Genomic DNA, 116,484 nt, shown 5'->3' with positions numbered 1-116,484 from the left:
TGAACCCTCGCTATGAGTCTGGCCGCGCCAGGCTACTTTATTCCATCAACTGACCCATTTAGCCTGGAGCACAGTATAGGAGAGGACAGGAGGTTATGCCGAGGTCAGTGCAGAACGGACAAAGTGGTCACTATAGGCGAAATGGCAGTGAAATGGCTAATCAGACTTTAATACATTTAATAAAAAATCAATTTATTATGATAATCGATAATAGAAAATTCCTAAAATTATTTAAAATAGTGAAAATAGCTGATCTACAAGCTCACAAAAGCTTTTTGCTACTCTTGTGTGAGACTATTGTGTGCCACTATCGTGCAACACAATTTTAATGTGCTTTTTTAGTCGATTTGTATCAAACTTAAAAAAAACAAAACACTGAAAAAGCAATCGATAAAATAATCGCTAAGAAAATAATCAAAGGTTGCAGCCTTAGTATGGCTTTTACCGAAAAGTACAGAACAATGTATCATGCGATGTATTCAACATGCAGGGTGAGGATAATGAAACCTGAGCTCAACAGCAATGCCTTCTTGACACTTTTCCCCGTTTGAAATGTGTTGCTTTCACATGAATTTGAAAAGAGCGTTGAGGGAAATGAAATGTCAAAGATGCAAAAAATGTTGATATGGAAACCAGAGTCCTCTTTTGGGGCATGCAGGACATCATTTTTCAAAAACATTTAGAAAATAGCACATGTACAATCTAAGCAATGCGTCACAGTCACACCATAACCTACGCAATGCGTCACAGTCACACCATGACACATTGTGACTGTGCGCTTGCAGATTGGCTATTTACTAAAACGATTTTGACGAGAAACAATTTTTTGTTGAAATGTTTTTTTGTTGTTGAAAATGCAGCTTAAAAGTGGTCAAGATGACAATGTGCTACCGTTAGAGCCACCACACATTACATAAAGGAAGCCTGAGCAGTGGCGTGCACAGATACACAAGGGGGTTTCATTTTTTGTTTTTTTGTTTCTCTTGTACTGTGTACACTGTACAGTATGTGGACCATGGTGACATTGATCAATTCTTGAAAAAGCTTCGAATATATTATTTAGGCCCCAAAATCTATAAATCTCACACTATTAAGGCAACCGGCCGGTTCCACGCACTGCACAAGGTGCCCTTTTTTCACTTGAGCACCTGCCCCTCTAAATGTCTGTGCACGCCACTGAGCCTGAGTTTTGCTAATCTACACAATCATCACCCTGTATACCAATGGTTGCATTATATGCTTCACGCCACGGTCGTGTGGGATTATACTGTTTATCAGTCTATACGCACATGTGTGCCATTTCACATTAGCCACCCAAAACCAGCCACTTGAGAACCACTTGTAAAACTGAGAGTAGACTGAAGCCGATTATGATTCATCGAACTACTGTGGTGAGCCGATCAGAGCTCTGTGGTTCAAAGATGAGGTTGGTGTTTCACATGAGTCGTTTTATTCCCTTAATGTTACAGGTGTGGTTCTGAAACAAATACAACAAATACACAAATCAAATATGCATATATCAATTTAACTTATGCAAAAACATAAGACTTAACATGAATCTAACATAAACATGACTCACTTGCTTTTCCATGGACGCACACATGAACAGAAAAGGCTCAACACTGCACACCAAACCTTTCTCTTCTAGAGCTGTGGTCCAGCTGCCTTACATAGCAATCAGTGAGTTCTGTCCTATAATGCTAATTGGCCCCACCTGGAGGGCCTTTTCAACAACTTGTGTTAGAAGGCATTTGTAGAATCGGCCTCAGGTCTTAATGGTTCTTAAATCCTGACATTTGAAATGCTGTGTGAATTAAGCGGGCATCTATGACTGAGGTAAGTGGGCGGAAAATGCAAAATATAAAGGACGAGGAGGTGATGCAGCATGAGGCAGATGGTAAACTTCAGGGCACCACTTCTGCGACGATTACGGATATAAAATGTTAATCTAGAGCTCTCAGAATAGTCGTGCTGTGAAGCGGGGCTTGTTCATACTTCACCGCACATCATGGACACGTGCAGATCCAGCATTGGTTTTCCCTGAGATTACTTTTTGACTCCTGCCTACAGCTGCTGGAGGAGATAACCTGCATATTAACTCTCCCTGAAACTGCAACAATATAACCATATGTCAATCATGAAAAAGCTGAACATTTCAGCAAGGAAACACAACAAAAATACATCGAAAATGATATTTAGAACCAATTAAATGACCGACTTAATCTTGCTTATGTTATAGAATTAATAGAATAATCGAGAAGCAACTTTTTAAATATACATACAGTAAGCCTGTATATTTTTGTATTTCTTATATAAATGAATCGACAATAAACAATTCTAGTAGATTTATAATAACTTTATAATAACTATATCGTATAATAACTATATCGATTAGTCTGATTAACCATGTAACCCTGTATCATCGTTCATTGGCAGCGTACAAAAAGCGATCTACAAGATCACAACATTTCAACACGTGACTTGTGAGCTTGTAGATCTGCGATTTTCACTATATTTTTTTTCATGTAAATCGTTCATTAATTGTAATCGAAGCAAAAGTCTGAAATAATAGTGACAGCATTGACCAGATTATAAGAAGGCCTGCCCTATACCATAAAAATAAATTTATTTGACATCTCCATTCATAGTCAAACTGAGGCCATGTCTGTTTGGAGGTCATCACTCAAGACAGATTCTGCTAATAGCATTTTTTAGGAGCTTGCTCGTAAAACTGGCTGCTCTATGCCTTCCTTAATGATTAATCGGTAATTAATTGGTAAGGCCTAACGGTTACATTTCTCCAAATGGCCATCACTAGGAAGGAGGCCAGTATAGGGGTGATGTGTGTGATGGGCTCCAAGAAAATAAGGTTGGAAACCAGTGCTTTAAACCAGGGGTTCTCAACGTTTTTGGCCGGGGACCCCCGGAAATGCTTTGGCAATGTCTCGGGACCCCCGCCCCGCCCCCTCCCGACCCCCAATATAAATTGACTGCTACAATAACCTTAAACCATTTTGGGCGGGAACCCCTTTTGGTGTTTTAAGCATTGTTATAATTTAGCTATTGAAAAAAATAGCAGATCTACAAGCTCATAGCGCGCCACCGAGTGGCGCGCTACGAGCTTGTAGGTCTGCTATTTTTGAAAAATCGTGAAAATAAAATTTAAAAAATAATCTTTTTTTTTTTTTTTTTGGAAAATAATTTGGGGACCCCCTAAAATAATTTGGCGACCCCCCGAGGGGTCGCGACCCACGGGTTGAGAACCCCTGCTTTAAACAATTTGAATATAAATGGGTAGAAAACAGGAGACAGCAGCAGGTGGACAAACAGAGGGAATAAAAGCCAGTAGCAGCATCCTGTAATTGCATCCTACACACACCGGCCCTGGGTTGCCATAGAGACAAAAGATAAGCAATCAAACAGACTAATCCAGCGATAGCCGTACACAGTAATTTGTCGCTAAATCTATATCGGAAGACTTGTTCATTGGGTCGTTCTATAGTTATAATGATTATGCCATGCAGACCAGCAAAGCTAATTTGCTATTTGAGAGCTGTATAGTGCATGTGGGAATAACATTTAAATAAATGTAATATTTATAATCAGTCAATGTGAGGTGGGCACAAAAATATAAAATGAGGTATTGAGTGAAGCCATGAAACATTCTTGATTACTTTCAGGGTATTTTTAGCTGGCATCACCATATGCTCTAAGCCTAAGGGTCTGAACTGCCAACCCATGCTTAAAACTTCCCCATTGAATATAATATGCTAAGTACAGTATGTTATGTAGCTTACTGTTCCTATGTGTTTTAATGCACAATGTACTGTCTGTTATTTTTTATTGTTGCTGCTGTCTGGTCAGGTGACAGGTCTCCCTTGTAAAAGAGATCTCACCTCTCAATGGGACTTCCTGGTTAAATGGTAAATGGTGCATTTACATAGTGCCTTTATCCAAGGCGCTTTACATAGATTGTGCATTAAATTTACCCAAATTTACCCATTCACACACACATTCATACACCGATGGCGGAGGAAACCATGCACGGCACCAAACTGTACATCGGGAGCAATTAGGGGTTCAGAGTCTTGCTCAAGGACACTTTAAATGTTTTTCTTTTGTGGCTTATGCCTTTATTTTATTTTTTTATGGAGGGACAGACAGTAGGCTGACAGGAAATGGGGAGAGAGATGGGGGGGGTGACATGCAGTAAAGGCCGTCAGGGTTCGGGAGTCGAACCCGCGGCACACTGCCAGACTGGAGTGCCAGCCAAGGTGCCTGGACTGCTGAGCCACGGCCCAGGCCGCTCAAGGACACTTAGACACCAACTCTGGGGGAGCCCAGGTTCGAACTGGGAACCTTGTGGTTGCCATCCGGCCACTCTACCCCTGAGCCACTGCCACGCCCCTAAATAATGGAAATAAACTATTTAGTCTGAAGAAACCTTCTGTTCGTCTCAGAGAAGTGCTTTGTGAGAGTTTAAGGGTGTCGAGACTCAAGAGAGCATGCTTGGAGCAGGCTGAGATCAGAGGCACAGATGGATCAACCCAAAATATCTTTGTGCCAAACCCACACACTCACTCGCTCTTCATTTGTGTAGAAAGTGAACAACACACATATACAATACAGCTGGACTGTGGAGAGGAGACACATCTGTCTGCAAAGAGCACCGGAATTTTAGATGCTCTTTCGGCAGATGTGCCTCTCCGGTCCAGGCTTAGAAAACAAGACCCTGGGGAACCTTTGGGTTATAGCCCAGAGGACAATAAGCCCCTGATCCCTAATCCCCACTCCCCCCCCATGCCACCCCGAGTCTAGATAAAAGGCAAACCACATACTGTATACTGTATACGCAGGTGCACAGACTCTCTCCCACACACACACACACACACACACACACACACACACACACACACACACACACACACACACACACACACACACACACACACACACACACACACACACACACACACACACACACACACACACACACACACACACACACACAGCCTCCCAGGCGCAAACATGCGCATACACATTATCCCGCCACCCTCTCACCGCTAACGTCTGAAAGACCAGTGTTGACGCACACTGAAGATAATGATCATCAGCCAGGTCTCTCTCTCTCTCTCTGAGTCACCTTGATGTTTTGTTCCTCATCAGTCACACTAATCACACGCATGCAGGTGCCGACGGCTGTCAAGGTCCCACCTGGCGTTCTCCGTTTACCTCCTATCACAAGGTAAATATGATGGAGGGAGTACATGTTTTACTTAAGTAACAGTACAGTATCAACACTGCAATGTAGATATAATGTACTCCGTTACAAGTAAGACTTACTTGAGGAAAGGTGCAAAAGTATCGGCATCAAAATATACTTACCAAAAAGGAAAAATACTGCAGAAAGTGCCATTTCACAAGTTCAAAATCTAAAAATATTTTGAAAATAGATGATCTACAAGCTCGCGACTCATTGTGAGCTTGTAGATCTACTACTTTCAAATGGCCGAATTATTATATAGGGCTGAAGTGGGTTTTGTAATAATAATAAAAATCTACAGGTTTACATTTCGTGGAGTAAAAGTTCAATATTTGCCTCTGAGATATAGTGGAGTATAAGTAAAAGTAATGAAAATAGGAAATACCTCAAAGTTGTACTCAAATACAGTACTTGAGTAAATGCACTTAGTTACTTTACACCACTGCCTATCACAAGGTAAATAAGCTGTCCCTTTCACGGTGCAGTGGACACTCGCAATAAAACACGGAACCCTCCCACAGCTCATGCACACTGAACTGTGTGTGTGTGTGTGTGTGTGTGTGTGTGTGTGCGTGTGCGCGCGTGTGTGTGTGTGCACCCATGCATGCTACTATGCTAGAGAGAGACAGAACACAAATGATGTCCGACCGAAACGACCAGCCCCTAATTATGATAGATCATTAATGCTGTCGACTTGACTGTCATTCGTGTACACACTAATAGAGATTTAATGACTCGGCTAACAAGACGCAACGTTAGGGATGTGCATGCTGTGGAAAGGGGTCGACTCTTGGCAGGGAACAGGCAAGTTGGAGCAGTTCTGTTAAAATGAGCAAGTTTCACACCTGGGGGAGGAACGGGGGTATCTTTCTTCCCCAGGTGGATGGTAATTACAAAGAGAGGTTTCTGCTGCAGAGGCTGAACGTTATAGCTCAGCTGTTGCTTTTTAACGTGTCTCTGGCCCAAAGTGATAACAGTCAGACAGCACATTTTCCACTTAATGCAAAAGTGCACGCGCGTCTGATTGCTGGGGATTTGTCATCGTAACCACATGGCCAAGGCAAAGCAGCATCCTTAAGTACTGAACAGCAGAAGCTTTCTCTTTTTCCCCTATCAGGAGTTTACAAGATGCAAAATAGCAACAAAACAAACAACATTTGAAAATGCAGAGCATGAAAGTAGTAGCCTATAATACTGTAGGTAGTAGGCTATAGTACTATAGCTACACTGTATACCAAATGTATGTCTTCATGTTACAAACCCCATGTACTCTTGAAAATCACACCCGTGTGAACCGAGTGGTGCAAATCCCCCCCCCCCCCTCTCTGTCTGTCTCTCTGTCTCTCTCTCTCTCTCATTAGCAGGCAACATGCAGCACTATCTCTCTCTCTCTCCGTTTCTGGCACAACAGCGCCACTTTTGGTACTCATTGGTACTGGTCACATAGTCACACACAAACACGGACACGGACATTGCTGTTCGTTGGAGTGGTTGCACCACTCAAAAAGCACCGTATAATTTATATATTTGAAATATCTAGAGCACAAATTTGAATCTTTCATGATTACATAATATACTTTGTCATGGGAGTAAGATCACGTTAATTTAATCTGACGTTTTTGCAAAGATTGGCAGAAATGAAAAACAGATTAGGCGATGAAACACATTTTACATCACCGCATGACGCCTTGGAAAGCACTGTGAAGTTTAATTCCTGGACATTTTATCTGTCTGCACCAGTGCTCTATCAAATCCCTCTCTCCCTGTCACCAGCAGGATGTTTACCTCCATTCCGCTGAGAAAACCCCTAAATGCCATACCCTTTCTGCCAACCTACAAAAACACACCCTTTTTTGCCATCAGATAAAGCAGTGCCTTTTAGCGAGAAGAGCCCCATCAAAGCTGACTGAAGGGCTTTTTGGGATGTATTCTGCCATGTCTCAATTTTATCATAGGAGCCACATGTGGTCACACTGTGTGTGTGCGTGTGTGCGTGCCTGTGTCACATTGCATGTGTGTTGTTGACTCGTGACAATAATTCAGTGAAGAGCAAAAATACAATATTCATGTTTTACCATTGAGCCACAAAATACATTTCTGAAATCATTTAGCAATAGCCGCTCTACAACCTCACAAAATGTCAGGATGTCACCTCACCTCCACCATAAAGATTGAATGGATATCATTCATAATGCACTTCACATTTGTGTAAATCTCAAAGTGCTACGCTACAATAAGGATTTGCATTTAAAAAAATCACTCCCGTGTGAAGTGAGGGGCGCTCTTATTCATTATACATCATCATACATCATCTCATGGCCAACTGAATTTATGTGGTTGGTTAGCCGATTTCCTAACTACATATGACATAAATGTTCCCTTCATTGTCAATGGCATTTAATGTTTGTGTTGCCACAAATTTACATCATATTTGAGGCACATATGTTCTAATTTCTCCTTTTATTGTCAATGGCAAATATGAGACATGTGGGGACAAAAGCTGTACATAGGAGGGGCTAACGCCCCTCAAAAATAAGAAAAGGAAACTAAACATATGAGGGCATAGAGCCTCGAGGTAAAACCAGTGTAAGAAACGCTTTGTTAAAAAAGTAGGTCTTTAGTGCTCTCTTAACATAATCGACCGGCTGAAATTAGTGGTTAAATTAATTGTTGGACTGATGATGAAATGTGTTTCAGCAAAATACTGGTGGTCTACATACAGTAGCTCGGACCACCAGTATGTTCCTTTAATGTTAACACATGTAACATGATGTAACATTAAGTTAACATTAACATTTTCCAAATGACAAAAGAATGACGCATGGTCGCATTGGTCGTGGAGGTGACATCCAGGTTACGCCTACAACTCCCGGCTTAGTTGCTCAGGCTGTGTTCAATATTTAAGTACATTTGAACACAGTCAGACATCCATTAGCGCATAATCTCTCCAGACAGATTCAGAGCTACACAACTGAATCTGTCGGCAACTGCCATTATAACATTACAACAGTTGTTATTAGGAATGAAAACAAAGGAGCACCACCGGAAGAGGTGGCCTCAATGAGAGTAAACGGGCCGACATCTGGTCTCTACACGGGGAATTGGGTGATGCCCCCATGTCTGTGTGCATGTACAGGTACATTGTTTGCACCAGCTGGCTGACCGATATCAGCCGGCAATTTTAGTGGGACAATATTTGACTAGTTTATATAACATTTTGCCGATATTTACGTACATTTTGGTTTTGATTTTTACACTGAGACATGGTGCTTATAAAATATATTTGAGGCTGTGCTGTACATGTACACAATCTAAAACTAATGTTAGTTGTTATACTACCGTATTGTGCAGAATATAAAACGACTCTGATTATAAGACGACCCCCATTTTTCAAGACTCATTTGCGGAAAAAGAACAATGAATGTCAATTAGTCTCTTATTATAATACGACCCCGGTTTTTAAGGATATTTCCATTGGAAAAAAACATAGTCTTATATTCAGGCCAATAGGGTATATCTTTATATTCTTCTCTACTGAATGTTGGTATATACTATTTATGTTTATTTGTATTCTTTGTTTGAGTTTGTTGACAACAGAAAACCTTCTGACCAAGCACATTTGCATCGGTGCAAAAATAAGAGCACTATCCCTCAAAGAAAAGGTCTCAACAATGCCATATTGGTGAGACACTTTATATGAGGAGTAGGAGGTGCATTGTCATGTGGGCGGCATACCCTGTGGGCTGTAAGTGAAGTGAAAATGAGCATAACTCCATGAGACGACTCCCTAACTGGTCATAGAGCTATCCCTGGATAGTGATGGAGGTGTCACAACAAATATGTCTCAAACACAAGCCGACAGAAGAAGCTATATGCTGAGTTGCAAACCTTCATCCACTCAAACTCTGAGAGGCCAAATCAAATCTTTCTTCTGCAGGACAATTTGCCATTCCCGCCTCGACCAAAAGGAGTTCTCGATCACATTCCGTACACTGACAAAACGAAACGAAAAATCAATACTAAACTGAGAGGAAAAAGATTATGCCTGTTCTTTTGCTGTGGTTCTTTCTCTTATGTGGAATGAGATCTAATAACGGCACAGTGGCTTCTCTGACCAAGACACGCGTGTGCACGTGAGCGCATGTGTGCTTCATGCACATTTGCATTAAATATGGAGTGCCGTGATTTTGGAGTGGTGCAACCACTCCAAAATCACGGCACTCTGTGTGTCCCTGGCTGGCTGTGTCCCTGGTTGTGTCCGAGCACGAAAATAGTGTTGGATTTCACCACCAAGTGTCACTTCATGCATGGATGCACCTGGGACGTATCCTCAGTGATGTATCCCAAGGTCATCAGGGTTTCGGGTCTCGCAAAATCATACCACTCACTCAGGTGACCCAGCCAGGGTAATCAAGTCTCGACTTACGTCCCAGTAGCTACCCTTGATCAGTCCCATTCGGGAAAGACCAGGCCACACAATCCGTTGCTCCGGAACTACTCTGCCGGGACTGGGAGGTCAATCTGGCGCGTGGAAGGACTAGGCTCTGTGGGTTGACTCCTGTCTGGGCCCCTCCTACATCAGGTCCACTCCTGCTCTCACCAGGTCCAGGACCTGTGCGTTGCACCAAATACTCCCAGCACCAGACACTTAATTCAGGAGTGGATGTGGATTATTGAGCCACAATGGTTCTGCAGGCTCCACCTGGGCAACGGTGGTGCTGCAGGCTCCGCTTGCGGCTTGAATGGCCCTCCTAAAGGCCTCACCGTGGGTTTGTTGGGCTTCTTCCTCACGGAAGACACTGGCTGGGGCACCAACCCATACTGCTCCCGGGTCCTGTCTACATTCCGGCTGTCACTCGTCTCTCTGGTGGTCACCAGACTATTCCTGGTTGTCACGTCATGTGGTCGATTCCTATGAGTCACTATAAATAGAATAACTAGAACAAAAAAAAAACATTGCATGAATGCACCTGGGACGTATGCTCAGTGATGTATCCCAAGAGCAACGGTGGTGCTGCAGTCGCAATATACAGCAAAAGCTGACCAAAGGGGCATGATTAGAGCCCGCCTCAGGTTCGATTCCAGTTCTTATAGCAATGTGTCGAAGTGTCCCTGAGCAAGACAATTAACCTCATAACTTCTCCCTCCTCCACGATCGTCTATGGGCAGCACTCAGCTGGGTGAAGCCAAAACGTTCCTCTGCGGGATGAAATAGGTATAATAGTTTTGTGTTTAATATGGGGTTGGGTGGGAGGGTTTGTCTTGTGAGTTTTTCAGAAAATATTCAGTCTTTAAAATAAAAGTGTGTGTGTGTAGTATATATATAGAGATCTATCTATCTATCTATCTATCTATCTATCTATCTATCTATCTATCTATCTATCTATCTAGATAGAATCCAATGTTAAATAGGCCAGCATTGGATTCATTGCAAACAGACCACTAGGGGGCGAGCCCAACTTGTTTGCGATGGTTTTTGAAAACATTATGCCCATACCTAACATCATGCCAAATATCTAAAACTTGTCACCAAGTGCATAATTGTTATGATTTTGTATGTATTAAATCCCAGTTTATAGGCATTTTAAGCTTACTGAGGCCACCATGGACGCCATCTTGAAAATGATGCCTTTCCAGAAGTTATTTTCACCCAAAATTTTAATATGTTATTTAGCATACCCAATACTAATAGTATCCATTGAAAAATCTCTTTTATCAATTATTATGGTTTTTAACCATATACTGGCCCATTTGATATTAGATTCATTGCAAACAGACCACTAGGTGGCGAGCCCGACTTGTTCGCGATGGTTTTTGAAAACATTATACCCATACCTAACATCATGCCAAAAATCAAAAACTTGTCACCAAGAGTATAATTGTTATGATTTTGTATGTATTAAATCCCAGTTTATAGGCATTTTAAGCTCCTGGCAGCCACCGTGGACGCCATCTTGAAAATGATGCCTTTCCAGAAGTTATTTTTTCCTAATCTTTTAGTATGTTATTTAGCACACCCAATACTAATAGAATCCATTGGAAAATCTCTTTTATCAATTAATTAGATTTTTAGCCATATACTGACCCATTTAATATTAGATTAATTGCAAACAGGCCACTAGAGGGTGCTCCCACCTCGTTTGCGATGGTTTTTGAAAACCTTATAACCATACCTACCATCATACCAAAAATCTAAAACTTGTCACCAAGTGCACGATCTTGTTGATTTTGGACGAATTCAGACCCAGCTATTAAGAAACCTGATCAAAATGAACAATGGGTTGACAGTTTGACAGGCACTTTAAAAGCATCACTCATGATCTTACAGCAGTGGTTCTCAACCTGTGGGTCGGAACCCCCGGGGGGTCTCCACATGACTCTGGGGGTCCCCAGATGATTAGCTTAATGTTAAACATAAACATTGTTTTCTCACTCAACAGTAAACAAGGGGTTGACAGGGGCATAGTTTCACCATTCAGAGGGTGGCTTCTCCATCACTTGAGTGTGTGAAAAGGGCATGGGAGGAGGAGCTATAGGTATGGACTTACCAGATTTAACCTGGCAGTCTCATTGGTACATTCATCCTCACTATGCATTAGACATGGGTTGTTACAATTTAAGGTTTTACATAGACTACATTTATCCCCTAGCAGACTAGCCACAATTTATCCAGACTCAGTTCCAGGCTGTGCCAGGTGTGGTCAGGAGTCAGCTACGCTTGGGCCACAAGTTTTGGTCGTGTCCCAGACTGACTGCATTTTGGATAGAGATATTTAATACCTTTTCGTATATTTGTAACTCAACTATAGATCCAATAACAGCGTTGTTTGGTGCCCCTCCAGAGGGAATACAAATACCAACTCATCAGGCTGAAGCTATAACGTTCTCCTCTTTACTTGCCAGACGCCAATTGGAAAAAGTAAGAGGGTGAAGTTGTGTCTGAAGAGGTGATGCTGCGAAGCAGACACTATCTGTAGAGCTGAGAATTCCAAAATTGCAAAACCGCATACCAAGTGTATTCACTGTAGCCGTTATTGCTTTAGTCCTTTTAATGGTTTTATTTTCTAAATAGTTAATCTGATTATTTATCAAATTGTGAATTCCTACATTTTTTGTGCTACTATTTTTTTGTTTTAATTGATATGTCCATGTATTTTTATGTAATTGATATAGCCAAGGATTCTTCTTTTATTGGTATTTTATTTTAAATAAATAAATAACGATGATGCATATGCCTGTCATAAGAAAGAAAGAAAATACATCGTCAGCTCGATTTAACCGCAGGACATGGAAGCAGCCTGGAAATGAATCTAGGCCCCCTTAGAGCTCTGATCTGCTGTATGAATGAATGTAATTATAGACTGGTACAGTACAGTGGTAGTCTAACCCATTCAAACCGGGAAAGCATGTGTCATTTTAGATTTGGGCTAAAAAAAATAAAAAATAAAACTCAAATCTTTGCTTCTGTGGGGGTCCCTGGAGCAACAGCATCACACACACACACACACACACACACACACACACACACACACACACACACACACACACACACACACACACACACACACACACACACACACACACACACACACACACACACACACACACACACACACACACACACACACACACACACACACACACACACACACACACACACACACACACATTCTTTCTCCATAAAATTAGGAATTAGCTAGAATCGGCCTCTGGTCTTAAAAGGTCTAACACCGGCAGGCACTCACTGGGATTAGTCCCTGGCTCAGTTCTCAGTATAATGAACATTGTGAAGGAACACCACATGAAGCTTGTATGCAAATGTGTCAACCAATGTCACTGGGGAGTGGGGACATGCAGTGTGTGTTGTTCAATTGCATGAGGGGAATGATGACATGTACTGTAAAATCCCTAGCGCCTCGCTCGGCGGTGCCTCACGTAGCTCATGGCCACCAGACACGGCGCACCTCCGTCAGGACATCAGTGATAATGACAATGCTACAATCGCAGATAATGACATACTGAACAGTGAGGATGCCAGTATGGACATTTTGGCCCCATTCAAACGTGCTGATAACGGATGATTTCGCCGATTATATGGGGTGATACCAGTCGAATGGGGTGCAGCGGCAGGGGTTATTTTACTGGTGGGTGCATGTGCATGCAATGTTTTCCTGATGCTCACATGAAAATGACACATCAAACAATTCGGATGTCATCAGTTTGCTGAATCGACTTCCCAGTCCCCAGAGATGAAAAGGATGTATAGAACTCAGTCAGGGAGAACAAGGTGTTCTGGATCCCAGGCACAACATGCCAGAGACATCTTGGGCAAGTTTTGCAGAGGAAATTCAACCCGATATCACATCTATGGTCATATTACATCTGTTTAGCCTGTTTTAACTCGTTCAGTTGCTCAGGAATACGAGCGTGTCATTTAGTTCCTAGTCAGTGGAGCATCGTGAAATGTCACTGAAAGCCTGATTTATACTTTGCCAGAGGTGGGATTAACCCTGTGACATAAGAGGATGGCCCCGCACACACCACCCAGAGGGTCGTAATGAGAAATGATGGAGAGCTGCTGCAGTTTTTGCTTGGAGGAAGAAAAGAACGAAAGAAAAAGCAGCACAGCAAATGAGTCCATTTGGAGCAATTATTCTTAATTCTCATTTTCCTACTTATGTCTATAAATGCATCCTCTCTGCACCCCCACACACAAACACATACTCCTTCTGTAATCACGCCATTTCTCAGCTGGACATGCTGCAAAGCTGGGCTTAAGGGGTACTCTATGCTGATGCTTGAAAGCAAGCAAGGACCACCACACAAATGGTTGAGGGGAAGCCGAACTGACAAGTGGACTCATCTGCGTCACAATGTCCTTTGAGGCAGGGTGAGAGGCGAAGATACAAGGCATGCTCCTCCGGAGGAGGTGGCCTCCTTTTGGCTTCACCTCTCTGGGCTCCTGCTGGCTGCTACCCAGCCAGCTGCTGGTTGCTTTCTGCATCAGGAGCCTTTTACAAACCACATGTTTGCAACTGGATGACGTCACGAGAGCACACAGTGAAGTCGATTTGTTTGTTTGTTTGTTTGTTTACCCTGAGCGTGTCTCACGCTCATTGTGTGACGTATTGTCACACAATTTACTGTAAATTTGACGTTGAATAACTCATACCAAGTTTGTTTTCCTTTCTTCAATTGACCGTCAGTGTTCAGAAAGAGTCGTAGCTAGTTAAGCTTTGACTGACAGCTGAGGATTACATCCACCCTCGTCCAAAAATACGAGTGCTGCTGATGTGCTGTGAGAAAAAGCTGCTTAAAATCAGTGCACTCCTTGAGAAAGCCTCGAGCCCTCTGTTGGATAGACGCAGAAATGCTCTGATGTTCATTCTCGCACTCTTCCCCCACTGACTGTTGCCTCTCTCTCTGCCTCTACAGTACCTGCCCATCCCCCCATCTTCCACAGAGGAGGAGTGCCCTGGTAAATAATTGAGGCAGATTAGTCCTCTGCTGTACAATATATCTGTGCATCGTAGCTTTTCTGATCCCAATGTTTCCTAAAGGCTGAGCATCAACAAATATATTTGGTTTGTTTGTTTGTACATTCTACCGAGGGTGGTTATCATTAATATTAACACCACAGTGACACACATGCTGCTGCCTAGTGCCTACAGTATATCTCATCAGTTCACGCAGGCTCCCTAAAGTATGTCCTCAAGACGCACGCTCAAACATATGGTGTCACACAAATGCTGCTCTCTCTTCAAGAACACTATGGAAGTGTTGTGCTTTCAATGAGGAAAAACAAAACAAAAAACAATACGCTATTAATTTGAGGTTTATATTTGCCATGTTTAAGGTTTCAAGTGCAGCTTTATATACGTATAATAATTGGGGGGCGGGGGGCTTTTGCAGCTATACGAGTTTATTTAATTCTGAGAGTGGATCCGTAGGGTCACATTTTGCAGTGGGATATTATGAATAATATATACTCATGGGAAATTATGTATTGCCTCACCAGGACCTTGTATAGCCTCTGTGCTGTCAAGTTGGTACCGCACTCCAAATCATTCCCATCCATAATGTATTTGATTTATGTTATGTTATTTATGTTATTTTAAAAAGAAAAAAGATTAAAGAAAAAAACAAGACAAAAAGGGAGCGTATTTTGGAGCCATGTGCAATGACAGAAAAAGCACTGTATAGGGTGAGATCTACAGCATAATGAGGTATTTGCTGACACCTGCTGTCCTAAAGCATAAATTCACTCTTTTTGCGGTCACTGGTTCTAGACATGAAATGAAAAGAACTGATGGGTTATTATACTGTAGTTAACTGAAACTAACGGAATAACTTAAAAACTACAATTGAAAACGTTTTCTGTTAAGAAGTTAAAGCTCGATACTCTCTATATTGTTTGTTCAGTAACAGGAGTCTCTCTGTCTCTTTAATAAACAAAAAATACATGTTCAGGTGGGATGCCTATTTTGTCCAATCAGGAGAAAGGGCCCATTTATCATTTTCCATTTCAGTGTTCCAATTATAATATTGTTTGCTCGTTTCTTTGTGTTATCTATCTAACTATAAATGCACCAAGTCTGTGTGTGTGTGTGTGTGTGTGTGTGTGTGTGATCCACGTAACTCAAGAACCGTTCGCCCCATCGACTTCAAATTCGACACACACGGTCCACACCCCCACAGAGGTTGCAGAGCCCAGTGTCGAGTCGGTCGGACTCACGGCTGTCCAGAACAGCCAGGCTTGTTCCGACATCACAATACTCCATATTTGGGCACACAGAATAAAGGTACTGTACACAGAGACAGATACAGAAATCTCCATATATGGGCCTAAAAGGGACGCATCACTTCTGACATCACTTTGACTCGACCAGCTCAATAGAATGATACATTGGCTAATAGATGCAGGTCTAGGTCAGTTACAGATCACCTTTGTTAATGCCATATGCCAAAAGGTACCCGAGCATACCGCAACCGGATGCGTGACGCACAACACCGTGCACGGAGTCAGACCAAGCATGAGATGCCAGAACTCCATATATAGGAATAAAGGGAAACAGAGAGACAGATACAGAAATCTCCATATATGGGCATACAAAGGACACAGACATATGGGTGGAACGGGTACTCTGGCACGGGTACAACGGGTATTGCATAGCTGGGTGGGGCATGGATCTCCAACTTCCATCGTTACCGACTCGGGCACCGGTCTAGTCTCTTTTCACTTGTTTATCCGGTACCCTGTATAACTTCTCTCCTGATTGGATGAAATTGGTATCCTGCCCTGGAAATGTATTTCCAGGGCAGGATAGACTGCCCTGAAGACTGATAGAGGGAAAAAAAGAAAGAAAACCAGTGAAAATAGCCAGTACACAACGTTTCGCGTAGTGGCGCAAACCCACCTTGAAAACTAATCAAAGTGAAGTTCAACAGAGAAAAAAGGTCTAAATAAAAACATAATGAAAAATTCAAAACTAATACTCTTGCTAGGTATTCATTTATTACTTCAAGTGGCATTTTGTGTTCTTATCAATACAACAATTAAGCTCTTAATTGCACAATATTTTCATTGTGTCTCCTTCAATAGAAACAAATACATAAAACATTACAACTTTGTAATTCAAGATAACGTTAAAAGAAACACCCAACATAAATCAACAATGTACATTGATCGATTTGGATATGTTAAATCTCAAGTAGACTTGAGAATAATATCTAGAAGTAGTCCAAATGGTAAATCACTTGTCAATCTTAAGGTATCGGTTGCAATTTTGTAAGGCTGAGAAAATGGCGATGACGACTAGCCTGGAAAAGCACCCGGTCACGGACTTCCATTTCAAGTTGCTGAATGAAAATGAAATTGAAGGCTAGCAGTGAACATGATGTATATAGAAATCAATCTACGCAATTTAAACGTCTCAAACCGCGTTTTTGCAAGCAGGCCGATTACAACGAGTACTCCGACAAAAACACAAAAGGCTTCAGAGGTGATTTAGCAGTGAAAGGCAAATGTCTCTTGTATTCTCTGTTCGTATCACGATGTGTATGTGTGTATAGTACCAAGATTGAAGTGAAGGTTTGATAATGTTCGCATATTATGACATGCACATTTTTACACAACATAGGGAGGACATCACGGTTAAAAAACATTTAAATAGCCAATGTGGACATATCTTTCTTCCTGGACAACAATTAAGTACGTTAAGAGATGACATGACTTGACACTGAGAAATACTTTCGGGAGCTGTTCCACCAGCAGCAATACATTTGCAAATATATTTGGGTAGTTTTCTTGTAGCACAAACAGAAAATATTTCTGGGAAATACCACAGTGTCTGGAAGTTTGTATTTGCTGAACAGCCTTGCATTTATGAAAATCATAGGAACAAACAATGCAAGTTAATTCTGGTTTAGATTGGCTTTTCTTTCATAACAATTTCATGCCAAGCTATAAGCTGAATAATAAGATAACTGGGTCTGTGTGCATACATCTTTCAACAATAGATGGGCAATGGAGACGTTTTTGTCCCATGGCGGAAATTCAGTTTCAGCTTCACCCAGCTGATGGCTGCTATCAGCTATATGAGCGCTCTGATGTTAAGTGTCTTGCTCAGGGACACTTCGGCACACAGACCGGGGACGTGAGGCAAAACGGGGACCTCGTGTTTCCCAGGCGGCCTCTCTACCCACTAAGCTATATGGCCCATAAAAGCACTGATATCCCAGCTGATGTGGACTGTATTAATCAATATGGATGGGACGATAATAGTTATGTTTATCATGATAAAAAAAAAAAAACTCACAATAATCATATAGTGGAGATTCATTATTACTCGGGAAATTGTTCTCTGTTATACACTAGGATGAATTCGCTTTTGTTGAGCTGCAAATTCAGTACCACTTATTCCCTCTATACTTGATTAAATGGACCCGTAAAGAGCGCAATGGTACACTCTTATTTCACTCGATTTGCTAAAAATAGCTCACACTGCGTTGTTGTCAGCTTGTAGATGGGCTATCCCCACCCCCCATCCCCCCCAGTCCCCAGAATAGGCATGCTGGGGATTCAAGTGGTTAACAAAAGTAATCGCAATAATTTGTATCTTGTCCCATCCCCATTAAACATTGTTTTTGCTAAGATCAGAAATCTTATACTTCAATACTTGCTACTATACTACATAGTGTAGTAAAAGGTGTTTCAGTAAAATTATTCTGACCAGAAAGACATTTGCATAAAACATACAATCAGCATCAGAAACCAGAATAATAAACATAGTATAGAAAACAGATGCATGATGGTACATTTAGAGTTTATAGTCGAAAGGCTTATATTTTCCTTCAAGTTTAGCATTTCAGTCACGGTGGTTACACAGCAACAAGTGCATGAAACGTCTTAAACCGCTTTGGCTTTTTTGTGTGTGCAAATGGGATTTTAACAGCAACTGAGGCTCAGAACTTGAGTATAATTAGGTCGACATCGGTTTGATCGGTTTGACATTTAAATGTGGGTAATCTGGGTATACATTCATAGTGTATTAAGAATCTGACCAGCAAAACCCAATGAAAATAAAATTAATTAAGATGTGCATTAAATCAAAATAAAATTAATTAAGATGTGCAATAATATCGCATTCAGCAAAAGGTAACCCTTAAAAAAGAATACTCTCGAGAATCCAGTGCATTCCAGTGACACAACTTAAAAGTGATAGGTTTCTACGGTATTAGCCTAACCGTGAAAAGTATAGAAGCCATTCCAAAGACATGGTCCGTCATGTGTCTTGCCAACATCGCTGTAGGTGCAGCCCGACGATCATAGACATTCGCCTACTTATACATCTGGCGAAATCTAAAAGTCACGGAATGGGCTTGAAACTGGAGAAAACCAGCGGTAACCAACCAACCTACTCCCAACTGCTTTGAAAACAAATCCTGATGCTATATCCTAATGAAGGAATGGACCTGAAGTCTTTGCATTGGTTCTCTGAAGCGGTTATTATTTTCAGAATCGTTTCCACCCAGTTTTAGCCCATCATTGTTACATGAAACATTCATAAGTTACATGCCTATTTGAGAAGCCACACCAATCCCCACTATGTCCCCTTTTGGCCAAATGGCCTGAAAATGTAACTCCATGACAAACATTTATCGTGTATAGGTAACATGTATCGGTTCATACATACTGATACTGTAACTTCTCCTGCTAGGAGACAAACAGTCAAAGCTCAAAGCTCAGAGGTAATAACTCAAGAAACCTTGAGTAAATAAACCTTGGGTGAGAAAAATCTGTATGCTGTCCCAAGGCGATAATAAACTTTTCAGTCAGAAAGGTTAAAGCACTACTCCACTGAGTGCATTCTTCCTAGCAGCTAGAAAGAATGCACTCAGTAGCTCGAATCTAGCTATTATTCAAAATAACTCTACAGTAACAACCATGGATGCTTCAAAATGTGCATGGCTTCCTATGTGGGGGGAAAGGCAAACCTTCCTCGGGTTCTGTTTCGACACCTACCTACAGTGATGTTGGAAAATGAAATGGCCGAGCTAAACAGGGCGACATGAAATGGACGCAAGCATAGCTATAGTAACCCCCTCTCCTACGCTAGCTACAGTTCAAAGGAGTAGTATTTCTAATTATTGAGTGCTACTCTTCTATTGTAGTTCAGGCGACTCTGTGACGTCTTCCTCCATGTACTCAGACTTTGAGCTCGTCATGTCCATACCTTGTGCCAGTGAGGTAATAGTGTTGTATGGAGCTTCTTTGGTGACGTCAGGGCAAACAATGTCACCTGTGGCTTCAGTGTCGGGAATAGTAACCAGGTCTACAAGAAGCTTGTCCTCAGCCTCATTATTGTCGCTCAATTCCACCTCCCCCTCTGGTGATGAAGGCGCTATCTGGCCAATGGATGAGTTATCTGTAAGATATAGGAAACATTAACCCAAGACCTGAGGCCGATTCTACAGATGTCTTCTAATAGTTTTCAAGCGTCAAGGACTGTTTGTTTGTAAAGATTTAGTGACATGCTATGAGCTTGTATATCTGCTAGTATTGAATAGCCAACCAATCTAAAATGACACAGATGCATTCTTTTAATGGTTTAAATGGAAAGACGACATTATAAAACGGAAAGGGATCTAATCCCATCGACTCCAATCGGCTGTACCTACCCAAGCTACACTGATCACTAGATGCATCTCCGTAATTAACAAACATGGAGTTGTTGCTCATATCGATGGCAGAGACCATCTCTGATAGGTCTGGGGTCATTGCCTCGGAGAAATTGGAGGTATCTGAAATTGATTGAGAACAAATGTTTATTTTTCAAACATTAACTCATAACGGGAATTAGGAATAAATTAAAATGAACCAAAAACAAACAATAGGTGGAATTTTGCAACCACAATAAATATCACTGTAATCTAAACAAAATGCGTACCAAGGTCTGCACCAGTCTGTGTGGATGGGGATAGACAGGGATCCAGAACAACATGTTCTCTCTGACTGAGATCTACCTCACTTTCACCGCAGGGACTCGATACAGCAACCGATGACATCTGAGTTGAGAAAACAAGAGTTTTTCCACTAATCCTAATAGCAGTCACATCATCTTTATAGCGCACAATAAGACAAAAATATTTGTAAAAAAATCATATTTGAACTGGGGAACACCCCGGCCCCACCCCTGAGTCAGCGCGACCATCCGTTCCCTAGTTAGGGTCCGTTGAAAATAGCATGATGGTCAAAAATGAAGGGGAACAATACAGAAGCCAAGATAAAGGCATTTCAAAAAATGTAGTAACATGGAAGTGGACGATGGCCGTTTAATTTTTATTATTGTTTTGCAATCATGTGATTTCCTGCTAGACTAAAACACCCCCAAAATGGGAACCATTCAATAATTTTAATTAGGCCAAATGTAGTAAAATGATAAGCAGCTGTACCTCATTGTGGTCACATGTTGGCATGTCCTCAGTGACTTGAGACACAGTGGATTCCAGGGTGGTTTCGCTTGGAGCGTTGGGCTGATGTGGACGGGTTGGGATCCTGTGCAAATATCCGTAGCCAATACCACAGCCAAGGCTTAAATAAAAGATGAACAAACCACCTCACGGTCAACAACACGATATTATGATATATACTGTACTACTGTATGGCCAAAGGTGTGAATAGACAATAGCCACGTTTCCATAAATGTGTTTTATGCTTATTTTGAAGTGTATCTTCAGAAATGTGATACCTGTGAAATGGAAACGGTAAGAAAAAGAGAAAAAAAAGAAAGAAAAACATCTCAAGGTCAAGGTCAAGGTAAACTTTATTGTCCACAAGGGAAATTTGTCTTGGGCTTTCACCCCAGCTACAGCCACACATAGCATGTCAACATCTTCAATATTTGAGTGGCGCTAGCCTATGCCCCCAGCTTTCCGGGTTTGTGTGAACACAAACATTGGCTTGTGATTGGCTCCCCCGACTCCTATAGCGATGATTTGATTGGCTGAGCAAAGTACATATTGACGATAAAAGTGAGGGCAGAAAAGACACCAAAGGTAATCACCTTTGCGGGAATACATTTTGTGATTTGATTGGCTGAGCACGGAATGGGATGTATGTTTATGTATGATTATAAGAGCATCTCACAGCCAAATACGTAATGACATTGCAAACATTTACTGTAACTCTCATACAGTAGGTAGTCTTGATATTCCACAATTATAAGTATAAGCCATGTTCATTGAAAGTTCATTGAAACATTATGAAAAGCTAGCCTGAGGTGAATTGAAATTTATTTGGGCATTTCAGTATATCCACAGTCAGTGACAGTAGGCAGCATTGAAAGCACTGGGGGGGGGGGGGGGGGGGGGTGTCGTTCCAAACGATGTGCGCACTGCGCAGCTTGTTCCCAACATGTAGGACTACCTGTGGTGGCAGGTAATTATAAGTAATAATAATAATAATAATATCTCAGTTAAAGGAGCATTCAGTGATTTGGAAGAAAAAAAACGGTCCACCCGGTAACAAGATGTGCACATGCACACGCTCTACAGTGGAGGAAGTACAACAGACCAACAGCACGTGCACCAATGCCCGCCCCACTCGATCATGATTGGAAGAAGGCCCCTCTCATCCTGATTGGATGCAGGCTTTGCCACCCAAAGCCCAAACCGAAACTAGGGTTTTTTGACCCCAGGGGCTCACTGGGGACAGGGAGGAACTCCTTATATGGTCAGCACACTTTATAGTAGGGAGGATTATCCAAAAAATAAGAAAAAATAAGTGATATTTGAATTAAGTGAAATCACTGAATGCTCCTTTAATGTCTAATCCTATTATACAATCCCAGAGTACAGTACGAGTACAGTAAGAGTACAGTACAGTACGTGTGTCTCACTCAGACACACCACAGTCACAGAAAACAACAACAACGCTAGGATTATACATGTCTCAACTGACTAGAGAATTAGTGCCACCTAATGCTTATCTTAATGAACCAAACTCCTAATTTCGCATAACAATAGTGGGTGGAAAACATGCCTGATTCTTTATGCGACATTTTAAAAGTTAGTATCGCCAGTAATAAATCGTAGAGGAGTGTACATGCATGCTTCACTCTCCACACCGAAGCTTTACATTTTAGTAGTAGCCAATTATTTCTAGCCCCCTTTTTCTCCCCAATTTTGTCGTTATGCCAATTTATTCCTCCCCACAGACATTTCTGTGCTGTCGTTGTATCCTACTGACTCACCTGCCAGTGAGCAACCCCCACCGGGAGGATGTAGAACCTTCGTCCTACCCCTCGCCCAACACTCCCCGCTGACAGGTGCCATCCCAGCCTGTAGGAGTACATACTGTACAAGGCCCAATATCACCCTCCCCACCCGGCTTCCCTCACCCGAACAGGCCAATTGTGTTTGCATAGACACCCGACAATGCCGGTTGCACCACAGTGGATTCAAACCCACAACCTGCGTACCATGGTGCCACCCGAGCGCCTTTGCGCTGAAGCCTCTTGAAGCAGTCTGCTTCAAGAGGCTTCATCGTGCATGTACAGCACATCACCATAATCAAAAACAGACATTATTAAAGATTGAACAATAGTCTTTCTACTAACACGAGAAAAAGAAGACTTGTTTCTGTAGAGAAAACCAATCCGTTCTCTTACTTGATAATTAATGAGAACACAGTTAGTCGGCTAATGGTATGTATTGATGCTGGTTTGGTCTGCCCCTACCTTCCGTCTCCTCCCCATGCTCCATTAGGCGTCACCACTACCTCCCTGCACTGTTCAGTGTGTGTGTCGTACACCAGCAGCTTCAGAGGTTTTCCCTCGTTGACTTCAATCAAAGAAAAGAAATCCTCCGACTGCAAGGGAAAAAAAAAAACCTCATTATCAATATATAAGATACAATTCTAAATATGTCTGTCTCTATTATCTTTGAACTATTAATAAAGAGGGAAAAATTAAAACGTACATCTTGCATGACCTGGTCAGCTCCCACAATGAAGTCATGATGTGCCTGTAAACCTGCCAGTGCTGCAGGAGAATGTGGTTCTACATCCTAAAAAAAAATCAGAGTTGAAAATGATACGATAATTCAAAACAAATGTGTTTATATAGTACATTTAAAAACTCATTTAAAACACTCATTCAGCAGAAAGCACCAGTGTGATGTCTTGATCTTGACCTAGCAAAAGTGTACAGGTACAGTACAGGACGTCCCATTAGACACATTTGGCTAGCAGGACTGGACCGAAAATATCAAAACCGACATTTAGAAACAATAATCAACTTAGTCTTGCTCATGTAGGATAATAGAATAATCAAGAAGCATTTTTTTCATTTAAAAAAAAAAATGTATATCAACAATATACTGTATTATACTTTCTGATACTATGGTGGTGTGCAAAAATAGCTTGTAGATCAGCTATTTTCACTATTCATTATTTTTTTATAATCAAAATCTAAGCAAAAGTTTGAAGCAGTTTACTTTGAACACAGTTTCAAATTATAAGATCTCCAGATAAAGACAATAGTATCTCCCCTTGTGAGATGGAGATAAAACTGGGAAAGTGGTCACCTACCAAGACATGCCAAACATTCTCATTGGCTCCTTCAAAGCTGCAGAAGCGAACACTGGCGCCCAGCAGGCCTTGACCACCCCACATGTTACTGGGAACAACCTGGAGCTCTCTGACTCGCTGGCTTTTAGTGTTGTACACCTCCAGTTTCACTGCTTTCTCCACATTGGCTTTTAAAAGGTCTTTCAGCAGGTCACTCTCTTTGTTCTGAGAGTAGAGCAAAAAATAAGGCACAGCAAATTTAGGCCTTTCATATCAAAAAATATATATTTCAATAATTTTGTGCAAACTCAAAAGAACTATAAAAGTTAAAGGGAGGGAAAGTGATATTCTTTTTGTGTTAAAATAAGGGATAAATAGCTCTTATATTGTGTCTTTGTTGTGTCTTTGTGTCGGTCTTGCTTGACCAGCCCATGACAGTTTACTCACAAGTCGGGTATTTCCTATTGACAGGATGAAGTCAAAAAAGGGCTCCAGACCGGCCATTTGAGCAGGAGAATTATCTTGAATCTGAAATGTTAAAATACAGCGTCACTGATTTAACTCGCCTTGAACCCAAGGGAGGTTGCGACCAGAGTCACCACCATGTGTCAACTCAAGGCATTGTATTGGGCAAAGTTATTATTACAAAGTAATTATGTACCAGTGGTTAAACATCATTAACTTAATAATCAGTGTTGTGGAGTAGACAGTCAATGATTTTTTTCAATTCAAGGTGTTTTATTGGCACGAGAAAACATACGTTTACATTGCCAAAGCAAAAGTGCAAAAATCAAAATGTATGTTACGTACAATTGAAAGTCAGAAAATCCAGTAAATCGATTTGTATGTACCGAGGTCACAGTACACACAATGATTAGTAGTCTTCAAGGTGGTTGTGTTCCATTTGATATCCTACTCCTATCACAGCAGCTCACAATTTTTGCTGCTGTGTTTGAACATTTGTACTTCGCCCAGCAGATATGGGAGTTTTTTGTCATTAGTCATGTTTTCAAACTCTCCTTGGGTGATTTTAATCTGTGGGAAGTATGTCTCTAAAGTTGTAGCTGCAATATGCAACACTAGATTTTTTTTACAATGGGTTGAATCTAGAGTTGCATTACCCTCCACTGACAGCCCATTGATCCAAATAGAAATTTCTGATCTGCTTGTATTAAATAACATTAAACTCAACATTGCAGCTGTAGTAGGGCAAGCTTGAATTATCCTCTTTCAATCTGCAAAGCATTTGTTTCTACTTTCTGTCAAGAAATGTTGTGTAGGTGATTATTTTAAGTGTTGGAGTTTGGAAGCACTCATCAAAGTCACTGAACGGCCCTGTGTATCACCTGTTTCGAATTTTCAAATAATGCAGGAGGCAGCAGCACGACGTGTTAATGAAAACAAGCGCTTCCAAACTCCAATACTTAAATAATCACCTGCATAAGTGCACGGAATGTCCTGACAGAAAGTAGCTCAAAACATCTAACGTCTACGGTGGAGTTTTATGAAATAAACGCTTGAGAGGATAATTCAAGCTTGTCCTACAGCTGCAATGTTGGCGAGTTTAACCTTGTTTAATACAAGCAGATCAGAAATTTCTATTTGGATCAATGGGCAAGGGTGGGTATTGCAACTCTAGATTCAACCCATTATAAAAAGAAATCTAGTGTTGCAAATTGCGGCTAATCAAATTGTTGGCTCAGGCAAAATATTGAATCACAGCTTCATGGGGTGTGTAAATAAGTAATATTTTGGGTGAACTACTTCTTTAAGGCATATGGGAAAAAAATGTAATTCGCAATTGAATACTTTGTCCACCACTGTCTGGAATGTCATTGACAACTCACACACACACACACACACACACACACACACACACACACACACACACACACACACACACACACACACACACACACACACACACACACACACACACACACACACACACACACACACACACACACACACACACACACACACACACACACACACACACACACACACACACGATTGTGTGTGAAGTGAATTAGTTTGCTGGATATCAGCCAAATGCCACCTCATCATCACAGGGCAATGAATGCTACAAAATAGTTGAGTGCAACTGCAACAACACTGTCAAAACAATAACATGCAAATAATAACCTTGGAAACAACTCTTAGCATGAATGGCAATATAATACAGTATGTGAAGTGTGCACTTTTCAGTGGCTGCTTGGTTCTCTTCTCATAAATATTAGATATCAAGTTACAGTGATTTGATATAGAAACATAGGCTACTCTACCTACCCCATGGACATGATAGCCACTGTTCGTCCCCCCGTCTGACAGAAAGGAACTCTGCGGCAGCCCCATCGCTCTCCGCCGTTACAGTTACAGTCACTGAAATAGAATAATAATTAAAAGCATTACTTGTCTGGAGCGACAAGCTAAGCTAACGTGTGCTAACTAACAACAGTGACAGCTAATGAAGCAGGAACTACTGGCTGCATCCTGCATGAAAAGGATAGGCAGGCGTTTCCTCGCTATTGCCACATTCAGACCAGCTAATAAATAAAGATACCAGATAGGAGTGTCGTCTCACTCGTCTAAGTGAATGCCTAAACAGACTCACTCACTCGCACACATACAATAAACGTATGACTACATAAGCACTGTTAAATGCATATTATTTTTAATACAGGCCACGAGCCACGACATTAACAAAGGTCTACAAAAGTCTACATTATCGAACCATGCTACATTCGATTAGCCGACCTAGATGGTATTCCCAGCGTTGCCTAGCAACAGGACGCTCCAGCCTCACGAATTTGAGTGAGAATGACCTGAAAACATGTCGACTGGACTGTGACAGGCCCAGCTGGTTTGGCATTTTAAATTGAATGAAACCCATTGTCCGCTATGCTAATGGTAAAGTTCGGCGTCACCCATTTTCTCTCTTTCAATGTTTGTATTGGATTTTCTCAATATTGACATACATTACATTACAAAGGTACATGATAAAACCAAAACAAAACAAAAAAACAAAAGACAGAATCAACAGCAAAATAACAATACAGAAAAAAGTAGCAAGTATACTCCCATCATATACAGTTGAACTCATATAAAGTATGATGGGAGTATATATATATATACTCCCATCATACAGTTGAATTCATACTTTATATATACTCCCATCATCATACAGTTGAACTCATACTTTATATATATACTCCCATATTCACCCATTTTCAACCTATGTTATTCAAATGAAGTGGTCCTCATGCCAGGTGGAATAATAGTAACTATAGCAGCCTACATTTTCTTAAATACTGTACATCATTTTGAGGTAGGCCTACTTTTACTTTACTGGAACAGGCTATTTCCAATGTTTTATAGTTTTACTCCACTACATGTATCTCAGAGTTCAATATTGTACCTTTTACTCCACGACAATTATTAGAAAACTTGGGTTACTTACTTACTACAAAACATACATTGACCACAGCTCTATTTAATTCTTATTCCTATTCTTTGCCTATTTGAAAATATCAGATCATCATCAGCTAATTGTTGTGAGCATTCCGTAGCAGTAGTGTCTGACTGTGTCTCGGAGCCTCTGCCTGATGACCAAAAGAATATCTCCCCCGGCCAAGGAGGAATTCCCCTTTAGGCTATATATAACAGTGGTTTTAAACCAGTGGTCCTTGAGGGGATTCCAGTTGGTACCCCACCTAAATGATGGAGAGTTGGTAACCAAATGGACCCTTATAGATTTTTAACCCTTGAGAAACCATGCTACATCATACACATAACACATCTCATACTAAGGGCAGCAATGGAAAAGGGCAGCAATGGAAACTACAACCACACTTTGCAATTTTGAAAAATTGCAAAGTGTGGTTGCCGCAATCGCTTATAGGTCCCTCCCACAAATGTTGCTAGCCAATTACAATGTCACCTCACCCCTGTGAGGTGACATATGTAAGTATGTCGGAATGGATTTATCCCCCAAAAATCATGTTTTGGCTAGCCAAAATCCTCTACGAATCGCAAAAATCCTTGCGAATCACCATAATCCTTCACAAATCGCCGTAATCCTCTACGAATCGCCGTAATCCTCTACGAATCGCCATAATCCTCTAAACTTTGAAAAATTGCAAAGTGTGGTTGGCACAGTCGCTTACATAGGCCCCTCCCACCAATATTGCCAGCCAATTACAATGTCACGTCAACCCTGTGATCATGCGTAAGTAATTTGGAGGGGATTTATCCCCCAAAAATCATGTTTTTGCACCAGGTTCAGAATCAAAATTCTGCCTGTGGTGTTTTAATCGGATAGGTCCAGAGATTATGTGTGCCGATTTCTGTGAGATTTGGACAAAATCTGTAAGAGGAGGAGCAAAAAGTGTGTTTTGGAGAAAATTCAAAATGGCGGAAAATCTACCCTGACGCAAATGGGCGTGGGGAGAATTGCCCAAGGAATCAAGAGAAAAAATAATTTTACGACTTACAGTTCATGAGTTATAAACCAAAACGTAAAGTGGGCTGTTGAAGCGCCACCATGAGGCCGGCGTAATTCTAAGTTAATTAATTAGAGAAACAAATAGTTGAATGTGAGTTTTCGCATTTTCCCATTCAAGTGAATGGGGACAATTAATTCACTAATTAATTAATATCAATTAAACTATACAACAGATGTCTTAGCAAAATGATAGCACGCCATTCCAGATGAAGCCGGTCAATTTGAGATATGGCTCAAGTGCGTGCGACATATACTGTGGGAGGAGTAGCGAATCAAAATAAAGAGAAATAAAGAAATAAATAGAAGGTAAGGGGAACAATAGTATGGTTGCCCATAGGCAACCACACTAATACATAAAGCTGTAAGCTTCTCTTTTTTTACGCTATCCTTTTGATCATGGCGGGTCAGTTATTGTTTGTTATTATGTTATGTGTTTATTTCTTGATGAATAATGATAACAATCAATCCCACCAACATGTCCTTGTCCTGCATTTATCCTTAACTATATTCTTCCAACTTTTACCACCATGCAGTGAGCAACCAAAACGTTGTTCTTTATTTATATACATTGTGAATTATAGGTGTTTCTATATATATTTGCAAATTGACATTTAAAATTATTCGTACACTTAATTATTGTGTCTTATTTGTGCCCATGTGAACTGTACAAGGTTTGCGGAACGGTGTATTTTTTCAAGAAGAACAGCAGCTGTTGAGCCGTCTATAGTACACTGCTATCAGCTGAGGACATTTAGGTTTCACACATTCTGCTGACTAAAAGTTTGACCCACCTGTGTCATTATCAGCTACCAATGACAAAACAAAAAATAAATAAAGACTATGTTTACATGTCAGGGTTCCTGACACATGGGCCTAGTCCTACCTCATTTAATGTCAGATATTAAACTTTATAAGACATAACAAATATAAAAAGGTGAGAATTAGTCAGCACCATGAAAAGATTTAACATGTCTTTGACATGGTGTTTCGTCATTACCATCATTGACATTGGCATGTAGCCAAATTGTTGCGTCACTCACCACAAGAAGGTATATCACAACCAACGTACTGTATCTGGTCACTTCACCAGTCCAAGATGATACGACTCATAGCTCTCTTGTGTTGCATTGGTAAGACTTACAGAAGAGGCATAATATGATGAGTTTGTATTATTAGCCCATTTTAATTATTTCTTGCAGTTTTATTTTGGCAGTGATGGAAGAAGTACTCGTGTTTCTTTTACTTAAAGGTCATTTAGGTTATGGTCATTTCAAACAAGATTTTGTTATTTTATTTTATTTTATGAATGTAAGAACAATGGCTTCTATTATAGCATGCTAACTTTCCAGGAATAGAAAGCCGGCTGTTTCTATTAGTTTGGAATCCCCATCGATGATGTCACTGGTACTGTAGGTGGGTTTCAGAACTGTCTACAGCCCTCGTCTGAGACACAGACAGAGTAGACAAAAATGGTGCCATCTTTTAATGAGCATTAATGAGGACCAATTTTAGGTTGAAAATGGGTGAAGTCGTCCTTCAAGACAACTAGAAGTATCAATACCGTATTGTAGAAATACTCACTGTGTCCTCACTGTGTTCTAACTGCTCTTGTGGTTTCACTGTGTGCATAAGGATTGATTTGTGCTGAGGCAGCCTTCAGCCACAATGAAAGGGTGGTAGGAGGCACCGAGGCTGAACCCCATTCCTGGAAATACCAGGTAAAATATACAAACCTTTCACTGCTGTACTGATTTGCTTAGGATTCTTCATTATCCATCAAGTTCACATCACAGTTGGAAAAGAACACCGGTTTGTTTGTGCTGTAATATTGAATTGAATTAATTGTTTCCATGAATTCTGTCCTCAGCTAAGGATAACATAAAGACCTTTCACTATGTTTAATTGCCGCCTCAGCTTCTTGAAATAATAAAACATACTGTAATATCAGTTATTTTTTCCATTGTACCGTCCCATATATGACAACATGAGAGGGGTATTTGTTAGTAAAAATGACAATTTGTTGATTTCTTTGAGTTGGATGATTATGAAAATCTGAATGTATGTTTCAAGAAAGGAGTTTTTGTTGTGGCATACTGTACATCTCAAGCTTGAGAGAGACGATAGAGCACTTTGCATAAATCTGAGCTTTAATATCTTGGAATGTAGTCTATAGAAACCCATGAGGGATGGGCACGTTTTGTGCAGGACACAAAATAAATGAATCAATGAATGAATGAGCTGAGTGGCATCTGCCTCCATATTGTTTTGATATTTTGTAGGTTTCTCTCCAAGCACACGGCACCGGTGATAGCTACTACCACATCTGCGGAGGCACCCTTGTTGAGTCCTTCCATGTCATGACTGCAGCCCACTGTGTCAGGTATAGGACTCTCACTGTTCTCCACATGGGAGCCCTCTATAGAGTGTCGCAGTCCCGCCCCCTACCCTGGACCAGGAAATGAATCCCAATGCATTTTTCCCATAGACATTTCACAAAGTATTTATTTAAAGACGGTTACGCCGCGGACAAAGCCAACTCGAGTCGTGACAACTCATGACAACACAAACAATATTTTGGACCAAACAAATAATTACAAAGAAGAAAAACAACAAAAAAAGTGTTGTAACCTGCCGTTTTTTTCTTCTTTCTAATTATTTGTTCGGCCCAAAAAATTGTGTTTGTTGTCATGATTTGTCACGACTCGAGTTGGCTTTGTCCGCAGCGTAAACGTCTTTAAATAAATACTTTCTGAAATGTCTATGAGGAAAATGAACGGAGAATCATTTCCTGGTCCATGGTAGGGGGCGGGACTGCGAAGCTCTATATGCTTAATCTTGAAGATTATTTTGCACACAATGCCAACATGTGTACTGTGTGGGGAGGGTGAGTGGGTCAATGGGTGTGGGGGGGATTTAGGATGTTCTTTTAGTTAAGGAATTGTTATTTCAATACTACAGTAATTGTGTAAAATGTGTAAATAATCATTCCATTTATGGCTTAATTGTAGGCCTATATGTGAAAACTGAAAATAAACCTTGTTTAAAATAGCCTACTAGTATATAACCCAATTTGTATCACACATTGTATTCTAATCTGAAAGTGTTGTTAATTGTGTTTTATATCTTTGTGTCATTGACAGTGTGGATGGTAAGTACCGCGTGGTGCTTGGAGAGCATGATCTCTATAAAGACGGCGGCACTGAGCAGATAGTTGACGTGGAAAAAGTTATTATCCATCCGGGCTGGACAGGTGCCCTTGGCAATGGGTAAAGATGATCACGTCACTAACCTACAATATTGATTAGGAACAGTAGACGGTAAAGTATAGGCTACCAATAAGAACTTAAAATGTTTTTTGCACATTTCAACTCACAATGCAATTGCTAATGTTTTGAAAAGGATACAGGAAGAGAGTGGGCACCAAGAAAGAGTGGGCACCTCGATGTTGAATTATCTTTTTCTTTTCTTCCAAAATGTAAAAAAACAAAAATAAGAATTTGGAAAATGGTCTTAACCCACTTAGGCCTGACGTAAAAATAAATAAAAAAAAAGTCTTCTGAAAGAATATATATTCAAAGATTTGTGCCGCATTTTCATGATTTTTCAAAAATAGCAGACCTACAAGCTCGTATGAGCTCGTATGAGATCTGCTATTTTTCAATAGCTAAAGTATAACATAATGCAGGGTTCCCCAATAGGCGGCCCGCGGGCCATTTGCGGCCCGCAATAAAAAAAAATTAAAAAAATTAAAAAAATCGTTAAATGGTGGTCAGTAGCCTATGCATGTCAAACTGGGCATCCAGCCTGGTACCCTAGTCAAAATATGGCCCTTGAGGAAAATGTATTCGGGAACCCTGACATAATGCTTAGTTAAAACACCAAAAGGGGTTCTCCCCCAGAATGGGTTGTTGTCGAATGTTCAAGCATGGCCTAATCATGTATACTTTACATTATTTCAGACCATTATTTTTTTAACATTGTAAAAAATACTGACAAAAGTTGTTTGTTCTTCAGTAAGATGACGAGTATTCTTCTATATGTGCCTCACAGAAACGATATTGCTCTGCTGAAACTGGCCGACTCTATATATGACAACGGCTTTGTGGAACTGGCCGCTCTACCGTATGCCGAACACATTCTGCCCCACAATTACACTTGTTACATCACTGGCTGGGGGCTGCTTGGCGGTATGTATTCTGCATTTAACCCTTCTATTAGGAGCAGTTCAGTGTCTTGCTCAGAGACACAAATTGGGGTCTAAATGTCTAAATGTTGTATAATTAATATATATTTTTAGGTGAAAGCGGTGAACCAGACAGGCTGCAAGTGGCTCCATCGAATGTGGTAGAGTACTCCATTTGTTCACAGCCTGAGTGGTGGGGAATCTATGCCCAGGAGTCCATGGTGTGTGTTGGAGGGGATGGAATCATCGCAGCCTGCCAGGTACTGGAGCACAACAACTCTCCAGCAACAATTCTCTCTCGACGTGGTGCAAGAGTGCAGTCTAGCCAACACCAACTCGGGACTCCTGAATCGTTGCCCTCCACACTCTCCTATCTAACATCAGGGTCTTAAGCTCTACAGTGTTAGCTAAGCTGTCACGCCGCAGTGCATCTACGTAGGTGGTGCGCTTCTTGCCTTTCCTGGCTGGCTTTGCCCTGGGTTGGCTCAATAGTGTCAGTTTGCTTGCCTCTAGTTCCAGGTTGAGGACCACATTTCTGATGTGGTCCATCCATGTGACACCTAGTGCCATTCGTATCATTCTTGTGTAGGCCCATTCCTGTTGTGTGGGTCCATGTCTCTCTTTAGTAAACACTTGTTTTACTGATGTCACCAGCTTGCTTCAGCTTCAAGATGCTAAATTATCTAAACAGGCGTTGTATGTCTTCTGTAGCAGTAAAACCATCTCTTATGGTCAATCACAGCCTGGCTTATCAGAGCTCGGCAACAGTTGCACACAAAGTACACATTAGCTCTTGGCCCATTGCTCACATGTTCAAGTTCAAGATATACGCTTATTACTGTAGCCCAGTGTAAAGAAATTACCCCGTTATTTAAAACTAAATGGTTTGTATGCGATTGGTGGCCCGGCCACCAATAGCCGATCTATTGGGACTTACAGTATATAGCCAGGCTCTGCTGTTCCTCATCAGGGCCACTTGGCTGCCGTCTTCCCAACTGTCTTCCCATCCGTATATGAACAGTTAAATTGGAAATCTCTGATCTGAATTATTTCATTCTGAATGAAGAAATATTGTCCATGTAAATGCAGTCAGTCAATTGGAGGTTGACCACAACTCTCCTTTATTCTCAGGGCGATTCTGGTGGGCCTCTGAGCTGCAAGACTGAAGAAGGTGATGATGCACTCTGGAGAGTGCATGGTGTGGCCAGCTATGCTCCACAGGGAATGTGTAACCAGGTCAACAAACCCACCGTCTACACCAGAGTCTCCCATTTCATTGACTGGATCTACGACGTAAGCCATGTTGCATCTCTGTGATTTAAGGCCGTCTTCGATGAAAGATATTCCAGGTCAACTTGACTGATAATCATCATAGGAATTTGTCAACTGATCCAGTGGTTCTTCTCAACCTTTAACCGTTTGCGGCCCACCCATCTGACCACTTAACACGGCAGCCAAAATACTTTTTAAATCAATCTATGTCTTCCAGCTTGGATCAATGAAACTAACACAAGGAACTTAAAATATACTATGTACATTTTACATAATCATTACAAAATATTAATGTTATGTTATCATTCAAATCTTAAACCATATAAGTATATGGGGCCCGACTTTCATTACCCTTTGCGAACCACTGGACTTATTGATTAGCTCAATAAATTGTCAACTGACGTAAAATACGGTAGTATTTGCTGCATGCAAACATGCAGAGACCAGCCTTTTCAAGTCAGTGAGGTTGACTGAACATTCCAATTTAAAAACGGCTGCTATTGGCTTAGACTTGTTGCTGTCGGGCAGAAACCTCATCTCCATATTTATTTTTATGTTTTTTTGGAAATGAATGTTATACTTTTGCCACAATGCCTTGGGGTTTGCAGATAAGATATGTTTGGACAAATTAGGTTTTAACCCGATAGCGACAATATTCGGTATCTAGAGCTTACAAAAGATGTGTTCAAGAAATAATAATGCATTTCGTATTTGAAGAAAAACCCATAAAAAACTACTAATCAACTAACGTCGACTGAGGCCAAACCGTCTGATTAATCGATTATTCTATGAGGCCTACTGTGATTATAGTCTAATATGGTTGGATTATACTAGGTACTACCGCTGTCTGAGTAATTAGTATAATGTTTTAAACTTGCTCATTTCTCATTTGTTAAAAAAGAAGAGAAGAGATAATGCCACTATTATCAGATGTCTGAATGTTTCCCTTTCCAATTTATTTGCAGACCATAATGCCACCTGAGGAGGAATAAAAGGAGTAAGGAATAAAAGTAAAATGTTGTAAAACACATCATGGTTTGTTGTTTCCTTCAAAGTCAAAATGAGAAGTCATGTAGATAAGGTCTTCAATGTTTTTTCAGGCCAAGGACCTCTGAGGCAGAGATGAAGCAGGGATTAAACCTTTTCATTTCATATAATATAGTTATATCATCAGTGTTGTGTAGATTATTTTTTGCTATTTTATGTATTTGTGTTATTTGTTTTCAGACATTTTAGCCACCCTCAGAGCCTATAATAATATTGACCTTTGACTAATTTCTTCACTACATCAAACATCTTCGCAGAAAATAGCGGATCTACAAGCTCATATAGCATCATGCTGTGATGCATTGAGGTTGTGTGAGCTTGTAGATCTGCAATTTCTGACAAAGGTTTCCCCCCAGAATAGGGATGCTAGGGTTCAAGTGGTTAAAAAAAAAAGGTTATTATCACACAAAGACTTGGTCGCCCGCAGCAGCAACCCTGGGCAGATTCACAGTGAGTCTGTTTGATTCAAACGGTCCCCGCTGGCCATGATTCACATTGGCCCTGATTCTTCTGCACTTCATTCAACTGTATGCAATGCTTTCACATTGCATTGATCCGTATCCGAGTACATTTCAATCGGTCCCGAGACTACCTCCATGCAGTCCCGGGAATGGTTGGGTGATCCGCTCCGGGGAACGGTACCGCGCACCCGGGACCATAGTGTGAATCTGCCCTCTGAGGACCTCCTAGGGGTCCGGAGTGGACTAAAGAGGTTAGCTTTAGGTATAATTTATGGGAAGCTAGGGTTAGGCATAGTGTTTGTGAGGTTATAGTTAGGGTTATAGTGTTAAGTGCTTGACATTAAGGCTTGTCCTGTTGTCAGTAATACATCTTTGTAGTGTATTAAGTGTATTCACATTTTACTTGTCCGTTGGACAAGTGACTCTTGGTTTCACTTTTTCTGTGACGCTCCTAACAATATTGTCTGGCTTTTCTAATAATCGAGTGCTATTAACAATATTGGAAAGGTGATTATTAGAAAAGCCAGACAATAATGCCAGACAATATTGTTAGGAGCGTCACAGAAAATGTGAAACCAAGAGTCACTTGCCCAACGGACAAGTAAAAGTTTAATGCACTTGTCCGGAAAGATGTATTACTTGTCTCGGACAACAGGACAAGCCTTAATGTCACCCCTGTGTGTATATGTGTGTAGGGGATGTTGCGGGGGTGACACTAACCACATTAACAAAGTAGATATAATTTCCAGTATTCTGGTGGATTTGGGGAGTTCGATACTTGTATCAGCTAGACTTTAGTAACATAGGATCCAGTGAAAAGTTTAAAGTACAGTAGGCCTACAGAAATGTATTTGACGACTGGAGCAATAAAAGAGACATAACCAGTAACCACTAATTACTTAAGAGTGACTATATGTCTTTATAAGTGCATTCAATTACAAATTAGATACATGAGTGTATGTGTACACTGTATGTGGGACTGGAGTTTCTCCAGACATAATACATAAAGCGAGAGTAAAAGAGTAGCAATCCCACTCTCTCATTGATGAGAGAGAGAGGTTTGACCGGATTGACCTGCACGATAAAAGGGTAAAATTCCCCAAACGCAGGAGAAATGCTGGCGCAGGAGCAGCGCAGGAGAAATGGTCAAATAAAAGGAGTCCCCTGCAAAACGCAGGAGGGTTGGCAGGTACGAATTATTTATATATACATTAAATTTCGCTCAGAGATGCCCCCACCCTCCAAACCCGCCCTCAAAACTTAAACTGTAGACGGGCCTGCCCCTTAAAGTTATTAGTGCAGCCGCACCAGGCAGCCGGCGAAAACTAGAGTTTTCAACAGGCCCGAAAATTAAGTCCCGGCCCTACCTGGGCCCTCATCAAACCCTGTACACTCAAGACACTGCCCCCGCTGCCACACTAGAGTTATCAGGCCCGAAAATTTAGGCCCGGCCCTAACTGGGCCCTCATCAAACCCTGTACACTCAAGACACTGCCCCTGCTGCCACCCATAGCTCTCCATATATGGAGCTGACCTGTTCTGACATTCCATATGTCGATCTGACCACATCAATCCCTGTACACTCAAGTCACACTCCATATATGGCCAGCTAGTACAGGCTTCATTCCATATGTTGATCTGACCCCCACCTCGCCCTACCTTTAGATCTCCATATGGAGCTGACCTGTTCTGACATTCCATATGTTAATCTGACCACATCAAACCCTGTACACTCAAGACAGCGCTCGCCCAGCAGTCTACTGTGACCTAGGACGGATGCGTGCACGCGGAAATTACACCCTTTAGTGTAAATTTAGTTCTGCCTCTCGGCCAGTTCCCACTTGTAAAAGAGATGCAGTCTCTATGTGTTTTTACTGGTTAAAGCTAGGTTAAAAAAAAACACACACACACACAGTTAAATGCATTTTATTTTTGATACGGCCACGGCATTACAAAAGTAGGCTACATTATGGAACCATGCTACATGTATGTTCAATTAGCATACCTGGATGGTATTTCCATGTCATTGCCTAGCAACAGGACACTTCAGCCTCATGTTGCCGCACTCCTCACTAATATAACTTTGGTTACTATAGTTACTTTATAAATTTAGATTATTATTACAAAACATACATTAACCACTTCAGCTCTATTTAAACTTTGCCTATTTGAAAATAGCAGATACAAGCTCATTGTGAGCATTCCGTAGCAGTAGTGTCTCAGAGCCTCTGCCTGGTGACCAAAAGCCTAATTCCCCTAGGCTCCAGTGGTTTTCATTTCCAGTGATCCGGGGATCACCAGTTGTCCTTAGGGGATCCCTGGTGGTCCCTAGCTAAATGATGGAGTTTTGGTAACCAAATCGACCCTTATAGATATTTAACTCTTGAGAGCATAAAATGAAACCAAATGGAAACCACATTTTACGTTCTTAAGAGTTACATTATTCTTAAACATCTGCATTACATAATGTACAAGAAGTCACAATTAGAGAATATATAAGAATTGTTATTTTGATTCATGTTTTGCCTGTTATCTCTCCTATGGTACCACATCAATACAGCATGGAATGGTGGACAAAACGTTTGGGTCTGCAAGGCTATATCTTATCAAATGGTGGTCCGTGGCTCAAAGGACCACCATAGACCTTGATATGAACATGATATTTTGTTCTTTTTTGGTTTAAATTAGTTTATATTTGATAGGTATACTTTATACATTCCCACACTCACCAAACTACATGACTTCATACACATCTCATACTAAGGACCGCAATGGAAACAAGCTGTAAGATTTTTTGCGTTATCCTTTGATCATGTTATTATTTATTTGGTTGTTATTATTGCATGTGTTTATTTCATGATCAATAAAGATATCAATCACTCACTTACCCCACCAACATTCTTGTTCTGCATTTATCGTGAACTATATTCTTCCAAATGTTACCACCGTGCTGTGAGCAACCAAAACAATCTGTTCTTTGGTTATATAGGCCTACATAGGGGTGGGATATATCGTGATTTTTATGTAGGCCTACTTATTTATTTTTTCATGTCAGAAAGACTGACTGAGTTTATCTGTCTGCATTGAAATGAAATTAAATGAAATGATTACTATATTTACCCAGGGTATCTGGGCTAAGCTCAAGAACTTGTTTCCAGCCAGGCCCTGCTCATAGAACATTTCATCGTAGTGGTTCAATGCCTTGTTCAAGGGCACTTCAGCGGTGGTAATTTTAACGTGTCGGACCGCTGATTCGAACTGGCGACCTTCCGGTATCAAGACCGCTCCGCAATCCATTCGGCCATGAAGTGCATGATTGTACTTTTCATGGTCTACTTGTTTAGAATTGCTTTAAAATGTTCTAGTATGATTGAACTTTACATGGTTTATATTGTTTAGTATTGTTTTAAAAAGTTCTAGTATAATAAAAGCACAATATAAATCGAATCGGCATCCTAGGTATCTGAATCGTATCGGGAGGTAAATGAATCGTCACACATTAGATCATTCGTACACTTTGTTTTGTCTTATCTGCGGCCATGTGAACTGCAGAACCATGTCTTTCTCCAAGAAGAACTGCAGCTGTTGAGCCGTCTACACTAGTACACTGCTATCAGTGAGGACATTTAGGTTTATTTTACACACCTGCTGACTTTGCTTAAAGTTTGACCCACCTGTGTCGTTATCAGCTACCAATGACAAAACAAAAAATAAATAAAGACTAACTGTTTACATGTTCGGTTCCAGTTTTTAAATTCCTCAATGATGAAAACACATAGGCCTACCTCAATTTAATGTTATTAAACGTTATGAGACTGAGAATAATCAGCACCAAGAAAAGATTCAACATGTCTTTGACATGGTGTTTCGTCATTCCCATCATTTACATTGGCATGTAGCCACATTGTTGCGTCACTCACCACAAGAAGGTATATCACAACCAACGTACTGTATCTGGTCACTTCACCATCCAAGATGATACGACTCATAGCTCTCTTGTGTTGCATTGGTAAGTCTTATAGAAGAGGCACAATGATGAGTTTGGATTATTATTTTAATTCTTTCTTGCAGTTTTATTTTGGCAGTGATGGAAGAAGTAAAACTTTTATTTTACTTAAAGGACATGATCGGTAGTGCTATGGGTCATTTCAGTTTTGGTCATTTGTGTAAGAACAATAGCTTCTATTATAGCAGGATAACTTTCCAGGAATAGAAAGCTGGCTGTTTCTATTTGCTTGGAAATATCGACATCGATGATGTCACTGGTAGGTGTGGGTTTCAGAACTGTCTACTACACAGCCCTCATCTGAGGCACAGACTGAGTAGACACAAATGGTGCCATATTTTAATGAGCATTAATGAGGACCAATTAAGATAGGTTGAAAATGTGTGAAGTCGTCCTTTAAGTAAAAGTATCTACCATATTGTAGAAATAGTAAAAGTACTGAAGTAGTAAATAGTACTAAAGTAGTAAATATCCTTAAAGTTTCTAAAGTAAAAGTACTCATTATGTGGAAATTCTCATTTCACAATTTTTCAAAATGTATAAAAAATCCTTTGAAAGTAGCCGATCAACAAACACATGCACGCGCATGCGATGTGTTGTGAGCTTGTAGAATATAATAGCTATGGCTGGAGTTAAAGTATGTTTTGTAATAATAATCAAAGTCTACAGTACAGTCTAAGTAATTAGTAACTAAAGTTTTCAAATAATTGTAGTGGAGTAAAAATACAACATTTGCCTCTGAGATGTAGTGGAGTAGGCCTACTCAATAATTATTATTATTATTCAAAATTATACATGAGTACATTTACTTATACTTCCCACCACTGTTTTTAAGGATAGTTACAACTGCATGTCCTCACTGTGTACTAACTGCTCTGTGTGCATAAGGATTGATTTGTGCTGAGGCACCCTTCAGCAATGATGAGAGGGTGGTAGGAGGCACCGAGGCTGAACCCCATTCCTGGAAATACCAGGTAAAAATATAGGCCTCCACATTTCACTACTGTACTGATTTGCTTGGAATTCTTTATTATCCATCAAGTTCACATCACAGTTGGACAAGAACACCGGTTTGTGTGTGCTGTACCATATTGAATTGAATGCAATGTGCTTACTGCTTATAATGATTTTTTACTGTGGTAAAATTATGTACTTTTTTGTAATTGCTTCACATTGCTTTGCATAGCTTTTTTTTCATCATTAGCTTTGCTTTGTATTTTTGCTGTTTTGCAACACATTAATCTATTAGCCTTATAGGCTCTGCAGGGCTGTACTTTAGCGTCTTGAAAAAAGAAACATACTGTAATATCAGTTAATTTTTCATTGTACTGTCAGTAAAAATGTCCATTTGATTTCTTTGAGTTGGATGATTATGAAAATCTGAATGTATGTTACAAGAAAGGAGTTTTTGTTGTGTCAAATTGTATATCTCAAGCTTGGGAGAGATGACACTTTGCATACATCTGAGCTTTAATATCTTGGAATGTAGTGTGGTAAAGTGTAATTGTAAAATGGAGTCTTTAGAAACCCACAAAATAAATGAATCAATAAATGAATGAATGAGCTGAGTGGCATCTGCCTCCATATTGTTTTGATATTTTGTAGGTGTCTCTCCAAGAAAACGATGGTGATAGCTACTACCACATCTGCGGAGGCACCCTTGTTGAGTCCTTCCACATCCTGACTGCAGCCCACTGTGTCAGGTAGGACTCTCACTGTTCTCCACACGGGAACCCTCCTTAGACTTTGTTAACTTATCTAGTTTTGTTATCTTTCTTTAATTCTATATATTTAGGCTACCCTTATTTTATTACTAATTGGAATATGCTAAAGCAAGTGTGTAGATTATTTTTCACACAATGCCAGCAGGTGTTAAAATGTCTAAATAATCATTCGATTTATGGCTTAACTCTATATGTGAAAACTTTTTGTTGTTTTTAAGAGCCTACAGTATAATCCAACCTGTATCATATATATTGTATCCTAACCTGAAAGTGTTGTTGATTGTGTTTCATATCTTTGTGTTATTAACAGCGTGGATGGTAAGTACCGCGTGGTGCTTGGAGAGCATGATCTCTCTAAAGACGGCGGCACTGAGCAGATAGTCGACGTGGAGAAAGTTATTATCCATCCGGGCTGGAAAGGTGACCTTGGCAATGGGTAAAGATTATCACGTCACTAACCCTACAATATTGATTAGGAACTGTAGACGTTAAACTACCAATCAGAACTTTAAAAGGTTTTCTGCACATTTCAGCTCACAGTGCAATTGCTCATGTTTTTGAAAAGACTAAAGGGATACAGGAAGAGTGGGCACCAAGAAAGAGTGGGCACCTCAATGTTGAATTGTTTTCCAAAATGTAAACAATAATAATATTAAGAAGAATTTGGAAAATGGTCTTAAGTACATGATTTACACATGCACGGTGCAACATAATAAGACATAATTTTACCCTTCAACATCTTGTTTATGCCCCAAATGACTGGCTATGCAGGTTAAGGCATGTTAATTGTCGAATGTTCAAGCATGGCCTAATCATGTATGGATTTGTTCAGACGCGCCTCCTCAGGAGACTTGGCTCAGATCTGAACCCATTTGATTTGGCGTTAGAAATCTGTTGCGACCGCATGCCCTTGCTGACGTCGACCCCAGGCAGGGTTCGAACCCACAACCTTCCGCATGAAAGGCATATGGAAGGTTGTGGGTTCGAATGTCATATGCTCTAACTCACCACTACACTACTTTACATTATTTATTATTTATTAAAAGAAAATATGCCAATGGCAATTTAAAATCGAGATGCCCACTCTTCCTTGGTGCCCAGTCTTCCGGTTACCAACTAAAGTTGTTTGTTCTTCAGTAAGATGACGAGTATTCTTCTATTTGTGCCTCACAGAAATGATATCGCTCTGCTGAAACTGGCCGAAGCTGTATATGACAACGGCTTTGTGGAACTGGCCGCCCTACCATATGTCGAACAAACGCTGCCCCACAATTTCACTTGTTACGTCACTGGCTGGGGGCGGCTTGGCGGTATGCATTCTGAATTTAACCCTTCTATTAGGAGCAGTTGTTCAGTGTCTTACTCAAAGACACAAATTGGGGAGTGTAAATGTTGTGTGTGTGTGTGTGTATATTAGAGATGTCCCGATACTGTATCAGTATATTTGCTCATATCGGTATAGGCAAATAAGTTGACACTATGGCAGGTAAAATGTTGGGGCATGTGGAGTTTGCTTTCGAGTTGCCCAAACTGCAAGTGCACATTTGAGTGAAGAGTCTGCTATAAACACAACACGAGATATATAGTTAGAAAGCTATAAAAATTATTCCCGGCCGGTGGACTTAAAAATAAGATATTTTTTCTTTTTGTATTATAAATATTATTCTCTGGTATCGGTATTCAGTATCGGTATCGGCTAACACAGAAATTGTGGTATCGGGATTGGATCGGAAACGAATCGGGACATCCCTAATATATATGTATATTTTCTTTTAGGTGAAAACGGTTCACCAGACAAGCTGCAAGTGGCTCCTCTGAATGTGGTAGAGACATCGATTTGTTCACAGCCTGAGTGGTGGGGAAGCAGTATCATGAAGACTGTGGTGTGTGCTGGAGGGGATGGAGTCACCGCAGGCTGCCAGGTACTGGAACACAACTGCAGTGCGATGTGATGCGAGAGTGCGGTCTAGCCAACACCAACTCGGGACTCAGGGACTTGAGCTCTAGTGTTGTTAGCTAAGCTGTCACGCCATAGTGCATCTACGTAGGTGGTGCGCTTCTGAATTGCCTCTCCTGGCTTTACCCTGGGTTGGCTCCATAGTGTCAGTTTGCTTGCCTCTAGTTCCAGGTGCCTGACACAGTGCCCTGCCAGCCTCATCCTTCTCTCTCAGACTTATTTGTCTGTGACCCGTGGTAGGTCCCCATGGTAGGTCCCCGTTGAGGACCACATTTCAGATGTGATCCATCCATGTGACACCTACTGCCATTCGTATCATTCTTGTGTAGACTCCATCCAGGGGCCTTTCCTGTTGTGTTGTGAGGGTCCATGTCTCTCTGCAGTAAATACCATCTTCCCAGCTGTCTTCCCATCCGTATATTGGAAATCTCTGATCGGAATGGTTTCATTCTGAATGAAGAAATATTGTCCATGTAAATGCAGTCAGTCAATTGGAGGTTGACCACAACTCTCCTTTATTCTCAGGGCGACTCTGGTGGGCCTCTGAGCTGCAAGACTGAAGAAGGTGATGATGCACTCTGGAGAGTCCAGGGTGTGGTCAGCTATGGTCCAGCTGGAGGGTGTAACCAGGTCAACAAACCCACCGTCTTCACCCGAGTCTCCTACTTCATTGACTGGATCTATGACGTAAGCCATGTTGCATCTGTGTTTTAGGGCTGTCTTCGATTAAAGATAATTCCTTGTCAACTTTTCCTAGTCAGTGGTTCTTCTCAACCTTTTCTGGACCAGGGCCCACTTGAAAATCTCAAAAGCGTTTGCGGACCACCCATCTGACCACTTAACACGGCAGCCAAAAGGCTTTTTGTTTTTTTAATATATATATATGTCATTAAAATCTTAGCGTTTACTTTCAATACCTTTGCGAACCACCAGTGGTCCCTGGTCCACAGGTTGAGAATCACTGACTATTAATAGCTGAATTAATCGTCAAATTATGTTAAATAGTGTTTGCTGAGAGACCAGCTTTTGCAAGTCAGTGAGGTTGAGATTCTGAACATTTCAATGTAATTGTTGCTGTCAGGCAGAAACTGTTTTTTGTAAATTAATGCCATAGCCTACTTTTGCCATGATGCAAGGCATTTGGGGTTTGTAGACAAGCTATTTTTGAACTCAGAAACAGACAAACAACAGCAACAATATTCGGTATCTAGAGATTACAAAAGATGTGCTCATAAGAATTCTTCAAGAAATAATACCCATAAAAAACGACTAATCAACGAACAACGTCTTGGTCGACTGAGGCCAAACCCTCTGATTAATCGATTATTCTATGAGGTCTACTGTGTTTATAGGTAGTCTAATATGGTTGGATTATAGCCTATAGGTACTACCACTGTCTGAGTAATTAGTATAATGTTTTAAACTTGCTCATTTCTCATTTGTTAAAAAAAGGAAATAAAATGCACTATTATCAGATGTCTCAATTTGACCCTTTCCAATTTATTTGCAGACCGTAATGCCACCTGAGGAGGAATAAAAGGAGTAAGGAATAAAAGTAAAAAGTTGTAAAACACATCATGGTTTGTTGTTTCCTTCAAAGTCAAAATGAGAAGTCATATTGATCACAGGTCTTCAACGTTTTTCAGGCCAAGGACCTCTGAGGCAGAGATGATGAAGCAGGGTTTTCAGACATTTAACCACTTAAACCCTCAGTAGGCTAGTAATCTTGACCTTTGACTCTGTACTTGACCAGCTGTTTTTTGAGGGGCGCTAGCTCCTCCTATGCCCAGCTTTCCGGGTTTGTGTAAACACAAACATTGAAGACAAAAGTGAGGATGCAAATTGTGATTGGCCAAAGCGTGATTGGGTGGGAGACTTGCCATTGGTTGAGCATCGCATAACGATTGTGCCACGGGGGACACTCGTTGTATAATGTAGCTGGTAGAGAGATGTCAGACTCAGACATTGTACAATACTCAAGCGATAATACTGACCCCCCCCCACACACACACACACACACACTCTCTCTCTCTCTCTCTCTCTCTCTCTCTCTCTCTCTCAAGGTGCCTGTCAGATAGAAATCCCAGCTGTGCATGTGAGAGTGACATACTGCAAATAAGCCTTCAGCTCCTCATTGGCATTGCCATTCAGTGAACCGGTCCTCCCCTCATCTGTCTCTGCCCCTGAAGCAACTTTCTGCTAGTCACTCACTGTGCCCTTTAATAAATCCAACCAGAGCTCCATCCTGTGGACAGTTCAAGACCTGCAGGCCGATTCTACAAAATGCCTTCTAAATCAGTAATTCTCAGACTTTTAAAGATATTTTAAAAAAAAAAGCAGAATAGCTGTGAGCTTGCAGATTGTTTTTAATATCCATAATCCATCCAACGCTAAAGGCTAAAATAACACAGACGCTTTCCGTGATTTAATGGGTTAAACATATCCTGTTGACAACGTCAGCTTTGATTACATTCACTCACAATGACTCAACAATCTATCAATGTACAGGATCCTTTACAGATAGATAGGCTACCGTTTATTTAAAGGGATTGTGACATAAAAAAAAAATGTTTTGTAATTTTTCTTTTTAGGCTTTCTGAGCTCAATTGTACAAAAAAACCCTGAACTTTTAACATTCAGTAGATTTTCTGTGGTCTGGGGGTTTCTGGCTCAAATAAGTGCTCTGATATTCCTGTGGACTGTAATGTAAGAGTACACAAATCCCATATATGACAATATATATAACAATTTGCCAGCAGATTTCACTGTTTTAATTGTAGCTCAAAAAGCTGCAGAACACCCCAGACCACAGAACGTCCACTGAATGTTCACAGTTCAGGTTGTGTGGGTGTAATTGAGGTCATAAAACCTACAAGAAACAGGAAAATTGTACCATATATTATATAAAGCTATTGATGATATTCAGCTTTCTCATAATTGACTCCCTGGTTGGCACCACCACCCCAAGGCACTGGCGCTGGCTTGTCCCATGCCATCTGGATCCCAGTGGGAAGCGTCCACCTCCCAAAGGACACCCTAACCTAACACATCACAGGCCTTTTTTTTCTTCTTTTTTTCTTTCCTTGAAAATGTTGGGATTGGCCCAAAAGGCAGTGATTTATTTGCATCCCAGGGAACAGGGCAGGTGTTGCGGACAGTGGTGGAAAAAGTGCTTGCATATTTTACTTAAGTAAAAGTATCAATACTATTACTGCAATGTAAAACTACTCTTACAAATAGAATTCTGGAATTAAATATGTAGGCCTATAAGAACCAAATTGACCCATAAGGGTTCATTTATTGGTTTCATTTTACACTCAAGAGAATTACATTTAAACATCTGCATTACTACTCAACTACAAGAAGTCTACACAATTAGAGAATATAGAAGAACTGTTATTTTGATCAAATCATAATCAACGACAACATTCTACGTTTTGGGTCCAATCTCATCAAATGGTGGTCTGTGACTCAAATGCCGAATGAATAAACAATGGGCCTTGACATGGAAAGGGTTGAAAAACACTGCTATGCCCTATAGCAGTGGTTTTCAACCCTTTCCATATAGTGGTTCCCCAACTTTTTTTAGCTCAAGAAGACCCAAAATAAAAGGAGAAATGAAACGTTTGCACAGGAGTCAGGACCAAGTACAACTATATATGTATAAAGTATAATCATTTTCAGAAACTCTCAAATTGATTCCCAAAAAGATCGTAGTGAATATGGGCACGAGTTGGTTAAATACTTATATACTTGCAAGGTGTGATGTTCTCCTTCAGTTGCTGTACAAATTTAAAAATATATACATTTATATAATACCAACTGAGGCAGCCCAACCCTTTGGTTTTCATTTGCTATGAATTTTAATTCTTTTGTGAGTTAAGACTTGAAAGATGCAAAATTCCCCCACCCCCACCACAGAGATCAAAGTAGCAGAAATGGGGACAAGATATGCCGACAGAAACTAGTTCAGAGTAGCTGTAGTAATGTTTATCGCAGATGGGAAACAAACAGAAGTATTCTTTTGATTATGTAAATAAATATGCAAACCCGTGTTTTATTTGTTTGTTTCGCATTTTATTCATTTTTAATTATTGTTTGAAATAAACATTAATTAATTAATTCTTTATTTAATAAAGAAGGCTAAATCAAAAATCATCTTGCATAGCCCCAGCTTATAAACTAAAATACTTAACAGGGGTAAAGAAAATAATCGAAACGGGATAAAGAAAATAATCATCATCCTGACATGACTGTCATCCTGACTCGACTTATGACTCGTTGAGTGATTGCAATTTTCACTGAACGTAGAATTGGGACGTTAAGGTTCATGTGGTTAAACACATAAATGCAGTTATTTTTGTCATTGTCAAATGACCAAACACCTGCATGGGCATTAAATACATAGATCTTTCTGCAAGAACTCAAAAGATGTGCACATCATGAGGAGTAGAGTTCCGATACCAGCATCGGAAAAGCTGCCGACACTGCCTAAAATGCAGGTATTGGCGAGTGTGCCAGTCTATGCCATTCCGATGTAATTTACCACAATTATAAAATGTACAGTCATCAAATATTTTCGTATGCTCAGTTGACATTGCACTACCGTTTAATACTCTTACTGCACCAAATGGACCCGGAATGGTCCATTTGGTTCCATGTGTACACTCTCAAGCTGTAAGGGTCCATTTGGAATTCTCTGTCACCACTGAATGTAGTATAAATCCAGTATAATCATATTTGAACTGGGGACACCGCACCCTGAATTCCAGCATTTGGAATTGTTGGAGTTGAGGCATTACATTTAGTTTCCACAGATACATATTGTGAAATTATTATTATTTGACAATGTTTGACCAGTTTTTATAGTATAGTTTGTTGATTACTTTCCATGCAGTAATGGTCTTTTCTAGGGACCGCCCCACAGGTTGAGAACCACGGTAGTGTATTGTAGCAGTGGTTCTCAACCAGTGGTGCAGGGACCACCAGTGGTGCTTGAGGGGGATCCAGGTGGTCCCCCAGTGAAATGATGGGAGAGTTGGTAACCAAATGGACCCTTCTAGATCTTTAACTCTTGAGAGCGTAAAATGAAACCAAATAGACCCGTACGGGTCCATTTGGTATCATTTTACGCTCTCAAGAGTTAAATTATTGTTAAACATCTGCATTACTTAACTTACAAGAAGTCGACATACACAATTAGAGACTGTAGAATAATTGTTATTTTGATGGGATTGTTATCGCTCCAATCGTACCAACATCAATACAGCATGGAATCCTATCCTATCCAACGACAACAACACATTCTATGCTTTGGGTCTGAGAGGTTAAATCTCATGGTGGTCCGTGGCTCAAATGCTGAATAGATATTGGGCCTTGATGCAAAAAGGGTTGAAAACCGCTGTACTGTATGGTGAGCTAAAGCTGAGAGAAGAGCTTTAGCTCGTTGTCCACGTTCACCGATTCCTTTGGCGCTTCTCTGACAGCCTGATAAGAAACAAATAAGAAAACCAGTCAAGGCATGAGAATTCAACCTTAAAAAGCTGGAGTGATATTTATGTTCAAATAAGTGTTAAAGAGCTATATATATATATATATATATATATATATATATATATATATATAAGAGCTATATTTTAATAGTAATCACTGCTATAGAGTGTTTGTTCAGTAACAGGGGTCTCCCCCATAGGCAATTTTTGGCTCTCCCATCTCTCTTTTTTAAAATTATATATATATATATATATATATATATATATATATATATATATATATATATATAATTATTTTTTTTATAGGTGATGGTTCATGGCCAATGAGCCGTCACATGACCGGTCTGGCCAATGAGGAGGGATCAAGACCTCACCTATAAAAAGACTTTCATTCCGTTGGTTTAAACTTTGCTTATCCTTTTTGTTTTATGTTAGTTCCCTTCGGGAAGGAACAACAGGTTAAGTTATAGTTTTTCCATGTGTTGTCGTTAGGTTTTAGTTAGGTCAGTTTACTGTTTGGTCTCTCCATTTTCTTTTCGAGGGAAACCATACCATTGTAAGTTGCACTGTTCCACTCAAATATATATCCTATGTATAATATTGTCTACTATTGATCCTCTATTATAAATGATTGCCAATATACTTGAAAGTCGATTAACTTCATAATAATTGTATAATTGAGCCATTTGTATTTAAGAACAAACCTTTGTAACTCTGTAAACTTTTTGACTGAGAAGTAGAAGTAAAGACTTTTTCAACTTTGAGTGAGGTTTCCTGTCCAGTTTATATGTATACCCATTACCCCTAGACATATTGGGCCGTAACAATTACAAAGCATGAATGAAATGAAAAATATAAATGAGAAAAATATAAAATCGCCACTGGTCTCCCCGTTTCCCCAGCACTCTCCTAGCAGTTAACAGAAGATGCATTTTCAGGTCACTCTGTATACCAATTTTATGAGAGAGAACTCTCGTACAGGGTAAATACAGTGAACTTGGAAGTGATAAAACAAACACTTAGCAGACGAAATTGGCACTGAAACACTGTCAAATTGAAGCCGATAAATCGGTACTTTCTCCCGGTTGCCTGGAAAATGTGTTCCTTAACTTTCTAACAAGTTTAAGTGGCATTATGTAACTTTTCTTTCATGAATAAATTGTAATTTTCAATCTGTAGCCTGTAGCCTCTATTTTTGCCACTGGCTTATGAAATGAGTACACAAACGTATTAAAGAGCTAGCCCTAAATGACCATTACAGGTCTGTAACTCTGAGAGTGTACAAATGGAACCAAATGGACCCTTGGTTCCATTTGTAAATTTTGTACACTCTCAGATGTTTTATTCCCAAAGACCCCATAACTCTGAGAACCGCTGTCCACTGGAGACTGACATTCAGTCATTTGGATTTATGATCGAAATAATAACATTATAATGGTGCGTAAAAAACAAATTTTGAATTTGCCGGCCAAGTCTTTGCCACGGTCACGTTTGTCCGTGTATGGACATATTGATGACCCATGCGCAGGAAAATGGGTTCAAATCCGGGGTAGAAGAGGAAAGTTACATACTGCAGCTTTAAAGCTTGATGAAAATGAAACCATTGCAGACTGATACAGCCCACCACCGTCATTTACCTGTACTTGTTTCATGGGTTCCGGAGCGACAGACTTTGAAATACTCGTTACATCCTTCTGGATTTCTGTGAAGATCTGGTTGAGGTTCTCTACTTTCTCATTCTTCACTGCATTGATCTGGAATCATGGATTAAAACAAAGGAAAATCTCATGACTGAAAATGTTTGTACGGCCAGGTCCTAATATGTGATTTGTGAAACACAATGAAAGGCACCTTTGCTTGTATATATGAAATACCCCAGACTATTAAGATTTTATGGACGATGCTTCTGAACATATTGCTAGTTTGACCGCTTTAAAATGCTCCGATCATAAAATAACCGAAAATAGTCTATCCACAATTTCTCAGTGCGTTACAGTTACAAACGCATTGAGAGCTTGTAGATCGGCTATTTTCACTGCGCAACATAGAAGACATGCTGGCTTCTATGGAATCCATATGAATAAAGTCTGAAAACAGTGGTAGCGACTGAGAACTTTAATGCATGTGTAATGCAAAAAACAATCCACTGTCAGCCTGTTCAACAATTCCGCAAGTCGCAAATGAAACTAATTGCAAAACTGGACCTTGTGCCACTGGATTAAAATGTCATACCACGAATCTAAAGGCTTATGGTGCATTCACACGGGCAGACGCAACAATGCAAAGACACGCGAGTTGATTTGGAGCAGCTACATGCATCATTACGTCTTTGCAACGTCATGGCGCTGGCTTCCATTGACAATGAATGGTAGACTGCATCGTTGCATCTGCCCGTGTGAACGCACCAATAAATTGAGGACAGCATTGTTACTTGCTTTGTCCACGTGAAAAAACTGAAGATTTAAAATAATAATAATACTTATAACAATTATTTGAAAACGTACTAGTTCATTTTAAGATACCCATAACCCCTTCAAACCTATTATATGCTTGTAGATCTGTTATTTTCAAAAGATTTTTTTATACATGACGAACTTGTGAAATGGGATATACTGCATAACGAGTACTTTTACCAATGGTACTTTAAGTATATGTTGATGCCAATACGTTTGTACTCTTCCTCAAATAAATTGAGACAATGTTACTCTTCCTCAAATAAATTGAGACAATGTTACTTGTATTTCTAGTTCTACATTGTGGTTGTATTGATTGACAAGTAAAGAATTTAAGCACGTCTTCCACCACCGGTCACTTACGTGTTTTAGAGAAGAGGTGACAGGCTTTGCTTTGTTCTTGATTTTTTGCTTTTTTGCAATTTGAAAGACATTCTGTTTCTGTTTCTTGCCTTTTTGCTTGTTTTTCGCCATGCTTGCTTATTAACCTATGGGAAAAGAAAAACACCAGTCATTTTCAAATATTTCTGACATTATCGTGAGTCAAGACCTATATGCCTTGTTGTTGTTGTTGGTTTCACATCCTTGGTTTCAAACCAACACTACGATAATGTACTCATAAGATATTCAAGCAGTTAGGACAGCAGATCTCGACAGTGTTGCAGGTTGGGTTGACCTATAGTGCCACCTGGTGGTGTCAACACAGCAGTTGCATGGTCTGTTTTTCTTCATCAGATTACAAACCAAAACCAACTGAAGATAAACCTTCTAGTATCTAGTTTGTCTCAGTTTACACTTGTTGCTTGTTATTGTTACATGGCTACAAAGTACAAACAAACCGCTCTGAAACAAACCAGACCAGGGGGTCTTCAACGTGGGGGTCGGGGAACCCTAGTTAGTGGGTCCTCAAAGTTACCCCTCATTTGTGTGATTTTGTACATTAACCACTTGAATTAAACCTTAGGATCTATTCTGAGGGGCATTAGACAAAAACAGCAGATCTACCTAGTACCAGCTCACAACGCATTGTGAGCTGGTAGATCGGCTATTTTTGGCAAAATGGTTTGGTGAAGACTGAAGAGGGGAAAAGTAGCAAACCAAGAGACATGAGCCAAAGGTCAAGTTGACTTCGTATTGAGTGTTTAAGTGGTTAAATGTAAGAAGGAATAATAATAATTATTATTAGCTCGAACCGGTGCTGGTTGTCTCGTTAGAGCCCGCTGCAATGGTGTTCGATCCGAACTTAAACCGGGATGCCGAAGCTTCTTCTAATGCAATGCTAGTAGAGTTGCAAGGCCCAAATCTTCTTTGCGTGGTACTTGGAGTATCTCTCGTGTCCAGAGCAGGAGCCGCAATCGAACAGACTCTAACACATTTATGATCCTTCTTTAATATGGTTAATTAGATGCGTGTCACTATGATGTCACCCGTGTATATCCATATTTGGGGTTTCTGGTTGCTGATGTCAGCACTGGATATCGCTGTTGTCTCCATACATAGGGCTATAGGTTATCCCCATATATGGAGCTCTAAGTGAAAGCCTTCGTAACAATAATAATAAACACAAGACTGATGTTAGATAGAAGCTATCTTTGAAATATATGAAAAAATGTAATGTGCAACACAAATGTATACAATGCTTAAGTACCTTAACTCAAGTACAGTACAAATACATTTTTGAGAGAGCACATTTCACTTCACTTGTAGTCGAGCAATATTTGACCAGAAATACTGGCCTGAACAACCCTCTATGAGAAGACCACAAGGGGAGGTAAATGCAATTTCCCATAGAAAGGACGTATAATTCCCTGTGGCATCTTTTTTCCATTTCACCATTAGAATATAGTGTTTTGTATTCGTTGATGAAATGTATTGTTATCCAGTTTAGCCTTATTGTCTAACTGTACCTTGTGCTGACTGTTAACTAACATTTCTGAATAAGGTATTCAATCAATTAAGCATTCAATCAATCAGAACTTGTGAAAATGAGGCCATCATTAGGCCTACAGCACAGACTAGTGCACAGTGGGATAATTTTAGTTTTCTAAACATACAATGGTCAGCAGAATGATCTGAATGGGTCAACAAATCCAGATAAGACCATCCCGATATGTAATGTAATGATATCACTTGGCCTCATGACAGCTGGGATCACATCCCCTTGTATTGTTGGGTTGATATTTTGATAATAATCTGTTTTCATATTCAGGGCTCCTTCGGGTGGTAGTTATAGTAGTAACAAAGTGTTGATTGACTCAGTAGAATGCCAATGGATACAGTACGGACCAAAACTGCTACGAGGATAAACAAAAGCACTGAGACTTGTTTACATCAGGGTCCTCCATTTTCAATCAGAGTTGGGGTCCCAGTAGCTCCTTTCGGAACCCTACGTTAAAGTTTCTGACATTTTGATGACTTTACGTGGTAGGTCCAAAGGAGCTCAACCCGGGGGGTCCGGAGACGGGCTAGGGTCCCAGAGGGGCTAGGGTCCCAGTACATTCCCAGAGATTACCACAAAAACGTATGCTATATAAACTAAATTAAATTAAGTGTTATCCTTTTAGCACTACTATTTGCAAACTGTTAAAGTATTCAATCAATCAAGAAAAAAGTTTGAGAAAAACTGATGTTGGCGACGTTCAGACTAAATTAATGTAGACTACTATCTGTTATTATGCGTAAGAGCGTGTATAAGTGGCTAAACATTAACGCACTTCTCAAATAATAATATTCATTATAAACACTTTAAAACGTTTTGTGTTTTACACAATGGAGTAGATTAGAAGACAAACCTAGTCTAGAAGCTATTGTTGATATTCCCTCCTCATGTACGAAAAGCGACGATTCCGACGAAAGCGTGTCCTCTATCGATGACGCACAATGTGTGCGACGGAGCAGTACCCCCCAGTACCCATGACAACCAAGAACTGTTTGTCATCATGTCTTATAGTGTTGTTAATAATAATAATAATAATAATAATAATAATAATAATAATAATAATAATAATAATAATAATAATAATAATAATAATAATAATAATAATAGATTGTATCAGTGGTGGTAGAAATGTATTCAGTCACATTTGAAAAAGTCAGTGCCTGCCCTAGCTCTGGTCCATATAGCCAATGGACCAGAAGCATTGGCTATGCCTGCCCTAGTTATTTTTAATGTCAATATACATATTGATGTGTATTTAAGTCACCCCCCCCCCCCCCCCCCCCAAATGCAAAGATTTTCGGGACATCTTCAAATATAGCTCAATTATAGCCGATCTGCAAGCTCACAACTTGTCCTTCGCCTTTGCGACACATTGTGAACTTGTAGAATAGAGCTCAAGTCAAGTTTTTAGTCCATATTAAAGTTAGGTTGCTGCTTTAATTGTCTAGAAATGCAGTTGCAAAAATATAAAAAATGAATAGATTAGATAGAGTATACAAATGCTTAGAAAATGTAATCTTTCTATCAGGCTTTGTGGCGCAACGGTAGCGCGTCTGACTCCAGATCAGAAGGTTGCGTGTTCAAATCACGTCAGGGTCAAATCTTTTGGAATGTGAAACACGAACACACAACACACAACAGTGACAATTAGGCCCACGCTGCACTTTAAATGGGAATTTATTTTATAAGAGGAAGATGTCGACTCATTTTTCATTCCAATTCATATTTTCTCACATCTCTCAACCCTTTCAACTTCAATACTGGCAATTCTCTTTTCCATCGCCAGATGGTGGTGAAGAGCTACGTGAAGCGTGCAGTATTAACAATGACGTGTTTCTCTCAAAAGTGCCTGTGTTTTTGGCCGGCTGCAGTGGCACACATTTTGATGCTGAATCTGGGTTGCACATGGTTTGTTGAACTGCCTTTGGTGTTGTGGGTGTGGACTTAATTGACATTATAAGGAAGTATGGGTAGGCTACATTGGTTTGATTGATTGATTGCACACTTTGAGAGGCTGGAATAGTTTAGGGTCGACGACAGAGTACAGCTGCAGCATTTTACAATGGGTCTGGTCCACAAGATTCGATACACCACCAAGATACCCATGTACCTGTCTAACGAAGTCCAGGCGTTAGGGTCTTCAAGGTGTTTTTGTTTCTCTCAAGCGAGACCCAATCTTTTATGCACCCTTCAGCTGTTTGATGGCCTGGAAGACTTGCCAATTGGTGCATGGAAATGGAATTAATAATTTCAAGCAACCCAATAATAATATTCAATCCACTAACTGTGACTGTAATATCATGAATATATATAGGCTACAATTTAAGTCCCCCAGCCTAACTCTAAAGTCTGCTTAAGGCGCTGTAGCCATATTCATTTTATCCAGAAGGTGGCATCGTAACACCACCGTACGGTCTTCCTGCCTTTCTAAACGTAAACCAATGGGCTCAGGGGTAGAGACAGTGACCGGATGGGAACCACAAGGTTCCAATTTCGAACCCGGGCTCCCACAGAGTTAGCGTCGAAGTGTCCTTGAGCAAGACTCTAAACACTTAATTGCTCCCGATGTGCAGGTTGGTGCCTTGCATGGGATCCCTCCGGCATCGAGTCCATTTTGCTGTTGATTGATTGATTGATTGAATTTATTTATTAACAGTTTGCAGAATTACAGTACATTTCAAGCACAAACTCAATACAAAGACTGTTAACTGTGAGTGGACGACCCAATTAAGCATTTTTTTTGATTGATTGATTGATTGATTTATTAACAGTTTGCAGAATTACAGTACATTTAAAGTACAACTCAATACAAAAACTGTTAACAGTGAGTGGACGACACCATAAAGCATTACACTTGTTTACAATAGGGCCCACCATTTTCAATTAATCAAAACATTTAGAGACGTACGAATATACACAACTATATAGTCAAAAGGAAATCATCATAGGAGGTAAAAAGGGAAAATAAACATATACAGTGAGGGGGAACAGGGGTGGGTAGGGGATTCAGATTTTACGAGGGCCAGTTTCGAATAGCAGCCGTCCGTATAGGTGCCCTTTGAGAGCAGTTTTAAAGGAGTCAAGGGATTCACATGTCTTAATGACTGTTGGTAGGGCGTTCCACATTTTGGTGGCATAGGAGCGAAATTAATTTAGTCCCTTGTTTGTGCCGAGTCTGGGTTGCACATGGTTTGTTGAACTCCCTCTGGTGTTGTGGGTGTGGACTTCGTTGACATTAAGGAAGTATTTAGACAGGTACATGGGTATCTTGGTGATGTAGCGAATCTTGTGGACCAGACCCATTGCAAGGTGCTGTACTCTGTCCTCAACCCTAAGCCATTCCAGCCTGTCAGAGGTGGGTTCGGGGAGTGAGGCCAGGTAGTAGCCTGACCAGTTTGTTTTGGGAAGTCTGGAGCCTTGTTTTAAGGGCCTTAGAGGTGCTGTGGTACCAGGAGGTGCAAGCGTAGTCGAAGAAACCTTGTACAAGGTCTACTGTTAGGGTCTTCAAGGTGTTTTTGTTGACCAGTGAGGCGATCCTGTATAGGATCCTGTATAGGATTATTATACTTGTTTACAAGAGGGTCCACCTTGTTCAATTAATCAAAACATTTAGAGACGTACAAATAGACACTTCTATATAGTCAAAGAACAGAACAGGAATTCATCATAAAGGAGGTAAAAAGGGAAAAGAAACATATACAGTGAGGGGGAAAAGGGGTGGGTGGTGGGGGGATTCAGATTTTACGGGGGCCAGTTTCGAATTGCAGCCGTCCGTAGGTGCCCTTTGAGAGCGGTTTTGAAGGAGTCAAGGGATTCACATGTCTTAATTGACTGTTGGTAGGGCGTTCCACATTTTGGTGGCATAGGAGCGAAAATATTTTAGTCCCTTGTTGGGTTTTGCAGCAATCTTAGGCGTACCAGAAATAAATGAAGTGAAGAATATAGACGAGGAAATATAGAGGAATAATTAAATCAATATAAAGAACAGACAGGGAGGCATCAGCGTTGCTGGAACTCAGTCGACATATGACAACGAACTGAGCGTGTTTATCTACAGTCTCATAGAAATCACCTGTGGTGGTAACAAGCACTTCCGGTTTATCATAAATCCCAACACACCACATCAATAGCCTACAGCATGGATTGTGGACAAAATCGTATCCAATGATAACATATTCTCTTTTGGTTCTGAAAGGCTAAATCTAATCAAATCATGGTGGTCTGTGGCTCAAATGCAGAATAAACTATCCAAACACAAAGGTCTGATTGCATTCAACGGCATTAAACAACGTTAAACTCACTTTGCCACTCACTTTATAAATGTGCATACCCGCATAGCCTAGAAACAGGCTTTACCATGCTTAATCGTATCCATAAAAGTCCAAAAACATATTTTTGCCAAAATGATCAGATCTGACTATATGATCAGTTCTAACTTAGGCTATATGACAAAAAATTATTCCTGTCAAGTAATTCATGGCATTTGCAATATGAAATAGTCTACTTTGAAAGTATAATTGTTTCCCTTGTGGTCAGGAAAAATAATAATAATAGGCCTAATTATATATAATAATTGAATATACTAATAGTCCGGCAGCCGACAGGCTTCTTTTGTTTATAGTGGGACATTTGTTATATAGTCAGAATCATGAAAACCCGCTAGTTTGACATGTAGCCTAAAGCATAATGAAATTTTTACATTTTTGCCTTATGTTAATGGATCACATATAAACCCCTATAACAAATTGCTCAATACCGACAGCCGGTCAGCAAGTGGATTCATGAATCTATGTATATAGACAATATGCTAGGCCAATAAAAAAGACTATATACCAAATGTCCCACCCCACAAGCCCGGCTGCCGGACTAAAACATAAAAAACACTTATAGGAAACCATTTCCCATATTTTGTACATGTAGTGTTTGTATTTGTTGATCCATCCATCCATCCATCCATCCATCCATCCATCCATCCATCTTCAACTGCTTATCTAGAATCAGGTCGCGGGTGTAGCAGTTCTAGTCTGGCTGGTCTGGCTTATTAGCCAGGCTATAGCAGTTCCAGCGGAGATGGCAGTGAATCTGTAAAGAATGAAAGTGACATCTGGTTAATAGAACTCAACATTGCTATAGAATTGAGATAGAATTGTATCCTTTTGTATAGATATTTATATGCAACACATCAAATGTTTTGTTTTCTATTGGTGCAAGTTTTATTTTAAATGTTTTTTTATGGCTTTCGTCTAAGTTATTTTTGAGGGGCGCTAGCCCCTCCTATATACAGCTTTTGTCCACACATGTCTCAATATTTGCCATTGACAATGAAAGTAGAAATTAGGTCAAATGTCCGTCAAATATGACGTAAATTTGTGGCAACACAAACATTAAATGCCATTGACAATGTAGGGAAAATTGACGTCATATGTAGCAAATCGGCTAACCAATCACATAAATTCAGTTCAATTCAGTTCAATGAACGGAGAAATTAGGTCATATATGTGCCTCAAATATGACGTAAATTTGTGGTAACACAAACATTAAATGCAATTGGCTGGGTTTCCCAAAGAAATGTTGTGTTGCACGTAGCTTGAACACACCCCTCTAGGCCGCACACAGAAGCCTGTGTGCAGCCTAATTGGCTGCATGGCAGCCAATCAGACACTATGTCCTTTTATGGGAAACAAATATTATTAAATTAAATTTCAGAGGCAAAGTGATGTCGGCAAGGTAAATGTAGGCCTATATGAAAACACTACTGTTCCATTGTGTAAGTGAATTAAATGGAATAACATTCGATTGTGGGTTAATAAATACAGGCCTATACAAGGAGGTTAAATGGGAGGCTATTGTGCAGTCAAAGTTACCAATACAAGCTACCTTAATTCAGCATTATTAGATTGGTAGGCCTGACAAAGTAGGCCATTCATGGCCAACTTCATGTGCAAAGCGCAAGTTGGCAGCTCAACAGAGTGCATTTCTAGTTTTGCATGCTATGTTGATGAATTGAAAACATAGGACCACAATGGAAACAAGTCCCCTGCAGGATTTATTATGATTAGGCTACATTAACCACTTAAGCCCTATGCATTCTGGACATTTGAAAATAGTCGATATAGACTGACCGTAGATTTGCAATTTTCAAACGATTTTCATACATTTGAAAACATTAAATGGGACATTCTGTACTTTTACTTTTAGTACTTTAATTACACTTAATTTGATATAAAAAACCTTTTTACCTTTACTCAAGTAAATTCTGAATTCCTGACTTTTACTTGTAACAGGGTATTTCTAACATAGCAGTAGATAAGTAAAACATTTGAGTACTTTTTCCACCACTGGTATGGTGAACAGCATGCCAGACATTATGCAATGCATAATGCCTGATGCATAATGTCTGGTCCCCCGTCCAATAGACTCTTCAAAGGCTCCTCAAGCATGTCCATAAGTGGCACTCCGCAAAGTGATTAATGTTTGATGCAGTCTGACTAAAGGTCATGGGATATGTCTGTGAAGTAGCTAATTCCAATGTAATCTTAATGCCACTGATGGTCACGATGAACCTATATATAGCTTCTAAGTAATCCAAGTAATGATTGCTAATCCAACAACTCAACGAGTAGCTAAACTGCAAGCTAACCATGGCTCCATAACCAAAAAAGCAATTCAGATTTACAATGATTCTACCCACACTCTTAGCTCTGAATTTGACTTGTTGCCATCGGGCAGGAGGCTTAGGGCAACATTAGCTAAAAAAGAAGGGTTACAAAACTTAATTTGTGCCAACTGCTGTGGACATTTTAAATAAGACAATGTTTATAGTTCACCTAATCCCCACTGTTCATAATCACTGTTGCTGTGTCTATGTAGTATTTTAATGCATCTGTGTATTTTATGTAATGTTTTATTGTTGTAACTGACTTTGATTGATTGATTGATTGAAAATTGTATTAACAGTTTGCAGAATTACAGTACATTTCAAGCACAAACTCAATACAAAGGCTGTTAACTGTGAGTGGACGACCCAATTAAGCATTACACTTGTTTACAACAGGGTCCACCATGTTCAATTCATCAAAACATTTAGAGACGTACGAATAGACACTTCTATATAGACAAAGAACAGTACAGGAATTCATCATAATGGAGGTAAAAAGGGAAAAGAAACATATACAGTGAGGGGAAAAAGGGGGGGGGGGGGGGGCGGTGGGAGGGGATTCAGATTTTACGGGGGCCAGTTTCGAATTGCAGCCATCCGTAGGTGCCCTTTGAGAGCGGTTTTGAAGGAGTCAAGGGATTCGCATGTCTTAATGACTGTTGGTAGGGCGTTCCACATTTTGGTGGCATAGGAGCGAAAAGAATTTAGTCCCTTGTTTGTGCCGAATCTGGGTTGAACATGATTCGTTGCACTCCCTCTGGTGTTGTGGGTGTGGACTTCGTTAACATTAAGGATTAAGGAAGTATCTACACAGGTACATGGGTATCTTGGTGGAGTATCGAATCTTGTGGACCAGACCCATTGCAAGATGCTGTACTCTGTCGCCGACCCTAAGCCATGCCAGTCTGGCGGGTGCCAAAGACAAATTTCCATTTTATGTAAATGTAATGGTAATATTTTCACAATCATATATTATAATATTAATTAATTTAATTGTAGGCCTATATGTATATATTTCAAAGAAATGTAGCTAGCTTCAGCAACCCATCATTATATAGCTTGTTACAGCAAAATATCCCAAAAGAGGCGTAAACATTTGTTTTAATAGCTGAAGTAACGTGGTAGCTATAATGGAGGGGGCCCTATCACATTTTGCTGGGAACCCGTGGGTGCATGCATGTGGACTGTGGATTCTGGAACCCCGCCACTTTGAGAACCATGATGCTGCGATCCAAGGATTTATTTAGGCCAATTATCTGCAGACAAATCCCCGAACCCCGATTGTCAATCAATTCACAAATAGCCTGAATCCGCCCATCGTAGGCTATAGCATTATGTGAACTGCAATCCCGTTACTTTTCAATCCTGTCAATATATGCGATAAAGCGGATAAACGCCTCTCAGTCTGAAAAGACGCTCCGCTCACCAGCTCATTGCCACCATTCTGAGAGAGAGAGAGAGAGAGGGGGGGGGGGGGGAGTCAGAGAGAGAGACAGAGGGAGGGAGAGAGAGAGAGACAGAGAGAGGGGGGAGGGAGGGAGAGAGAGAGACAGAGAGAAGGGGGAGGGAGGGAGAGAGAGAGACAGAGGGGGGGAGAGAGAGAGGCAGAGGGAGGGAGGGAGAGAGAGAGAGAGAGACAGAGGGAGGGAGGGAGAGAGAGAGAGACAGAGGGAGGGAGGGAGAGAGAGAGAGACGGAGGGAGGGAAGGAGGGAGAGAGAGAGACAGAGAGAGGGGGGGGTCGAGGCTCGAGGGGGGATCCTCCTCCTCATCAATATCGTCGTATTGCGCGCAACACCAAAACTCCTCCTGCTCTCTAGCTGTTGCGCGAACCGGCAGCATGGGTCACGGTCAGACAGACAGACAGTCAGACAGACAGACCGTATATAAGGCTGTCAGCTGTCAGTAGAAGGACACTGGCTGTTTGCACTCGGGAAACGACGCACTTATCAAGGGATTATTACACAGCTCTGTATCTCTCTCTCTCTCTCACCTACATTAGGCTACAATGTCTCACGCATGGGGATACGCAGCGAGCAACGGTGAGGCACTTTATCCATAGTCATATATATATAGTGCATGCAGGTCCTTATTGTTATTGCTTTATAACCACCAGGACCTGTTAATGAATTATGATAGGCTACATAGCCTACATATACCTGCGGACTCTGGAACAATGCACACAGTCCAATGCATTTAATTTATTAACACTGTGACTGCAACAGGCAATTTTCATTCATTCATTCATTCATTCATTCATTCATTCATTCATTCATTCATGCTTTAAGGATTATGAAAGATCATTATTATTATTATTTTTGGACGCCTCTTTTTTGTTTTAATATTTACTTTGTTCGGAATAAATAAATAAATGAAATGGGGAAAAAAATGCTGCATGCATTCGTTCGTTGGTTCGTTCATTCGTTGGTTCGTTCATTCATTCATCATCATCCTTCTTTGCAGATTTTGTGCGTTTTAATCACCTCATCATCACCTCAAATCCCCCATTCTGAATGAACCCCTTTATTCCCTCCTTTTTGTGTTTATGGATTTAGCTACAGCCTGTTGTCTGTCTTAAAATCCTTTCATTCCCGTCATTTTAGGACCCGATAAATGGGCCACTAACTTCCCCATTGCCGATGGACCCCGCCAGTCTCCCATTGACATCCTACCTGCTCAATGCGACTACGACGGCGACCTGAAGCCGCTGTGCCTCAAGTACGACCCTTCCACGTCAATGGATATTCTCAACAACGGACATTCCTTCCAAGTGACCTTCCTTGATGACGCCGACAGCTCAAGTTAGTGGGAAATTAATGTTAATATTATGCATGAGAAGTTATGTAATACAGCCCCCCCCACCCCCACCCCCCAGGCCCAGATAACCTGCGCAGGCTGCTGCACATTTTAGGGAATATTTAACAAAATCAAATAGGCAACTGGTGCAGAGCCTGGGGAATTGCCCAGGAGATCCACTGAAGAACACATGCATGCATGTAGACTATATGTTTCTCAATCGTTTCAAGCCATGACCCCCCAAAAGCAATCATTATTTTATAGACAAGCACTTGGAATATAGGAGTTGAGGCATATACATTTTCGGTTTCACAGACTCTAAAATACACATTTTTACCATTTGTATTGGCTTTTTCCTTTCTTGTCTTTTTGAGGTAGGCTATTAAGGATCTTACAAGTCCTTAAGTTGCCATGTCTGGGACATGCATGGGGACCCCCCTGGGGGTCCAGATTCACAGGTCGAGAACCACATAGGGAATATTTAACAAAAGAAAATAGGAAAGTGGAACTGCATGGTGCAGAGCCTTGGGAATTGGTCATGCAGGGGATCCAGTGAAAAACCCATGCAGACAATAGTGATTGAATTGGTAATGAAACCCGGTGCAAAGCTTTTCCCACGACTGGCTTTTTCATATTCTGAGTGAGGTCAAGGGAGCACGAACAGAGGGTTCTTTACTAAATGGGACCGGTTCTCTAGACTAGTTAAACATTACATATTTCAAGTGCAACTGGAATGTGTTTTTAGTCACCAACTAAAACAAAGCATGCATGTCCCAGTCCTTTTCCTTATAATAATGTGGAGTGAAATTGTAATGTCCCCTCTTTCGCATTGGTTGAGCTCATCTCGAGGTAGTTATAGCATTGGAGCAGTGGTTCCCAAACCTTTTAGCTCCAGACACAAAAGAGAAATTTGATGTCTGCCCGGGCCGGGACTCAAACTAGTGAAAATAGCTGGTATACACACTCGTAGATCTGGTATTTTCACTATACTTCTTAAACGTTATTTGTTTCCCATAATTTATGACATTTCTTTGATTTTTGAAGGGTGCTAGCCCCTCCTATGCCCAGCTTTGTCTGTCTGTATGTGTACCACGGAAATTATGTGATTGGCTGAGCACGGAATGTGATGTGTTGTCAGTCGTGGGGAAAAGTTGAGCGCCCCTCACTTCAAGTGTGATTTTTACATTTGATTCTGATTCTGATTATTTGTAGTCTTGCGTGGCCAGACAAATTGAGACAATAGGTTCCAGGCTATAGGTTATTAGCTCATGAAGCAATGAAACCCCATTAATGTATTCAGACACCAATGGCAAAGTCAGGCAAGGTGACAGATTGCTTCAGCCTTTTTTGGCAAATGAACGAAACAAGGATAGCAGGATAAGTTTCATTCTTTTCTACTAAACATTCAGGCTATTGTGTCAGCCTCGGAAACTAGAGATTTATATTTGTTTTAGCGTGCATGTCCTTGAACTGCTCTCATTTATAGCAGGCCTTTGAATGCTGTGACGTAATCAGTGAAATGTGTGCAAACCTTTTAAGAAATTGGATTGAGAATCGTTGCTTTGTTTACGGTATAGAAACAATGAGAGAAATAATTGCATCAGGGTGGATTAACAGCACTGGTCTGCACTAAGAAGAGATAAGCTGTTTTATACTACTAGACTTAAGTATCTTAGTTAGTATGCTTAGGGCTTACTAAAATGTTACGTCCACTATGGTGTAAGGAACCTTAACCCTTTTAAAGATTTGGAGCATTATCCAGTGTGCGGACCTTACCTTTTTTCTATGTTTATTTCAAACCATTATCCTGAAAAGTAACAATTTTGGACATATGAGATTTCCACCCGACAGAGATGATATAGCCTACTCGTCATAGTCATGCATCGGCCGACGGCCGGAGTGTGTGTGTGTCAGTGTCTGTGTGTGTGTGCGTGCGTGTGTGTGTGCGTGCGTGCGTGCGTGTGTGCGTGCGTGTGTGCGTGCACGCGTGTGTCATGCACGTGCAGTGGAAAGTAGACTGCCTTTGTCTCTTTGTCTGCACACTGCTCAAGCAATATGTATTTCAGCTGGTCGTCCAAAGTGTTACAAAATGTAATATTTGGAAAATGGTCTTAAGTAATATGAAGTATATGATTAGAACATGCTTGAACTTTGATAATTAGTGTCTAATATTTTTTACAATTGCTACACATTGCTACAAAACCTGTATATCCAATCATTTTGGGCATATATGCTGAAGTTGAAGGATAGGTCTGAGAATGATGCACCGTGCATGTTCAAATCATTTATTATTTAAGACCATTTTTTTCTAATATTTTGATTTAAAAACTAAATAAAATACTGGCCATAGAGAAACTGCATTTCTTCTGGCATATCAGAGCAATCAGCATGCCACTGAGATAGACCTATAAATATCAGCTACATATTTGTAAAATAATAGATTAATACAAAATGTCCTGCAGACAGTGAAGAGGGAGGGGGTGGGTAGATCTTAAAATACCTCAGTACAGTAGCATCATCATCATCATCATCATCATCATCATCATCCTGGGCTAAATCTGATCCGATTCTTCTCAGTCTGATCACGTGCAGGAACTCTCAGACCACATCCAACAAATAAGGAAGCTTGCCTGCCCTGCCCCTGTGGAGTGTGTGTGTGTGTGTGTGTGTGTGTGTGTGTGTGTGTGTGTGTGTGTGTGTGTGTGTGTGTGTGTGTGTGTGTGTGTGTGTGCGTGCGTGCGTGGTGCGTGTGCGTGTGCGTGTGTGTGCGTGTGTGTTTGTTTGTATGTCGTGACGACGATGTTGAGTGTACTGTAAGTACAAAGGCAGCTGTTGCATCATACAATCAAACGGAATATGTCCTGTTTATGAAAGAAGAAATTGCATCGACATGGTTCCGACGAACCTCCTGCTTACATTTCTTTTAAGATTTTCTTGAATTATAAACCAAATACTGTGTTCATAATATTGCATGATATTATTAGGCCTATTTTTTGTCTGGCAAAGAGCCATGTATTTAACCGTTTGATCTCAAATACACAAACGTTGCAAGTTATGCGGTTTTAAAATTATGTGTGACATATTTATTTAATTTATCCATTTATTTGGACAGTTCAGCGCATATTGAGCAAAATTACAATACAATGTATAGTCATACACCGGATTTGGCAAGAGTGCAGATTTCCATCCATAGTCTGCATATGAAAGCAAGCAACGTTACAAAAGCACATAGCCAATAGACATTACAAAAGGGTACAAGACAGACGAGGAAAAACGGCAGTAGAAAAGGCTTAGTCATTGTAGTGTTGATTTCGTCAACTAAAACTATGACCAAAAAATAAAAACTAGGGATGCACGATTAATCTGTAGCATAATCGGAATAGGCCATATCGGAAATAAAAATGCCATATCGTTATCGGAATGGTCTCAACATAATACAGATTATTTAATCGGTTTTCACTGGCAAAAAATGTGTTACTTATCTCATTCAGTAGTCATTCAGTTGTGAAAACAGACACTTGGAAAAGAGTATGCTATTTATTGATTGATTGAATACTTTATTGACAGGCTTTGGGCCAAACCTCTATGGCCTAGGCTTGATTCAATTGTGGTCCTCTGTATAATATCGGAATCGGTCAGAATCGGTAATTGGCAGATATGACACTGCGAATAATCGGAGATCGAATATCGGTCATAATTTCATAATCGTGCACCCCTAATAAAAACTAGACTAAAATGTTAGGGAGGGACTATTGGAAAAGACATCCAGTAGAAAAGACAAGTCATTTAATGTCTGGATGTATACTGTAGGTGGATCATGAGATAAAGGGTCCCTGGGCCACCAACATGCAAAGGGCCCCCCCTTTGGGTTATTTTATTGACATGAATGAATAAGCCCATTGTCTGACAAAAAGTTCAATGTTAATAACTGTTATTAACTTTGCAATTTTTGGGGGCCCCTGAGCTTGAGCCTCCGTGTGACATCAACGCGGTCGCGCGGAGGCTTAAGCTCAGGGGGCCCCGTTGGATAATCCTCCCCTGCTTGGACGGACGCGTTGTGAGCTTTTGGATCGGCTATTTTCATAATGTGCAACCAACTGAACCAAGTGTAAAATTAACCATTACGACGCCATCTTGGCCTGCCAAAATACACTTTTAGTCGACTATATATCAACTGTAGATTTAGAGACTAAAACTAGACTAACACTAAAACATTTCAGATGACTAAAATGTGACAAAATTGAAAAGTTTTTATCCTTTTTTTATGACTAAAACTACATCAAACTTGCTGTCAAAATCAACACTGCTGTCTGTCTGTGTTCCAGCTCTGACAAACGGACCTATCTCGGGGACGTACAGGCTGAAGCAGTTCCACTTCCACTGGGGTGCATCTGACCTGAAGGGCTCTGAGCACACAGTGTGTGGGACCATGTATCCTGCCGAGGTAGGAACCACCGCTCACATAATTATCCTTTCTGTCGGGCTGGTCTCATGCACGCAGTGGTGGAAAAAGTACTAACTATTATATTATAAGTAGGCTACAAATAACAGTACCGCAATGTGGAAATGCCTCTGTTAAACCTAGAAGTCCGGAAGTCAAAATGTACTTAGAGTAAAAGTACAAATGTATTGCTATAAAAATTTACAAAAAATAAAAAGGTACTCATTATGCAGAATGGCCCATTTCACAACTTTTCAAATGCATTTGAAATGTATAGAAATCTTTTGGAAAATAGTAGATCTAGATCTGCTATTTTGAAATGGCTGAAATGTATAGGGCTGAAATGGGTAACTACTAGTAACTAAAGTTCAAATAATTGTAATGGAGTAAAAGTACAATATTTGTCTCTGAGATTTAGTGGAGTAGAAGTAAAAATACTGAAAATTGGAAAATACTCCAGGTATAATACCTCAGAATGTAAATGTACAAGTCTGGAGCAACGGAAGCACCAAAAAATCATGTAACACAAATTTATCAAGTGATAAAGCGGAAGTGACACCTCCACCCCGCTTCCGTTTTGTCTTTGCAGTCGCACAAATGTACCTAATACAAACCAAAATCATCTAAGTGTATAGCTTGCTGCTGAGCAGGAACGGGAATAAAAAGAATATGGCATGGTGAGGGCATGTGATGTCTGGGGGCTGTCTGGGTGAGAGGGAGGAACTGGCTCTGGTCTTTCGGAGCTGACGCTTCAGTTCGGCTTTTCAGCCTCCTCTACTCCATGCTTGAGCGCCTCTTATCACCAATGCCCTATTTAATTTTTCTGTGTGTTTTTTGTGTGTAAATTAACGTCCCTACTTGATCATACTACAGCATCACACAAACGCACCAAATGTAGCAGATCCGCAAGCTCTATGGGAAAAATATGGCGCGAAGCGGCTCGGTTTGAGCTTGTTGTTCTGCTACTTTTGTTATTTTCAAATTTTAATCCTAAAAAGTAACAGTTTTGTACATATATATATATATGATATTTCGGTTTCCACCCGACACAGATATGGACTGTTTTAATTTTATTTCACTATCAAGAACGTTATCTCCCCCCCCCGTTCCTTTTCTTATCTACTGACACATCTTGTTGAAAATTGTCCGTTTTTTTATTGAATAGCAGCTAAACCTTTCACTTCATCTGAATGAAGGTCCCCCAGGCGTATGAAACTCACCCAGATTCACTCTGAACAACAATACAAAAGGGCCCGGCAGCCCAGACGGAATTGAAAGGATTCCCAGGGTTACAAAAAAAAAAGCGAGCAAATCTCTGAATAATCTATTTACAAATGGCCTTTGTGTGTGTGTCTCTCTTAGCTCCATCTGGTGCACTGGAACACCAAATACCCCAGCTTTGGGGATGCTGCTAGCAAGCCTGATGGGCTCGCTGTTGTGGGAGTGTTCCTGAAGGTCAGTAGTGATGTTTTTAAATTAAATCATTCTACTGGTACAGTCAGTATCATTGTGCTTTCTTTGCTGTGATGTAGGCCTACTTAGGACACTGATAAATGATGCCCTGCCTAGCCCTTTGCTGTGATGTAGGCCTATAGGACACTGATAAATGATGCCCTGCCTAGCCCTTTGCTGTGATGTAGGCCTACTTAGGACACTGATAAATGATGCCCTGCCTAGCCCTTTGCTGTGATGTAGGCCTACTTAGGACACTGATAAATGATGCCCTGCCTAGCCCTTTGCTGTGATGTAGGCCTAATTGGACACTGATAAATGATGCCCTGCCTAGCCCTTTGCTGTGATGTAGGCCTAATTGGACACTGATAAATTATGCCCTGCCTAGCCCTTTGCTGTGGACCACAGTAGAATGCATCAGCGGTGGGAGAAGTACTCAAATTCCACTTACTTAAGTAAAAGTATCAATACTGCAATTTAGAAACACTAAAGTCTGGAATTCAACATTTACTTGAGTAAAAGTACAAAAGTATATCAACTAGAATCTAGAATATCAAGTAGAAAGTACCCATTATGCAGACTGTCCCCATTACACAAGGTATCATATGTATAACATATTATATTATATTAGTATATTAAAAACCTTTTGAAAATAGCAGATTGCATTGTGAGCTTGTAGATCGGCTAGTTTAGGGCTGAAGTGGTTAATCTATGTTTTGTAATAATAGTCAAAGTCTACAAAGTAACTAGTAACAAACGTTTTCAAATAATTGTAGTGGAGTAAAAGTACAATATTTGCTCAGTGAGATGTAGTGAGTATATGGACACAAAAAACATAGTTCTGTGTGATAGAGGGGTAAAAATATTATATACTAAATATATACTAATATTTTAGAAATATGTCAACAATATAAATGACGTTAGTTTTGTGAATTAATTTACTTTTACTGCGTGGCCCCCTGTGCCCCCCACAAAATGACCGGAACTACTTAATATTTCACCAAAACCAGAGCAGAATTCCCACCACGGGACTCGGGCAATCAATTAATACAGTTGCAAGTTTGCAACCACTATATTAATGGGAAGTATTTCATACAGTTAAAAAAGTTACAAAAATCTGTCATATTTGACCATAGGCTCAATATTGCCTCATTTTGTTATTAAACCGCTCTGGCGGCTCGCATTTTGTTTTGAAATGCTAATTTTGGTCATGGGCGGTATGGCTGACTTGGTATAGTCTATAGAGGATATTTATCATGTTATTTTAACAGGCTTAAAAACACATCTTGCAGGAAAAGAGACAATAAGAGAGCTTTACAACAGAAACGGCCAACTATTAGGAAATAATAATAATAAGGGACTGTCCCACACGAAGTGAGACATCTGGCCAGTGGCCAACCTAACTATTATACACTTGTACTCCTCCTCCTAGTATAGATGATGTCTTGTACAGTATTGTATGTCTTTAATATGTCTTGATGAATACACGGGACCACAATGGAAATAAGTCCTCAGGACCTTTTGTGTTAACCTTTTAGCATGAATGTATACTGTAACTGTTAAATCTGTACTTTTTGCTAACTCTTCATAAACTGTTCGATCAATCAAACCACCTTTTTCCCCCCTTCAGATTGGTGCTGCCAATGCAGCACTTCAGAAGCTGCTTGATGCATTTGATGCCATACAGGCCAAGGTAAGTCTATTTAATTTTAAAGGCTTCGGTTCTATACAAATGTATGTTTTAATATCTTTTTAGGGCCGCTGCCCTTCACTTCACACAAGTGTGATTTTGTTTTTAACCCCACTCCATTGTTTTCTGTTCCAGGGCAAACAGACCACCTTCCCCAACTTTGACCCCGCCACCCTGCTGCCAGGCTCGTTAGATTACTGGACCTACGACGGCTCTCTGACCACACCCCCTCTGCTGGAGAGCGTCACCTGGATCGTCTGCAAGGAGCCAATCAGTGTCAGCACTGAGCAGGTATGCCCGGTGCTGGCCACGCCCACACATCGTCACCACACCATTCATGCTGTGTAGTTAGAGGGAGGGCTTTGACTTTGGACACACTCCAAGGGTCTGGGAATGGCTTCATTGGCTTACACATTCTCTCTCCTTCTTCATTGCTGTTGAAATCAAGGACTTGATTGTTGAGATTAGCAGCATGGCTCGCTGACACACGAGAAACCTCTTGTAGCTGGATGAAACACAATACTGCAACCGAGAGGGAGAGAGAGACAGATAGAGACGGAAACAGAATGAGAAAGAGACAGAGAGAGAGAGAGAGAGAGAGAGAGAGAGAGAGAGACAGAGAGAGAGAGAGAGAGAGAGAGAGATGCATTGTGCTATCTATAACTATAAACTGCTAAGCCGTTTTTATACGTTTGACAACTTGTGAAATGGGACATTCTGCATAATAATAATAAAGTACTTTCTACTTTTGATACTGCAAGTACATTTTGATACGAATACTGTACATTTTGAATTCCGGACATTTACTTGGAGTATTTCTACATTGCAGTATTGACTTTTTTTTTAATCCTTTTCCACCACTGCCCAACAGTATTCAGTAAATGCTTCTGTATAATCAACTGTTGGCAGCCAGAGGTGAATGAAACACAAGTCGATCCCACGTTAATCTCATCACAACAAACCGTTTCTACACTTTATGACAAAAAAAACACAGTGCATACATACAGTACACCTGTACTGTATGTACTCTACTCTAGTCTACATTTCTACACAACACAGCCTACTGTACATCATGCCCATAATCAGTGGTGGAAAGTAACTAAGTACATTTACTTAAGTACTGTACTTAAGTACAATCTTGAGTTATTTGTATTTTACTTACTTACTTTCCAATTTCCAGTAGGCTACTTTTACATCACCACTACATCCACTACATCTCAGAGGCAAATATTGTACTTTTACTCCACTACATTTATTTTAACACTTTAGTTAGTAGTAACTTTGTAGATTTTGATTATTATTACAAAACATAGGCCTAGCTATACAGTAACCATTTCAGCCCTATACATTTTCGGCCATTTGAAAATATAACCAATACCCAGCAATATCTTTACAATCAGTAAACCCTGTATTCCCTCTCCCTCTCTCTCAAGTCTGCCCTTGCAGAAAATGAATGCCAGCCAGTCAGTGTCTCAAGGGTAAACACGGGGAGTGTGTACACATAACCTTTAAACATGTTGCCATATAGACCAGGCACAGCTGATAAGTCTGTATAGCCACAGAAAACCAATGTTGGTAACAATATGCTGTTACTATTTTAAGCATGAACGTTTGATAACTCTCCTGGAGTGACTGACACTACTATTGGAAAATTTGAAATATTCTCATTTTCTATATATTTTGTTCCCTTAAAGGGGCACCACATCAGGGTAGAAATATTGTCTATATATGGATCTATTTTGACGATTATAACGATTCTGGTGACTTTAACGTGAAGTCCACAAATACCAGTTCTGACATGGAACAGATTCCTGGTCCCTCAATGTTGGATCCCAAACCTATTGTGAAGTCAATGACAGTCTAATCGAAGAATAAATGATTAATTTAAAAAAAATCAGAGTATATATACTCCCTGAGTGCCTAAATGGCTGCCCACTGCTCCGCGTTGTTATAGCTGGGTAAATGCAGTCTGCAGAGGACACATTTCATATTATCTGCAAATATACTGTGACAAAAAAACACCCAAGGAGTGAGGCCTATTCTATTCTACAGTGAGTGTGTGTGCTCCTACTTGAATTCAGACATGTGTTGATCGTACATCACAGCCTCATCTTTCCTGTCACAGGAGGTGCTGCGCCTGCATGCCACTTCCTCCTTATCTGCATAGCTGAAGCTGTAGTGGGTGCTGCACCGTTCAGTGGCCCAGAGGTCACCCACCTCATCTCCTTTGAAGATGAGGAGAATGGCAGCACACATGACCCCCTTTTCCACCAAATGAACTTTGGTTCTAACTGGTTCCATTGTAGATTCTTGGCTATTTTCTCTATTTTATATTATTTTCTATAGTAATACAAAGGGAACGGTTTTGGACACCCTGACAGTAACAATATGTATTTGGCCATAGTCCTCTATTTGAAAAATATTTTGTGCCAGGAACCCCCAAAGGAGAGGCCGCTAGCCCCTCCAATGCATGGCTTTTGAAGATATTTTTGTCCCACACAAAGATTAAATTCCCACTGACAATAAATGGATCATGTACGATGATAAGAGTGAGCCTCACTTCACACGGCTGTGATATTTTAATAGCAGATTTACAAGCTCACAATGTGACACATAGTGAGCTACTAGATCTGCTACTTTGTCAAGCCTTTTCTTTCGTTTCTGTTTGTGAAGCACAGCGGAGCTGGTTTATGAATCGCTTTGCCTTTCTGGACTAGTTCTCTTTTTAAAGGTTTGCCTATAATTTACACACCCACGATAAGGGCGCCAGAGGTGAAACTAAAGCCCAAGGAAAACTGCAATTAATTTGTGTTACTGAAAGCCGATTGCTTGATCCGCCACATTATAAATACAGCTGTGAGAGTTAAGCACCAACTAGAGAGCCACTAAGCTTGACATTGAGGATAGAAATGTGCCAGACAGACAGCCGAGCCCCTGACTCCAGCTTTCCATCAGCATTCAACACGGACCAGCAGTGACGCGTGTGTTGAGTTGAGTGACAGTCACAGGAGGTCAGCAGCTAGAATACTATTCTAGGCATTTAGTCATTACTCTATCCCACAGCGACGCTTACACAAAAATGTCAAACTAAATTAAGCTTCACCAATCACCTCCCCACGTTACAATCATCAACCATCCACACAACAAGGGCCACAGCAAAATTCAGATTAATTACTTTACTTTATTAACAGTTTGCAAAAAAAAGAAGTCCAGGTACAGTTATACAATAATGCTAAAAGGATAACACAAAAATCCCTGAGGGCTTGTTTCCATTGTGGTCCCGTGTATTCAATTAATCAAGATATAGAAGATGATAGAACACAATACAAGAAATCATCAGTACTAGGAGCAGTAAAAGTATATTTAAAGAAAAACAGTGGGGGGAATTTCTTTTGGCAAGCTAGAAGGCTGTAGGTCCAGTTGCAAATTGCAGACAGGTGCTCTTTATGGCGGTTTTGAAGGAGGGTAGGGAATCTCATTTTTGTTGGCTGTTACACGTATTAGGGTACATTTTGGTGGCATAATAGTAGAGTGAATTCATAGCTACTGCGTACCTTGACAATATTCCTGTGATCCAATATCTAGAAGATTAATTGAAGTTCCAGGGCAAGGAACATGTCTTGAGTTTCCTTAATTGGCCACAGAAAGCCGAGGAGCACGTTGGATATCATGCCCAGAGTGTTTATTACTGAGACACCTGCAACGTTCAAATGTTGTGTCACCTGCATTATCAGCACACCTTGCTGAAATAACAGTAAACGTGGACTTGTTGTGGTAACGCCCGTTATGACCCAGGGTGTAGTGGAGGGGGAGTGCGGGGGATTAGGCATCCCTCACTTCTAAACATAGGTTGGTTTTTTTTGGTCAATTGATTTAGTTTGTTTACATATTACATTGACACAAAAGACAAAACTGTCACCGCAACCTGCAACGTACAAGGCGAGGCAAAGCCTGTCCACTGTGGTTGTGATATCGCCCTGACAACCAAAAACAACCAATAAACCGGCTGACTCTGCTGACTGTCCCTTTGGGCTATATAGGATCTATCCTAAACTACTCCTGGAGATGGGATCCTAAAACTTGTCAGGCTGAATGCACAACAAAACATTGTGTGTCGTATTTTTGTTATGAAAAAAGTAGTCTCTCGAGACAGACTGTTGACCCACGCAAATTCAAAGGAAAATAGGGTGCTGTTTTTCCTTTTCCTCTAAAAGTAGCACTACAATGTTATGACCCTAGTAGGAAGCCTAACACGGCCCATAGGGAAGGAGCCTATCTTCTGTCTCTGTGAGGCAGCTTGATGTACAAGTACATCCCCCTGAGGCATGATACCATGTCGCAGGAACTTACCCCCAATACAACAATGCCAAGCACGGAGGCATTGGCATGACCCGGCCAGGGATCAAGCCCTGACCTTCCCAGTCTCAGGGCGGACACAAAACGTCAGGTCGTAAATTGACTGGCTTGTAAGACACGGTAGACACCGCCAGGAGGATCATGTTTGTTGACCCTGGGGGTACTCCAAAAAAAACACTGGAGTGGACGCCAAGAGTATACTGAAACACGATGTTCTATACACTGGGCTCATCTTTACCTTAAAAAATGCATGGCAAAAAAGGCACTGGCTGCTCAATGAAGTCTGAGTCAGTGGCCTCTCTACTCTCTAACTCTCGGTCTCTCTCCCTCTCCCTCTATCTCTCTCTCTCTCCCTCTCCCTCTCCTCTTCTTACAGATGGCCAAATTCCGGTGCCTGCTCTTCTCCGGTGAGGGTGAGACCACGTGCTGCATGATGGACAACTATCGGCCCCCACAACCCCTGAAGGGTCGCAAAGTTCGTTCTTCCTTCCAATGAGAACCAAACCTCGCTCCCCCCACCCTCTGTGCCCTACTTTCGCAGACCCCCCCTAACCTTTCGCCCCCTTTAGACTGCAACGAAGCACAAAGCACACGTATCGACATCATTCACATTTTGTTGTAATGTTTTTGAAGAAAGTTTAATTGCCAATTATATCCGTCCCTGAAATGCAATGCACACTTGGTGCTGTCTTACTGTGCGGAAGGGAAAACTTGAAGGGTCCAGCGTTTTTGTTTGTTTTGTTTGTTTGTTTTGTTCCGCCATCTTATCGCCTCCCGAGTCGAGCGATAAGGTGCCCTCTGTCCAGACTCAGAAATACTCCACAGTGGCACGCGTTGGCCAGAATTTCGCACCTGGTTCCAATGTATCAGAGAGCGCCTTGAACAAGTAGGTGGCAAAAATCACACTGCAAGTCCTGAGTGTTAGTTTAACTCTGAAAGTACCGGCAAAAAAGTGTCTATTAAGGGTTCATTTGCAAAAAATATTGATTGTTTCTATTTATTATGAATGAGTAGTACATTTTGTTTTTTAATCGTTTCTTTATTTTTTTGCAAATGAACAATTTTTGGTGTGTGAGATAATGTTTTGTCAAGCAGCTACAGTAGGGAAAGTTGATGATGCTTTGAAATGCAGAAATATTAGTTAACCCAGTAAGTGATGCTTTATGAGCCAATAGGCAGCCGAAAAACACAAACACTCCACGACAAAGCAAGGAGATAGAATCAACTCTCCATCTGTACAGAGGACAAGCTGACACACATACAGACAGACACACATGCGCACGTGCAAACACACACACACACACACGCACACACACACACACACACACACACACACACACACACACACACACACACACACACACACACACACACACACACACACACACACACACACACACACACACACACACACACACACACACACACACACACACACACACACACACACACACACACACACACACACGCATCCTGCCAGTTTGGCTGTAATCTCTGACTGACTGACTTTGTGCCTCAGGATCACGGCAGCTTAATGAAACACTGTGGCCCACTCCACCATCACACTCGAATCATTGAACTACAAAATCCCTCTTCTCTGCCACATACACACAAACACACGCTCATGTGCACGCACACACACACACACACACACACACATGAAACGCAATCTGGCGCAGTTGCAACGCACTGGCTGGGCCTGTAGGCGCTGACCTGGTTATGGATTTCCATGCTGTATATGGCGCATGGCGCACGGATCGCTGCACACACTGAACGGACATGAGGACATATCATCGTGGTTTTAGAGCTAACAACTTCTGTCTTTTGACAGCATAGTGTTCAACCCCCCCATATGTAGTTGTCAACTACTGTTTTGTATTCTGTTTTCCTTATTAACCACTTGAACCTTAAAGGGGCATTCCACTCATTTTCAACATTTTACTATGTCATTAATGTACCTTAGAGCTGTTGTGTGGAAATAATACAAAAGTTCCCCCATTCTGTGTTTCCTAGAACTAGAGGTCTGAAAAAAATCATTAATGATTTTTTTCATAATTACAGTTCTAGGAAACACAGAATGGGGGGGACTTTTTTTTAATTATTTCCACACAACAGCTCTAAGGTATATTGATGACATACTGTAGTAAAATGTTGAAAATGGGTGGTTTTCCCCTTTAAGGTCGATGCATGCTTCACTTTTAGTGCCGAAATAAGATCGGGTCGGGAACCCCTCCCGAACCGATTTTATTTTATTCCGGCATTCAGATCGGCCTTTAGAGTCCCTATGCTGGGGTGTACTTTCAGTGAAAATAGAAGTTCAACGTGACGTGTTGTGAGCTTGTAGATTTGGTGTAGACTAGAGGGAAATGATAGACACTATATAGAGGATCTAGTACAGAGCCCTAGGGGACCCCACGGGTTTAAGTGGTTAATAATATAATACTAACTCTGTTTGAAAGCACAATATGCAAATAGAAGCATTTTTTTTTACGTGATTCCGCTGTTGTGATTTGTGTACAAGAGCTCTGCATTTGTTATGTTGTTTTGAATATGGCAAGATGATGACGAGGATGTTTTGTTTTATAATCCCATTGTGTAATATGATGATGCTAATACAAAGAACTACGCCAATATGCCAGCTGATAAGTTTATAGAGAAACCAGAGACCATAATGTGATTGAGTAAAGAAAGCCTGCCCTTTAGCATTAAAACAATAAAATGGAAATAAAAAAAAGAATTGTAAAAGCACAATGAAAGTTCAACCAAATTATGTATTTCCTGAAAGGATGATTGTAAATCAAAAATAATAATAAGAATCTTATTTATTCCAGCCATTGTTAGGGCCCTCCTGTGAGTATGTCTTGGTGTTGTGCTTTTTGCAAAGTGGATGTTACTGGTTAAATAAATATATTTTGTGACTAATTGACGCCTGCTGTAATTCATCTGTCCTCTTTGTTTGCCTTTCTCATCGCAATCCAGTGCTCTTTATTTTTGGTCTCCATATCGAGATGCCAGTGGTGGAAAAAGTACTCACATGTTTTACTTAAAAGTATCAATACTTCAATATAGAAATAGTAGTTACAAGTAAAAGTCCGGAATTCAAAATGTACTTGAGTAAAAGTACAAAGGTTTTGGCATCAACATGTAGTACCAAACGTAAAAGTACTCATTATGCAAAATGTTCCATTTCAAGTTTTCGAATGTATATAAAAAACGTTTGAAAATAGCAGATCTACAAGCTTACAATGCGCACCACGGCACATTGTGAGCTTGTAGATTGTCTATTTTCAAATGGCCGAAATGTGTATAGGGTTGAAGTTGTTAATGCATGTTTTGTAATAACAATCAAAACCTACAGAGCAACTATAGGCCTAACTTCATATGGTGAACAAAAATGTTTGTTATTGAACCTGTCTCTCAAAAATAGCAGATATACAATAGAGCACATGTCACTTTGTGCCGTGCTGCTGCAAGCTTGTATAACTTTCTTTTCTCAAAACAATTAAAATGGTACAGCTCTGATTGTACGATATAATAAGTGAGTTGTTAGTTATAATACTGCTAATCATTAACCATGATTCTACACTATATTGATTAAAAGCTGTCAAACTCTATTTCTACCTATCCTAGATATAATATCCTCTATGCAAAGTGAACAGGCTGTTTCTCTGGTGCTATTTTCTGTGTGCTCTCCTGGATGTGACTACTACATGATCACCTTGTGACCCCTGGCACAACCCCCACATGACCAGCAGTAGCGTCACATGTCTGACTAATCGTCTGACTAACATCTGACCCCATACGTCTCCTGAAAATGACCCCTGATCACATGATCCATGGTCAGGATGTTGTGAAGGTCAAAATTACAGGACAGGAAGATATTTTTTGCTCGTTTCACCAATGCAATTTAAGACTTTATCTACTTCTAACCGAGTGTCGATATTTTTGGGGCATGTTATGGGTGAAGATTTGCCATAGGTTCATAGTACCGTAGACAATGAACAAATGGGCTTGTGTTATTATGGCAAAGAAGCACACACACACACACACACACACACACACACACACACACACACACACACACACACACACACACACACACACACACACACACACACACACACACACACACACACACACACACACACACACACACACACACACACACACACACACACACTTTTATTACTACTAGTGCTGATTTATTTTAATTCTTGTAATAATCTGTTATTGTAGGCCTATGTCTAAAAGATCAATCGAAGAAATACAAGCTTGTAGCCTTTAATGAAGTATGAATTAGGTAGGTTTAAATGGTGAAACAGGAAAAAACATCCAGGCATCTCCATCTCAATCAAATTAAATGTGGTCACCCACAGCTCACAACTCTTTGATAAAAAAAGAAAGAAAGAAAACTTCACACAGAGATGAAAGGTGCGAAGGAACATTTTCACCTCCTCATTGAAGGTATACGCATTTCCTGGTTTCTCAGCCGGGCCTGAGGTTGTGTTCAGGAATGTTTCAAGTGAAACACAGACTTTGGCCGGACCACACAGAGCCGTGAATAGAGCTGGCCTTGTCCCTGGACCTGTCCCCAGGCGGTAACAGAGCTGGCCCTGTCCCCCGAGTGCAGTGTGCACTCTCTAATCTTTATTCCAACTGTACACCAAATTACATTCAATAGACTAAAAGACTTATAAAAAACAATAGACAGATGTTGTACTGTAATCTCTGCAATCTCGATCAGTGCCCATACACGTTTTGATGTTTTTTGATTGATTCGATGCTTTATTAACAGTTTGCAAGGACATACAAAAATGTTAAAAGGATAACACAAAAAGACCAGAGGGATTTGTTTCCATTGCTACTATACACGAGATCATCAATGCTAGGAGCAGTAAAAGTATATTTACAGGCACAGCAGTGGGGGGTCATATACAGTATTTTGGCAAGCTAGGAGACTTCCAGTTGCAAATTGCAGACTATAGGTGCTCTTCTATTCCAGGTTTTGAAGGAGGATAGGGAGTCATGTTTTGATGATCTGTCTTAACGTGCATCTGCATTTCATAAATCTATTGAACACCCTGTACATCTGTGTGTTGGTTAAAAAAATATTATAACTGTCTGCTAAAGCAACTAACTACACCCCAAGTCACAATACCAACTTTGATGAGGCAGTATTTAAAAAAATACAAGGTTTTCTTCATTTCCAGATGAATCAATCATTTCCATTTCCAGAAAAAAAATAACATTTTGGAGTTAGCTGGTTTCTGCCCGACAGCAGAGATATGCACGTTCTGACGGCACTCTAGTTATTAAACACAAGACACAGAGCGAGGCAGTGCACTGTGTGTGTTTGTTATCGTCTCTGCTGGATTGCACAAAATCTCATTGATCTCCTCTCTTCCCCCCTCCCCTCCCCTCCCACCCTGCTCTTTCATATCCGTCTTCCTCTTCCTCAGACCGGGCCTGGGTTTTAGTTCCGGGCCTGGTGGTATTGTTGTGACAGCTGTGAGTGAGGGACATGGGGAAGGACAGCTAGGGACCCTGCAGGCTGCCACCACCATCATGCAGCACAGCTGCACCCATCCACTGCATGCTGCTGGTGGTGGGTGAAGCTGTGTCTTTATTTGGATCTTTATTTCACCTTGAATTCATGAATATGATGTCCTTTTGATGCATAATGGTCATTGAATTTGACAAACTTACACTTTCTGTTGATGTGCGAGCCATTTTAGTTAGAAAATGTATATTCATTTCTTGTAACACATAAATGTATGTTTAGATAGCATATTGTGTAGACAGATGCTAGGTTCATTTGTTGACCTGGCATGCTATAGTTTGTATAGTTTTTTCAATGTAGGCTACTCGTCGCTGTCGGGAGGAAACCACCTAACTCCATTTTTTAGGTTTTTGATCAATAAATCAATGCTATTGAACACTCTTTACGTCTGTGTTTTTATTTAAAAAAAAATCACACCAGCCATCCCAAAATAGCAAAGTGCGTTGACATTATAGGTGGGTCATGGGCTTAACACCGTAATCAATGTGTGCTGGATCTTTATTGACCTTGAATTCATGTTTATTGAGCATTAATAACAGAGAGAAACTGAATTGGGGCTCAGTTATACGGCTGAGGCGTGTCGGCCCATGTTGACTCACTTGCCGCTTGTCGGTGAGCCATGCTTTAGTTGGGGTAACCAACCAGGGGTTCGCGAGCTACCAGTAGCTCGCACGAGCCATTCAAGTAGATCCCGGTGTTTTTTTTTTTTTTTTTAATGTTCCGTTTATTCATTTTTAGTTTTTTACAAATATAGAAGTAAATTGAGAAATACAAAAACAAAATTAAAACACACAACAACACACAAATTCCAAATCAAGACAACCAAAAAACATTCAGAACAAAACAAAACAAAAAATAATAATAATATATATATATATATATATAAAAAAAAAAAAGAACCCACTCCAATATAGTCAATGTATATATAGCTGACCAAAAAGACTGTAAGGCTGGACAGGTCCAAAACATACGAAGAAGATTAGCTGGAGCCTGGTGGCATCTATCGCACATTGGATCGACACTATCATAAATCCTGGCTAACCGAACCTTGGTCCAGTACACCCGGTGGAGAAATTTACATTGCAACACCCCATGTTTAGCACATATTGATGAAGAATGAACACGACCCATAATGGCCTCCCAGGTTTCATCAGAAATTTCTTCCTCCAGGTCCTGGGCCCAAAGATGTTTATAGGCAGTGGTTGAGGGTAAATGAAGGTCAAATAATGAGATATAGAGTGACGATATCTTTCCCTTAAGACTAAGAGGAGCTGATGCTATAATTATGTCTATAGGTGAATTAGGTGGAATAGTCGGGAAGCTAGTACATTTTTGGCGAACAAAATCACGGACTTGCAAGTAACGGAAAAAGTGGGTTCTGGGTAGCTTATACTTTTGAACAATCTGGTCAAACGAAACGAACGTGCCACCGTCAAACAAATCTTTGACTGACTTAATGCCATAGTCATGCCAAATTTTGAATGCCCGATCTTGTAAGGAAGAAGGAAATAATGGATTTGCACACAGAGGGGTTAATAATGGGAATAGTTGAATATCAAAATTGCGTTTGAACTGAGTCCAGATCTTAAGAGTCGACTTAACTAAAACATTGGAAGATAATTTAGATAATGGCGCAATTGAGGGAGCACATACTAAGGCAGTCAGAGATGCCGCGGGGCACAGGAAGTGGATTCCATGAGCCACCATGCAGGGGATGATTGTAGATTGTAGTCATGCTGGCTGCATGACTGCATGATGCAATATAACTTGAAAATTAGCGACCCAGTAGTAGAACAAAAAATTGGGTAGTGCCATTCCACCAAGTTGTTTTGGTTTCTCTAAGATGGTCTTGCGCAGCCTCGCCATCTTTTTGTTCCAAATAAACCCCGAAATAATAGTATCCAATTTTTTGAAAAATGATTTTGTAATAAAGATTGGTATACATTGAAAGAGATACAGAAATTTAGGAAGAATGTTCATTTTAACAGAATTAATACGGCCTGCAAGTGTTAACGGCAGAAGAGACCAGCGCTCAAGATCTTGTTTGGTACGGGTTAAAAGTGGAGAGAAATTGTGTTCAAAAAGTTTTTCAAATTTATCTTTAACGATTACCCCAAGATAAGAAAAACCGTGGCAGGAGACTTTGAAAGGCAATGTTTCTAATGGGTAGTCACGGGCAGCGTCATTTATCGGGAAGAGCTCGCTCTTATCAAAGTTTAATTTATAACCTGAGATTTCACCAAAAGACTTGAGAATAGAGAGGGCATAAGGTAGAGAGGTGGCTGGATCAGAGATATATAAAAGCAGATCATCAGCATATAATGAGACCTTGTGCTCAGCACCGCCTCTAACTATACCACTCAAGTGCGGGCTCTGCCGTAATGTCATGGCAAGCGGTTCAATAGCGAGTGCGAAAAGTAGGGGAGAGAGAGGATACCCTTGTCTTGTCCCTCTGAAAAGAGGGAAGTACTCAGAGTAGTTGTTATTAGTATGAACTGAGGACATTGGAGATGAGTACAGTAAACTAACCCATTTAAGACATTTTTCGCCAAATCCAAATCTGTTTAAGGTTACCAAAAAAAAGGCCCACTCTACTCTATCAAATGCCTTCTCGGCATCCAACGAGACAAGTACTTCCGGGTATTGAGAAGATGAGGGGTTATAAATAATATTGAAAAGTCGCCTAATGTTAAAACATGAGTGTCTATTCTTAATAAAGCCTGTCTGATCTGAGGAAATAATACAAGGGAGAATGGACTCAAGTCGCAGAGCTAATACCTATTACGTCAACATTCAATAGTGAAATGGGCCGATAAGAGCCACAACTGAGAGGGTCTTTGTTGAGTGAGAGTGAGATGGAGGCTTGACGCAAAGTTTGGGGGAGTTGACCACACTCTAGAGATTCAAGAAACATTTTTGTCAGAATAGGAACTAATTTGACAGCAATTCTTTTATAAAATTCAACCGGAAAGCCATCAGGTCCAGGACATTTCCCACTCTGCATAGCGGTTATAGCATCAGAAATTTCTTGGTGGGAGATAGAATTATCTAAATAACCTTTTTGATCAGGGTTAATGGTGGGGATATCCAATGATTAAAAAAATGAATTATATTTCTCCTCATCAGCTGATGAATCTGATGAGTATAGAGTAGAGTAAAACATTTTAAATTCAGCATTAATTTCTATTGGGTCAGTCGTCGCACCTGATGTGCCCTTAATTTCAGTGATCAACCGGGAAGCTGCTGACTGTCTAATTTGGTGGGACAATAATTTACTAGGCTTCTCTCCAAACTCATAATAGGCGTGTCTCGATTTTAACAGCATCTCCTCAGCTCGTCCTGTGGATAAAACATCAAATTCAGAATTGAGGGTGATAATCTGTTTATATAAATCTGCAGAAGGTGTGGATGCATATTTATTATCCAGCTCTGCAATGAGTGCGGTCAATTTAGTAAGCCGTTCCGTATTCTGTTTCCTTTGGTGGCCCATATAGGAAATAATATGTCCTCTTAAATAAGCTTTAATGGTTTCCCAAATAACAGATACTGAGATCTCTGGGGTGGTATTAGTATCGATAAAGAAATCAATTTGATTATTCAAGAACTGCACAAAACCCTCGTCCGAAAGCAAGAGGGAGTTAAAACGCCAGGGAGCGCGGGAGTCAGTTTTCCCCACAAGGGAGATATTCATCGTCACAGGGCTATGGTCTGAAATAACAATGGCATGATATGAACAGCCTCGAACCGAAGACAGAAGTTTCTTATCTACTAAAAATAAATCAATACGTGAGAATGTATGATGAACTGGTGAGAAAAAGTAGTATTCTTTTGCTGTAGGGTTAAGAAAACGCCAAGGATCTGAAACAGCAGTAGATCCCGGTGTGAGCGGGTGTCAGACTGACAGGCAGTCCATCACTACCAATACACAGAACGTGCATTTAGAATAGCTCGCAGTGATGGCCCCAGACATGTGGAGTTTGTTTGTTTGACTATTATGCACAACTTCCACAATCTCCACTTAGAAGCTTGTTCACCTATGATCAAAGTTACAGTAGCCCTTGCATGGAACTAGTTGTGACAGTGCATTCCTTTAAATCCTGGCATGCTCTTTTTATCGTTATCTAATCACTCATCATGTACGTACATGTACATGATGGTTTTGACTCTTATCTTTCTGTTTCCATTGTTCCATTGTCATGCATGACATCACAGCTATGCAAGGTCTAAGACTGTCTCTAGGATGTCTCATCAAGATGTCACCAACTATCGAAGCTACCGTACCAAACCAAATAGTTTCGGTTTGATAAGGTAGAACTGGTAGAACTTGATCTCCTCATGACCTCAAGCAACCCTGTCCTCTGAAAAGCAAGCAATCTCTACAATAACCATATAACACGCACCCACTCACCTCTGCACCTAAATGGCCCTTTTCTCATGTTATGTAACATGCGATGGAAGCACTAACTGTACTGATGAGACCCAATTATTGAAACCTCAAATATGGAATAAACTGTCATCATGCCACAGTTAATGACCGTCTTATAGTCACCTGTTGGTCGTAAGGTTTTCTTTAACCCTGGCATCTCCATTTTGTTTGGGCATGTCATTATAGGCCAAGTGCCATAAATTGACTTTTCTGTATTATTCTAGTATAATTTAAAAAATGTGCAGCACATTTAGTTTATTATGTATTCATGGTCAAATTATTGATCACACAAACAGGAAGGTAGGAGCGCACACCAGTAGTGGGGAGGTGCTGACCGCAGGAGATAACTATGACTGAGAAAGGAGAGCTTTTTGACTACAGCTCGTAGTCACGATGCCATCAAAATCTGTATTGATCACAAATGTTGTATGTCTGTGGCATGAGGAAGGAGGAGAGACCCGCACACCGCCACTTGCAGGTTCAAGAACTTTATTTTAAAGAGTCATAGCAACGTTTCGGCCTTTCGGCCTTCTTCAGGCATAGTTTGAGAATAGGCTGACATTCATTAAATACACAACAGTAGGTTTAGACAACCAATCAAATTGTATATAGTAATCATTCATCAGATAGCAGCTGTGAAGAACCCAGTCATGTGACTTAAAGGTGCAGTACTTCTGTAGAACATTCCTAGTATATTATTGAAAGTCACCAATTACAACAATACAGGGAATAATATATAAGTCGTGCCATAATACATAAGGAAATCAACATACAATTAAATAAGTAAATAAATGTCAAAAAGGTCCATACTCAAACAAGAGTGGACAAAAAGGATAAAAAAGAAGACACATGGTGCTTTTAGTACCCCACTGGACATGAAGTTCAAATCAATAATATAATTAATACATTTTATGGATTACAGCATAACATTTAATAATAGCTCATCATTCAACCCTTTCGGGTAGAGGGTTTGCAATGTGTGTATCCAGTAAGCCTTGCGTTGTTTGAGAAGGACATCATGGTTACCACCTCTGGCTGGTAGTTTGACTTGTTCTATACCAATAAAGCGAAAAGTGGAGATGTCATGTTTAAGATCATTGAAATGAATGGCAACAGGATATTCACAGTCATTTCTTCGAATAGAGCTCTTATGTTCACTCATTCTCTGTTTTAACTGTCTAGTAGTTTTCCCAATATATGCTAAACCACAGGGACATTAAAAGGTGATTAAAAGAGGACGTCTTGTATTACCACACTGGGCACAATGGCCACATGGATAATTGCCCTGTGGCAGAGGACTCAAGGTCTGTCTAAGTGAAACCTTAGGGGACTGAAAGTCAGAATGTACAAGTTGGTCTTTTAAATTTTTTGTTTAAAAGAAAACAAGGGAGGGTACTTAAATAATGACAATAATTCAGGGTCAGAGACTCAGAGGTTAAAATGTGCCAGTGCTTTTTGAACATAGCCTTTATCTTACGAGAGTGAGGAGAATATGTGGTGACACATGTTACCGAAAACTTTTTTTCTTTTGTCTTTGTTTTTGTCAACAGTTCTGTATATATACTTGTGTCTCAACCCATGTGGTATACATGATCAAATGTCCCTGTGGTTTAGCATATATTGGGAAAACTACTAGACAGTTCAAACAGAGAATGAGTGAACATAAGAGCTCTATTCGAAGAAATGACCGTGATTATCCTGTTGCCATTCATTTCAATGATCTTAAACATGACATCTCCACTTTTCGCTTTATTGGTATATATACTGTATATGTACTGTATGCATTTGTATGCATTTGTCATTTGAACATCTGTAAATGTGAATATTCATCGAACTGAGAAACTAAATATTGTGCTATATAAGCAATTAATTTCATGTCCTTTGCGCTTTGTTTTATTAAAAAAAGCCTCAACAAATAAGATAATAATAATAATATGTATATTTCTAATACATTTGTCTTAATATTTAGGCATTAATTATATAACTATCAGTTATTTATTCTTAAACTATAGTCTCTGGATGTGTGCACACATCGCAAAAAACAAGTGTTTTTTTTAACAAATTTTAGTGGTAGATCATGGCTTACAATTGGGAATAAAATGGGCTCTTGGGCTTGAAAAGGTTGGTTACCAGTTTAGTATGTCATCTCTGTCAGGTGGAAACCTCATATGTCCCAAACTGTTAGGCCTGCTGTTCAGGATTGAAATTCAAAAACGTGGCCCAAAGCGTCACGTTTCAAGCTTGTAGGTCTGCTGCTCTTGATGTTTTTGTGCAAGCTTAGCCTATAGGGCGTTAATTTAAGAAAGGTTTGAATAATGGAGATAAGAGGTTTCTGCCCGACAGAGACGATATTATACTCTCTCAGCCTCTTCCCCATGCGGCAGCCTGTGGTGCTGTTTGTTACGTAACCCAGCGTAGAGGGTGACATATATTAAACAGACAGGAACTACGCGCGTAACACAGGCACTCTTCGCCTCTGCAATTGTCCCCCAGACACCCATGAAAGAGAGAGACACAGAGAGAGAGAGAGAGAGTGAGAGAGAGAGAGACACAGACAGACAGACAGACAGACAGACAGACAGACAGACAGACAGACAGACAGACAGACAGACAGACAGACAGACAGACAGACAGACAGACAGACAGACAGACGCATGCACGCTTGCACACACGCACACACGTACGCACACACGCATGCGCACGCATGTGTTCATTTAACTACAAGTGGAATTAAATGGTCCTCAACTCATTCCATTTGTAAAATTTGGATTACAAATGCATACAGGATTTGCCTGCGTAGGAAAAGGATACATACTCTAGTATATTGAGAGGAATAGAAGGCTGTCCAGAGATAGAATGTGTGAGAGCAGCCGGTGCTAATGGATTCCACTGCAGTGCATGTGATCGATGGGCCTGACGGTGCACTTCTTGTGTGCGCTGTATAACCATATGAAACCCAAGCTACTTGACAAGGACAGTGGATGTGGCCGTTTCCCTCCGGGCAGGGCAGACACACTGAGGCACATCAGCACTGCACCTCTCTCTCATCACAGAGACAAATACATCATCCACCTATAATAAGCTGGTTTATTTACGGTGGTTTTAGTATATGCCCTCCACCTTCACATTGCTTGGTTGATTGGTTGATTGCCAATCAACCAATCAACCAAGCAATGATTGGTTGATTGATTGATTGATTGATTGATTGATTCAATCGTTTCTTCAGAGAATCAGATGTAGAACAGCACATGGCATGGTACAGTCAGACATAAAAAGGACCACTTCACCACTTTTCAACCTGTGTTCAAATAATTGGTCCTCACTAATAATCATGATAAAAATGGAGGAGGGCTGTGGGCAGTTCAGAAACCCATCCACCAGTGACATCATCAATGGGGAATCCAAGCTAATAGAAACTGCAGGCTTTCTATTTCGTAAAAGCTGCAATGCGAAAATGGAAGCCATCGTTCTCACGATTAAAAAAATAATCTAAATATTAAAATATATATACCATATATATATCTTGTTTTAAAAAATCTGCCTAACGATGATGTCACTGGTGGACAGGTTTATGAACTGCCCACAACCCTCCTAAGAGACACAAACCAAGTATGAAAATAAATTGTGGTATTTTATCATGAACATTATAGTGAGGACCAATTATATGAAGACAGGTTGAAAAGTGGTGAAGTGGACAACTTATTGTGGTCCTATGTATTCAATTCATCAACATAGCATAAAAAACACAATAATACATGTCACCAACAAATCAGACAAATGCTGATGTTTCTATACCAAAACTGTGGTGGGTGTGTGTAGAATTGATTCCCCCCTGATTTTCATGGATTTTCCATTGTATTCAATGTCAATTTGTGTTGCTTTCAACCTTTGAACTCATTACCCTGTCAGCGTCAACATATTTCTGAACTATAAATGAACCCTAGCGTTCCCATTCTGGGTGAACTCTCAGCTGATCTATAGTCTGTGGATAAGAGATTTTCTTCCTGGCCGAGGAAGAATTAATCTGTAGGCTAGTGACCACATGATGTTGGGGAGGTCTCCGGATGACAGTGAAGTGGCAATTAAAGGACTTGTAAGACCTTTTTAATATCTTGAAAAAAGAAAAAAAAATACCATTATACTGCATCAAAGTAATCAACAAATTATAGGCCTATAGTTTAAAAACTGGTCAAACATTGGCCAAATTGTCAAATAATATAAGAAAGAGGCAACAATTGTGAAAATAGCCGATCTACAAGCACACTTCGCAATGTGAGGCGTGCTATTTTAACAATTTGTATATGGAACCGAGTCAAACAAAATGTAACGCCTCAAATCTTAGATTCCATGTGCTTGTCAGGGTGGGGTCCCCAGTTCTGTGATTATTTTGGGGGTCACGGCTAGAAAAGGTTGAGAAACACTGCGCTAGTGGACTGGATACGATTGGCTTTTCTCACGCTGGAGATCAGGGTTCGAATACCAGGCATTACAACTTCAATACAGAGCTGACCCCGGTCCACCAAGTATTAGTTTACCTATAGGTATAGAGGGTTCAAGTGATTAATTTGATACCCTCCCTTCAGCCATGATGTGCATTGTCTTTTTGATGCAGAATGGTCATTCAATTTGACCAACTTACTTTCTGTTGGTGTGCAAGTCAATTTAGTTAGACAGATGCTAGGTTCATTTCTTGACCTGCCATCCTATAGTTTGTATATTTCTAGTGTTGTAGTCGAGTCCGAGTCAAGACCGAGTGTGGGAGTGGGTCAAGACCGAGTGTGGGAGTGGGTCAAGACCGAGTCGAGACCGAGACCAGATTATTAAAAAAAGGCGCGTAATTTACACTCTGCTCCGTTACGTAACAAGAATGCTGTCTACATATAAGCACTCTTATAATGTTAATGTGAATGGGCTCCTCATAATATGGGTTTAATACATTTATTTCATTGCATTGTAGTGACTCCTGACTCGAGTGGACTCGGTGGGGGAAGAGTCCCGAGTCCCTTGGTCTGCAGACCCTTTACGTCTGTGTTGGTTAAAAAAAATCACACCAGCCATCTCAAAATAGCAAAGTGTGTTGGAATTATAGGTGGGTCATGGTGTGTGTAGACCTTTCAATTTTAATCAATGTCAATTTGTGTTGCTTTCAACCTTTGATCTCATTATCCTGTCAGCGTCAATGTATTCGGAACTAGAAATGTAAATATTAATTAACCACTTGAACCCTAGCGTTCCCATTCTGGGTGAACAGTCATACCGGAGTTGATTCATAGCTGATCTATAGTCCTAGCTCAACACAAGGCGTTCCACAGTGGAACCGAGTCAAACTAAATGTAATGCCTCAACTCTTAGATTCCAAGTGCTTATCAAGTTGTCAGGGTGTAGGGGTCCACAGTTCAAACGTGATTATTTTGGGGGTTACGGCCTGAAAAGGTTGAGAAACACTGCGCCAGTAGATGAGATGTTGTGGCTTTTCCGACGCTGGAGACAGGTTAGAATACCAGGTGTTACAACTTCAGTACACAGCTGACCTCGGTCTACCAAGTATTAGTTTACCTTAGGGCTATTAGAGGGTTTGAGTGGTTCATTTGATACACCCACTCCCAACACACAACTTTCACCTCCCTTCAGCACCTCTATGATTTTGTATATTGAAGTTGACAAATGTACTTTCTGTTCGGTGTGCGAGTCATTTAAGTTCGAAAATGTAAATTAATTTCTTAACACATCCAACTACCAGAATCAAAATAGGGTCGACGTGGTGTCTGGTTGCTAGGGCCGATCTGACCAGCACTCCTCTTGCCTCCACACTTCCACAGACTATTCATAAGTACTCTGCCTAGGTTCAATGTCTTCTCATATTGTGAAAAAAAAAAACTATACTGATTTAGAAGGCATTTTGTAGAATCGGCCTCGGATCAAGAGCGTCCGTCTGCTAAATGCCTAAGGACAATCCCTTGCGTATGCCATTCACCAGTAGTATGACCAGCAATACGCTCTAACACTATAGGTGTGTTAGAGCGATGTTGTCACGTCCCCCCAACCCCCCATGCAGCCCTCCTCCTTCCCAGCTGTCTTCCAGGATGAAGGTCACAGTGACAGAGATATGGATGAGGGGGTTTACGCACATAAGGCACTGGCTGCACATATCCTGGGAACAGGGATTTGATGTGCTTATAGGAGACAGTATGTAGTCTCCAGTATGGAGACAGAGTTGTCCCAATCGGATCGGGTGATCGGAAATCGGGCCGATCACGTCATTTTCAAATTATCGGAATCGGATCGGGAGCCGGGAACGTGGTCGCGACATCCCAGTATCAAAATTATATCAATGTCATGATTAGACTGCAAATTGTCTGTGATTTGGGATATTGTACTACTGTGATATGGCATAAACATGTTCTATAAAATATAAATATCAAGAAAAATCGGTATCGGCATGCAGATGCTCAAAATCAAATGACCGGAATCGGATCGGGAGCAAAAAAACGTGATCGGGACATCCCTAGTAAATATTAAAGAATGCTTGACTGGCAACCAGTGGCATATCATTTAATTGAGAGGTTGGTTCATTGCTACGCATCATTCATTCATGAATTTGTTCGGTTGTACGTTCATGAATTTGCGTAATTACTTATTCATTCATTCATGTGCGTGTGTGTGTGTGTGTGTGTGTGTGTGTGTGTGTGTGTGTGTGTGTGTGTGTGTGTGTGTGTGTGTGTGTGTGTGTGTGTGTGTGTGTGTGTGCGTGCGTGCGTGCGTGCGTGCGTGCGTGCAAGAGAGAGAGAGAGAGAGAGAGGAGAGAGAAAGAGACAGTTCTCAGCAGTAAGTTCTCTGTACAGTCTTTGTTTTGTGAGCTTGGAACTAAGGCATCCTGTTTTCCTCAATAATATGTGCCATCTATCAAATGCTGGACATTTCACAGTGAAAGTATATAGCTCTCCATGTTCTCAAGTTGTCCAAGTCGTCCTCCCAAAGACACAATTCACCAAGGTATGCAGTAGTGTACTTGACGCAAATAATTTTTAATATAAAAACACACAAATTCCTCAATTAATCTTTGATATCAATGGCAGATACCAAAGAAAGAGATCCCACACACTGTCTGGAACTTGCATTCATCAGGACATGATTGATTGAATACGTCTTTATTAGTCAGAAATGTAAACAGCACGTCTTCTGTACAGCCAGACATTAAAGCCAAAAGGCCACTGACTGCAAAATCTTACTATCAAAAATACAGAAACCTTGAGAATGACCCTTGTCTAAATATTATGATAATGAGTCCTTTGTAAGTTCCTGACCTTGGCCCTGCATGTCACCGGTTTATGTAAACTTCATTCTCAATCTCAACACTTCTGGCTGAAACATCTGAAAGCCCTATTAAGATTAATGAAACATTTATTTAATTTCATGAGTTTGCTGATGTGATTATGTTGACAACATGATATATGACATGTTGACTCTTCTAATAACTGCTGAACACAAAGGTTTGCTCACGCTATAAGGCCTAATCCTTCACAACGAGATAAGAAAGTCCAGTTCATACATCTCGCATGAAACCATAATTATGGTATAATTATTATACCATAAACAAACATTATTAATGTAAGTAACTAAGATAGAATGTGCACATGAAAAGTATCATCTGTCTAAATCAGTGGTTTTCAACCTATTTCATATCAGATGTGGCAACATTGCCGATCTCAAGTATGATTATGCTTGAACACACCCAGATCACTCTGGTGTTCTTAATGTCGAACTTGTCTTTGATGTGCTGATAGTTTCATTCAACAAAGCTTCTATGCTTTTGCAGAGTTTAAGATAACTCCTCATGCAGTGAGCAGGGGTCATCTCCATGCTGGCTTGTGGTGGACGTTTTTGTCAAAATACTTTTTTTCCCCCACAGACATACAAAATGAGTGGACAATAATATTATAACAGGTCTGTAATGCTGAGTTAAGGGGGTCATGTTAAGGGGGTCATTGCAAATGAAAATGTAGCTGGGGACCACGTAGAACCCCCTCAAGGACCAGGTTGAGAACCACTTTGTCTGAATAACATATACTCAGCATCTGTGGACAAGCAAAACATAAACCTGTACATCTATCTAAACAATATGTTTGTGCGTTTAAGTCAGGATAGCATGTAGGACCCAAATGCAGGATGAGGCAGGGCAGGTTGGTTCAAAGTGTTTAATAACTCAAAACCTAATAAAGCCACAAAGAATAACTAAAGAACTGCATGTCAAGACAAAAGACACACAATCTCACAACGTACTAGCAAGGAAACTAGCAAGGAAACAATGGGAACAGAGGGATATAAATGCACAATGGCACAGGTGAACTCAACTGATAATCAACACAGGGATTGGCTAGGAGACTAGCAGGACACAGGTGGAGAAACTATCACAGGTGAGACAAGAAACAGGTAACAGTAAACAAAGGAAACGTGGACACTAAATACTACAAAATAAAAGGAATGCAACAGAAAAGTAAACCATTAACTAAAAATAGGAACAAGGAACACTAGAAAACACAACAGAAATACAGTAAGAATACGGATCGTGACAATGTTATCTTATTTAGATAGATTAACACTGATGACATTGATGATTTTATAGTGTAGATTGGGGGTTCCGAGACAGAAATGAGTGACCGTGGTCTAATCAAATGCATCGTTTCAAAGACCCATTGGTGATTCTGCATTAGATGCATTGATATGCATATCAAAGTGGGCGTCCTTGTTTTGAATCACTGCTAAAGCCGTACAAATCTTGTTTTACGGGGTTCCTTGCATATCTTTTGAAATGGGTGTCTGCGGGCTAATATCAATTTGGGGGTCCTTGACATGAAAAAGTTTGTTGTCCAGGGGGACAGGAGGGACAGACGTCCTGAAGTGAGCAGAAAGGGGTGTACTACTGTATGTCTGGAACATATCCTGCATTATATACAGTATTACATAAGACTGTTTTATGTCTGTTATATGTGGAACAAGACACCAGTGTTGAGATTAGTTTGTAGTTTGACCTTGTGTTCTTACATGTAGCAGTGCTGGTGGTTCCACTGAATTCAAAATTGTCTAGTGTTTTAATCATTGCTTCTTCACCATCAAACAAACCCCTTTGCACCACTATATGAAGGCATGCCTATGCCACTCACAGTGTAATACACATAGATAGACCTACTATACTATACCTACTGTACCAATACCATCATCCATCATCATTTTTCGACCGCGGTCGAGATCGTGGATTTCACAATATTACGCCAGACTTCCCGGTCCTTCATTGCCATCCCCAGTTCCTGCTTACTTACCCAATACCATAGATACACATGGCATGCACACAAGGCGTGTGCAGTGCTGTGCACACAAGGCTACATCAGAAATGTAGTAGGCTACATTGGATTAAATGTAATCCAATGTATGCGCTAAATGGAATAAAATGTTCCAAAATGTCATTGGACCATGTCATTGGACAATAAAATAAGCAATAGGTTGTCATTACCATGTAATTTTGAGGCAAAAGGGCAGGTTCGCAAGCACCAACAACTATACATTTTCACTTTCAGCTGGCCGGGTCACAAGTAACAAACTGAGCCTGTGACCCATGCAAGCCCAGAGTAAATACAATCTCCACTTTTACAGAGCAGTTGGAATTGAAGTTCATCATGTTCCAGAACAACAGTCATTTGTAGCTTGCAAATGTAGTGTCCCCTAACACTACGAGGGAACGCTCTTGGACAGGATATTTAGTCTCAAACATCAACAGTAATGTTATTATATGTAAATCCGTGTGGGAAGGATGCTGTTGATAACAAATCATATTCTCTGTCAACATGACGAGGAGGAAAAATGCAAACATTAGTGTAGTGAAATTGAAAGATAATCCAGTATTTTAAATCTATCGTGATAAAGCTTTCAAAAATGTTTTTGTTTTTGTTTTGTGCATTAATTATGTCCATTTTGTCCATGGACCTAGAAGTTTGAGGCAATTAAGTTTTGAATTAGGAAATGAGCAAAACAGCACGCACATCTGCTGTTTATAAGAGCCAGGTGCAGGGCATATAATTAGGCCTGCAGGTGGTCAATTTAAAATATGAATAAATAAATATGTTAAATGTGTTCAAATATGTTTGAAAAATATTTGTTGTTGCTGAGAACCACTGATCTATTCCTATCCCATTTACTTTATCCAATCTTAACTCATGTTAATTGATACATTGATTTGTATGTGAGCAGGCACTAACATGGGCACATTTTCTAATAATGATTACTCAATCAGTCGGTAAACTTCCCCCAGATTCTTCGAACTCCCTTTTCTGTGGAATTTCTTGACCTCCGACTTCCCGGTAACTGACAACATTGGTCACCAGTATTAGTGCCATGGAATAAAACCAGTCCACATCACATACTGCTGCTCTAACATTAATGGGTCATCAGACCATTGTAACATATATTGACTTTGCACTTGGCAATCAATGCTTGGCATGTTTGCCAATTTCACTACTGATTTAACTGCTCAATGCGTATTTGACATGTCTCTCTCTTAACGCCCATGGTCTTCGAGGGTTCTTTGCAGCTGTATGTTTGTCGGTTCCTCCCAGCAGCGCGAGCTATATCTCAGTATTACCTGTGTATTTTCCAGTGAGATAAGAGGGGATGGGGCCTTGACAGAGGGGTGTGTGTGACCTTGGGGAGGCCGCCCTGTTTCTGCTGTATGGCTGCCGCGCGTACGCCACACCACACCAGTGTAAAGCCTATCTAGGTCACCTACATTTGACTTCTACCTCCATCACTGAATTCCCTCTCCTGCAGCAGCCAGCCACGCTGATAAGAATGGTTCTTTTCAATTGCGCGGCTATCAGGCCACCAGTAGGTTTGTTTGACCGAGCGTTTTTGACAAACCTGTACTGTACCACAGTACAATGCATTCTTTTATTATTATTCTATTGTTTGTTTTTTGGGGGATCTGAGAGCTCCATTTCTCACACTTTCTCTTGCTCTCACACTCCCCCGCCTCCCTAGCTCTCGCTTTTTGTCTTGTGTTCTCACGAGGCTTTTTGAACAGAGGAGACGTTTTGTCTGACTAGATAAGAACAAGTAGGTTATTCTCTGTCAAATCTCCTCCCTTTGCTATTGCCCGTCTCTGCCGCTCTACCTGTAAACCTGGCACAAGATTCCCTTATTCACTTTCTCTCCCCAGTCCAGTGCTATTATATACACTGATCTCCGATGCTGACAGTGCAGGTGTACAGTCTGTGGATCAGAACCCCCTGCTACCCCTAGCTGCTCCCCATCACTCTCTTGGTGGTATGCCACTTTTAGAGGAGCTAGGATTACCCAGACGAGTAAGGTTTCCTCCGGGGCCGCCGGAGGTCAGTTTTCTCACGTTACCACCTGTTGGCCACTGACTGACTGCCCTGCAGCTCCCCGGAGAATTACACCATACACCACATGGTGCGGAGCATGACGGAGAGGAGAAGCAGGATTTTGGGGAAATAGAACCTGGAAGAAAAAACCTGGACGAAGAAGAAGAAGAAGAAGAAGAATCTATTTTTTCATGTTCACTTCTTTTGCATCAAGCGGTGCAGGCTGCTCAACAACACCACTGGCTGGCTGCCAGCGGTATTGCAGCTGTTCGTACTCAGACATACACATGCGGCGCCAGCCAATCATTAATTGGAGCAGTTTGGCACAGCTCATAATATATTGTTGCGTTAATTTGCTTACTTGAATACTTTATTAGTCAGAAATGTAAACAGCACAAGGTACAGTCAGACATTATAGGCTAAAAGGATAATCTCTCATGCAGCGCCATGTTGTTGTAGTGTTGTTGTTAGTAGACATAAACACAGAAGCACCCGGGAGGAAGTGGACTAAGGAAGGAGAGGAGCCAAACTGAGTTCCTGTTTCTACCCACAAAAAGAGGCAGTGCCCCTAGAGGCAAGGATTTAATTTGTTTTACCGAATGGGTTCCCAGATTGCATACAAATTTCAAAGTTCATCTGCTGATTTGAATATGATCAGCAAAGTGTTTTTTTCCCTTCTTTTTTCTTCTTGTTTGTATTTTTCTTTGCCATTAAATGTTTGATATCATAACTTTCACTGTGGTTGTGGCACTACTTCAAAAGAAGCAACGGGTAATAATAGTAATTAATTAATTAAAATGTAAATAACTAACTGATTGTGCCATGAATGGTATCAGGCCCATGGGGTGTGTAGCCGTTTGCTTTAGGTTGAATATTAAAGTTAATTTGTTTGCCGTAACTCATCACCTATTGCATCACCTATTCACTACTGTATACAGTAGCTATCATTTGACCTGTAATCTATGCTTCAATTTATTTGGAAGTACATATAGTAGTTTAAGGATTACAGTATTTAACTGTCTGCAAACCAGTTTTAGTGTTTAAGAAAAAACTAAGGAACTAAGTACATTTAGTCAAGTACCGTACTTAAGTACATATGTTCTAGGTATTTGTTACTTTACTGGAGTACTTCCAATTTTCAATATTTGTACTTCTCCACTACATCTCAAAGGCAAAGATTGTACTTCTACTCCACTATACTTATATTTGAAAACTTTAGTTATAGTTAGTTTGTAGATTTTGATTATTATTACAAAACTTCAGACTTATAATATACCTGTATATATTTGGCAATTTGAAAATAGTCAATATACAAGCTCAATACGCGTCGCAAAGTGATGCGTTGTGAGCTTGTAGATGTGCTATTTTCAAAGGATTTTTAATACATTTGAAAACTAGTGAAATGGGACCTTCTGCATAATTAATAACTTTTGATGCCAAAAACTTTTGTACTTCTACTCAAGTAAATGTTGAATACCGAACTTGTAGCCTACTTGCAACAGACTATTTCTACAATAGGGGATATTGATAATTTTACTTGAATAAAACATTTGAGTATTTCTTCCGTCACTGCATGCTTTGAACTCCTCTGGAGCTCTTGCGTACACAAGAAGCCTCTAAAGATAAGAGATTACGTCAAAGTAAGATGAAATCGCCTAAAATATGTACAGTATGAGAGTGCTAATCCTCACAAGGATTAGAGATTTAATGATGCACTAGATAAGATGGCTGCACTGATGTTTCATGGGATTTTGTCTCAAGGCTATATCTGTACTTGCATAATACTGTAGGTTGCTTAAGAGGTACAACATAGCACTATAGTTTCCTTTTTCGGTTATTCAAATACTGTACAATTACAGGCACATTTTAAACTGTCTGAAGGATTTTGAATATATTTATCAATGGTTCTACATATAGTTGGATGCTGTTTAACAGTTTCTGATCCTTAAAAGGATCAAATAAAATCATGTCTAAGGACCTGTTACACAACACTGTGATGTCTGCCACCATACTGAAGCACCCCATCACACAATACATCACAAGAGTTGTCTACGTCTCCGAAGAATGCCTTTCGTTTCAAAGGAATACGCACCTTGGCGCCGTGTATAAGAGGATGGACTTTCTTTGAGGATAAGCAAGAAGCTTGAAGGTGTTCAATAGCATTTATTTATGAAAAATAAAATAAAAACAATAAAAATGGAGTTAGATGGTTTCCTCCCGACAGTGACAATATGCTACCAGAAATTTGGCAAGTTGTTAAGCATATATGGTCTAGCCTAAAGAAAACGTGCATGTTCCTGTCAAAGTAAGATGACAAATGGTCATATGATGATGAGATCAAGTTTTGATAAGCACTCGACTTGAATAACTTGAATTCTGACGAATCTGCAAGAATCTGTTAATGAGAAAACAGCATATCTCTGCTGTCTGGAAGAAACCACCTAACTAAAAAAAATTCATTTTCCAGGTAATGAAAAATATAATATTTTCAGGAAATGAAGAAAACCTTATAGTTTTAAAACAATGCAATACTGCCTCATCAAAGTGACTTTACATATTGTCAATTACTTGCATGAGAGAGGGAGAGGTGGTGTGCAGTACAGTAGCTGCTTTAGCAGACTTAAGAGCTTTGTCCAAAGCATTTTTTAATACTTTTCATTGGTTCAATATTTTTTAACCAGCACACAGATGTAAAGGGTGTTCAATAGCATTGATTAATGCAAAATACAATAAAAACAATAAAAATGGAGTTAGATGGTTTCCTCCCGGCAGTGACAATATGCTACCAGAACTTTGGTAAGTTGTTAAGCATATATGGTCTCTGTCGGGTGGAAAACCCATACGTCCAAAACTGTTAGTTTTCAGGATTCAATGTCACAAACAGCCAAAGTAGCAGATCTACAAGGATCAAAATGTATTTTTCGGTTATTCACATACTGTACAATAATACAGGCACATTTTAAACTGTCTGAAGTATTTTGAATATATTTATCATAGGTTCTACATATAGTTGGATGCTGTTTAACAGTTTCTGATCCTTAAAAGGATCAAATAAAATCATGTCTCAGGACCTGTTACACAACACTGTGATGTCTGCCACCATACTTACACCACCATACCCCATCACACAATACATCACAAGAGTTGTCTAACCCTCCGAAGAATGCCTTTCGTTTCAAAGGAATACGCGCCTTGGCGCCGTGCATAAGAGGATGGAGGGTAAGCAAGAAGCTTATAGGAAGATCACTACATTGATAGCTCCAACTTTGACGTCAATAAGCATGTGCTTATGGTGAAGAATTGACTATTGTGACAAGGCCAAGGGTGATAAGGTAGGATGACAAATTGTCCCACAGGTCTACAGACAGTGCGCCTCATGATCGCTCACATGATTTCAGGTATAGAGAACTCAAGACATAATGTACAGTACAGTAGCATCTCTTGTCAAGAGTTGTGTAACATTCGCTTTCATCAGCAACCAAATATCCTGGTTATGATATATAGATAATTACTATTACAATTTACAACTAAATTTAGCAGAAACTGAGGACTTATCCAGACTGAGGACCTGAGGACCCGATTCAAATGTCTTTCAGAAAACTGCACGTTTCTTTTTAAAGATATTTTTTGGAGGGCTTTTTTTGCCTTTATTGATAGATCACAGTAGGTAGACAGGAAACGGGGAGAGCGATGGGGGGAATAATAATAATCTTTATAGTCCCGAAGGATATGTGTCTTCACAGTCTCTTCAACACCCACATCAAGAACAACACAGAGCACATAACACCAAGACGATACAAAAACATGAGGTCCCCACTGTGTACAGAACCATCCCATCATACATGTACGATGTATACAGAACCATCCTATCATACATGTACGATGTATACAGAACCATCCCATCATACATGTACGATGTATACAGTACCATCCCATCATACATGTACGATGTATACAGAACCATCCCATCATACATGTACGATGTATACAGAACCATCCCATCATACATGTACGATGTATAGAGAAACATCCCATCATACATGTACGATGTATACAGAACCATCCCATCATACATGTACGATGTATACAGAACCATCCCATCATACATGTACGATGTATACAGAACCATCCCATCATACATGTACGATGTATACAGAACCATCCCATCATACATGTACGATGTATACAGAACCATCCCATCATACATGTACGATGTATACAGAACCATCCCATCATACATGTACGATGTATAGAGAAACATCCCATCATACATGTACGATGTATACAGAACCATCCTATCGGCGGGGCAGTTTGTTTAATACCGTGATGGCTGAGGGGACAAAACTCTTACTGAAACGCACTTTTTCCCCCCGGACCCACGGTTATCCAGAACCGCCACAAAAAAGTCCCCTGCCCAGGGTCCATATATGGAGCTGGCCTGTTCTGACATCACAACACTCCATATTTGGGCATGGCTGACACAGAACTCCATAAGCTGGCCTGTTTTGACATCACAACACTCCATTTGGGCATGCCTGACACAGAACTCCATATAGGGACACAGAGAGACACATACAGAAATCTCCATATATGGGCATAAAAAGGACACAGACAAATGGGTGGAACGGGTACTCTGCATTTCCGGTTGTCCAGACCAGAACCAGCACAAAGCTTCATTTGGCATGCTTGACAAAGAACTCCATATGGGCATACAAGGAAGGGACACATAAATAAAAAAAACAAAGCCTCTAGCTGCCCGGTCTGGACCTGATCACCCCTATATCTTCATATATGGATCTGGCCTGTTCTGACATCACAACATGGGCACCGCTCTAGTAATATCAAAATGACAATTTGAGTCATTGTGTCTTCCTCTGGAAAGAATCACTTATACTTTGAAAAATAAACAAGAGATGTTTGATAAGATATGGGGACGGTTTATCCAATATATTACGGTTAATGATTTATCTTATTTAATGGTGGAAACTGAAAATGTCTAATTGTATTCTCTGCAGCTATTTGGTCTTGTGGCCATAAGGACTCTGTTGTTGTTACCAGTCTAAGTGCCCTTATTTTAATATACTGTATGTATGTACTGTATGTTTGTTTTGTTTTTTGTTTTGTTTTTTGTTTTGTTTTTTGTTTTGTTTTTTGTTTTGTTTTTTTAAGTAATTGTATTGTCTGATGTATTATGTATTGTTCTGTTGTATTGTCTGTTTGTACAAAAAAAGAAAAATGCAATAAATATATTGTTTAAAAAAAATGACAATTTGATGGGAGGGGGAGATATTAGGCTTTTTGGTTTTCAGGCAGAGGCTCTGAGCAGGGGTCATCGCCATGCAGGCTCATGGTGAACATTTTTATTATGGCTAGTAGCCACTCTGCTATGGGCCTACACTCACCCCATTTCACTCCCCCCCATCAGGAAACCCATGGTACCAATGTAATGCCCGGGAGTGGAACCCACATACGGGCCTCATGCATGAGAAGGGACTCTAAAGTGATAAAATGAAACATCTTATCTACTAGCCTAAAGAACACGTGCATGTTCCTGTCAAAGTAAGATGACAAATAGGTCATATGATGATGAGATCAAGCTTTGATAAGCACTCGACTTGAATAACTTGAATTCTGACGAATCTGCAAGAATCTGTTAATGAGAAAACAGCATATCTCTGCTGTCTGGAAGAAACCACCTAACTAAAACATTTTCATTTTCCAGGTAATGAAAAATATAACATTTTCAGGAAATTAAGAAAACCTTATAGTTTTACAATGCAATACTGTCTCATCAAAGTGACTTTATATATTGTCAATTACTTGCATCAGAGAGGGAGAGGTGGTGTGCAGTACAGTAGCTGCTTTAGCAGACTTAAGAGCTTTGTCCAAAGCATTTTTTAATACTTTTCATTGGTTCAATATTTTTTAACCAGCACACAGATGTAAAGGGTGTTCAATAGCATTGATTAATGCAAAATACAATAAAAATGGAGTTAGATGGTTTCCTCCCGGCAGTGACAATATGCTACCAGAACTTTGGCAAGTTGTTAAGCACATATGGTCTCTGTCGGGTGGAAAACCCATACGTCCAAAACTGTTAGTTTTCAGGATTCAATGTCACAAACAGCCAAAGTAGCAGTAGAAGGATCAAAATGTATTTTTCGGTTATTCACATACTGTACAATTACAGGCACATTTTAAACTGTCTGAAGTATTTTGAATATATTTATCATAGGTTCTACATATAGTTGGATGCTGTTTAACAGTTTCTGATCCTTAAAAGGATCAAATAAAATCATGTCTCAGTTACACAACACTGTGATGTCTGCCACCATACTGAAGCACCCCATCACACAATACATCACAAGAGTTGTCTACCTCTCCGAAGAATGCCTTTCGTGTCAAAGGAATACGCACCTTGGCGCCGTGTATAAGAGGATGGACTTTCTTTGAGGGTAAGCAAGAATCTTATAGGAAGATCACTACATTGATAACTCCAACTTTGACGTCAATAAGCATGTGCTTATGGTGAAGAATTGACTATTGTGACAAGGCCAAGGGTGATAAGGTAGGATGACAAATTGTCCCACAGGTCTACAGACAGTGCGCCTCATGATCGCTCACATGATTTCAGGTATAGAGAACTCAAGACATAATGTACAGTACAGTAGCATCTCTTGTCAAGAGTTGTGTAACATTCGCTTTCATCAGCAACCAAATATCCTGGTTATGATATATAGATAATTACTATTACAATTTACAACTAAATTTAGCAGAAACTGAGGACTTATCCAGACTGAGGAAACTGCACGTTTCTTTTTAAAGATATTTTTTGGAGGGCTTTTTTTGCCTTTATTGATAGATCACAGTAGGTAGACAGGAAACGGGGAGAGCGATGGGGGGAATAATAATAATCTTTATTGTCCCGAAGGATATGTGTCTTCACAGTCTGTTCAACACCCACATCAAGAACAACACAGAGCACATAACACCAAGACGATACAAAAACATGAGGTCCCCACTGTGTACAGAACCATGCCATCATACATACGATGTATACAGAACCATCCTATCGGCGGGGCAGTTTGTTTAATACCGTGATGGCTGAGGGGACAAAACTCCTACTGAAACACACTTTTTCCCCCCGGACCCACGGTTATCCAGAACCGCCACAAAAAGTCCCCTGCCCAGGGTCCATATATGGAGCTGGCCTGTTCTGACATCACAACACTCCATATTTGGGCATGGCTGACACAGAACTCCGTAAGCTGGCCTGTTTTGACATCACAACACTCCATTTGGGCATGCCTGACACAGAACTCCATATAGGAATATAGGGACACAGAGAGACACAGAAATCTCCATATATGGGCATAAAAGGGACACAGACAAATGGGTGGAACGGGTACTCTGCATTTCCGGTTGTCCAGACCAGAACCAGCACAAAGCTTCATTTGGCATGCTTGGCAAAGAACTCCATGGGCATACAAGGAAGGGACACATAATTAAAAAAAACAAAGCCTCTAGCTGCCCGATCTGGACCTGATCACCCCTATATCTTCATATATGGATCTGGCCTGTTCTGACATCACAACATGGGCACCGCTCTAGTAATATCAAAATGACAATTTGATGGGAGGGGGAGATATTAGGCTTTTTGGTTTTCAGGCAGAGGCTCTGAGCAGGGGTCGTCGCCATGCAGGCTCGTGGTGAACATTTTTATTATGGCTAGTAGCCACTCTGCTATGCGCCTACACTCACCCCCTTTCACTCCCCCCCATCAGGAAACCCATGGTACCAATGTAACGCCCGGGAGTGGAACCCACGTACGGGCCTCATGCATGAGAAGGGAACATCTTATCTACTAGCCTAAAGAAAACGTGCATGTTCCTGTCAAAGTAAGACTTGAATAACTTGAATTCTGATGAATCTGCAAGAATCTGTTAATGAGAAAACAGCATATCTCTGCTGTCTGGAAGAAACCACCTAACTTAATGTTCATTTTCCAGGTAATGAAAAATATAATATTTTCAGGAAATGAAGAAAACCTTTTTTAATACTTTTCATTGGTTCAATATTTTTTTAACCAGCACACAGATGTAAAGGGTGTTCAATAGCATTGATTTATGAAAAATAAAATAAAAACAATAAAAATGGAGTTAGATGGTTTCCTCCCGGCAGTGACAATATGCTACCAGAACTTTGGCAAGTTGTTAAGCATATATGGTCTCTGTCGGGTGGAAAACCCATACGTCCAAAACTGTTAGTTTTCAGGATTCAATGTCACAAACAGCCAAAGTAGCAGATCTACAAGGATCAAAATGCTGCACCTTTCAAGCTTGTAGATCCGCTACTTTTGATGCTTTTGTGTGACGCTGTACTATGATCAAGTATAGGGCATTCATCTAGGAAAAAACACAAAACGTTACAACATTATGTAGATGTTCTACCCAATGATATGCACACAAACACATGAACCGCATGCATTTTGTTCTGTCTATTTCTGCTACTCACACTGTACATCAACATGCAGTGGGTTTCACATGAAATAAAGCAACGTACTGCTACTGAGAAGAAGTTCAAGTTCAAGTTCAATCCCTAAGATATAACTCAATCACTGTCAAATATTATGAATTTATGATGAGGCAGTTTGACGATGTTTGACGAAACGTCACACACACAGGTGGACTCTTTACACTAGGATTAAGATCCATGGGTTAAGGCGTATATAGTGCTGAGATCAAGCTTTGATAAGCACTCGACTTGAATAACTTGAATTCTGACGAATCTGCAAGAATCTGTTAATGAGAAAACAGCATATCTCTGCTGTCTGGAAGAAACCACCTAACTTAATGTTCATTTTCCAGGTAATGAAAAATATAATATTTTCAGGAAATGAAGAAAACCTTATAGTTTTAAAACAATGCAATACTGTCTCATCAAAGTGACTTTATATATTGTCAATTACTTGCATGAGAGAGGGAGAGGTGGTGTGCAGTACAGTAGCTGCTTTAGCAGACTTAAGAGCTTTGTCCAAAGAATTTTTTAATACTTTTCATTGGTTCAATATTTTGTAACCAGCACACAGATGTAAAGGGTGTTCAATAGCATTGATTTATGAAAAATAAAATAAAAACAATAAAAATGGAGTTAGATGGTTTCCTCCCGGCAGTGACAATATGCTACCAGAAATTTGGCAAGTTGTTAAGCATATATGGTCTCTGTCGGGTGGAAAACCCATACGTCCAAAACTGTTAGTTTTCAGGATTCAATGTCACAAACAGCCAAAGTAGCAGATCTACAAGGATCAAGCTTGTAGATCCGCTACTTTTGATGCTTTTGTGTGACACTGTACTATGATCAAGTATAGGGCATTAATCTAGGAAAAAACGTTACAACATTATGTAGATGTTCTACCCAATGATATGACACAAACACATGAACCGCATGCATTTTGTTCTGTCTATTTCTGCTACTCACACTGTACACCAACCAATGGCAAGGCAACCACTACTGGGGAAGTTGGATTGTGGGCTTTGTTTCTCACAGGAATGGACATGCAGTGGGTTTCACATGAAATAAAGCAACGTACTGCTACTGAGAAGAAGACAAGTTCAAGTTCAATCCCTAAGATATAACTCAATCACTGTCAAATATTATGATGAGGCAGTTTGACGATGTTTGACGAAACGTCACACACACAGGTGGACATGTTTACACTAGGATTAAGATCCATGGGTTAAGGCGTATATTGTGCTGAGATTTCAAACAACAGGTCGATGACGTTACAGATGATTCATGTGTTTGGACTCTTGGGGAGGAACAAGAAAAATGAAATATTGTGTGGATGACATGGCATATGTTTGTCTTCGAAAGCTAATCAATAACATTAACTTGTAAATGCTGATTGCATGCGTAAATCACTTGCTTTCCCAGCTTACTACGACAAGTTAATGGTCAGCTCTGACAAGAGAGCATGTGGGTATTTATGGTTGCATGTTGACTAGTATGTAGTTATGTAAACATAAAACATTAATTATTAATGAATACAATTATTCAAATCATATCACATCATATTCTTGGAAAAAAGGAGCGATCCGAACATCTGAAAAACAACGGAGGAGAGGGCATGAAATCAAGGTAGCCTACTATATTATACAAAAAATATTATACAAAAATATTATACAAAAAGTTAAAAAGCCAATCTTTTTGGACCAACTGGTCTTCATCACGGCAAGTGTAAGGTCATATTCTATTGGTACCCCAAAGAGTTTTCAAATGGAACCAAATGGACCCGTATAGGATCCAACTGTACACTCTTCGGAGTTATACAGTACAATAACACTAAGGTTTTACTGTATGTTTCACAGCCTATAGAGTAAATTCTTGACCAGTTGACCCACTCGAGTCTAAGCCAAGGAACGAAAAACACTTTTGGCTTTTCAGTTTCAGGTTTCAAAAACACCATCATTTGAAATGAAGTTTGTTATTGCTGTTCATGCCTCCCACCTCATTACCTTCACAGGGTGGTGTGGTTGTGTGGTTTGGACCCCTCCCCTCTGTTCCTTGACTACGTGTGCTGCCTGTATGTACTGTGTGCTGTCTGTCCGATAACATTACATACTATCCCTCCCTTTATCAGATACAGTAGGGCGGCTATCTAAACTGCTGATACCAACACAGCAATGGTTTATGGGGTGGAGTGTGGAAGACTATACAAAATGAATAAAGCAGCCACCGTTTAAGAACCTGATTATTGTCCCCTGTTACCTGCAGTTTGTAACAGTGTTGAATGAATGTAGTACCCAAAATGCAAGAAAACAGCTAAAGGAAACAAGGAATGAACTTAAATAGTCTTTACTTATTGCAACAGTAGGTTGCAGATTACTATGAAAAACTGCAAAAACTTCCCGTCCGTCGGTCAGGTCACACCTGCATATATGGTTCTCAGCCCATCACGCCTTGTGACATCATGCCTTGTGACATGTCACACCACCATATATGGTCAACGCACCATATGGCCGTCTCCATATATGGCCGTCTCCATATATGAAGATCACGACACTGACCTCATCACACACTGGATAGCCATAAATGGAGAAGGCCGGATAATCACCCATATCTGCATATATGGAGCCGGCCAGCAACTCTACATCTGACCTCAAACCTCAAACCCTTAGATCTCCATATATATGGAGCTGATCTGTTCTGACATTCCATATGTTGATCCTTCCCCACCCGTCCTTCCTCTTCGATGTCTCTCTTTTGACTGATACCTGTCCATTCAAACTCTAGACGCGCCCGCCCCAAAGTTATTAGTGCAGCCGCGCCCGGCAGCCGGCGAAAACCAGAGTTCTCAACAGGCCCGAAAATTTAGGCCCGGCCCTACCTGGGCCCTCATCAACCCCTGTACACTCAAGACACTGCCCCCACTGCCACCCTTAGATCTCCATATTGGAACTGACCTGTTCTGAATTTCCATATGTTGATCTGACCTCATCAAACCCTGTACACTCAAGACACGCTCCATATGGCCAGTACAGAATTCATTCCATGTGTTGATCTGACCCGGGTGATCCCCCCATGCCAAAGCGCCAGCGCTCACCCAGGAAGGTGATACAATTTCAGCCAATCGGGAGAGAGTTCCCATTTATCAGCTTTGTTTTCCAGTTCCATTGTGTCCGCTCATTTCTTTGTGTCATCACTTCCAATTTCACGTTTAATCTGTATCCTCCTGAGTTCTCTATCCTGATTGGATAAAATGTATATCCCCAAACTTTTATGTGTGTAATAAAGAGCTGGAGAGACATAAAGACTCCTGTTACTAAACAAACACTGTAGCTATACTATAGCAATGAGTACTATATAGAGCTATTTGACACTTATTTTAGTCTATACCTTCAAATGCAATGTAATGCAGATTATGTAATTCATTGTTTCAGTTTGTAAAACTGTGTCTAGAGCTTGCTCTCTGAAAGATACAACATAATCAGTGCGGTCTGCAAAACCTTAAATACCAGCCTGTTCTTCCACTGCAGCCCTAAGCCAGTGCACACACACGCACGCACGCACACACACACACACACACACACACACACACACACACACACACACACACACACACACACACACACACACACACACACACACACACACACACACACACACACACACACACACACACACACACACACACACACACACACACACACACACACACACACACACACACACACACACACACACACACACACACACACACACACACACACACACACACACACACACACACACACACACACACACACACACACACACACACACACACACACACACACACACACACACACACACACACACACACACACACACACACACACACACACACACACACACACACCAGACTGTGCCAAGAGGTTGACCCGGGGGTCTTCTCTTGCCATTTGTCAGACATGCTATGAAGCTGTCATTTCTCATTCCCTCACGCAACAACTGTAGGGTGTGTGTGTGTGTGTGTGTGTGTGTGTGTGTGTGTGTGTGTGTGTGTGTGTGTGTGTGTGTGTGTATGTGTGTGTGTGTGTGTGTGTGTGTGTGTGTGTGTGTGTGTGTGTGTGTGTGCGTGTGCATTGTGAGCTTATAGCATTTCGGCTTTAGGGCTAGAGGTACAAATGGCAAAAGCATTGAAAATTTTAAGTCATACAATTTGTACCCTAAATCCTGTTGACGTCCTCACATGTAGGCTAGACAAGAGTAATACAAAGCTGCATGCATGCGCGTGCGTGTGCGTGTGTGCGTGTGTGTGTTTGTGTATGTCACATCAGTATGTGAGAGAAAATGACCATGATGTGCGCTGGCATGTGCTCACAGTGCGTTGTTTATATTTGAGTGTCTGTAATCTCTCAGGACAGATTCAGAGCTCCGCAGCAAATTCCAAGGTAAAACGCATATGCACACAATGTGAAAAGGCAAATGTTGTCCACCAGTCTAGTTAGTTGGTCACTACAACAGATAGACAGAAATAACCTCACGGGCTCTCCATGGTAGCCTACACAGTGAAAATCCTAAATATTTTTGCAGTTAAATTAACACTGTGATCACAGGAAAATGTCCTCAGTGTTCATTTAACTCAATAAACGCATAAGTCCATTGGCAGTGGCAGTGGCTCAGGGGTAGAGTGGCTGGCAGAGCAGCCGGATGATGAACCATGAGGTTCCCAGTTCGATCCCTGTGGGCTCCCCCAGCGTTAATGTCCAAGTGTCCTTGAGCAGGACTCTGTAGTACCCCTAATTGCTCCCGATGTGCAGGTTTCCATCGGTGTATGAATGTATGGTTGAATGTAATGCATAATCTATGTAAAGCACTTTGGATCAAAGCGCTAAATGCACCATTCATGTAGTCCATTTCTCTTTCGAGTTAAATGAACAAGATCTCTTTCCCATGCTCTTCCATAACAAATCTCAATTTGGCTGTGCTTGTGAGATGATAAATATGCATGAGAAATGATGTGCCCCTAAATTCCCCAATTGCTTTGATGAGCTCTTCCGGTCTCCTTGGAGATGAAGATGGCCGCATACAATATGTAAACACATCCGACCATTCACCAGAGAGGCTAAAAGTGAGACGTGACACAATCCTGTTTCTGGTTTGATCTAAATTGTTACCTGAAGGTCAATATTCATTTATCCCCTGAGCAAGCCATTGGCAGGAGACCCGGTTTCAAATCCAGAGTAGAAGAGGAAAGTTACACATAGTGCAGCTTTAAGGGAACTATATACATACACGCACACACGTGCGCGGACACACACACACACACACACACACACACACACACACACACACACACACACACACACACACACACACACACACACACACACACACACACACACACACACACACACACACACACACACACACACACACACACACACACACACACACACACACACACACACACACACACACACACACACACACACACACACACACACACACACACACACACACACACACACACACACACACACACACACAAATATGTATTTCAAAATACATACAGGATTAATTACAACATTTTAAATCTTTTGGAGAAAAATAATAAGAATCTGATGGCATGCCGATGGAATCCCCATCAGAACAAACCCTATAGAAAAACCAAGTCTAAAGGTGATTAAAGGCACCTGCTCTATCTGGTTCTGGTTCATCTAATAACTAGGACAATAAAAACAGCTACTGAATGCATCTCGGTGTTGGCAAAGCAAACAGAAACGCCGCCAGACAATAAAGCACGCTTTTATCCTTGCCGGTGATCTTCCTCCTCCAGCCTAGCAGTATGTGCTACAGTAGGGGCCCCATGGTTCATCGCAGGGCCTCATTATGCAACCTGTCTGTCAGCGACAGAACAAGTTCTGTCTGTCTGGAACCTCCAGATAAATGTCTTGTGTTGCACAAATAGCTCCAGTCGACAAGTGACCCAGCTCGTCAGATAAGAAGACTGGGAGGGGTGGCGGAGGATAACATCACATGAAACATCCTGGTGGACCCTGTTGTAAACAAGTGTAATTGCTTTACCAGCGTGTCGTCCAGGGTAACGTTTTTTGTATTGAGTTGTGCTTTCATTTGAAATGTACCCATTCTGCATACTGTTAATAAATACTTCAATCAATCAATCAATCAATCAATCAATCAATCAATCAATCAATCAATCAATCAGCTGAGTGAAGTGTATGTTCATGCATGCCATGGTGTGTGTTGTGGCCCGTGGGATACAACGAGGAGAGTCTGTGCATTTACTTTTGGGGCTAAGAAGTGAGATAGCCATTGTTCACATTAATGTCCCCAAACATTCAGCCATGCAAGGCATCTACTGTGCAGTTATACCTCCATATCCATGACATCGTTGACTCGGTGGGCATTTTAAAAACGGATATTAATAAGGCAAGAAGACATGCAGTATTGGTTCGGACGCGAGACAGATCTTTCATGGGTCAATAGGCTAAACTGCCTTTTTTGTCACTCAAAATGATGAGAAGTGCAATTAGTGCACAGGTTTATAGTAGCATTTATCAGTCTACAATACAAAGCTTTGTGTCTGTTGATGTTGTGATGCTGGTGTCGCTGTGTGCTGAAATTAAAGTTGTATTATTGATATACTGTAACTCAGGGGTGAGCAACTTTGACGATGTCGAGGGCCAATATATTTCCACACTCACTCCAGAGGGGCCACAGTGCATGTTACTGTCGTAGCAAAAATAGCCGATCTACAAGCTCAAAACGCGTCGCAGCGCGACGCGTTTTGAGCTTGTAGATCAGCTATTTTTGCTATATTTGACTTGAAAACCTGAATAATTTTTTGCCATTTTTTTATTGGAATCCTGAAAAGTAACCTTTTTAATGAATTTCAAATGCATTTAGTTATAGTTATGTTAACTTTATGAACTGTTACCATAACTACATTGGACACAAAAAGACAATAACATTTTAATACTATTCATATTCATTAAGTAGGTCTACTAGTCATTTAATACTAGTCATGAAGTAATTAAAGAGAGTTTGGAATTGTAACAGCTGAAATCAATACTAATGCAGTATTCTGATATTAACATGTGGGCCGCATTGAGTGAAGGTGGGGGCCGCATGTGGCCCCCGGGCCGCCAGTTGCCCACCCCTGTACAGTAACTGGTACAGAATGTTGTACAGTCGAGGACAGGTTTCATACAATATGATATCATATATGATGGGAGAGCATACAGGAACATCCAGTAAATAGGGGAAAGCATCCTTTGTTTCAGTGGCTAATATTTTGAATCACAACAAAAGCCTGTTTTGTGCACAAAGGGATTTCGACGGCACACATCCTTCTCTGACTCGATCCTCAAGCAATCTCCTTAAAACCTTTATATAATGCGGGAACAAAGGTCTCGATTTATAGTATAATGGCTTGCGATAGCTTTAATCGTTGTGATTCGTGTTTAGGCACTTTGCACCTGTGGTTTAGTTAGGAGTCTTAAATGGGATTTCCTTTCCAACCTAAATTGCACTCAAATACGGTTGAACTGTTTATTTGTTTTTAGGAAACAATGACCGTCATTTGTGAGTTAGTGAATGCTCCTTTCACTGCTGTGGTGTCAAGGTCGAGCTTGAGTACGTCCTTATGATATTAAATCTCATTATCTCAATATAGAACATAACTCTGTTAAGCATCTTAACAGAATACAAAGCCCCACAGCATTCATTCACACATTCGCAAAGTACACCATAGGTTCTCAAAGTTGGGCCCGTGTACAAGCTTGTACAGATTCTGAAAAATATAATAAATGTTTGGAAAATGTTATTTATTTAAAAAGAAAACTTTAACCACTGCAGTACACGGATCTGCAGTGGTAAGATTTGCGGTCCCAGAGTTAGGCTATAACACTGAGGTTTTTGCGGTATAGTTGTGGTTGGAGTTGTGGACAAAGTTAATGGGATTTAAATTTTCACCTCCAGTGAACCACATATAGACAGCATTCCAGACCATATTATCTTTTAACTCTTTTAATCAAGAGATTGGACTTCCTTTATGTATAGTTATATCTTTCTTGTAAGTCCTTTCATCATGCATAATCTGATGCAGTTATTTCAAGCTTTCAATCTTCAAGTTCTTAAACATCTTATAAAGTCCTTTGAAAAATCTATATACTGTACAGTAGGTCTACTTCTGAGTTCATGCACAACAAGGGCCGCAATGGCATTTTCTTTAATGGGTCAATCTAGTGCAAGGCATTTCCTGAACACACAGTGTGCAAAACATTTGCAATTACAGTGATGACTGAAGTGATAAGATTCCCTGATGTATGGACTGTTGTAAAGCATCTGCTCTACAAGACTGACACCAAGGCCGGGATATGGAGTTATTGGCCAAATCATGGCAATAACTAAAATGAAATTCCATTCAAATTAATATTGGCAAAGTGGTGACAAATGCCACATCATCAAAATGTTGGCCACAAAAAAACGAGAAAACGGGTGGACCTCACTGAAGGCAACTCAACAACAACTCTTTCCCTCGAGGGAGGAGTGAATGATGTTTCTCTTTCACTTCCTCTCCAGAGTCACTGAGTCAGACAGGTTTAAGTAAGAGCCCTCATCCTAACAGTCACACTTCCTTTACCGCCATGAGGCTGTTACTCCACTTCGGCAAAGGTCACAGACATGTCACATGTCTAGCTGGTACTGGTACTGGTGACATGCTTTCACATGTTTCACCAGTAAAGCATGTCACCAGTACCAGCCCGCCTCTCGGGCCACACTGAAACAAGTGTGTTTATGTACTCACAAGGCTGACATGAGTAATGTCATTAGATTCACTGGGACCCTTCGACGACCTTGCAGGCGTATGCAAATGAGATTGTAGTTATACTCATAAACAAAATAAATAGGCTACACACTATGTATACATGTTACAAAGAATCCTGAATTTGCCATAGTACAATATAGCAATGAGAGCCTATCAAAACACACTAGAAAGACAATACAAAAGAGTAAAACGTTAAAACATTATGCCAAAAAAATGTAAAAAAGCACAGAAATTGCACTTCTAACCCCATAACTTTTTCAAGCAATGGTCTAATGCCAACTCTACACATCTACAGTACAATTATGTACTCCAGGAGAATTATAATTTATATGTTTATGGGAAAAATAAGCAACACAACGCTATACAGTATGTCTGCAGTGTATTCTGCAGGATTCAGATCATGTTCCAAAACAGATTGCACCAATGATTATTGTACTGTGGATTATGTCCATTTCAATTTCCAACATTGTATTCAGTTTAAACGGATAATCTCCTGCAGGTTTACAGATTTAGCATTATTATGGCTTGCCATACAATCAGTGTTAATGGTTTGCAATCATTTAAGTCTCTCTCGTTCTCATTTCCTCAAGCTATAAATCATCTAAAATATTCATGAACATTATGTTCTGCATTAATGTTACCCATATATCCACATAAAGTGCAGTGCAGACTGCAGAGGATATTACTACTCATATTCATGATGTAGATTCATGAATCATGACTATAATATTGATTACGCTTTGTGTTGTCATCATCGACTTCCATAGATGGTATTGGTGCGCGCACGCACGCACGCACGCACGCACGCACGCACACACACACACGCACACACACACACACACACACACACACACACACACACACACACAAAATACACCGGATTTAACTTCCATCTGCCCCCATAAGAAAACAAGCAACAAAAGCATAAGTAGGCTAACTAACACAACATTACAAGAGGGAACAAAACATTAGAGAAAAACAATAGTAAATTAAGTCTAGTTTTTACCTAAAATACACCCACGAATCCTAGAGAACCCTACGTTTTAGCCTATTTAAAAATGTCCACAAGTTTGATTGTCCATGATCCATGTCTTAAATAGCACAAATATCCTGCTGGCCATTTTGCATTTCTAAACTATTAGCTGTTGTGGGGTATAGTATAGCCAGTGTTGTCTGTCATAAAAAAGAGTATCAAAATGCAACATGTGCAACCATTCAAATACTACTGTATACAATACGACAAAGAGCCAGTCTTCAAGCAGATGCAACTCCCAGCATGCATCAGTCCACACCCCCCATTCCTTTTAGCATGCGCACGCACGCACGCACGCACGCACGCACGCACGCGCACACACACACACACACACACACACACACACACACACAAGTCAAACCTAGCATTCATGGCACACTGCGCCAACACAAAAACCCTTTCCAATAAAGTCGTCTCCTCCGGGGTTGTGCATGCACCTCATTGTGTGTTGGTCTTTTCTTTTCTTTCTTTAGGCCAAAAACCCAGGAGTGATTGCTTAAATCAAATCAAATATAATATACAAATTGAAAAAATAAAATAAGAACAGCTACATGTCTGGCAATGCAACCAATATACATAATAAAGGATACATTTGGGTCAGACAGATCCAAAGTATCAATGACACCAAATATTTTATTATACCACAAAGTAGCCCACCCTCAATCCACAAGATTATCCAGGACAGTTGTAATTAAGGCACAATCTAATAAAGTAAATAATAAAGTAAATAAAGTAAAATAGTGTTTATTTTGTAGTTTGGTCTCATTGTGTGGAGCCTGAATGACCATGAGGACAATGACCATGCCATACCGTGAAATAGATAAGTTCTCCCATGTTTTTTTATTTACCATGTAGCGTGCCACTTGACAGGCTATTTTAAAGTGAAAAATCATGAAATCACTTTAAGTATGAAATGAATCGGTAATTGTGGTCTGCTCTACCACTGCATGGCGTAAGGGGTCCCCGGTTCTGTAAGGGGGTTCCACAGGGTCCGAAACAGAATTTGTTAATTGCACCAAAATACATTGGAGCAGAACTAGAGCTATAGTGTATTGCTATAGTGTATTCTTTTGTTGGTGGTGTTCAAGTTCATCTCCTCAGGAATGCAGTGCATTCTGCCCTTCACAATGGCAGAAACAGTGTGGCCGGTCGCCTCCCTTTGTGGCATCATCACCATCATCAGTAGGCTACCAGCACACTGCCAGGTCGCTCTGAGCCTCAGCCAATATGGACTCTGCGAAACAAAGACCCAGGATACAAAAGGACGCGGTAGCTATAGAGATTCTGTCCACGTCTTCCACAGAAGCTCTTCTACAGTTATTTCCACGACTCAACATCGTTTTTTTCAAGCTCTTGTGGAATGCACTAGTGGTGGAAGAAGTATTAGTATTAGGGCATATAGTCGTCACATTGTGATACGTTGTGTATATCAGCTATTTTTGCTATACTTTAGTTTGACTAAAACTAAAAATTCACACTGCTGTATGAAAAGGTAGGGCATTAATTTACAACAAAGATACAAGTTTTCTGCCAAATGGCAACAATACTTGATTTATGCACACAAAAGAAGTGGAAAATTAAGAGACTGTTGGCTTTGTTCCAAAATCTGTCCATCCATTACCATTTTACGTAGCTTAATGGAGTCTCAGAGAGAACAAAAACAACATTGATTTGCCATGTCGTTTGCCCACCAACTCTAATGTCAAACATTTCATTCTGTGAAACAATAAGCAGCACGCATTCATCCATGTGTTCTTGTACAGTAAAATAGGGATTACTACTGGTCCATTTTCACACTCAGATTTAAATTAACACTCTGGATGTCTGCATGGGCTGTGCGTGGTTATGAGATACAAGGTAGCTGTCCACCAAACAGACTGAATCAGACTACTACAGACTGGCAGTCAGGTCCGACGTCGGATAATGTTGGCTTTTTCAGGTGCAAAAACTATTGCAAACTGTCGGCCAACTGTACATTGTTGTGCGCATGCGTC

The 116,484-nt window shown here is 40.4% G+C and overlaps 5 protein-coding genes across 6 annotated transcripts; 3 read left to right on the top strand and 2 right to left on the bottom strand.

Moving 5' to 3' along the window:
• Positions 1–16,409: 16,409 nt before the first annotated feature.
• LOC306913007 (Golgi reassembly-stacking protein 1-like) lies at positions 16,410–26,810 on the bottom strand. Of its 2 annotated transcripts, XM_079489498.1 has the most exons (10): positions 26,622–26,810; positions 24,780–24,860; positions 24,354–24,557; positions 23,744–23,830; positions 23,503–23,633; positions 21,218–21,356; positions 20,713–20,830; positions 20,444–20,566; positions 19,999–20,190; positions 16,410–16,596 (listed from the first exon to the last, which is right to left on the bottom strand). In XM_079489498.1, the coding sequence occupies exons 1-10, from the start codon at positions 26,685–26,687 to the stop codon at positions 16,508–16,510; spliced, it is 1,230 nt and encodes a 409-aa protein (XP_079345624.1). In that variant the 5' UTR covers positions 26,688–26,810; the 3' UTR covers positions 16,410–16,507. The 2 variants fall into 2 exon arrangements, with proteins under 2 accessions (XP_079345624.1, XP_079345625.1); XM_079489499.1 differs by lacking the exon at positions 16,410–16,596 and having other exon boundaries at positions 18,337–20,190.
• A 2,422-nt stretch (positions 26,811–29,232) lies between these two features.
• LOC306912877 (chymotrypsin-like elastase family member 2A) lies at positions 29,233–35,283 on the top strand (the record flags this gene model as incomplete). Its single annotated transcript, XM_079489332.1, has 8 exons — positions 29,233–29,239; positions 30,469–30,554; positions 31,116–31,216; positions 31,977–32,102; positions 32,887–33,023; positions 33,134–33,279; positions 34,151–34,312; positions 35,257–35,283. The coding sequence occupies 8 exons, from the start codon at positions 29,233–29,235 to the stop codon at positions 35,281–35,283; spliced, it is 792 nt and encodes a 263-aa protein (XP_079345458.1).
• Positions 35,284–39,774: 4,491 nt separating this feature from the next.
• LOC306912876 (elastase-1-like) lies at positions 39,775–45,023 on the top strand (the record flags this gene model as incomplete). The annotated part of the gene is made up of 8 exons (XM_079489331.1): positions 39,775–39,808; positions 40,694–40,779; positions 41,411–41,508; positions 41,840–41,965; positions 42,703–42,839; positions 43,306–43,451; positions 44,012–44,173; positions 44,997–45,023. 8 exons carry the CDS (start codon positions 39,775–39,777, stop codon positions 45,021–45,023), a joined length of 816 nt encoding a protein of 271 aa, XP_079345457.1.
• Positions 45,024–48,601: 3,578 nt separating this feature from the next.
• Positions 48,602–54,347, bottom strand: rbis (ribosomal biogenesis factor). The gene is made up of 4 exons (XM_079489627.1): positions 54,224–54,347; positions 51,795–51,919; positions 50,616–50,732; positions 48,602–48,973 (listed from the first exon to the last, which is right to left on the bottom strand). Exons 2-4 carry the CDS (start codon positions 51,903–51,905, stop codon positions 48,905–48,907), a joined length of 297 nt encoding a protein of 98 aa, XP_079345753.1. The 5' UTR covers positions 51,906–51,919; positions 54,224–54,347; the 3' UTR covers positions 48,602–48,904.
• A 7,563-nt stretch (positions 54,348–61,910) lies between these two features.
• On the top strand, positions 61,911–76,186 carry LOC306913379 (carbonic anhydrase 1-like). The gene is made up of 7 exons (XM_079489980.1): positions 61,911–62,068; positions 62,630–62,827; positions 67,148–67,266; positions 68,626–68,718; positions 70,346–70,408; positions 70,541–70,696; positions 75,138–76,186. Exons 1-7 carry the CDS (start codon positions 62,035–62,037, stop codon positions 75,255–75,257), a joined length of 783 nt encoding a protein of 260 aa, XP_079346106.1. The 5' UTR covers positions 61,911–62,034; the 3' UTR covers positions 75,258–76,186.
• Positions 76,187–116,484: the final 40,298 nt, after the last annotated feature.

This window comes from Electrona antarctica (genome assembly GCF_951216825.1).
Source record: "Electrona antarctica genome assembly, chromosome: 20".
In the NCBI taxonomy this organism is placed as follows: domain Eukaryota; kingdom Metazoa; phylum Chordata; class Actinopteri; order Myctophiformes; family Myctophidae; genus Electrona; species Electrona antarctica.
Note: the sequence above shows the minus strand (reverse complement) of the source record. Positions and strands in the feature narration are given on the sequence as shown.

Excerpts from the sequence above, each read along its gene's own strand:
- LOC306913007 (XM_079489498.1), bottom strand. The coding sequence starts at position 26,687 with ATGGGGCTGCCGCAGAGTTCCTTTCTGTCAGACGGGGGGACGAACAGT. Across the intron at positions 24,861-26,621 it reads GTGGCTATCATGTCCATGGG|ATTCAAGATAATTCTCCTGC; the intron begins GTAGGTAGAGTA and ends TTAACATTTCAG. Across the intron at positions 20,831-21,217 it reads CAACATGTGACCACAATGAG|ATGTCATCGGTTGCTGTATC; the intron begins GTACAGCTGCTT and ends TTCTCAACTCAG.
- rbis (XM_079489627.1), bottom strand. The coding sequence starts at position 51,905 with ATGGCGAAAAACAAGCAAAAAGGCAAGAAACAGAAACAGAATGTCTTT. Across the intron at positions 50,733-51,794 it reads TCACCTCTTCTCTAAAACAC|ATCAATGCAGTGAAGAATGA; the intron begins GTAAGTGACCGG and ends CCATGATTCCAG. Across the intron at positions 48,974-50,615 it reads AACCCATGAAACAAGTACAG|GCTGTCAGAGAAGCGCCAAA; the intron begins GTAAATGACGGT and ends GTTTCTTATCAG.
- LOC306913379 (XM_079489980.1), top strand. The coding sequence starts at position 62,035 with ATGTCTCACGCATGGGGATACGCAGCGAGCAACG. Across the intron at positions 62,069-62,629 it reads GGGATACGCAGCGAGCAACG|GACCCGATAAATGGGCCACT; the intron begins GTGAGGCACTTT and ends CCGTCATTTTAG. Across the intron at positions 67,267-68,625 it reads GGACCATGTATCCTGCCGAG|CTCCATCTGGTGCACTGGAA; the intron begins GTAGGAACCACC and ends TGTCTCTCTTAG.